This window comes from Ochotona princeps, chromosome 19, assembly GCF_030435755.1.
Source record: "Ochotona princeps isolate mOchPri1 chromosome 19, mOchPri1.hap1, whole genome shotgun sequence".
Taxonomy (NCBI): Eukaryota; Metazoa; Chordata; class Mammalia; order Lagomorpha; family Ochotonidae; genus Ochotona; species Ochotona princeps.
This window is the reverse complement of record NC_080850.1, coordinates 30,243,434-30,377,781: the sequence shown is the minus strand read 5'-3', so window position 1 is coordinate 30,377,781 and position 134,348 is coordinate 30,243,434. Positions and strand designations below refer to the sequence as shown.

The window sequence follows — 134,348 nt, the reverse complement described above, 5'->3', positions numbered from 1 at the left end:
AATCCTGTTTTCCTAATTGATTCAAAATATGAATGAGAGGAACCAGTATTTACTGGTTTGAATCCTGGCTGCTCTGCTTCCAGTGCAGCTCCCTGCTAATGTGCCTAGAAAGGCAGTGGAAGATGGCCCAAGCACTTGGAAGTCAGTCATCCATGTGGGAAACTCAGACTGAATTCTTGACTCTCGGTTTCACTTTATCTCAACTCCAGCTGTTGCTGGTGTTTAGGGAGTGACTCAGCATCTGGAAGGTCTTTTTGTCTCTTTCTGCCTTTATCTTTTAAAAAAAATTTCTTGAAGAGGTCATGGAAAACATAAAGGCCAACAATCTATTAGGTTACACAGTTACCGTGAGACCTGGGCATCTTCAACCCCCAAATAACATGAACAGTTCAGACAACCACTCAGCCAGAAGCTGATCTGAGAGCACAGGATTAAAAACATTGGAAACTGAGGGGCAGATATTTGGCCTAGGGGTTAGATGCTTGCATCCCATTTTGGAGTAACTGGACTCTGAATTCTGATTCCAGTGTCCTGCCTGGGCACCAGGGGATGCAGCAGGTGATGGCTCAAATAGTTGAGTCCCAGCCACACTTGTGGGATACCTGAACTAAATTTCCATCTCTCAGCCTCATTTAGGCCATTGGAGGAATTTGGGGGAGGGAACCAGTGGATGGGAACTCTGTCTCTCTCTCTCCAAGAAAAAATATTGATGATTGATACGTAAATATATAGGACTGACTCAATATCTTTTATTTTAGGCTGTGATGTTATTTCTAACTTTTATCTAATTTTATATCACATTGAATTTTTATTATAAAAGTAATCCCTTATGTTATTTCAAATAAAATAATCCAGAGATGTGTTAAGAAAACTATTGTTTTAAATTTTTGTCATGTAATATTCAGTGTTAACAATTTTATCTGTTTTTCTGTTTTTTTCTGTGCGCACACTGTTTTTTTTAAAAAGATTACTTATTTATATTGGAAAGTCAGATTTTATAGAGAGAAGGAATGACAAGGAGAAATAGCTTCTGTCCACGGGTTCCTTCCCCAAGTGGCCGCAACAGCCAGCGCCTCCTCCAGGTTTCCCACAGGGGTTCAGTGTTCCAAGGCCTTGGGCCATCCTCCACTGCCTCCCCAGGCCACAGGCAGGGAGCTGGATGGGAAGTAGAGCAGCTGGGACACAAACTGGCCCCCATATGGTGCTCAGTTCCATTTGTTGCAGCCACTGGGGGGTGTAAACCAGTGGACAGAAGACCTTCTTCTCTGTCTCTCCTCCTCTCTGTAAATCTGACTTTCCAATAAAAATAAATGAATTCTAAAAAAAGGGCAAAAACAATATGCCTGTTTCCCTATATACTTCGTTTTAAAAGATTTATTTTATTTTTTATTTGAAATGAAGATTTACAGAGAGAAGGAGAGATGGAGAGAGATCTTCCACCTGCCAGCTCACTCCCCAGATGGTTGCAATGGCTAGAACTAGAAATTGCCAGGAGCCAGGAGCTTCCTTTATGTCTCCCATGTGTGTGCGGGGCCTAAGAACTTGAGCCATTCTCCAGTGCCTTTCCAGACCACAGACAGGGAACTGGATTGGAAGTAAAACAGCTAGGACACGAACTTGTGACCACTTGGGATTCTGGCCACCATAGGCCGAGGCTTAGCCATTGCACTGATTCCCCCTCCTCCATATTTTATGTTTTACAAAAACATTTATTTCTTATTTGAAAGGCAGAGTGATGGGGTGGTATGGGGGAGAAATGGAGATTTTTTTCTTTTTTGTTTTAAAGTTTATTTTTATTTAAAAGGCTGATTGACTGAAGGAGAGACAGAGAGAAAGGTCTTCCATCTGCCGGCTCAATTCACCAAATGGCTGCAGTGGCAGAAGCAGAGCCAGTCTGAAGACACGAGCAGGAGCTTCTCCAGTTCTCTTACGTAGGTATAGGGGCCCACAGACTTAAAATTCTGCTGCTTTCCCAGGCCATTAAGAATGGTGTTGGATCAGAAGTAGAGCCCATACGGGATATCGTACAACAGGTAGAGGATTAGGATAATACACCATCAAGCCGCACCCCCACCCCAGACTTCTAAAATTTATAATAAATATGAAAATTTCTATAGGCTAACTCTACTAAATTTATAAATTTCATATAATGTTCTTCACTATGTTGTTATATTTTTTTCTAAACCAGTCTTTCAAGAAAGAATTGCATTCCCAAGTGCATCCGTAAGTTCATTCCATGCACCATGGCTATGACATACATATTCACACAAAGCGGACATTTCTGTCACTGCAGTGGTTTTTCCAGATTACTTTCCTCTTTGTCCTATTCGAACTCAGGACGAGTCAACCAAGGATCTTGGAATCTGGAAGTGCCATCCTTTCACAGCCTCTACAGTGATACAGCTGATTGGGAGTACATGTCTGCTATCTGGTAAGCTAGTGCTAGGACACAGATGGGTGATGCACATGTTTGGAAGCAGCTGGAACAGGTAGTGGCTAGAATTCCCTCGGGGATACTCACAGGGCAAGGGAGGAGGTCTTCTACAGGCTGAGCTTAAGTTAGCTAAAGTTAGGATGCTTGAGAGAAGTTACCTTTGAAAGTTAAGATCTAAGAGAAACTGACTTAACAAGTGGGAAAATTGCGATTCAGAAGAAGGAGAAGGACTCATTCTATATGTCCCCCCTCAGTTGGTGGCAAAGCAAAGTCATTCTCCCATTCTCCTATTGTCATGTACTGTAAGACCAGAGGCCACTAGGAGGGAATGACAATATCCATTTCGTTAGGTTCTCGAGAGCCATAAGTAATATCATTTAGAAATGCCATATGAAGTTTATGTAGAGTGGCGTTTTCATGGTTATATTTAATTCCTTTTTGTTCAGTTTAAAATATCAATATTGCTTTCTCGAGTCTTTTTATGGAGTTTTTTATTTGAAAGACAGAGTTACATAGAGAGGGAAAAACAGAGAGAGAGAGACAGAGACAGAGACAGAGACAGAGAGAAAGTCTTCCATTCACTAGTTGACTCCACCAAAGCCTGCTACTCAAATGTGGGCTGCCTGCATTGCAAGCATCAGCTTAACTTGCGGTGCCACAGTGCTGGGCTAGTTTGAGTTTAAACACAATGTCAGCTTTTATTTTATATAGGTAAAATATACAGAAGTCCAGAATTTAGAAATCAAGTGAAATATCTACAGACAAGCACCAGAAAGCATTTGGAGTTTGTAGTTTTGCATTCCTTTTGGATAGAGGTATCATTGAAAGGAACCAATATATGACAACCTTATTCATAAAACTGAATTAATCAATTAACACCATAAAAGAACGGCAAAAGGAATCGAAATTATTCCTCTTGTTAATAATAAAGACGAATGATAGGACATAAATTAGTGTGAAATGAACTCTCCAGTCAGGTTTACCATCCTACTTAGAGTCAAGAAAGACAGGCAGCAGGCAGGAGCAGAAAAGAACTCTTATTCCCACCAGGCAGCTCAATGCCAGGAAGAAAAGGTACAAAGAGGAGGCAACTAAGAACTGTTGATTATCCCCCAAGTTGCCAGTCAGATAACTTGTGTTGACCCTGTGAGACAGAAAAAAGCTGAGAATGAGAGATGGAGCACTTTCTACACAGAAGGAAGCATCAAGAGGAAGAAGCAATTTTCTGTAAAAAAAGGTATGTTTTTCAAAGGATCATAGTAGTCATACTTTTCATAACTTACTCCTTTTTCTATCTAAATATAAATCTTTAAATTTACTTGCATTGTATTTTGTAGTATGTACATACTATAATCAGTCGCTTCTTAATAGATATTAAAGATTTTCCAAATTTCTCCCACCATACACAGTACTAGAGTGAACACAAGTCATGTTTTACATATTATGCCTTCAGGGCATGTCCCCAAAAGTGGAATAATTAAAAGGAAAATCCACATTCAGCTTTTGATATGTGTTTTAAAAATGGCCCCTGGAAGTGTGATACACTCTCATCAATGGTTTTCAAGAATTCCCATGTTTGACTCACTTTGGGTATCATCAGCCTTTCTCATCTTTAAAAACACTCTAAGGATTGTGGTTAGTTTGCCTTCCCTTACTTAACACAAAGTTGCACATTTTCCCATCTTTTTTTATCAGAAGATTATGATTTCATGGGGTGAAGTCTACCTTAGGGTGTCAACTACTTACCAGAGTACAAGATGCTTTTAAATATTGGAGCAGCAAATTTGGCTTTGAAACACTGTGAAAAATTGATGGTGTTGTTGGGCCCAGTGGATGTATTAGGCAGATGAGTATGTGATTTCAGAATCAATGCTCAGGCCGTATATTTGTGTGATGCATCATTACTGTAATAATTGCAGACTTGACATAGCCTAGAAGAAACACAGTGCATTAGGCCTGTGTCCCAGGGGACTTGCAGGGGTAGGAGCTTGAAAACATCGAACACTGGTGGTTGGCTGTTGTGGCTCTAGAGCTCCAGTACTCACAATGACCATGGCAGATGATGCAAAAGCTACTCTTCCCCTTTCCACAGGAATCCACATCATGCTTCTGGGTCTCTGGGTACATTAATATAGTGTTAATGCTCTAAGTTAGCAGAATTGGCGCCTGCACCTTGTAAGTGTTAGATTCATTGCAAGAGTTGGTAATGTTTATTCACAATACCAACAAAGTCAGTTTTGACATTAACATCTCACTACATATTAAGTAATAAAACTAAGTTAAAGGAATTAGTGTCTTCAAAGGGCTTAAAACAGGATCAGACACAGAGTCTTTTAATAAACAGGTCTTTTTTTTTTTCTTTAGAAGATTATTTGAAAGGCAGAGTTACAGAGAGAGGGGGGGAGAGATATCTTCATCTGCAAGTTCACTCCCTATATGATGCAGTGACCGGGACTGGGCTAGTATCCTGGAACTTCATCCAGGTCTCCCACATAGGTAGTAGGGACCTGAGCACTTGGGCCGTCCTCTGCTTCCTTCCCAGGCACATTAGCAGGTAGCTGGATTGACAAGGGAGCAGCTGGGACAGAAACCTGTGCCCAAAAGAGATGCTTGAGTTGCAGATAGCTGCTTAACTTGCTGAGCCACAATATTGGCTTTAACATGAGTCATTTTTTAAAAAAGATTTATTTATTTTCATTGCAAAGTCAGATATACAGAGAGGAGGAGAGACAGAGGCAGATCTTCCATCCAATGATTCACTCCCCAAGTGACTGCAATGATCGGTGCTGTACCGATCCAAAGTTGGGAACCAGGAACCTCTTCCGGGTCTCCCCCATCCTCTACTGCTTTCCCAGGCATATTTGCAGGGAGTAGGATGGGAAGTGGAGCAGCCAGGAATTGAACTGGCACCTCTTTGAGATGCTAGCATTGCAGGTTGAGGCCTAAAGCACTATGCTACAATGCTGGCCTCTAATAGTGAAATTTCAATATCCACCTGCCTTCACTTCATAGCTCCATTATTTTAGATATTAGCCACCCAGCCTTTTTATCATTGTGTACCCAAAGCTTTAAAGAAGTTCAAAGAATTTTATCCATTTCTGGAAACTACATTTAGACAAAGCTTTGTGCACTAAGATCTTCATTACATATATATTATTAGTGTTATAATAATGGCTACCAAACACGTGTTGCATTCACTAACAAAGTTGTCTTCAGAAGGGAAAAATCAAGAAGTAAGAGTATATGAAGAGTCTTCACAAAATTCATGAAAAATATGTTATGAAAACAATTTGAGGCCAAAATACACTTACATTTTTATTCCAGTTTCCATGAAGTACCTGCATACATACTTCAAACACTAAGAATATTTTTCAAAGTAATAATTTTAGCACATACTATGAGCCAAGTACCATGCTGTATCAAGTAAATGCAAAGGACAAAAAATTGGAAGGAAATATACTGAAAGTCAATATTTATCTTAAAGTGGGACAAACCTGATACTCTATAATTGTGTACTTCTTTATGCATTTTACATTGTTTTTACATTGGAGTCCAAAATATAGAGAACACCTAAAATTCAGCATCAGAAATCTAAAATATTCAACTAAAAAATGAACCATGGTCTTGAGTAGGCATTTCAGAGATGATGTTCAAATGGTCAGTGAGTACCAGTAAAGATGGTCACCATCACTCAGTCATATGGAGATTTGACTCAACAGTGCAATGAGATACCTCCTCACACCCATCAGGATGACTGATATGAGAACAAACAAAAAATAGTACATGTTGGTGAGGCTGTTGAGAAAAAAGGATCCTTGGGCATTGTTGGGGGAGAATGTGGAAAATAATTATTCCTCCAAAAACTAATCCATATGATTCTGCAACTCCAGCCCTAGTTTCTACCCCCCCCCCAAAAAAAACAGAAAGTAGGGACCTGAAGAAATATTTTAATTGCCACATTCATAGTGACATTGTTCACAGAAGTTCAGATGTGGAAGCAAGCCAAGTGTTCATCAACAGTTGAACAGGCAAGAAAAATCCAGGGCCTACCCCAGATGCAGATGAAACATTAGATATGCAAATGGAAGATTACTCATGTATACATACAGACGAAATATTATTGGACCTTAAAAAGGTAAGAATTTTTGACATAGGCTGCAATGTAGATGAATCTTGAGGACAATATATGAAGTTAAATGAGTCAGCTGCTAGAAACACTGATTCCGCTTCAGTGAAGTGATTTGAACAGTCAAAGTCATTGAGAAGAAAACAGCATGGTAGCAGCCATGGTCTGGGTGGGAGGTGGACTATTAATGGGCAGAGGGTTTCAATTTTACACAATGATAAAAGTCATAGAGATGGATGATTGTTGAACATCATAAACAAATATGGTTAAGATGTACAATTTTGTGCATATTTTATTACAATAAAAATTGAAAAAAATCAAAATAAACTCAAGACATAGTCACATGCATCATGTCCATAGAGAGAGGAATAATAGAACTATTAAAGCAAATCTAATGTATCATTTAGGATTAGTTTGGAAGATTTAATATACAAGTGTTTTAGATATGGTAGAAGTTAGCTCCCCATCATAAAAAGAAGTCTGGTGGTAGAATGTCAAAGTGAGCCAGGCAATTTGATTATTATCATTAGGGACTTAGAGGCAGATTGATTCTGGCATCCTTAACTTGGGACTTCCCCATTGTCAAGGTCTCCCAGAGTGCAGAATTACTGCTAGATTTCCAGCTATTTCAGGAAGGAAGGTGAGCTTCCATCTGCTGACTCACTCCCTAAATGCTTGCAATGGGGGACATGCCACTGCCCTGGAGGCATGAAGGGGTGAAACTGAGCCAGAACGCAATGTAGGTCTCCTAGAAACCCAACTGAGCCATCACCACTGCTTCCTGGTTCTGCGTCGGAAAAAGCAGGAGTTGGGAGGTAGAGCTGGAAAGTTAATTCACGTGCTCAGCTATGGGATGCAGACATCTGGAGAAGCCTCTCCAGGTTTTCAGAAGTGTCTCATTTGACATTTCTGTTTACCTCTTCCTACACCCTCCACCACCCAAAGTCACATGGTCACATGGTTATAACTGAATGCAAAATGTGACTAATTAAGAATCAAGGTTCTCTAGTTAGGCCTTTGACCTAGCAGTTAAGATGCTCATGTCCTATAGCAGAGCCTGGCTTTGCTGTATGGCTCCTGATTCTATCTTCCTGTTTATGTACATCGTGGAAGGCAACCAGTGATGGCTCAAGTAATTGGAAGTTCCCAGCTCATGCTTTATCCCTGCCCAGTTCCTGCCTGTGGGGTTGGAGGGAGAGGAGTGAATCAGCACTTGGGAGCTGTTTTTCTATTTCTCTGTCTCTCTCCTGTCTCTTAGTTTCTCAAAACAACAACACCATAAAGCAAAAACCCAGTTTAGAACCATGAAGTCCCCCCCTCAAGACTGAGAACCAATCAGCCAGAAAATACTAATTTTAGGTGAATTAATTAGGTAAATTGGCATCAGGAGAAAAGACTTAAGGTGAATTGGCATCCAGGTGAACTAAATCCTCATCACAGCCTTCTTGTGCTGTTTACAAAAGGTCATTGTTCATCCCTCCTGGTATGTCTTCTCCTTCAAAGAACTTTATTCATTTTGTAGACATCATCTGCAGGGTCCCACTTTGAATTTGGCATCTGCCTTGGGCGTCAAGCTTCACACAGGTGAGGTCTCCCTTGAAAGGAGCAGTTTTCTCTGCTTGCCTATCTGCTAACGCCTGGAACCTGGAACAAAAGATGTGAACGCACCCTCCCGCTTTGGTGGGTCGGGTTGAAGCACTAATTTCCCAGTCTGCAATCACACTGGGAAATGAGTGGGGTTTCCCAGGGAACCCCCTTGACATTCTCAGGAAGTTTTATGTTTCATTTGCATAGGAGAAACTGCAGGTCAGAACAAGCTGGCTACTTATAAGTGCTAGAGATGTAATGAAACAGGCATTCGTTGTAGCTCCTCATGAATTACAAGGGTTTAAGAGAAAATATCAAAGTAAATCTCCAATTTTGGTTAGTGTTGCTCAGAAAAGCAGATCCAGCCTACATTTCCAGGCTGCCGCCCCAGCACAGTGTCACCTGAGAGAACTTCTGTCTGATTTTCTGCAGCCCAGCTGCTATCTGTCTGCTCATCGGCTCCCAGAGACCATGGTGGCAGAGAAGAATGGGCCGTTATTTGATGCCAAATTGAATCTCAGTGATTCAGTGAATTAAAACTGGAGAGTTATTACAGTGAGTCACAATGTGCGTGTCTATTTGTGATTTTGAACATTGATAGCAAGCTAGACTTACTTTTAATTTCCTCTTGAATATTAGGATATTTCAAAATGTCCACAGCTACAGATGAGGACATTGCATGTCTGATCTTGGTGATAGAAAGTAACTAACTTTTCAAGTGAAACACAAATTCAGCTGGGAGGCTGTAACTGAATTCTCCATGTTTCAAGAGTACCTTTGCCTGCAGCAGGAAGGTGTTAACATGCTTCTGCTCATCCCGTGGCCCTTGGGTTCCCCTACGGCCCAGGTGAGAACCCACTGCATGAACCAGCAGCCACAACGATTGTCTCATGTGCCTCTGGAGTGATTGGAATTCAGACAGGCTAGGAAGGCGGCGCCTCAATCCCTCTTGCTATGATCTGTTGAAGGTGGTGGAAAGCAACACTCATGCCAGACAGCAGCAGCTCCTTGTCTCTGGCCTAGATACCTATCGGCACTGACACACAACCCGAAGGGTGGTTGAGGAAGGCATCGACTGGCCCAGGTGAGTGAGCATGCCACAATTCTGAATCTTTCTGATGAGACCTTTGCTCCTCACCTTCAAGTCACAGCCTCACATCCAATGCCTACAGTGAGAGCCTCATTGTGTCAGTTTCCAAAACCTCAAACCTTTCTGGTTGGCTCTCACCACTCAGAGTGACTCCCTTATTGCCTGGTACATTTGTTATTCAAGAATCATTTCCATGCCTTTTCAGTTCCTAAAAGTTTTCCGTCATGCTGTCTAGTCAGTTACTGGTAAAATTCTCAATTCTCAGCCTTTTTTCTTAAAAAGGCAGGGTGACATACACACACACACACACACACACACACACAACACACAGAATCTTACATCTGCTGGTCCATACCCACCCAAAGGTCTTAACAGCCAGGGCTGGGCCAGCCTGAAGCCAGGATATCAGTCCAAGTCTCCCATGTGAATAGCAAGAGCCCAAGCACTTGGGCCATTTTTTGCTGCCTTCCCAGATGCATTAGCAGGGAGCAGTTTTGGAAACTGAGTAGCTGGGACTCACCGGCACTCTGGTATGGGATGCCAGCCTCGCAGGTGATGGCTTGGTCCCCAAACACAACAATGCCAGTCCACTCAGTCTCTTTAGTGAGCATTGACTTTTATTTATTTATGTATTTATGCATTTATTTATTCATTTATTTATTTTAGACACCTCGTTCTCCCTGAGGAGAGTACTCCTGTTTATTTGTCTCACAATATATCTGCAGTCTCTCCTTATGCTTTATTATCACCAGGCCTGGGAATAAATTTTCTTTTTTGCTCCTCTTTGCCACTCCCAGAATCCTCTGTCTCTTCCACCTAACAACATTCAGCTTAGTGCCTGTGTCATCAAATTTCACTGCCCACTGGCTCTCCTTGTAGCAACCATTCACAGACCATATGCCATCTGCTTTCACTTCCTGAGGATTTTAACTGCTAACTCTTTATTAGCCTCTCCAGCTGTCCACACAGGTGTTTCTTCCAATAGTCTAGTGTGGCCATTCCTTGTCCTCATTGCTTCCAGTACTTTTCTATCCTCACCCACCTCTTCCTAACCAAAATTAGATACACGTTTCAGATGATGAACTTCTGTGGTATTTTCCTGTTACCAGCTTCAAGCATCAAACTGGCTATTCCATCCAATTTTTCAACTCATTCCATCCAGGATCCTAACTTCAAAAATAATTTCTATTAATTGTGGCCAGCATTGTGGCATAGCAAGCTAAGCCTCTGCATGCAGTACCAGTATTCCATTTGGATGCTGGTTCGAGTCCTAGTGGCTCCACTTCTGGTGTTGCTCCCTGCTGATTTCCTTGGAAGACACCAGAGGATAGTCCACGTGCTCAGGCACCTACACCCGTGTGGGAGACCCAGAAGAAGCTCCAGTTCCCTGACTTCGGATTGGCTCAGCTCTGGCTATTATGGCCATTTTGGAAATGAACGAGAGATTGGAAGATCTGTCTTTCCTTCTCTCTCTGTAACTCTGCCTTTCAAATAAAAATGAAGTAAATCTCATAAAAAATCAAATAATCTCAATCATTCCAATATAGAAAATCTATTTGCCCTACCTACCACCTTTCCTTCATCTCTCCTGTCCTCAGTCCTTACTTTATCCAGCTAAAAGTCCATGGTTACTCATTAATTCATCCTTAACTCCATTTAATAAACCCTCAACTCCTTGGCCCTTTATTGCTTTATTATACTTATAAAATTCAAATCTTCATAAGTTGTACACTTTGGATTTATAAGCCAAAATTCCATAAACCCAAAAACAGCCTATAGCAGGATTGTATTCACATAGATTAATGTGGTGGGAGAAAACACCACTGTACTGTAAACTGTTCCTGCTTTCTTTGATTACAAATCTCAAATGGCTGTTAATGCTGCTGGTTGACCACACAGCATTTCCTGGCCCATTTTCCCTCTTAACCCTACTCATTCTACCTCGACTATGAACCCTCAGCACAACCCCATCCTCTCCATCAGTAGAACATCTTAGTTTTTATTCAGTGAGAAGTGAGCAGGTGAGTTTGTCTCTAAGTTCTAACCAGGTTGATCTAACACATGGCTTATGCATTCCCTTATATTATGTGACTGTTAGAAGTCTGTGCTTAGGGTCAATACTATGGTGTAGCAGCTTGAGCTGGTGCCTAAAACACCAGCATTCCATATAGACGCTGGTAGGAATCTTGGCTGCTTCACTTTCCATCTAGATCCTTGCTAATGTGCCTGGGAAAGCAGCAGAAGTCAGCCCAAATGCTTGGGTCCCTGCCAGTAGTATGGGAGACCCGGATATAGTCCCAGGTTCCTGGCTTTAGTTTGGCCAAACCCTGGCCCTGGCTGTTGTGGGCATTTGGAGATTAAACCAATAATTGGAAGACCTGTCTCTTTCCTTCTGTCTCTGTAACTTTGCCTTTCAAATAAATAAGTAAATCTTAAAAAAAAAAAGTCTATGCTCTTTGCTAAAACCACTTCTCCCAGCCCCGACTTTATTTAGCTATTATTTATTTTATTTTAAATGCAGATTTACAGAGAGGAGAGACAGAGATCTTCCATTTACTGGTTCACTCACCCAGTGGCCAACACTCTGGGCGGGAGTTTGGCCACGCTGAATCCTGAGCTGCTCCAAAGCCAGGAGCTTCCTCCAGGTCTCCCATGAGAGTGTAGGGGCCCAACTGCTCCAGCCTTCTGCTGCTGCTTCCCTTGTCTACAAAAATGAGCTGGATCAGAAGTAGAGCAGCTGGGATACAAACTGGTGCCCATACAGACAGCAGCGTAGCAGGTGTAGGATTAGCCTGCACCTCTGTTAAGGCTATTTTGCTTTATGAGCTCAAATGCCCTGCATGTCCTGTTCACAAGGACATCACTTTCTGCCACTTCTGCATTATTGATTTTCTCCATTCTGTTGAATTTTTACCATCAACATACAAGCATGTTATTTCTCGCATCTTAAAATAACCATCTGTTGACCTCATTTTTTCTGCTAGCTAATGCTGTTTTTTTCTTCTTTAAAAAAAATCTTGAAAGGGTTCTCTCTACTTACAATTATCCTAATTTCTCTTAATTTTTTAAAAATAATTTAAACAAGTGGTCCTTGCAGCTACTTTGTCATAAGGTCAAATGACTTCATTTGAAACCACTGATGCACTAATTTCAGAAAATTGTGCCTTGACTGAAGAAATAGCTAGAATGGCTCAAATTTATTTTTTTCAAATGTAAGCCTATAGAAGATAGAGCAGAAAAATGAGCATACATAAGCCTTTGACCAGGACTGTCTGTAAACATTGTCCTCATTTGTTCTCTTTCTATCCCTTCCTTCTTTTCTCCCTAATTCCCTCTCTTTCAACATGATTTTTGGTGGATCATTTGGTGGATCATGACTCATCACTGCTAAATGAAGCAGCATGCATCTCCTGTGAATAAGGACATTATCCTACATAATCATGATATTTTCACAGTAAGGAAATGAATGTTACTCTTCCACAATGCTATTTCATATGTAGCCCATATTCAAATGTCATCAGTTGTCTCCAACATGTAAAGTTTTCTTCAAATTCCTGACCCAATTGTGTTTCCTTCATTGCATTGAGCTATTAGTGGCCTGCAGTTTCTTTCCCATCAGAGTTCTTTTTCCCTTGCTTCTCATAGCATGAACATAAAAGAGAAGTCCTGGTAAATTATCTTAAGGGTTGTTACACATTCTGAACTTATCTGATTCTCCCCCCTCATGATTACAGAGAGTTTAAATTTGTTTTTTGTAAGAATGCCATTTGTGGGCCCAGTGCAATGGCCAAGTGGCTAAATCTTCACCTCGCACATGCTGGGATCCCACATGGGCACCAGTTTGTGTCCCAGCTGCTCCACTTCCCACCTAGCTCCCTGCTAGTGGCCTGGGAAAGCAGTTGAGAATAGCCCAAAACCTTGAGACCCAGCACCCATGTGGGAGACCTGGAAGAAGCACCTGGATCCTGGCTTCAGATTGACTCAGCTCTAGCAGTTGCAGCCACTTGGGGAGTGAGCCAGCAGGTAGATCTTCCTCTTTATATCTCCTTTTCCCTGTATATCTGCATTTCTAATAAAAATAAATATGTTTAAAAAGAATACATTTGTATCTTATCAGAGGGTGACGTGTTCAGTTTTCTCACTGTTGGTGACATTAAATGTGATCACTTGTTTAGGAAGCCCTTCTTTGTAGAGATACATTTTAACTAGAAATTAATTGATAATTTGTGAAGTGTTCAAGAATGTGATTATCATGCACGCTTACATGATTTCACTTAATTTTCTAATTCTGTAATTCCTTGGGTAGAAGTTCTATCTATTCCCCTTAACACTGAGGCCTTCAGAGTCTTCTCCCTTGATAAAAATCGTCTATATCCTACATTTGCTGATTCTAACTTTTCACTTGATCTTTGTGCTAAACGGGACATGAAAACTGAAGCTTAATTCCTCCAAACACAGGAGACAAATGCATACAAACTAATTGTACTATTGTGGAGGACTCTGGAAGTGTTACATTAATTGAAAGATGCTAGATTCAATGGTTCCCTGTATATAAGGACAAAATCTGATCAGTGGCTAGCAGAGGTGCCACGTGGAGTTAATTACTGAATACAAAGGTGTATGAGGTACTTTTGGGAGTCATAGAAATATTCTGATTATATGAAGGTAGTTAAATGACTATTTTCAAAACTTGCCAAACTATAGACCTCGAAAGAGTTTTATTGCATGAAAATTATAAATATTTATAATTATAAAAATTATAAATTTAGCAGCTAGACAGCTAGATTAATTAATTGGTTAATTAACTAATTCCAAAGGCTGAGCAGGTAAGAGGAAAATGGACATTTTTGTCTGCTGTCTCACAACCCAGAGGGCCTAACCAACCAGATCTGGCCAGGCCAAAGCCAGGAGAGCCAGGAGCTCCATCCTGGTCTTCCACATAGGTAGCAGGAGCCTGAATGCTTGGACCATCTTCTGTCTCCTTTGTGTCATGTTAGCAGGAAGCTGGATCAGAAGCCAAGCAGCTGCACACTGAACCATGGTTCTGTTCTGGGATGTTGATGTTACTAGCAGCAGCTTAACCTGCTACCACAATGCTGGCCACTGCATGGAAATGACATCTCGACAAACCTGCCTATAAATGAAACAGACTGACAGCCCACATTCACACATGTACCTGAAATTCAAATCTGTCCAATTCTGTTAGTGGTCTCATCTCTCTGGGTTCTAAAATGACAGAGATTTCTATTTGCTATGGGTCCTGAATTTATTCAGATACCTTGAATACTTAGAATGATTCTAAAATATCATAGGCATATAAAAATATTAATTGACTGGATCCATGTATTAACCCTCAGACTTTCAAAAATCATAACCACTTTGATATGGGGCAGAGGTGACTGTCATAATGTTTCTATCACTAGGCTTGAAGAAAAACACAGGGCTGGAGTCAGATCTGATTTGCAGGATGATTGTTTTTTTTGTAACTTGAAGTATAATACTGAATGTCTCAGTTTCTTTCTATTTGAAATGAAAGGTATACTTAAATTTCCTTCAATTTCTCACAGATAAAATACCATGATTTAAACTTTTCATGTAACATCAAATCACCTATTTTCATTTACCTCTTTGACACCAAGATCTCCTGGAATGATGATGGTGAACCATCAGTTAGGTGGTATCTATTGTCAGCTTATTAAAGTTGAGAAAATCACATTTGTTTCATGGTCATAATCATTGCACAATAGAATAATGTACTACTTATTAAATATTAATTGATGAATTATCATATATTGGTCATATAGGAAAAGGATTTAATTTGAACAGGGATTTCCCCAGAACCTCATTGAGAATGAATAAACAAACAAATGATTGGGGGAGAGATGTTAGGAAATCTTGGAAGAATTAGGAGATAGTACTTTTTTGAAAAGATTTTTTTTTGGAAAAGAAAATATATAGAGAGAAGGAGATAAAGAGAGAAAGATCTTCTGTCTGCTGGGTCACTCTCCAAGTGGCTGCAACAGCCAGAACCAAGCCATTCTGAAACCAGGAGCCAGGACCTCCTTCTATGTCTCCCACATGGGTGCAGGCTCTTAAGACTTTGGGCCACCTACTATTGCCTGACCAGGCCACAAGCAGGGAGCTGGATGGGAAGTGGAGCAGCCGGGATGAACTGGCACCCATATGGGATCCTGGCATGTGCAAGACTAAGCTATTGTGCCAGACCCAGGAGATAACACTTTTAAATGTCCTTAAAATGATATGAAAAGAACTTTAAAAATACGGGGCTAGCACAATGGATCAGCTGGCCAATATTCTGCCTACAAGTGACAGCATTCCCATATGGGTCCCAGTTCATGTCCCAGCTGCTCCACTTCCCATCCAGCTCCCTGCATATGATTTTGGAAAGCAGTGGAAAATGGTCCGAAGTGCACCCTGCACCTGCCTGCCTGGGAGACCTAGAAGAAGCTCCTGGATCCTGGCTTTAGATCAGCTCAGTTCTGGCCATTGTGGCTATTTGGGAAGTGAACCAGCAAACTAACGATCTTAATCTTCTGTCTCTCCTCCTTCCTGTAAAATCTGTCTTTCCAATAAAAAATTAATCTTTAAAAAGAACTTCAATAATACTAATAAAATTGTTATAACTTCATAATAGTACTTACCTATATTAGCTAATATTTATTAGCTAGTGAATATATCTTACTGCATAAAAGAAATCTTTAAAATGCAAAACTAGAAACTGATGTCTGTTCATACCAGTGAATAATCCATTTGTGAGATGGTGTAAAGCTCACTGAGGTTGAGGCACCCTGCAGAGGAAATGATGACGTGGATTCTGTTTCCCACAAACTCTTCAGATGTCCTGTATTTTCGTGGCCTCTCATCTGTGTAGGTGCCTCCCTGCCACTCAGTTAGGATTTCCCCTCCTCTTTGCATGGATAACCTCTTGTCTTTTCAGCTGCTCCTTTCCCCAGCCTCCCATTCCTCACTGGCAGTTCTTATGTTGATTTATAACCCATTTATTATAATGATTTAATTGTCTGTCTTACCAATTAGGATCCAAGTTTGTGAGGCTAGCACGGTGTCCATCTCAGTTTTATTTGCTGATGCCAGGAGACGCCAAACATGTTAATATTACTTAGTGGCCAAGTGAAAATAATGGTGATGGAGAGTGAGGTAAATGAAACAGTCTTTAGCAGAGGAGCCTCTTACTGGACCACTTCTGTTGGAACAAGCTGCCACAGGCTACTTGGAGACAGCGTTCCGACCACCTTCCATGGCTGCAGGTGAAGGATCTGAACCACATGAGGTTTTGCACATGAGGAGGCACCACACTCACAGTGGCAATTACTGAGAACAGTCTCATCCTGGTACAAATGTAATACTACACAGGACTGGTCTGCAAAACTTAATTCTTCACATGGAGTCCTTACAGAAAAAGCTTTGAAAATCAACTGGGCCCAATGTGATGGCTCATTGGCTAAATCCTCGCCTTGCAAGCACTAGGATCCCATATGGGCACTAGTGTGTCCCAGCTGCTCCACTTCCCGTCCAACTTCCTGCTTATAACCTGGGAAAGCAGCAGAGGATGGCCCAAAGCCATACATGGGAGACCCAGAAGAGGCTCAAGGCACTTGGCTTCAGCTCAGCTCTAGCCACTTGGGAAATGAACTAGTGAATGGTAAATCTTCCTTTTTTCTCTCCTTCTCTCTGGAAATCTGCCCTTCCATTAAAAAAAAAAAATCTTAAAAAAAAAAGCAAAACAAAAACATGTGTTTAGATAAAATAGGAAGTTTAACAAAGAGCTCTTCATAAGGTGACTTTTTTTTTTAATTTGAGGCTTGAGGACCAGACTAGGTATGTATAACCTCCCCACAAGAGGGGAGGGGCTTCTTATTTTTCTATATTTTTTGTTATTTTTATATAAGAGTATACTCAGAGGTATGACTCAGCGTTTCCCTTTATCAGATACCCTTACAGGAGAGAACCAGTGTCCTATGACTTATTACTAACCAAGAAATTGTGGATTTATATGTTAATTATTCACATGCATATAGATCATGTATCTTGGCAGTCAGTATAATTTCTGCCACAAGTAACACTAGTTAAAAAGAACCCAAGCTCTATAGTGCTTCCGTAATGGATTGTCACATTGGATCAGGTTTTTACTTTACCACTGAATCTGCTTTGCCAAGGGCACAGAGGTCTTCCATCTCTCTATCTCAAGTCTCATCTTATTAAAACTCCAAGCTAAAGAAAATACTGCCATCTTGCTCATTCTTAGAACAGTTTCTCCACATGGTTTTTAGGGCCCATTCTTTCTGCTCCGAGCTGCTGGCTTCTCCCCATTTTCTAGATGTTGCTGTGCCCTGGGACTGGCTATCTTCCCTTCAAAAAGTCCCCATGTGATTTCGTTCAGTTTAATTATTTTAAAAGATGTTTATTTCTGTCTACCGGATGAGCAGAGTGAGAAGAAGAGAGAGAGTACAAGCAGAAAGAAGGAGAGAGAGGGCCTTCGTCACACCCTTTTCCAGTCTTCATCACTACCCTAATAACCACTATTCTCACACTTACCACACTTACAGTAATTTTTCCAGTTATTGATCTGTATATAGATACAATTATAGAAAATATTTTCTTTTGTTCACTGTTTCCTGGATATTTTATTGTGATATTTATGTATATCATTATATGTAGTCATGTTTTTTTTAAACTGTCATTGCTGTATGCTTTTCTGTATTAAGACAATAACAATATATTTATTCATTCTGCTTTTGATCTGTAACACATTTATTATAATGATACATTCCAGGTCTGAGCTATGATAAACATACTTGTGTATGCCTTTTTAAAATATACATGTGTACTTTTTTTAAGATTTATTTATTTTTATTGCAAAATCAAATATACACAGAGGAGGAGAGACAGAGAGGAAGATCTTCCATCCGATGATTCACTCGCCAGGTAACCGCAACAGCTGGATCTGTGCCAATCTGAAGTCAGGAACCTGGAACCTCCTCCAGGTCTCCCACACAGGTGCAGGGTCCCAAGTCTTTGGGCCGTCCTTGACTGCTTTCCCAGGCCACAAGCAGGGAGCTGGATGGGAAGTGGGGCTTCTGGGATAAGAACTGATGCCCATATGATATCCCGGAGTGTTTAAAGCGAGGACTCTATAGCTGCTAGACCACCATGCTGGGCCCCATGAGTACATTTCTATTGAGGTAGATCTAACAATTCAGTTTTCCAGAGTTGTTATACTAACTTATACTTCACCAGAAGTATGTGATTATTGACATTGCTCCATCCTTTCCAACACTTGAAAATGTTGGTGTATGAAGAAAAAAAAAGTTGGTGTTTAATAATTAATTAATTAATTAATTAACTCAGTCATCCTCTTGGATGAGTAAAGGTATTTTATTGAGGCTTAAATTTCCATTGATGAAAGGATATTAGAAAATCCATATGCTTATTGACTACTTCAGTTTTCTCTTTTGTGCTTGACTTTTTTTGAATGATTTTATCTTATTTTCATTGGAAAGCCGTATTTACAGAGTTAAGGAGAGACAGAGTGAAAAGATCTTCCATCTACCAACTCACTTCCCAAATTCCCAAATGGCCACAATGGCCAGAACTGAGCCAGCCAATTTGAAACCAGGACCCAGAATCTTCTTCCAGGTCTTGCATGTGGTGCAGGGTCCCAAGGCTTTGGGTCATTCTCTACTGCTTTCCCAGGCCATAAGTAGGGAGCTCGGTGGGAAGTGGAGCAGTGGGGACATGAGCCGGTGCCCATATGGGATCCTGGTGCATGCAAGGTGAGGATTTAGCCACTGAGCCATCACATTGGGCCCTGTGCTTAGTTTTTTTTTTTTTTTTTTTAACATTTATTCATTTTATTACAGCCAGATATACACAGAGGAGGAGAGACAGAGAGGAAGATCTTCCGTCCAATGATTCACTCCCCAAGTGAGCCGCAACAGGCCGATGCGCGCTGATCCGATGCCGGGAACCTGGAACCTCTTCCAGGTCTCCCACGTGGGTGCAGGGTCCCAATGCATTGGGCCGTCCTCAACTGCTTTCCCAGGCCACAAGCAGGGAGTTGGATGGGAAGTGGAGCTGCCGGGATTAGAACCGGCGCCCATATGGGATCCCGGGGCATTCAAGGCGAGGACTTTAGCCGCTAGGCCAAGCCGCCGGGCCCCCCGTGCTTAGTTTTTAAAAAGATAACTCTTTTCTAGTTTGTGTAAGGAGATACTATTAGCAAATTTTTGTTTTTATTTGGATCTTGGTACAACATGAATGAAGTTTGGCAGACAGAGTTTTTAGGTGCTCTTTGGCAGAAAGAATGCTACAGAAACAGCATCAAAGGTCCAATCTATCTGTAAAATGAATGAAACTGGGAGTCAGCTTGGACTTTCTGAGAAGTGTCCCTCAGGTTAAGACATTGTACTCTTACTCAATGATGACTTCGAAAAATGAATTTTTGAAGTGAATTTTTTAATGAAATGATGTCCTTTAAACACAAACTCAACCAAAATTTAGTGATTAAAGTAGGAGTGAGGGAAATGCAATGCTGCATTATAATAAACTTTAATGGCATCCAGAAAAAATTAATTTTCCTATCTAGTTTGAAAGTATGTTAAATGAATGTTAAGACATGAATGTGTGGAGGGTAAAGGGCATGTTCACTTAATGGGATTTTTGGCCACCTGCCCCGGAGAAATTTTGCAAAAAATCTTGCACTGCAAAGCAGACCACTTCCTGGAGCAAGTCCCATGCTCATCTAGAGGAAGGCTGGCTGAGCCCAACAATAAATTAACTTTGTATGGCATGCTTTATTGCTCTGCCCTGTGCCCTGGCAGGCTTTCTTTCGTTGTCTCTCTCTCTTTGAGCTGACTTGCTCAAATCACTCAGCCTGACCTCTTAGTCTTCGCTTTCATCTCCTCGGTTACCCTTCACACTCCCTCCAATTTTTGCTCCTTGACTGGCAAAGCCAGAACCCAGTCCAAGTGGTTTTGCGGGTAATAATTCCTGCACAGAATTAATGGCCCAAGAAGTGAAATGCACACTCATTGTCCCACTGGGTAACCTCTGGATCTTACAGTTCTCTAAGCTGGTAGCCCTGACTCTATAGCTTCTGGGGGTGTGGTGGTGGGTGGGATTGGGGGCTGCTTTTTCCCCCTGCCTCTTTCTTACAGCCACCTCTGCAGTGCGCCCAGCAACCCCAAGCCAGCAGGCGGAAGTCAGAGGTGCCAGGCAGGGCTGACATTGTGCGAAGTCCTTGGCACTGCTCGCACTCTGCACCACACCTTGCTCTGTGTTATACTCAATTGATTTCCCAGCGCAGTTCCCACTTTGCACCAGACCTTGTTGCTCTGGGTTATGCTCAATTGATTTCCCAGGGACAGGGAGGGAGGAAGAGGGAGTGTCTGAGACGAATCATGCAGTCACCTCGCCCTCTGCTGGATGAAGACCTCAATTCTGTCATTGCCGTGGGAAAGCAAGCCAGCCATCTCTGGACCGCGTATGCCTAAACACACGACTCAGTTTATGGAGTCTATTGTCCATTCTAAATAGTTGCTTGTTCCTCTCGACCTCTACCTACTTGCCTAGCTCTGAGCTTTTAAGAGGCTCAAATTCGAAGCACCACGCTTCTATTTTAGGCTATTCCTAATCCATTTTCTTTTATTCTTTTTTTTTTTTTTTTTTTTTTGGCTAGGGAACGCCCCTCCACACCCCAGATGTGCGTCTTTTGTCCGGGCAGTCGCTAGGCAACGGGAAATCTGACACCTAAACCGCCACCTCTGGCGGACTCCTTGCCTAAGACAGCCATTTGATGCCAACAAAAGGACAGCTACTGCTTTTGTTTGGGAGACTCATTAAGTGGAAAATGAGAAAAGAAAAAAAGCCGTCCGTCTCCCACGCCGGTTTCTTAGGAAAACTGACAGGTATCAGCTGCCATAATTCAGGGTTTAGGGCCGCCTCTCCCCTCTCTCTGACGCACTTGGTCGGAATAAACCAACACACGCAGATGGGATTATCGGAGGCTTGCTCCGCAACAAAACGGCGTTTACCAGGCATTTTGATCCTGGTGAGCAGTGAGTCAAAAAAAAAACACGAGACTTTACAGTAGGGGATATTGTTTAATATCTATTGCTTCCCCTGTCCTTCTAAATGTCTCAAACCAGGGGCCTCCTTACACCCCCTCCATCTCTGGCACTTCGGGTGAGCCAGTCACACGGCCCTTGGACAAGTTGGGATTGGTCGGTTTCTTTGTCAGGTGAGAATCTCTGCAGTCACGGGACTGAGCGGGGCGGTGTCGCTGTCCGCCTCCCGGGTGCTGAAGTCTAGGCGTGGCAAGAGAGAGGCTGCTCATGACAACTTCCGGTAGGGCGGGACCTGGGTCGCCATCCGAGAGGTGGTTCCATCTGCCACCTGGTGGTTGAATCAGGAAGACGCTGCTGAACAAGTCCAAAAAGTATTTGCTATTGAAGAAAAAAAGAACAATTTGGGACGTTAACCTTCAGTAGATGTTTTTGGGGGACACTTGCATATTCCCAAAATAAGTAGAGAGGTACAGAATAATGGGGATAGAGATCTGTCTAGTCCCCAAGAAAATAGTTTGCAAATATGCTTGGATTTCTTCATGCATAGCTTCAAAACCATCTTCTGATCAAGCTGGTATTTCAAAAGTATCTAAGTGTAGACATTTAGAAATATTTTTTAAGCATTCAGAGAAAGTACTTTATTAAAAGGAGTGTTAAGGGAACTCTGTCTTGTTAGCTAAGCACAGTGGCAGAAGCTTCTGAAAGACTGCTCTGTTCTTATCAGAATGTAAGAAGTATGATTAGAGTTAGGAAACGGTAAGAGATAAGAAGAATTCTTGGAAGAAAAACCTAGTTTCTTTTCCTTTTCTTCCAGGCCTGGTATATAAATTATCAGGAAATGTAAAATATAAAAACTGTACGGCATATATTTGGTCTATGTGTTTCTGCACTATTTTCCGCAGTGATGATTAAGCGCTGTGAAATATGCATAACCAATTTCAGGTAAGGAATCCTCAAGTTGCTTTGTAAGTAGAGACTAATTAATGAGTTTTAAAAACAAGAAGAGGTAATAGCATTGCCTCATATAAATGGCCATTTTAATTAAATGCCATGGACAGCTGAGTACATATTTTTACAGAGAATCAAGTCAGGATTGCACCTGATCATTTAACTTATATGTCTCCCATGCTGACATCTGCTTTCCCAGTAGCTTAATACCCCTGTTTTCAGCTTTTGAAACAGGGGTATAGCCAGAATCTTACAATGTGCTCGTGTGTATGGGGACACAATGCAAAAACAATCCTAGAAACTTGATAGCAAAATTAATCTTTCATTTTCAAACAAATTTACATCTCTCAGAACAGAACTAGATCTATCCAGGAGGTACACTGGCTTTATTTGTCAGTCAACTCAGTTCATTATTTGTATACCTACACTTTCTGTTACTCTTTTATAGATAGTAACACAGAAAATAACTTGTCATTCTTGTTTTATGATTTAAGGCAACTTGTGTTAACAAAAAAATAATTTTAATGAAAGCCTAGTTCCTGGATTTGGAGTTTTTAATAAAATTATCTTCAATTATGAGATGAGGAAATACATCAGAGTTTAATAAAGGGAAGACTTATCACTCTAATCTAATCTCAATTTAAATTGCAAAGTTTTGAACACTTCCAAATTTTACGGAAAAACAGTGATAGCCTGTAAAACAAACATGAGCAGGTGGTGGATGCCACCTGCTAAAAATAAGAGTGTAATATAAATCTGACCTGTAAGTGCTAGTACTTTATCTCATAGCTTCTTATGTTACTGCGGAAGGAGGAAACATTACACGCATATGCACATGTTGCACAATTAGAGATTTTGTCATTTAAAGCAACAGGTGGGAGAGAGATTAAAAGCAGCTGCTATGAATTCACCTGCCTAAGAAAGACTTTGTTCACCCAATGTGTTGTGTTCCTGTCACAATAAAGGAGAAACCTCAAATTCATGGAAGGATGCAATGTAAGAATAGTATGCTAAGCCAGCAGGAAAAAAAAGTAAAACTACAGGTGTGACCTCCACCTGCCTCTAAAACAGACAGATTTGTTAGGCTTAGTAGGTGTATCTTCATATGAGAAGGAATCCTAGATATTAATGTATTTACAAAATGGCTATGGTAAGAAATATCACCAATATTAAAGCTCCATGATTAAAAGTTTGGAAAAATAATAGAGACAACAAATTAGGACAGGCTGTCAATATTCTACTTAGAGCATTTTTTTCTGAAAGAAGTTAGTTGGAAAAAAAAGTTGGTTGGAAATCATAACAAAATTTTCAGCAGAACAATTTTAGAAACATTTTAATATTTGATTTAAAAGTAAGCAAATGAAATAATTAAAATTTTAATATAAGTGTTAAATATTTTATTCTACTTTTATAAACATGGCAGAACACAGGGTTACAACAATTTGCCTTGTAATCTTGGGGCTATCAGATAATGATGCTCCAAAGTACAGCTCTGTGTTGAACTCTTTGAACCAGAGGAGATGAAAAAGGGCTCAGAAGCACTGGGTCTGACTTGCTCCTGCCTTCCTGTCATGCCTAATTTTCCCCTGAAATGAGCCATAGACATTGGAATATCTTTCCATCACAAGCAGTTATGGAAACTAGAAATCCTCTTCTGTGAAGAAAGCCATACAGCTAAGGACTGTTCCTCTAAACTCACTCCATCTTTTGGTGGAGAAGGAGCCGGTAAAATAGTCCCTGGCCTAACTTGTCAGACAGGGGTCATTAAATGCTGTTCTGGGAGGGCTCTTGCAGCACAAGGAGGAGGAAGGAATGTTATGCAGAGACAGCAAGAAGTGTCTGAGCCTTTCTGGGTTTGCTGCTGCAGTCTATGACAATTAGATCATAACCTTCATTTGGAATCATATTTCTATGCTACTGTTTTTTATTGAACGAAGATGTAAAAAGTTTTCCCTGGGTCTTGGATCTTTGTTGAGTGTCAGCTGTGACCATTATGAAGAGTGAGAAAAGGTATCATATCCTCTGTACCAATGTGAACTTCATCATTTCTCTGGCTTGCCTACTTACTTTAAAAATAATGGCACTCAGGCAATAGTGTAGTCATCATAAAACTACTTTTGTGTATATTTTAATGTTTAGATAATGAATAAATAAACATAGTGTTGAGAGCTAAGATTCTCACTTTGGAACAAGAGGGAAAAAAACATGAAATAAGGGGAAAATGAAAATTGTATTAGTGAAGTGAAAATATAAATTATTTCATATACTCCCTTTCTATAATTATGAATGTAAAAAGTGCAAGGCAAATATCACCATACATGTTGGAAATCTCTGGGTAATAAATGCTTTCAAATCTCTCCACAGATCACTGATTACCAAAAAATTGAAAAGTGTCTTTACTGTTGAGCAATTTGATGAACACTACATAAAATAGAATAACCAAATTTAGTATTGTCAATAATTGGAGAAAAATTATAATAGATGCTTCCTAATATGAGATATTGAGGATACAAGATCATCTATGTGGTAATGTTAAAAGTTTATTGAGATCTAATCAAGAGGAAAAATAAAAATTTCCAAATGGAGAGACTCTTTAAAACTGGCAGTGTCATGAAAAAAAAGTGTGTCGTGAAAAAAAGCCGTGTCAAAAACATTTTCTTTAACCTATTCTAGTTTTAAAGGGAAACATGGCAACTAAGAACAATGTGGAGCCTGGCATGAAATCCTAGTAGCTAAATTCTTATCTTGCATGTGCCAGGATCCCATATGCACACTGGTTTGGTGTCCTGGCTGCTCTAGTTCCAATCCAGCTCCCTGCTTGAGTCCTGGGAAAGTAGCTGAGGTGGCTCAAAGCCTTGGGACCCTGTACCCACATGGGAGACCTGAAAGAAGCACCTGGTTCCTGGCTTCGGATTGGCTTAGCCCCAACTGTTGTGGACACCTGGGGAGTGAGCCAGGAGTGAACTAGCAGATGGAAGATCTTGCTCTCTTTATTTCCTTCTCTCTGTAAATCTGCTTTTTCAATAAAAATGACTAAATCTGTTTTTTTTAAGAACAACATGTAATCTTTGGTTGTTTCCTGAGTATTAAAAACATCCGCAGGAGACAGCTATATGGTATAATTGATTAAGCTGCCTGCTTCCAATAGCAGCATCCTTTTTAGGTACCTGTTTAAGTCCCAGTTACTCTACTTCTAACCCAGCTCTCTGCTAATGTGCCTGGTAAATTATCAGAAGATGGCCCACAAGTGTTTGGGTCACTGCCATCTGTGTGGGAAACCTGGACAGAGTTCCAGCCTGGCCTAGACTTGGCTATTGTAGCCATATGGGACATGAACTAGAGGATGAAGATCCCTTTGTAATTCTGCCTTTCAAGCAAATAACTAAAACCTGATTTTATTTTAAAACACAGACATCATCATTGGAATGATCAAGAAATTAGAATCTGAAGAATGTATCAGCTAATAATGGTAGAGTCATATTTTGGCTGTGATAAGTGTATTGAAGTTACTTGGGAGAATGTCCGTGCTTCAGGTTGAAATGTTTAGGGACACTATGTAATAATGTCTAACTAATTCAGAGCGAGATAATGTACTTGTATGTTATACAAGTTAGCTGCTATTAAAAAAAACTGATTGTTGCCATTTGGGAAGTAAACCAGTGTACGGAAAATCAATCTCTCTCTCTTTGTAACTCTGTCTTTCAAATCAGTAAGGATTTTTTTTAAATAAAGGAACAAACAATAAAGAAAAAAGAAAGAAATGCCTGTGTATCACTATTGCTGCAAATATAATTTTATCAAACTGTTTTATGTTTTTGTCAAACTAATGGTTATAAATGTTCTGTTACTATAGTTTTATTCTGTGATTATTACTTTATTTATTGTAGATGAGTGAACTAGTCATCTTTTCATTTGATTGTTGTTTATAATCCTTGCCTATATTCCTGCTGAACTAGGATCTTTTTACTTGTTTAAGTTTTATTAGTAGAACTTTAACTCTTTGGCTATGATGTAAATCAAAACTCTGTTATCTCAAAACTGAAAAACAAAGGAAGAAAGGAGGAATGAATGAACAGGAAGGAAAGAGTAGGTAGGAGTGAAGGAGAGAAGGAGGGGAAGAATATTATCATATTCTTAGAATTATAGCAATGAACTACATTGAATCTAGTTTCTTTTTATTAGTACAATAAAAAAGCATTAACCCCACCACCTGGATATTACTTCTCAGCCTTTTGGCTAAGACCAAGTGTAATAAGCTCCCCCTACACACACATACACACACACACACACACACACACACACACACTAAAGTTTGGTTACGCTAAGTCAGAAGATCAGCAATAGGGAAGTAGTGAGCACTCTTAATTCTTCTAAATGTCTGACATATTTCTTTTTAAAAGTTATTTATTTTGATTGGAAAAGTAGATTTATAGATAGAAGGCGAGACAGAGAGAAATATCCTCCACTCACCGGCTCACTCTTTAAGTGAACATAATAGCCAGAACTCAGCTAATCCAAAGCCAGGAACCAGGAGCTGCTTCCAGTTCTTCCACATGGTGGAGAGTCCCAAGGCTTTGGGCCGTCCTCCACTGCTTTCTCAGTCCACAGGCAGGGAGCTGCATGGGAAGTGGAGCAGCTGGAACATGAACTGGCATCACTGCAGGTGAGGTGCCTGTTGAGCCACCATGCTGGCTCAACATTTTAAGATTATTTTGTTGGAAAGGGAGATTGTTACAGAGAGAAGGAGAGAGAGAGAAGGATCTTCCATTAGCTGACTCACTCCCGCAAGTGACTGCAACAGACAAAGCTAGGATGAGCTGATCTGAAGCTAGGAGCCAGGAGCTCTTCTGGGTCTCCCATGTGGGTGCAGGCTCCCAAGGCTTTGGACTGTCCTTGACTGCTTTCCCAGGCCACAAGCTGGGAGCTGGATGGGAAGTGGAGCTGCCAGGAATAGAATAGGCACCCATTTGGAATCCCAGTGTATGCAAGGCAAGGATTTAGCCATTCGGCTACTGTGCTGGGCCCAAATATTTAAATTTTTAAAAAGCATTTATTTGTCTCTTTGACAGGTGGAGTTAGAGAAAGAGAGAACCAACATATTCCAATTTCTGGTTCACTCTCCAATTGGATGCAACAGCCAGAGCTGGGATCCAGCAGTAACCTAGAAGCTTCTCCTGGGTCTCCCACATGAGTGCGGTGTTCCACACCCTTGGATCATCTTCTGCTTCTTTCTCAGGTACACTAGCAAAAATCCAGATCAGAAGTGGGGCAGCCAGGACTCAAACTGACACCCATATGGGATGCAGGTGCTGCAGACAATGGCTTTACCTGCTACACCCAGCCCCATATAAGCCCCAGATTTTATATTCCTTTTAAAAAAAGATTTATTTATCTTTTTATTAGGCAGATATGCAGAGAGAAGGAGATACAGAGAGAAGGATCTCTGTCCACCAATTCACTCTGCAAGTGGCCACAATGGCTGGAGCTGACCCGATCTGAAGCAGAAACCAGGAGTTTCTTCTTGGTTTCCCATGTGGGTGCAGGGTCCCAAGGCTTTGGGCCATGCTCTACTGCTTTCCCAGACCACAAACAAGAAGCTGGATGGGAAGTGGAGCTGTTGGGACATGAACTGGCACTCATATAGGATTGTGGTGTGTGCAAGGTGAGGATTCAGCCACTAGGTTATCATGTCAGGCCCAGATTTTATATTCTTAAAATCAATACTTAGATATTTTGAGGAACTTTTCCACTATTTTCCATAATGGCCTGCCATTACTGATATGTGAAATCTAGAAAAAGTTGATCTCACAGATCTAGAGTATACTGGTGGTTATTAGATGTTATGGCATGGTAAGGGTTTTGGAGAGATATTTGTCAAACAATTTCAGTAGTATAGAAGGAATAAATCTAAACAGTTCCATTTGATGGCATGGTGACTTTAACAATCAACAACAATGTATTGAATTCTTTTAAAAAAGATTTATTTGTTTGAGATTTAGGAGAAAGAGATCGCTATCCACTGATTCACTCCCCAGATGGCCACAACAGCCAGGACTGGGCCAAGCCAAAGCCAGGATCAAGGAACCTCTCATGTCGGTGTCAGTAGCCCAAACACTTGGGCTATCATTGTTGTCTTCCTAGGCACATTGGGAAGCAGGGAACTGGACTGGAAGCAAAGTAGCCAAGACTCCAGTCAGCACTCCACTATGGGAAATCAGTGTTATAAGCAGTGGCTTAAGCTGGTGTTCGTTAAAGCTGGCTGTTGCAATATTTTGCACTTTTGAAAACTGCTGAATGGATATTAACTGTTCTTGCAATGAAAGAATAACCATGTGAACTAGTGCATATATTCATTAGCCACATTTAATTATTATACAGTTATATATACTTCAAAATAATTTGTTGATTACTAATAATACATGCAATTTTGTATGCAAATGAAAAAACATTAATGATCCAAAAGCAAAGGAAGGCAATTCTTTTTTTTTCAGTTTTTAAATTATATTTTTGGCAATCTTTACATAGTTAATTAGGGTAAAAAGGTTCAAGGGCTACAAGAAAGTGGGTAAGACTATTATCTCCACATTGTTTCCTCCATGTATCTGAGGTAAAGGGGGATTTTAAGGGAGAAGCCCCACCCAGTCTCCCACCCACCCCAGGTCCCTGATGTGGGGCATGCTCCACGGGTCTTGCTCAAGTGGGTTTGACAGTTCAACAGTTATGAATTGTTGCCAATGTCGCCACTCCAAGCACGATGAGGTTGTTGAAGAATCCACTGATTGACACAATCCATCTTAGAGTCTCCGTTTGCCCAGTTTTTCACTGCCAACATATGGCTGAGGTGGTTGATTGACTTGTTCTGTCCTCTGTCTTTTCATGGCTAGGGTTCTGAGTCCGGCAGTTCAGTTGGGGAGATCCCCAAAGAAACTTTTGTCTGAGGTGTTCCCAGACCCGATTCTTGTATGTACTAGAAAATACAGGGCCCGCTTTTGATAATAAACATGAGAAAGCATTGGAAGGTAAGTTCTAGTTCTTATTCTGCCATCAACTGGGCCAGTGGCTTCATCATTTAAGGTGTTAGTTCACACATCTGTTTAAAAAATGGGCGAGTGAGGAAGGTTGAGTCTCATCCTTTGGAGAGAACTGGAACATTTTATGATCCTCTGATCACAAAGGACGCTCTTAAAAGGGTTTCTTCTGTGTTTCCATCATGCCATTTGTAATACTTGTAATAATCTCATTTTATTTCCCTTTAAAAAATCAAAAGGTCATCTTCCTTCTCTGCTATCTTACCTTGAAAGCAAGGTAATAGAGTGATCTTGGAGTCAGATAAAATTCAATCAAGTTTCATGTGTAATATTTATTAGGTAAGGAATCTTGAGCTGTGACATAACCTTTCCTGCCTCACTTTCATCATCTTTTAAAAGAGAGAGAATGGCTACGTACTAGAGTTGTTGCAAGGATTAAGTTAGATAATGCATAGAAATGTCCCAACATAGTGTCAGCACATAGAAATCATACCTCATAAATGTTACAGACAGCATAAGTGACAAGTCAGCTATTTGCTAAGTATTTGAGGATACTGGGACAAGGTCTGAATTGGTACACAGTAAGAGGGCAATTGGGCTTGGAATCCTGTTACTACTACCTACAAGACCTCTGATTCTCAAAGGATAACCAACACCTGCCTGTCCTCTCTCCTTTTCCTTTTCTGCCACTTCCTCCATCATCCCCAACTCTTGCCCACATATATTTGGCTCAATCTCCAGAAGACACTGCAGGGTCCTTGTGCCTCTTCTTGATCTTTGGGCAGACTGTGAAGTGTGCAGAGGGAGCTTAAGTGCGTCACTGTTTGCCCATGGCTGCTAGGCTTTGCCGGCTAACAGATGACGATGACTTCAGCCTGTGCAAGCATTCTCATTGGCTTCTCAATTCCCAAGGACATTTTATTCCTGAAATGGAATTAGCAGGAGAGTCGGTTGTTGCTTTGGCAACAAACTTTCAACCCTTACCTAATGCACCAGAGTGAGAACATTCCTATTAATACATTAGGTAGACTGGGGAGTTGAGTTACTCAATACACATTTTCTTTCAAGTGCAAAACAGCTTAGGGGCTTGGTTAGCCACAGGGTGTCAGGTGGCACGCGTGCAGCGGTCTATCCTTTGGGCGCTGGAAGCAGCCGCTGCAGGTGGGGACTGGTTACAAGAAAAGTGAAAGTGTATCCGCAACAGGTGGTGGCGGTTGCCTCTACTGCTGAGAGCGCGCCTGTGGGAACTGATGGCGGCTGCACGCAGAAAACCTTGGCAAAGCAGGCAAGTGGAATCTTTCCTCCTATTCCTGTGTGTCTCTGTCGGGGGAGCGACAACCATCCGCTACTCTGTGGCGGAGGAAATGGAGAGCGGTTCCTTTGTGGCCAACGTGGCTAAGGACCTCGGGCTGGAGGTGGGAAAGCTGGCTGCGCGTGGGGCACGGCTGGTCTCTGAGGGCAACAAGCTACATTTCCGGCTCCACCGCAAGACTGGGGATTTGTTTGTGAAGGAGAAACTAGATAGGGAATCACTTTGTGGCAAAGCTGACCCGTGCGTTCTGCACTTTGAAATCGTCCTGGTGGAGCCGCTGCAGTCCTTCCGTGCCGAGGTCAGGGTGTTTGATATTAACGACAATGCTCCGGTTTTCCTAAACAAGGAGCCCCTTTTAAAGATTCCGGAGAGCACCCCCTTGGGCTCGCGTTTTCCTTTGCAGAGCGCCCAGGATCCGGACGTGGGCCTCAATGGTCTCCAAAACTACACGCTGAGCACCAATGCCTATTTCCACCTGCATACCCGCTTCCGCAGCCACGGGCCTAAATACGCTGAGCTGGTGCTGAATAAACCCCTGGACAGAGAGGAGCAGCCTGAAGTCAACCTGACCATTACTGCGGTGGACGGCGGGTCCCCGCCCAAAGCCGGAACCGCCCACATTCGCGTGGTGGTGCTGGACGTCAATGACCACGTGCCCCAGTTCTCGCGATTGGTGTATCGCGCTCAGGTCCCCGAGGACAGCGCCCCTGGTTCTGTGGTGGCCATGGTGACGGCCACGGACCTGGACGAGGGCACCAACAAGGAGATAACTTACTCTTTGGCTCAAAACCCAGAGGCCATTCTCCAGACGTTTCAGATTGACCCTCGAAGTGGGGAGGTTCAACTGCAAGGGCCCCTGGATTTCGAAGCTGTTGAAACCTATGACATTGACGTTCAAGCTACCGATGGAGGAGGTCTCTCTGCCCATAGCAAAGTCCTGGTGGAAGTGGTGGATGTGAACGACAATCCCCCTGAAGTGACCATCTCGTCTGTGTCCAGTCCTCTTCCTGAAGACTCACCACTCCAGACTGTAGTGGCCCTTTTCACTGTCCGAGACCGCGATGTTCGAGTGGGAGGAAAAATCACCTGCTTCCTCAGAGAAGACCTGCCCTTCGTGGTCAGACCCACGTTCCGAAATTCATACTCGCTGGTCACTGACAGAAGCTTGGACAGGGAGGAGGTCCCCGGCTATAACATCACCCTTGTTGCCATGGACACTGGACCACCCAACCTGTCCTCGGAGACTGTAATAGAGGTGCTGATAGCTGACATTAACGATAACCCACCGGTGTTTCAGAAGGATTCATACATCTTGACTGTCCGGGAAAACAACAGCCCAGCGATTTTCATTGGCAAAGTCCATGCTGAGGATCTGGATTTGGGTGAAAATGCCCAAGTGACTTATTCTCTGTTGCCTCCGGAAAGCGGGGATCTATCTGTCTTTGCTTATATCTCCATAAATTCAGACAATGGGAAGCTCTATGCACTTAGAACTATGGATTATGAGGCCATTCAAGACTTTCAGTTTGTAGTAAAGGCCACTGACAGGGGTTTCCTGTCACTGAGTAGCCAAGTCACGGTCAGAGTGGTTGTCCTGGATGACAATGACAATCGCCCAATGATCTTGTACCCACTGCAAAATGGGACCTTTCCCTGCAATGACCTAGTGCCCAGGTCTGCAGAGGCTGGCTATTTAGTGACCAAAGTAGTGGCTGTTGATGGAGACTCAGGTCAGAATTCTTGGCTTTCATATCAGCTACTCAAAGCTACTGATCTTGGTTTGTTCTCGGTCCAACGTCAAAATGGGGAAATTCGTACACTGAGGCAGATATCTGAGAGGGACCCCATGATGCAAAAACTGACCATTCTTGTTCAGGATCATGGCCAGCCAGCTCTCTCCACTACTGCCTCACTCAACATCCTACTGGTAGATGGCTTTTCAGAGCCCTACCTGCAGTTCCAGGATCCATCCACACATTCCAGAAAGGTAAATCCATCCACTAAATATTTGGTAATTTCTCTGGCTGGGCTTTCCTTTCTCTTTCTCCTCTCTGTGACTGTGATCTTTATTGTACACATTTGTCAGAAGATTAGAGAAAGGTTTACCATTCAAGAGCATTTTTATGATGATTGTAATTTTCCTAACAACCCAGTACAAGGAGGTGGCGATGGATCTTTATCCCAACCTCATCATTATGACATGTGCTCAGTCACTGGTACTGGCAACAGTGAGTTCAGATTTCTCAAGCGCTTTATGCCCAACTTCCCTTTCCCCCATCCTGCGGGAGAGGTAAAAATAGGAACTGACTGCACTTTGCCTCCAGGTTCTAGTAGAAATAGATCCCAGGGGCCAGAAAGCCATACCCAGGTGTCTGATGACTATATGTAGCTCATTGGAATAGTCCTTCAGTGATAGAAGAGAAATATACAATTGTATACCTGGCATGCAAAGATCTCTCCTCCTCATGGAAATAACAGTGATTGTAGATGGTAACTCTAGAGGGATGCCTAGTTCAGTGAAAGTGAGACATCTAGATTGAAGCTTGGCTTACTCAGTTTACAACAGTGATTCTGGTCCCCAGATAATACACCTGCCTTTGGAATTCTGTTTAAAGAAATACCACAATCTTCAAGGGATCTTTAAAATATTCATGGAAAATGTGCATTCTCTCTTAATGCTATTTTCCATGAGCTTTTTGAAAGCCACCCACATAATACATATATGATACAAACCTTTGCTTTTCCAATTAATCCTTGATAGACAAGGAGTGAATGAGTCATTTTTCTCACATCTGCTGAAACTCATGGAACATGGAACAGGAAATGTTGAGTTCTGTAGAGATATGCTGTAGCATTTTTAATCTTTAAATCCTATTTGGAAAGTAAATAGCTTTAGCTTCCATCTTTGATATATCAGGTAGCTATTAAGTTTAACAAGCAAAAACATAATTTTTTATTCTGAAATTTCTTGATTGTTCTCCCTGATGAGTGGAGGTTTTCTTTGAATCAATATCATGCATGCAATTTTTCATAATCATGGCAATATCTAGTGACTGTTGATTCTCACAGATAATTATGGTGGTAGGAGGGTAAAGAAAAATGAATTTAGCTTATTTGCAAATGTGAGTAAGGCAACATGAAGCTCAAGAGATTAAATTTAGGATAATCTCCAGAATTAAGTTGGATATAGACTGTTGAAGCCTTAGGCTAGTCTCAAATATTTTTCACATCTAGATGTCTACTTGCTTTATCAATTATTTGAGCATGGGAAATGAAGATTAGATCAGAATAAATACAGTTTAGGTCTGCAGTGGCTAATATGTGCTATAGAACACTTATTATATTTTTGTTTTTAGTACAATTACCAAAAATAATAATAAAAACAGAAAATTCATTAATACCAATTACATGGCCTTAATTTATACTTTGAGGTAGTATCAGATTTGATGGCAAGCCATTCTCCTCCCTGAGCATCTTACAATAATGAGTGGGAAGCAAAAAAAATAAAACCAACTATTTTCAGTAAGTCATAAAATTAAATAGAGTAGGGAAACAAGTGTCTTTTTAAAATTATTTATTTTTAAAAGCAGATTGAGACAGAGAGCCAGAACCAGAGAGAGAGAGAGAGAAAGAGAGAGAGAGAGAGAATGAGAATCTTCCACCCATTGGTTCAATCCCCAAATTCCTGCCTTGCCCAGAACCAGGAGTCAGGAATCCAATCCCAGTCTCCCACAGTGACAGAGGCTTAACCACTTGGATCATCACCTGCTGCCTCCCCGGATACAGTAGTAGGAAGCTGGAACCCAGAGTGGAGCCAGAACTGGAACCCAGGCACACTGATATTGGATGTACCGGTGACCTAGCTTCCCTTAATGTGAATATTACATATAACTGGAATACAATTATCAAAGTTAAGAAATTAACTTTGGTACAATTCTATGAACTAAATCACAGACTTGTTCAGATTTCACTAGTTTTTCTCCCAATATCTTTTCTCTTTTCCAGGACCCAACCTAAGATCCTGAAATGCATTTAGTTGTTATGTCTCTTTATTCTCTACCATCTGTGATAGTTTTAGTCATTTTTAGTTCTTCATGACTGAGACTTTTTGAAGAGTAATTAGCTATAGGATGTCCTTTATTAAACTGTTGTTATTTTATCATGATTAGATGGAGGTTATGCTTTATATAGAACATACAGATATGTTGCTATGTCTTTCTCGATGTGCATCATATCAGCAGGGATATAATGTTAATATGTCCTAATCTTTGTGATACTCATTTTTATTATAGTATGAAAAAATGAAAACACACACAATGGGCTAGCACAGTGGCACATCAGGCTATTCCACCTTTTGGCTCTGGCATCCTATATGGTTGCTGGTTCATGTCTCAGCTGCTCCACTTGTAATCCAGCTCCCTGAGTATGTCCTGGGAAAGCAGCAGAGGATAGCAAAGCCTTGTGACCCTGCACCCAACTGGGAGATCTGGAGAAAGCTCCTGGCTTGTGGCTTTGGACAAGCTCAGCTCTGGCATCGTGACCATCTGTATGGTGAACCAGTGGATGGAAGATATCTCTCTGTGTGTCTCACCTTTTCTCTGCCTTTCAAATAAAACTTTAAGAGAAAAAGCACATACGTTTTGTCACATAAACAATTTTAAGTGTGCATAGTTCAGTGGTGTTAAAGTGATATTAATCTTAATCACTTGGTTAAGATAATGTCTACCAAGTTTCTCCCTTGTGAAATTACTATTTCCTCTTTGTATTTAATGAATACTTGGGGAAAGATAGTCAGAAACTAAGCAAACATCACATTTCTCCTTAAGCTGATGTTTGTATCCATTGCTGGATATTTCCTGTGGCAATTAATACTATAGCAATTTAATGGCAATTTTCTGTTTCTCTGATTCCTTTTGCAATTAATTAAAATTATTTTGTAAGAAAAACTTGCCATGTCTGCCTCCATGTATTTAGTTACTTCTTCATATGTAGACTCATGAATATTTACTTTAGTATTTGGGTTATAATCCAATGATATTAATATTTATTTGGCTACTCAGCAAGCCCTTTTATTTAAGATGAAGAGCTGCTTTTGAAGCCTAAAATTGTCCACAAGTAACATATTTTTATTATTTTATAGAAAATTACACTAACAGGATTTAAAATGTTAACTACAGCTAAAAGATTATTAAATAGATATTATACTATAAAAATTTGAGATTTATTATGTAGATATGCCTATATATTTGTAAGTTATTTAAGATTGATATGCTGAAATTACACATATATATATAATCAATGAAAATGTTATATCTGATTTTGTGTAATTCTCCTAAGCATAAATAAATGTATTACTTGAACATGCCTATGTATTTTTTGTTCTGATTTAAAAATGAAATGATTCAATTGCTAGAAGTAGAATTTACCCATGTAATTCTCCCATATAAATGTCTGTTTTCTGTTGAGTTAAATGTCTTCAAAGTACGTATCTAATTGGACACCTGATCTTCAACTATAAGTTTGATTTCATTTCTAAATCCATGTGATACTTTTTAAAAATAATATCAGAATTTTACTTGAGTTTCTGTAACGTTGAGGCAGAATATTAAAAGATAATAATGTCTGCTTAGACTGAGGAAGTAAGTTTATACATTTGTGTACTACATTCTAAGCACAGAAATGAAAGATAAAAATTAGGAATAGAAACTTAAATGATGCAAAATCATAAATTTAACATGGTGAGTAGAGATGAAAGCCTTGGACCTTTGAGTTATGGGGTGGAAAGCTGGTACTCACTACAATTAGTTTGATTCTCTTGGGAAAATAGAAACAAAACATTTTATCAAAGGAGAATAAAAACCAGGCTCCCTACTTAGAAACAGAAGTTATGATGAACCTGTTTTGTTCACAAGAGATGATTGAGAGGCCATCCCCTAAAGATTTCTGAAACTTGGGTGAGCATAATGGTGCAGTGAGTTAAGATGAAGCTGGAGACATCCATGTCCCCTGTTGGAGTGCGAGCTGAAGTCCTGTCTACTCCACTTCCAATTCAGTTCCCTGCTCAATGTGCCAGGGAAGTAGCTCAAGATAATGGCTCAAGGGGCCCGGTGGCATGGCCTAGCGGCTAAAGTCCTCGCCTTGAAAGCCCCGGGATCCCATATGGGTGCCAGTTCTAATCCCGGCAGCTCCACTTCCCATCCAACTCCCTGCTTGTGGCCTGGGAAAGCAGTCGAGGACGGCCCAATGCATTGGGACACTGCACCCGCGTGGGAGACCCAGAAGAGGTTCCAGGTTCCTGGCTTCGGATCGGCGCGCATCGGCCCGTTGTGGCTCACTTGGGGAGTGAATCATTGGACGGAAGATCTTCCTCTCTGTCTCCCCTCCTCTGTGTATATCTGGCTGTAATAAAATAAATAAATCTTAAAAAAAAAATAATGGCTCAAGTGCCTGAGTCTCTAATACCGAAACAGATTTCCTGGCTTCTGGCTTCTGGCTCCTGCTTGGCCCATTGCCAGCTGTTGTGCTCATTTGGAGGTGAACTAGCAGATGAAAATCAACCTCTCCATCTCCCTTTCCCTCCCTTCCATCATCCCTCTTTGGTTTCCCCTATCTCCCATTACTTTGCCTTCAAAATAATAAATAAATACATAAATAAATTTCTTTTAAATTTCACAAACTGTAATCACAGTGTGTTGCAGGCTTGCAAAGGCTAGAGCACTGTGGATGACAGGCTCAATGAAGTAACACATACTATTTCTGGTGTCATATTGGGCCAAAATCACTACTGTGAAACCTGATTATAGACCATGTCGAGGTGGCCTAGGAGATGAAGATAAGTGGGAGATGAAGGAAAAATAACACAACATTTTTTGAAAGTATCACTTAAAACTGTTAGGATACTTTCAGAGATGAATTAAGGAATTGTTCATATAAAAGAGCAGTAAGTCATAAAAGTATCAAAAATTAAACTAAAGCAGATGGATACAGTTAATTGAAAATTTCAAAAAAATATTTATTAGAGAGAGAGAAAGCACCCATCCTCTGGCTTGTCCATAATGGCCAGGGAACAGAAGCTGGGAGCCAAAAATTCGGTTCTGATCTGTGTGATTGGCAGGCATCCAGCTACTTGATTCATCATCCTGCTTTCCGAATCTGTACTAGCAAGAAGCTGGAATGAGGAGACAAAGCTGAATGTTGAACCCAGGTACTCCAACATGAAAATTTAGTGTCCTAGCCAGTGTCTTACCCAGTAGGCCGAACACCCTCCCTGCCAACTAGAAGTTTCAGAATTGAAACACAGACTTTGTAATAAATCTTTAGCAGATGGCATAAAGGCTAGAAAGGCTCAAAGACTGAGGGTTACATATAGTTATGGGGTCATAACATCTGGAAATGACTTTCCTCGTGTTTGATGCAGGCCAGTAACCAAAAATATCTTTGGAGCCTGGCTTCCTTTATAATATGGTGGCTAGGATCCAAGAGCAAATATTGTGTTCACTATTCCTTTTTTAATTTTTATTTTTGAAATTTATCGTATAATTCTACAGATAGTCTGGGATTCCCTTCCCCCTCCCATTTCCACCCCCCGACTGATTTTCCCATAATGTCACAACTCTTCATAAGGAGTTATAATTCCATCAGTCTGGTATTTAAGTGTCACTATTCTTTTTAAGTCACGTAGCTCAAATTCAAGAGAAGAGGACACAGATTCTAATTACTATTCTTTTTTTTTAAAGATAGACTTGTATGTATCAGGAAATTCACTCTGCTGTGCATCTTGTTTCTTCTGCATGAATTTTCTCCCTTCTCTGCCACTTTATGCTTGTCAATTAATCAGGGAAGCCAGAGGTTTTATTTTTTTAATCTTGCTTTTACTATGCAAAATTAGACTGCACATTAATTATAAAGCACAATAAGTAAAAATATTGTGATATGTTAGTGAACTTAGGGTAGGAAAAGATTTTAAATAAACAACCAGAAAGTACATGATGTAAGGCAAATATCTATATTCTTACTTCAGCACTTAAGATGTTTGCTCAGTGGTTTAAATCAAGAAAAATAGTAGAGGCTGAATAAATCTAAAAAGAATGAGAACTTGATGAAAGGAAAAAGAATCACTCTCCAACTCTGGAAACTACTTTAACCAAAAAATAGTTTTCTATACCAGTAGTTTGTCAGTTATAGCTTCTTGAAAACTTTCTATTAAACATCCAAACCAGCCTCTGGATAATTCTTCTCCAATGCTCCAGTCTGTCTGTTCAACCTACGCAGATTAACTTGTCTTACTTTTTTGACTTTTATGCAAAAATTAATATGACGGTTCTTAACCTGCGATGTTCCTAATTTGCTGTTCAGTATGACATGAAACATGCAAATGTAACACTTTGCTTTCAGGATGCAGCAGTGAAATCACAATACATAGTTACAAACTCTATATAACAAATAAATGAGCTGGGTTGTATAATTTCTTAACTTTGACCACAAAAGTATATTGGATCAGCTGGGCACACTGGAAATTCATGACAAGGATTCCTACTGAAAATCTGCCTGAAGCCTCAAAAAACAAAAACACCATCACACTTCCGTCCCCCAAATCCTCCTGCCAAAAGAATGACCATCTCAAAAGCTTCGCGAATCCCCTCCCGTCTCTCCAGCCTTGGGGTTCGGATTTGATGACACAAGAAAACACCTGCCCCTGGGGGAAGTCAGCAGCCAGAAAACCGTGTGTGTGTGAAATACAGCTTCCACAGCCGCGGATTGCTTCCATAGTGCTGTCGCGGAACGGATTTCAAAATCGCTCCAAGCAGTTCAATTAAACACAGCAACTACGTTTAGGTATCTGCGAGCCGCTCGGCTCATACTTAGGAAGCCTCCAAGTCCGCTACGCTCAGGGCTGTCGGGTTCCTTTCGGAACGTTAATAACAGGAAGTCATTGTGACGAGCTCTTCCGGTGCCATCATAAAAGCAGTCCTTCCAGGAGACAGCGGAAGAGACGCTGTCCGACCGCAGCCGGAACTGGGAGTCCCTTGTTTATAGATCCGGCTTTCTGGCTTCCGGGTGTACGATTTCAGAGGTGTGAATTTACTACGGAAGTGTTTACCCGTGCAGAAGCCTGAGTTACAGTCCTGCTACTCTCTTGCCATTAGTTGCAGTAAGCTTTCACATGAAAATAAAGACCTTTGTGAATTTAGTACATTTATTTCACGTAATTGAAGAAGACTCCGGAAAATTTCGTGAAAGGAAGGAACGATCAGGAAGGGACTGTGTCTGGATTTTAACCATGACATCTGTTTATTCTATTTGAAAAATGGGAAAATTTCCACTGCAAAGAACGACTTCTGTGTCCCAGTTCTTTTCCCTTCATTAAGGAAGTTATGATTAAATTTGGTCTTTGAAAGTTGGAGGTGAGGTGGGGGAGATACATGAAGACTTGTGTGAGCCGGGAAATTCACTCTACTGTGCGTCTTATTCCTTCTGTACTAATTATTTTTCTCCCTTTTCTGCCATTTTATGCTAGTCATTTATTCATGGAAGCCTCGCCTGACCCCTTAGCTAAATAAAAATGTTAGGATAAGCTCTCATATAGCCACTCAGGTGCTTATTTGTAATATTTAGCTAAATTGCCATCCTTCATTCTTGTGATTGATTAAATCTTCATCAGACCAAACTCTCTAAGGGTAGGGAAGAGTGGTTTTGCTTACAATTTGTGTTCTGCAGAGACGGTCTCAGTTTTAGGTGTGGAGGAGGCTCTCAATACATACTTGCTAAATAAATTAATGTTGTTAAACACCGCTATAACTTCTGGAAGGAGACCAGACATTAGGGAGTTCAGATTACTGCAAAACATAAATGAGGTTGAAAATCAGAAATAATATTCAGAAGTGGGGAAGATATATATATATATATATTATTGATTACATTGCATTATGTGACACAGTTTCATAGGCACTGGAATTCCCCCCCACCCCTTCCCAACCTCCCCCATAAGTGGATTCCTCCACCTCGTTGCATTACCACAGTTCAAATTCAGTTGAGATTCGGGAAAGTTATATTTTTAAGAGATCTCTGTGGGCTAGATTTCTGTAAATACAATTGTGTTTGTTCTCTGTTGATATATAATTCTGAGAATGAGTTATGAAAGTAGGGAAAATAAATTAATAAATAGGGATCTATATTATCCAGACTAATACTTTGGTGGGAAAACATTAGTCTGCCTTATTCAAAATAATCTGCCTTTCATGTCCAAATTTATATTGTTTTGGGAAAATCTAGAGAATTGTTCAGAACATGCTTACCATATTATTCATGGGTAATCTCATTTATTTATTATTTTTATTTTTTTAAATGTTGAATTTTATGGTACCATTCCATGATAATTATTTTATGGAGAATACAAATATTAATCTCACATCAGATGGAATCATTCAACAAATCTTTATTATGGAATTATTTTTTCCACAGAATTTCACATTTTGAGGTGCTTACAGTATCCTGGGAAAGGAAATATATATGTAATATGCATACGAGTATACATGCTTTCATGTTTTTTTGCATGAAAATAGACTGTAGACTGCTCTTTTAACTTTATTTTTCCATGAAGTTTTTAGAGAGTGTGTATGTGTTTGTACATTTTTATTGGGATCATGGAATATTTCCCTTAAGACAATTTACATTTAAACTAGAATATGAAAAAAATCAAAGACTCACTATCATGGTCAAGTAGAACATACATGAAAAAGAAATGTTAGACTAGAAGGAACTTTGAAATCCTGGGATACAAAGAGAAAGTGTAACTGGAAGTAATTTATTAAGGAGAAGAATGGGCTGTGAGTGAAGCTAGAAATATTGACAGGGCCCATGGCACATATGGACGTGAATTAGTGACACTGACAAGAACATTTTCGTGTGTCATTATAAAGGGTTGAGGAAATGAGGTACTTAATATTAACAGTTTATAAAATATTTTCAAGAAGATTGAATATATAAGAATTCATAAAAATGGCATGGTAGCTGAAAGGGAATGGAGGGTCCCAGCAAGACATTAAAGATAAAAGATAAAACCAAGTAATTCCTTGAACAGAGAGAGATTGGATATCAGGAGATGAACCCAATTCCAAATAAACAAGGGTGAAAACCATGAGTAAAATGATAAGGATTTAAGCTATGCTTAAAGGCTTTGCAATCCCCCCAGTCCCTGTTCATGTAGTTTACCCCTAAACCTTTGAGGAAAGTATCCTATCCTCAGATAGCCTGAGGTCTGACAAAGAACCTGATTTCAACTCCATTTCTAAAATGACAGTCTTCATAATTTCTCAGAGAAAGTCATCTTTTGCTTTTCCTGGTATTTGAGAAATGACAGCTGAGAAATTGAATATTCTATTATCAGCAGTACTGGTCTCAATCAGGGAGCTATTCACATGATTAGTATCAACTTTCTATTTGAAATAAAGTAATTTGGTGATTTTGATGATAAAAATGATAGAAGATACATACAGATGTAAAAGTACAGGGAAAGCAACTGAAATATTTATTATATATACAAGTCCACTGAATTGCTATATTACATACCCATTTTTAATTTTTACCGTTTCCTTGTTGATCAAATGTCAAAACAAATTGATTTTTCAGCAATTAATTTCCCAGCATCTCCAATACATTTGAAGGGCAATATCACTTAAGAAGGACCACAAAACAACCTTATCATACTGTTCTGCATCAGTGCTTAATACTCTCCAGTGTTTAGTGCTCTCAAAAAGGATACAAAAGAATATGCCTCTGGTAAGACCCATTTATTAATATTTAGTGTGCTTATTATTGCTGAGAAGAGAAATATGAATATACTAGATAATAAGTGTATTAGATAAATGAAACATTTTCTATTTTCATTTGCCTTTATCAATTATTTTTCTTTCTGAAGAACGTGAAACATTGAGAAGCTCAGCTGGTGGGTGAACAGATGGCAAGCACAGTGCTGTTTTCAGTTCAACGTCACTTTACCCTTTCTGTAAGGGTTAGAGCGGAAACGCTAGACACAGACTTTGTGCAGGGATATATTTGCTGGAGGGTGTCAGAAGTAATAATATAATAGTTAAAGTCCAATCCAAGGCCAAATTTGAGTCTGATTTATTGAGCAAGGTAGTGAACTGCAGAATTTTGTTCGAAGGGTGCTGCAAATAAGGCAGAGATTTGGGACTTAATGTGGAGAATCTCTGGCTGGGAAGAATGGAAGGGTGGTCAATATTTCTAAAGATAAATAATAGCACTTTCGAAGCAGTGCACACTCAGGATCTAATTAGTAAATAGCAATTGGATCCAGTATGCAGACCGAGGACACTGCATTTTCAGTTATTGAAAGAGAATGTGTTGGATTTTTTTTTCCAAATTGAGTTGAGACTCAGCTATAGTCAAGATCCAGATATTCCTGGGTTTAGGAATGCTGTGAAAAATCCAGTGAGGCATTCCTATGGGGAACCAAGTTTGTATTGAAGGCAGAACTTAAATATAGACAGTGCAGCATTAGTAAGTCTTCCTTGGATCCCAGTTTTCATGGTTTCTCTTTTACTCGGTAAGAGAGCAATGGCAGGAAACATCTGAAACAGATAAGCAAGTTTCTTGGTGTAAAGAAATAATGAAGTTAATTTTACCCTAATAGTGGATGATGAATGCAGATCTGCATGTGATCACTAAAGTCATGAATTTCAGTAATTTTGTTCAACTGGACCATATACAGCAGAAAGAATTCCTCACTGTTTCTGTGAGCCATTTGGATATAGAATATAATAGAAAACTATTTTTCTGTTCTGGCTACTGAAGACTTAATGAAAGCTTTCAAATAAGGTATGCGTGTTAGCTTTTAAAACCCCTTGTCCTTTATACTTTTCCATTGGGGTTGACACTAATGACGTTAACCTGGTCACCCTTGAGTTATACAGAAAAACTGAATTTGCATAAAAACTAGGGGGCTTTCCAATGATGGCCTCTATGGGTATCATCGTAGGAATGAGGCCACTCCAGGATTCCTAAGTTTGCTTCTTCCAGTGTGAAAACAGCTGCTCGGATCTGTGCGGAGGCTAGAGTGAGGAGTCTGTTGATGGTTGACGTTTCGTTGTGAATGCAAGGAAACTGGATCCAGAATACAAACCGATTTTAGGACACTACATTTGCAGTTGTTAAATATCGACAGTGAAACCACTGCGTTGAGAGGAACTACATGAAAATACTAGATTTAGAGTGCAGTCTCGGTTAAGGGCCACAATTTCCTCAAGTTTGGAGAACAAACACCTGCAAAGGACGCAGGGTGGCGCTGCAGCCTTAGAAGTAAAAGAAACTAAGCATTCTTCGCTCATTCAGCAGAAGGATACTGAGTTAAAGACGCAAGCAGGAGGAGGGGGCTTTCTGAGGCAGTGGCTCTGGGAAATCCAGGCTTTCCTGGCTCGCCCTCATTCCCCGAATCTGCGCGATATTGGAAGATAAGTCAGCGCCAGCGGGATCTCGAGCTGGAGAGGTTTTACTGGCCGACCTGAAGGCGATGGAGGCCTGGAGGGGAAAGGTACACGCCCTGAAACAAAGGCAAGTCTTGACATTCTTTGTTTTGCTGGGCATAGCTCAGGCTGCTTCGGAGCCTGGGCGCTATTCGGTGGCCGAGGAAACGGAGAGTGGCTCCGTTGTGGCCAATGTGTTAAAAGACCTGGGACTGGAGGTAGGAGAATTGGCTGCGCGGGGGGCCCGGGTCATTTCCAAAGGGAAAAAAATAGGTTTGCGGTTGGACAGGCAGACCGGGGATTTGCTATTAAGTGAGAAGCTGGACCGGGAGGCATTGTGCGGCCCCACGGAGCCCTGCGTGCTGCCTTTGCAGGTGCTACTGGAAAACCCCTTGCAGTTTTTTCAGGCTGAGCTGCGCATTAGGGACGTAAATGATCACTCTCCGGTTTTCCTGGACAAGGAAATCATTTTGAAAATCCCAGAAGGTCTGTCTCCCGGAACTACTTTCCTAATAGAAGGCGCCCAGGACTCAGATGTAGGAAGTAATAGTCTCCAAAACTACACCATCAGCCCCAATTTCCACTTCCACCTGAAGCTACAAGCGAGTCCCGATGGCATGATGCTGCCGCCGCAGCTGGTGCTGGACAAAGCCCTGGATCGCGAGGAGGAGCCTGAGATCAGGTTAATCCTCACAGCACTGGACGGCGGGACTCCGATCAGATCTGGCACCGCCCTGGTCCGCATTGAAGTCCTAGACATCAATGACAATGCTCCCGAGTTCGTACAGATGCTCTATGAGGTGCAAGTGCCAGAGAACAGCCCTGTGGGCTACCAAGTGGCCACTGTCTTCGCAAGGGATTTAGATGATGGAATCTATGGAGAAATATCTTACGTATTTTCCCAAGCTTCTGAGGATGTTCGCAAAACATTTCAAATAAAAGAAAAGTCCGGTGAGCTCATTCTAACACAGAAACTGGATTTTGAATTCATCCAGACTTACACAGTCACTATTCAGGCCACCGACGGTGGGGGGCTCTCCGGAAGTTGCGTGGTACATGTCCAGGTGATGGATTTGAATGACAACGCACCAGAGCTGACTATCTCTACACTCATTGCTCAGATCCCAGAAAACTCGGAGGAGACTGTGGTGGCTGTGTTCAGCGTTTCAGATCCTGACTCTGGAGATAACGGAAGAATAGTGTGCTCCATCCAAGATGATGTGCCTTTCTTCCTAAAACCCTCAGTGGAGAACTTCTACACACTCGTGGCAAACGCAGCACTGGACAGGGAGGCCAAAGCCCAGTACACCATCACCATCACCGTCTCAGACCTGGGCACGCCCAGGCTGCAGAGCCAGCACAACGTGACAGTGCACGTGTCCGACGTCAACGACAACGCGCCCACCTTCAGCCAGGCCCTGTACACCCTGTTCGTGCTGGAGAACAACAGCCCCGCGCTGCACATCGGCAGCGTGAGCGCCAGCGACAGGGACGCGGGCGCCAACGCCCAGATCACCTACTCGCTGCTCACACAAGACCACACAACGCAGCAGCCACAGCTGCCACAGGGGCAGCCGCAGGGGCAGGGACAGGAGCAGGGGCAGGCTCAGCCGCAGGTGGACGTGGGCGCGCTGGTGGCCCTGGACGCGGCGAGCGGGCAGCTGTTCGCGCTGCGCGCGCTCGACTACGAGACCCTGCGCGCCTTCGAGTTCGGCGTGCGCGCGTCGGACGGCGGGTCTCCGGCGCTGAGCGGCGAGGCGCGCGTGCGCGTGGTGCTGCGCGACGCCAACGACCACGCGCCGCGCGTGCTGTACCCGCCGCGCAACGGCTCAGCGGCGGGCGCGTGCCCCGAGCTGGTGCCGCGCGGCGCCGAGGCGGGCTACCTGGTGAGCAAGGTGGTGGCGGTGGACGGCGACTCGGGCCGCAACGCGTGGCTGTCGTACGAGCTGCTGCAGGCCACGGAGCCCGGGCTGTTCGGCGTGTGGGCGCACAGCGGCGAGGTGCGCACGGCGCGGCCTGTGAGCGAGCGCGACGCGCCGCAGCAGCGGCTGCTGGTGCAGGTGCGCGACCACGGCGAGCCGCCGCTCTCGGCCAGCGTGGCGCTGCACGTGCTGCTGGTGGACGGCTTCTCGCAGCCCTACCTGCCGCGGCCCGACGCGCCGGCGGGGAAGGCGGGCTTGGCGGGCTTGGCGGGACTGGCGGGTGTGGGGGGCGAGGCTGGGCAGGCGGAGGCGCTGACGGTGTCGCTGGTGGTGGCGCTGGCGGCGGTGTCTTCTCTGTTCTTGGCGTCTGTGTTGGCGCTGGTGGCCGCGCGGCTGTGTGGGCGTGGCGGTGCTGAGGGTGCTGTGGCGGTGGGGTCTGGGTGTGGGGTGTCTGTGGGCGAGGGCCACTTGTTCCCTGCGGGGGCTGGGTGTGGTGGTGTGGGTCCTCTGGTGGACGTGGGCGGGGCGGGGACGCTGTCTCACAGCTACCAGTATGAGGTGTGTGTGAGTGGAGGGACTGGGACAGGTGAGTTCAAATTCACGAAGCCGGTTGTCCCCAACTTACTTGGTCATGATCCAGTGAGGGTTAATGAAGCAAACCCTAGTTTCAGGGATAGTTTTGAATATAATTAAATGCAATTAAAATTGTATTGTCTAATTTTAGTTAATTTGTAGGATTTTTTTTCTCCTTAGCATCTTGACTTTTGGAAATGACTTTTTTTTTTTTTTTTTTTTTTTAAAAATCACGACCTTATCCCCCTTCTGTACATGGTAGTGATATTCTCAAAAGTAGATGTACCTGTAGGGTGGATGTGATGATGTAAAAATGTGAATTTCCTGTGCATTCTAATTTGTTTTGTTTCCTTGTAACCTTATTTGATTTAAAATGTGAAAGTAAGTTGCATATTTTCAAAAATCTCTAACAATTTTCATTTCTACCCTTCCTTGCCAATTGTGAAGATCAGCATTTAAGGTGTTTAGTGTCAGAACAGGGGTTATATTTCATCAGCCTGCAGTCTTTGTGCTTGCTTTGTTCTCTTAGGCTAATCTTTTGTCTTCTGAACTTACACGGGCTAAGTCAGTAAAGTGTGTTTCTGAGTAAAATAGCATCTTTCCCTTGTTTATCCAAATATATACTTGTTAAAGTATGAATATCTGCAAATTCTAGCTTTAAAGATTATAAGAACTGTTTCGGATTCTGCAAAACATTCACATTGTTAGTGTTAAAAATTTTGTTGTCCTAAATCACTCATTCGTATTCTAAAATGTGTTTAGATAGGATATGTCCAGTGGTTTTTAAAAGGCATATTGTATGCATGTTGTATTTCAAATAGTTCTGTATAAGCGTTCTGCTTATTCTAATCAGTCACTTTAAAAGTGTTTTAATAATGAAAAAACCTTTTACTCAATACTTAATTAAAATGCAAAAATAAGAGGGGCTATATGTTTTTGTTCTTTGTCAAGTTTTAGAAACTTTAGATGTTCCTTGACATTGCATTTTTCTTTTTTAACAAAATTAATTTTCTTTGAGAGACAGAGAATGGAAATCTTCCATCCACTTCCATTACCCCCAAATAATTGCTGTGGGCCTCATCAAATCCAGGAATCAGAGGCCTGGTGTGGTAGCCTAGTGGCTAAATCTTGACCTTGCTCATGCCGGGATCCCATTTGAGAGCTCCGGTCGTAATTCTGGCAGCCCTGTTTCCCATCCAGCTCCCTGCTTGCAGGTTGGGAAAGCAGTCCAGGGTGGCCCAAAGCCTTGGGACCCTCTACTCACATGGGAGACCTGAAGGAAGCTCCTGGTTCTGGCTTTGGATCAGCTCAGCTCTGGCTGGTTGCTGTGACCAGTTGGATAGTGAACTAGCTAATGGAAGATCTTTCTCTGTGTCTCTCCTCCTCTCTGTATATCTGACTTTTCAATAAAAATAAAACAAATCTTTTCTAAAAAGCCAGGAACCAGATCTCCCGTGGATGAGATCCCTCTTTTGGACGGCAAGATTCCCAAGCACTGGGCCATCTTCTGCTGCTTTCCCAGGTCAGCAGCCAGGATCTGAGTGGGAAGTGAAACAGAACTCAAGCAGACCTCCAGCACTGTCTTTTTAAACTTCTCCCGAGTTTTTGGGATTACATCACAAATAAGCCTTTGAGGGACAAGGGTTGTATTTATGTCTGTCTTGCAATGAATACTTCTATTTTCCTCCATCAATTCTCTTGACTTTACAATACTTTCATTAGTTGCTTAACATAATGTTCATCAATAGATTTCCCGATGTATTACATGATTAACGCAGTGACTAGAGCATCAGAGTTCTTAATAAAATGAATGGCTGATTGAAGGATATTTTATTTAAGCACACTAAATACTTGAAGGACAAATTTTACTGAAATTAAATAGTCTGATGTATAATGAGTGACATTTAAATTTTTAAAAATCCACTTATTTTATTAGAAGGAGAGAATCTTTGCTGGTTCATTCCTCAGATGCTGTAACATCCAGAGTCGGAGCAGGTGGAGCCAGGACCCAGGAACCCAGTACAAGTCTCTCACAAGAGGGACAGCAACCCAAGTACTTAAGTCATTGTCTGCTCTCTCCCATAGTATACCACAGCAGAAAGCTAGACTGGGCAGCAGAGCAAGGAGCCCAAAATGGGAGGTGAGGTGTCTCCCACACATATTTTTTAAATACTCCAAATTATATGCTATTCAAACTGTTCACTGTTTTTCATGTCTGCATTTAGTGACAATCCTTGCTATCTCTTTCCTTCAACATACACGCCCGCTCCTTTTTTTTAACTGCTTGATTTGAATCTCTGTTCACTGGTTTATGGGGAAATTTTGTGTTCAAGTTTATAATTTAAATTTTCTTCTGTAATTCTCTAAATAATTCACCCATATTTCTTCACTTGTTGCAGTTTAACTTCTGATCCATACATTTAAAATGCATGTTATTCTGAATGTTATCTTAACCTTAAAGTTTAAGCCATTCTACATATATTTGAATATTATTTAAATGACAATGTGAAAAGCTGTTATTTTAAGGATGACAGTGCTGGAGATTATTATCTTGGCATTTGAGGTCTCTGATCAATGAGTTTTAGGTTGTAGGTTGTAAATGATCATAGGTTCTCTGGTAAGCCACATAATTCACCAATGATAACTGCTATTTCATTATCTGGACATTATGCTCAAATATATGGAAGTATAATTCCTATTATCACTAATATTAAAATTAGACTCAATGAATGAGTCACCATATAACATTCTTGATAATTTTGTAGATATACAAAAGAAACTAGATTAAACACATGATATTGTATTATTTATCTGCCTAAAACCTTCAAATGGCTTCCTTTTGTTTTTTGAATAAAATGCAAGCACCCATTATTTGCCCTGTTTCTTCATTCTTTTCTCTTCCCACTTGCTCTTAAGACACTGCTTTGGGGAAGCTATTCTTCCTTCAAGATCTGAACTAGCCATGCTTTTCCTCTCCCAGAATCTTCTCTCTCGGTGGTGTGCTTCTCCTCCTCCTTCATGTTCCAGATCAAATGGTGCAAATTTCTTTGTCATGCCCCAGGCCAGGTCCCCTTATTGGATGCTTTCAGGGAGCTCATTATAATGTCCAAGATAGCAGTATTGGCACTATTTGCATATTTGTTTATAAACATGTCCACTCCATTAGATGTAAAGCTGGAAAAAGATAGATATTGCATTATTGCTATTAAATGTGAGCTTATACAAATGTGATATTTGTGGAATTAAGTTGAAAGAATTCAATCTAGTGATTGTGAAAGTTACTGCAATTTGAGGAAGCATTGTGTTACTTGAGTCTGGAAGTGTGGAAGGAAGTAGGGATTTGTGCCCTGTTGGTTTCCCCCGACATGATCATTATTAGAGTTTTTTAGTACCTATCTTGAAGTTGTGTTTGTAATGTTTTTCTGACTGTAAATGCAACTCCTACAGATTTTTACAAAATTCTGAAAACAAAAACACAAAAAGGATAGTTATGCATGCTTATCAGAGCAAACTATTTTGAAGTTTGTGTGGAGTTAACGCTGACTGATGGGGTGGGAAAGCCAGTAGCCTAGCATGTGGACATGTAGGCAAAAACCGTGTGAATGAAAATCGTACCAGACATTTTTCTTGAGGATAGGATCGCATTTGATTTCCCTAGGCTTTGGTTTACTTAATTCAAATAGCATGAGAAACTGCTCTAATAGTTTCACCTGAGCTTGATAAGGGGAAATAAATGATCAAACAGCCAACATAGAAAAAACGAACCCTCTCCAAGATTTTAAAACTGCAAGTGAACGCATGGTGGCGCTGTTGACTAACAAAGGCGAAGGAAACCTCCTTGTCGTACAAATTCTGACGACAAGGATTCCGCGGGGTTATCTGGGGGGAGTTGTGAACACGGAGAAATCATCAGACAGGAGAATCGCGCCTCTGAAAACGATGATCTGCTAGGCCGCCTCTGAAGGTTGAGAGGTGAAAAGATTGCTTTTCCCTACATTGTCTGAGGCTCAGCTTTGCAACGCCCCTGGGAAAATATGGCAGAAAAGGCAATGAAGTCCAGAGGCGAGCACTCTCTTAGACAAAGGCAAGTCCTGCTTCTCTTTGTTTTCATGGGTGGGTTTCTTGCTGGGTCTGAGTCGAGACGCTATTCTGTGGCCGAGGAAAAAGACAAGGGCTTCGTAATAGCAAATGTAGCAAAGGATTTGGGGCTAAGGGTGGAGGAGCTGGCCTCAAGGGGGGCACAGGTGGTATCCAAAGGGAGTAAGCAGTATTTCCAGCTTAACCAGCAGACCGGTGACCTGCTGCTCGCTGAGAAACTGGACCGGGAGGAACTGTGTGGCCCCACGGAACCCTGCACGCTGCATTTCCAAATACTGCTGCAAAACCCCCTGCAGTTTCTTACTAGCGAGCTCCAGGTGATAGATGTGAACGACCACTGCCCGGTGTTCTTCGAAGAGGAAATGCGGCTGACAATCCTGGAAAGCACTCTGCCAGGCACAAAGTTCCAATTGGGAAGTGCTGAGGACTTGGATGTGGGGCTCAACAGTCTTCAAAACTACACGATTGACCCCAATTCCCATTTCCACGTCCTCACGAGCAGCCGCAGGGACGGGAGAAAGTTTCCCGAACTGGTGCTGGACAATGCACTGGACCGGGAGCAGCAGCCTGAGATGAAGCTGCAGCTCACGGCGCTGGACGGCGGCTATCCGGCCAGGTCCGGAACCGCGCGGATCCATATTGTGGTCCTGGACGTGAACGACAACGCGCCAGCGTTTGCGCGCCCGGTCTACGAGGTGCAGATTCCGGAAAGCAGCCCAGTGGGCTCCGTGATTGTCACCATCTCAGCTTCTGATTTAGATGCCGGAAGCTTTGGGGCCATCTCCTATAGGTTTTCTCCTGGTTCTGAGGATGTTCTCAGAACTTTTCAATTAGATTCAGTAACTGGTGATGTGAGACTGGTCCGCGACTTGGACTTTGAGGCAGTGCGCGGGTATGAAATGGACGTGGAGGCCAAGGATGGCGGAGGCCTTGTTGGAAAATCTACAGTCCTGGTTCAGGTGGTGGACGTGAACGACAACACACCAGAGCTGACAGTGTCCTCGCTTAACAGCCCCATTCCCGAGAACTCTGGAGAGACTGTGGTGGCCATCTTCAGCATCACTGACCTGGATTCTGGAAACAATGGGAAGGTCGTGTGCTCCATCCCTAATGAGCTTCCTTTCAAGCTGAAACCCACAGTACAGAATTTCTACACACTAGTAACAGACGGACCATTGGACAGGGAGGCCAGGGCCCAGTACACCATCACCATCACAGTCTCAGACCTGGGCACGCCCAGGCTGCAGAGCCAGCACAACGTGACAGTGCACGTGTCCGACGTCAACGACAACGCGCCCACCTTCAGCCAGGCCCTGTACACCCTGTTCGTGCTGGAGAACAACAGCCCCGCGCTGCACATCGGCAGCGTGAGCGCCAGCGACAGGGACGCGGGCGCCAACGCCCAGATCACCTACTCGCTGCTCACACAAGACCACACAACGCAGCAGCCACAGCCACAGGAGCAGCCGCAGGGGCAGGCTCGGCCGCAGGTGGACGTGGGCGCGCTGGTGGCCCTGGACGCGGCGAGCGGGCAGCTGTTCGCGCTGCGCGCGCTCGACTACGAGACCCTGCGCGCCTTCGAGTTCGGCGTGCGCGCGTCGGACGGCGGGTCTCCGGCGCTGAGCGGCGAGGCGCGCGTGCGCGTGGTGCTGCGCGACGCCAACGACCACGCGCCGCGCGTGCTGTACCCGCCGCGCAACGGCTCAGCGGCGGGCGCGTGCCCCGAGCTGGTGCCGCGCGGCGCCGAGGCGGGCTACCTGGTGAGCAAGGTGGTGGCGGTGGACGGCGACTCGGGCCGCAACGCGTGGCTGTCGTACGAGCTGCTGCAGGCCACGGAGCCCGGGCTGTTCGGCGTGTGGGCGCACAGCGGCGAGGTGCGCACGGCGCGGCCTGTGAGTGAGCGCGACGCGCCGCAGCAGCGGCTGCTGGTGCAGGTGCGCGACCACGGCGAGCCGCCGCTCTCGGCCAGCGTGGCGCTGCACGTGCTGCTGGTGGACGGCTTCTCGCAGCCCTACCTGCCGCGGCCCGACGCGCCGGCGGGGAAGGCGGGCTTGGCGGGCTTGGCGGGACTGGCGGGTGTGGGGGGCGAGGCTGGGCAGGCGGAGGCGCTGACGGTGTCGCTGGTGGTGGCGCTGGCGGCGGTGTCTTCTCTGTTCTTGGCGTCTGTGTTGGCGCTGGTGGCCGCGCGGCTGTGTGGGCGTGGCGGTGCTGAGGGTGCTGTGGCGGTGGGGTCTGGGTGTGGGGTGTCTGTGGGCGAGGGCCACTTGTTCCCTGCGGGGGCTGGGTGTGGTGGTGTGGGTCCTCTGGTGGACGTGGGCGGGGCGGGGACGCTGTCTCACAGCTACCAGTATGAGGTGTGTGTGAGTGGAGGGACTGGGACAGGTGAGTTCAAATTCATGAAACCGAATTTACCCAATCTCTTTGTTCAGGACAATGGGCAAAATGAAAACCCTAATGGTAGTAATAACTCTGTATTTAACTAAGCATTGAAGTTTGATCGGTGAATATAAAAATTAGTAACTCTCCCATTACAATGTCTTTCATGGTATTTGTGTCCAAGCTGTCACACTGAATGACTGACTCTGCATGTCGCTCCTACGCTTGGGAGGAGTGTATGCCCTTTTTAAAATTGGTGTTAATTGCATTTATCATTTTTAAGTTATACTATATTGGGTTGCTGTTTTCATATTCGATATTCTCTTGTGTGATTAATGTTTCAATAACTATAAATCACGTAGCATGAAGATAAATTTGTGGTTTTTAAAATGTAATTTCAATGAATAATTTTGAAGCTTTTTTGTAATCCTGAAGTTGTATATATTCGTGGTACCTGCTTTTACATTTATCTTTTCATGTCTAGTATAATTCAAATTCTTTATATTTTCACCTTTGCGGTTAAGACTACTAGAACGCTGGCAAAAGTCGTGGCATACTTTTTTCGTTCTAAATGGTACCTCCTCTCCTGCTGTGAGCATTTTTTTTTCACGGTCATCTCAGATGGTTGCTACTTACCCAGCATATTTTGTGTTGTATAAATACTAATAGTAAATTTTTAAAAGATAATTTTCTTTTATAATAGTTGAGAGTATCTCATGATTTACCATCCCTTTCATTAAATAAATATATGAAATAGCTATTTGATATCATTCCTCCCTCCCCCCCCCCCTTTTTTTTCAAATCCCAGACCTGAAATAGACTATAAGCTTCTCAAAAGTGTACACAGGTCTGGAGAGGATCAGTTATGCCTGCTCCTGCCTGTGAAGTCCAAGTCCAAGGGACCTTAGTGTGTTTTGTTTTGGCTGAAGCTTTCCCCAGATTTCTAGTCAGCACATTTCTTTGGAATGTTTGCCATTCCTTTTGATTGTGATCATCATTGATCCCAGATTTTTTTTTTTACTTCATATTACTTTGCAAGTAGGAGTGTCTTTATCAGCCAACAAAGTGCTTTCTTCTTATGTTTAACTATCCTTTTTTTGTTTAATGTAAGTCTCAATGATCTTGAATTGATAAAATTTATCAAACATGCCATTACATTTGTGTGAAAAAATAGTGGACTGATAATGTATTTGAATCTTAGCTGTCTAATTTCATGTACAATAAACTTTTTCTAACTAGTTAAATTTATACATATATAACTGTAAGGCAGTTTGCAATTTTGGCCAAATATAAGCTTGCTTTACATTCTAACATTTGTTTCTAAATCTGAAATGTCCACCTACTGCAGTTTCAGTATTTACACTTTTCTCCTAATTACTGATCACAGATCCTTTAAGTCAATCTGGAGACCTAGTTTGTGGCCTTTATTCAATTTAAAAACCGGAGAAGAGATCGTACTGAGCACAGACAAGAGAAGATGTCAGTCTGCTAGTCAACCTCTCCATTTATATAAGCTGCTCAAGCTTATATCTGTATGATCACAAGAAATGTGGTTGACATTGCCACTAATGAATTTCAACATCCTGAAAATCCAGGTTCACTTTTCTGTTCATGTCAGAGAGTCCGGTTGGTATAATCACCCCAAAGTTATTGGGCAGATAAACACACAATACGTCCTCTTTCTTGTGTGTATTATAAAGCACAGATCATGCCTCAGCTGCCACCAATATCAATCAGTGTAAAATGGATCAGTTGTCACCAAATAGCTTCCACAATATACATATCTTTTGAAATTAGGCCAATTTAATTGTTATATTACAAAAATATAGACTGGATAATAACCTGAATTTCAGTGAGTGTTTTCTCGCATGGTACTATCATGTGTTACAATTCCTTTGCTGTTGTTTCTAGTCACAGTATGTAAGGAGAGCAACACAAACTTTTTGGGGACATGTTTTCTGAAGGCGGTGTGCTCTTATCACTTGAAGACCTTCTGGTCCTGTACTAGTACTATTAAACCTTACAAAATACTTTTAAAATAGAAGGGCCTAAGTTGTGGTGCAGGGCCTTAACCCATTGCTTGTAACATGGGCATCCTAGATGAAATTTTGAAGATAAAGGCCCAAGGACTTGGGTCTCTATAACCCACGAATGCGACCAGTTGGCCACCGGCTTTAGCCTAGCCCAGCCCCAGCTATTACAGACATTAGGTGAGTGAACCAGCTAATAGAAGATATCCTTCTCTCTGTGCCTTCCAAATATATATATTTTTTTGATTTAAAAAAGAGGGTGGTGTGATAGTTTAATTGGTTAATCTTACTTCTACAAGCCCCAGCATCTCCTATGGGCTCTGGTTCACATCCTGGTTGCCCCACTTCCCATCCAGCTCCTTGCTTGTGGTCTGGGAAGGCAGTGCAGGATGACTCATGTCCTTGGGACCCTGTACCTACATGGGAGATCCAGAGGAGGCTCCTGGCTCCTGCCTTCAGATCAACTCAACTCTGGCCCTTGGTGCCATTTGGGGAGTGAAACAGTGAATGAAAGAGCTTTCTCTCTGTCTCCTTTTCTCTGTAAAAATCTAACTTTCCAATAAAAAAAAACTTTAAAAAGAATGTTATAAATAGAATCACAGTGTTACTTTTTTAAATGAAAGGGTATTATTACAAGTTCATATCAATAAACTTAAAATTTCAGATATAAGAGAAAACAACATTTAAACACAATTTATGAAAACGGAAAGGTATTTCACTCATCATATATTTGTTTGTTATTTTTTAGATTTGTTTATTTTTATTGGAAAGTCACATTTACAGAGAGAAGGAGAGACAGAAAGATCTCCCATCTCCTAGTTCACTCCCCAAGTGGCCACATCTGAGCTGATATGAAGCCAGGAGCTAGGAACTTCTTCTGGGTCTCCCAAGTGGGTGCAGGGTCCCAGGGCTTTGGGCCATCCTCCACAACCTTCCCAGCCCACAAGCAGGAAGCTGGATGGGAAGCAGGGCCGCCGGGATTAGAACCAGCGCCTATATTGGATCCCAGCACATGCAAGGTGAGAACTTTAGCCTCTAGGTTACCATGCTGGGCCCTCATATTTCTTATAGATTTATTTATTTATTTGAAAGGCAGAATTCTAGAGGGAGGGAGAGACTGAAAAGGATAGATCATCCATCCACTGGTTCACTAGCTAAATGGTTGCACAGAGCAGAGCTGGGTTGGTAGAAAGTCAACAGTTAGGAGCTTCTTCTTCGTTCATGTGGGTTCAGGAGCCTAAGTACTTAGACCATCTTCTGCTACCTTCCAGGCACATTAGCAGGAAGCTGCATTGGAAGTGGAACAGCTGGATCTCAAACAAGCACCCATATGGATTGCTGGCACCACAGGTGGGCAGTTATGCCTGCTACAACACAGCATCAGTCCTTATTGCATTTTTAAAAAGATTTATTTTGTTTTTATTTGGAAGACATATATACATAGAAAAAGACAAAGAGGTCTTCCATCTACTGGTTCATTCCCCAAATGGCTGCAATGGCTGCAATATGTAGAGCTGAGCTGATGTGGAGCCAGTATCCAGGAGACCTTCCAGATCTCCAGGGCTAGATCTAAAGTGGACCAGCTAGGACACCAATTGGTATCTATACTGGATGGTGGCACCACAAGGTGAAGCTGTTGTGCTGTTGAGCTGAAGTACTGGCCCCGACGCATTACATTTTAAAAAAAGTTGTGTTATATGTACTTTAAAAAAAACTTTCTACTTCAATTCATATTGGTGAATTTTTCCAAATAACTCAAGAATTAAACCAATTTATAACTCAGAATGGACAACATTTCCTATAGCATTTCAGTATCAGCATAATCTGAACAGGTTATAACAACCAAGCTTGAATAGAACATTGTAAGAAAGGGAAATTATAAGCTAATCCCTTTCATAAGGAGAGATATCTTAATATTTAAAAATGAACAAATTAGACTGGAAGTGTATAAATAAAAGGGAAATAATAAATGATCAGAGTGAGGATTATTTTAGGAATTCAAGTGTTTTTAATAGTTGAAGGTTAATGCTATGACTCACCATAAAAATAGATTAAGCAGAACACATGATATGATCATCGCAATGGATAGAGAAAAAGTGATTAGATAAACCAGTTGATGAGAAAATTGTTAACAAAGTGAAATGGAAAGGAAGTTTCAGAGCTTCTTTACAAACCAAGAGTGACTGTCAGTAGTGACAAATGAGAGGGGAACTTAGCCTTAGAGAAGAACGAAGCAGTGCTACTCAACCCTCCTGCTTCCGTATTTCATCATAGATCATAACCGATGAAATAAGTAATTAAAGGTCCATTTAAAGGGAAGAAATAAAAATATCTTTTTAAGACAGATTTGTGATTTTACACCATCACAAAGAATCTGCAACCCCCTAGGAAGAATGAAGTTAGCAATGCCAGGTGACACAAATCAACACAAATATGAACTGTATTTCTACACAGCAATAAAAATGGAAAATATAATTTGCTATAATTTTAGTACACAGGAACAACTATAATATTCAGAATCTTTCTACCCTGAGAACTGTAAAAACATTTCTGAGATAATTATGAAGATGTGAACAAACTAGTATTCCATACTCACTAGTTGGAAGACTCAGTGTTGGGAGTATATCAGTTTTTCCTCAAATTATCAAAACCATGATATCCTAAACATAATCTCATCGTATATTTTCGTGATAACCAATGAGCTCTACACAAAGCTTATACAGAGATACAAAAGGGAAAAACTCAAAAAAATCTTAAAGAGAAAAAAAAAAAACTGGAGATACCACAAGAAAGACAATGATTCATAGAGGAAGGATTAAATGAAGTAGACTTCCTTAAAACTTTGTACCTGCCAAAGGCACTACCAAGGTAGTGAAAAGAGAAGCCACTGGTTGCGGGACAATAGCTGCAAAATACAGATGCGATGGTCTAGCAGAGCTCTCAACGGTAAGGAAGCAGGGCAACTCCATCTGAAATGGGCCAGTAGACCATGTGGAAAAGCAGGTTAAACCTCCTCTTGGGCTCCCCCCACTACTGAGGAAGACCTGGAAGGAATCAGTGGCTCCTGGCCTTCCTTTTGCCCTAGCCCCAACTGTTGTAGCTGTTTAAGGAGTGAACCAGCAGAGAAAAGATAGCGTTGTCTTTGCCTCTCTGTGTCACTCTGCTTTCCAAGTAAGAAAATACTTCAAAAAAAAAAAAAAAAGTCCAAAGCCTTGAATAAACCATTTGCCAAGGACTCTTACTTGTCAAAAGCATATGAAAAGGTGCTCCAGGGCCTCGCCTTGACCAGCATCTGCCGTTGTGGTCACTTGGGGAGTGAATCATCAGATGGAAGATCTTCCTCTCTGTCTCTCCTCCTCTCTGTATATCTGACTTTGTAATAAAATAAATAAATCTTAAAAAGAAAGAAAGAAAGAAAGAAAGAAAGAAAGAAAGAAAGGAAGAAAGGAAGAAAAGAAGGAAGGAAGGAAGAAAAGGTGCTCCACATTTTACAGCCGCATGGAAATGCAGATCAACGTGACATGGAGGTACTGACCAAAGCCTGGAAATACTGACATCACCAAATGCAGACCAAGATGTGGCGCAACAGGAACTCTTCTTCATTGTTAGTGGAATGGATAATGATATGGCTGCCTTGGAGAAGTTTGGCAGCCCTTTCATAAAACTAAAGCTCTCAATATGATCCATCCATCATTCACTGTATGGAATGAAAACAGGCAATGTTGCATGCAATAGTAACTAAGGACGCCTGGTGGCGCTGCAGGCTTAAGAGTGTGAATAGCCGGCTCTGCAGTTAGCCCAGTCGCCATTAAGCTGGGCATCAGAACTCCGATTGTTCTCTGAAAGGACGCGTTTTAGGTGAGATAAAGGGGGAGAGATGCTCCGGGAGACAGCCTCCTCGTCTTAAGTGCAAGTCAGTGAGTGAGATATAACTGGAGGATAACTAAACTGGGTGGACTGTATACTGAGCTGAAGAAACTGCATTTTCTGGACCAGGTCTGCATAATGGAGACTGCACGAGTAAAAACGTCACGCCAAAGGCAAGTTACTCTCTTTGTTATTTTGTTGCTTTGGTGGGAGGCTGGTTCTGATACAATTAGATATTCTGTTCCAGAAGAGACAGAAAGTGGTCATTTCGTGGCCAATCTGGCTGAAGACCTGGGACTGGCGGTGGGAGAACTGGCAGCTCGGGGCGCTCGAATCCATTACAAAGCAAACAAACAGCTCTTGCAGCTCGATAGAAAGACAGGAGATTTGCTGCTTTCTGAAAAACTGGACCGGGAGGTGCTGTGCGGGGCGACAGAACCCTGTGTGTTGCATTTCCAACTATTATTAGAGAACCCAGTGCAGTTTGTGCAGGCTGAGCTGCAGCTCACAGACATAAATGATCATTCCCCCGAGTTCCTGCAGCGGGAAATGCTCCTTAAAATCCCGGAGAGCGCCCAGCCGGGTTCTGTGTTTCCTTTGAAAACAGCCCAGGACTTGGACATGGGAAGCAACACGGTTCAGAACTACACAGTCAGCCCCAATTCGCACTTCCACGTCGTTACTCATAATCGTGGAGATGGTCGGAAGTACCCGGAGCTGGTGCTGGACAGTGTGCTGGACCGGGAGGAGCAGCCCGAGCTCGGGTTAACTCTCATGGCACTGGACGGAGGAGTCCCGCCCAGGTCGGGGGCCGCCGTGGTGCGTGTCGAAGTCGTGGACATCAACGACAATGCCCCTGAGTTTCTGCAGTCACTCTATGAGGTCCAGGTTCCCGAAAACAGCCCCCCTGACTCCTTGGTTGCCACCGTCTCCGCCCAGGATTTAGATGCCGGAGCATACGGGAGAGTGGCATATGCTCTATTCCAAGGCAGCGAAATCACTCAACCATTTGTGATAGACGAAGTCACCGGAGAAATTCGCCTGAAAGGGGCATTGGACTTCGAGATGACTAGAAGTTACAATGTGGAAATTGTAGCTACAGACGGTGGGGGCTTTTCAGGAAAATGCATCCTAGCGGTAGAGGTAACGGACGTGAACGACAACGCACCAGAGCTGACCATGGCCACACTCACCAGGGCCATCCCAGAAAACTCACCCCAGACTGTAGTGGCCGTTTTCAGTGTGTCTGATCCGGACTCCGGGGACAATGGGAAGATGGTTTGCTCCATCCAGGAGGACATTCCCTTCCTTTTGGCATCCACATTCAAGAACTTCTACACTCTAGCAACGGAGAGGCCCCTGGACAGGGAGGCCAGGGCCCAGTACACCATCACCATCACAGTCTCAGACCTGGGCACGCCCAGGCTGCAGAGCCAGCACAACGTGACAGTGCACGTGTCCGACGTCAACGACAACGCGCCCACCTTCAGCCAGGCCCTGTACACCCTGTTCGTGCTGGAGAACAACAGCCCCGCGCTGCACATCGGCAGCGTGAGCGCCAGCGACAGGGACGCGGGCGCCAACGCCCAGATCACCTACTCGCTGCTCACACAAGACCACACAACGCAGCAGCCACAGCCACAGGAGCAGCCGCAGGGGCAGGCTCGGCCGCAGGTGGACGTGGGCGCGCTGGTGGCCCTGGACGCGGCGAGCGGGCAGCTGTTCGCGCTGCGCGCGCTCGACTACGAGACCCTGCGCGCCTTCGAGTTCGGCGTGCGCGCGTCGGACGGCGGGTCTCCGGCGCTGAGCGGCGAGGCGCGCGTGCGCGTGGTGCTGCGCGACGCCAACGACCACGCGCCGCGCGTGCTGTACCCGCCGCGCAACGGCTCAGCGGCGGGCGCGTGCCCCGAGCTGGTGCCGCGCGGCGCCGAGGCGGGCTACCTGGTGAGCAAGGTGGTGGCGGTGGACGGCGACTCGGGCCGCAACGCGTGGCTGTCGTACGAGCTGCTGCAGGCCACGGAGCCCGGGCTGTTCGGCGTGTGGGCGCACAGCGGCGAGGTGCGCACGGCGCGGCCTGTGAGCGAGCGCGACGCGCCGCAGCAGCGGCTGCTGGTGCAGGTGCGCGACCACGGCGAGCCGCCGCTCTCGGCCAGCGTGGCGCTGCACGTGCTGCTGGTGGACGGCTTCTCGCAGCCCTACCTGCCGCGGCCCGACGCGCCGGCGGGGAAGGCGGGCTTGGCGGGCTTGGCGGGACTGGCGGGTGTGGGGGGCGAGGCCGGGCAGGCGGAGGCGCTGACGGTGTCGCTGGTGGTGGCGCTGGCGGCGGTGTCTTCTCTGTTCTTGGCGTCTGTGTTGGCGCTGGTGGCCGCGCGGCTGTGTGGGCGTGGCGGGGCTGAGGGTGCTGTGGCGGTGGGGTCTGGGTGTGGGGTGTCTGTGGGCGAGGGCCACTTGTTCCCTGCGGGGGCTGGGTGTGGTGGTGTGGGTCCTCTGGTGGACGTGGGCGGGGCGGGGACGCTGTCTCACAGCTACCAGTATGAGGTGTGTGTGAGTGGAGGGACTGGGACAGGTGAGTTCAAGTTCGTGAAGCCATTTGTCCCCAACCTCCAGCCCCAGTTTGCTGGGGAACAATTAGGGGAAAACTGTGCTTTGAGGAATAGCCTTGTATTCTCTTAGAGACCTAGTTATGTAGCAAGTTTTTTGCTACTTATTTTACCTAGACATGGGAGCTGGGAATACCAATGGCAAAAAAAAACTCCACTTCCATTTGCAGCTTTATTTTTCCTATGGTATTGGATCTCTCTGTTGATTTTCTCTTGTTTTGACAAATTGCTTTCTACTTCACCGCATCTATTTATATATTGGCATGCCACCCCCTGTGTACTCTGGATAATCCTGAGATTGTCCCTTGTCTTGGCAAGTGAGCTGGTGAACTGTCTTAATAAAGTCAAATATGAATTGCATTTTCTATATAGTGTGCCCATTGTGATTTATATCACTGCGAAATTGAAAAAAAACTACTTGACCTCACTGTTTGTATTTGTTTTTGCTGGATTGCATTTGACTGGCATGAAATCAAGTGAGCAGAGAATGTTAAAGTGCAACAACTGAGGCAGAAGTTGAGCAGAACAGGTGAAAACACAGCCAGAGATGTCCCAATCCCAGATCAGAATTCCAGAATCCTGGGTTTCAGTCCTAGCTCTGCTCCTAGTTCCAGCTTCCTGCTAATGCACACCCTGGGGGAAGGGGCTGTAGTCATGGCCCAGGGTGGTGAGTCCCTGTCTCCTGGAGACCAGATTAAGTTCCTGGTTCCTGACTTCAGCCTGGCCCATCCCTGACTTTTGCAAGCTCCCTGGATCTGAACCAGTGGATGGGCACACCTTCTTCCTCTGTATTTTAAAATACATTGTTAAAAAAAGAAGGAAAAGCAGTATCATGCTTTTTATATACATATGTTGTTTATTTAAAATTCACAGACAGCACTTCCAAGTGCTGGTTCATCTCCCAAATGGTCACAATAGGTGGGCCTGGACCTGGAATTCTATCCCAGTCTCCCACAAGGGCAGCAAGGATCTAAGTACTTAGTGAGGCTGGGATTTGAACTGGTGCTCATATGAGATACCAGCTTCTTGGGAAGAAGTCTAACTGCACCACAACATTGGCCCAAAAACTATTTTAAAGAATTATATTACAGTATACATGCAGAAAAGTGAACAAATCCTTGCTGATCAGTTATTGTATTTTCCACAAAGTAAACATGTGGAATAGCAGCAGCCTCATGAGGAAAGCATTGCCACAGAAATTACTTCTCACAACCACAACCAGCTCAAGTTGTCAATACGCTGACTCCCAATACCATAGTTTAGTTTCACCCAAAAGCATGTTTATTGAGTGTCTGTAGTTCATTCATTCTTGTTGCTGTAGTTTCCACAGTATGACAGCACTACAGTTTATTATCCTTTAGATGGATGTGAGGATTGGTTCAGGGTTGCAGTAATGCATGATTCTGTGAATATTCTAGTTCATTTTTGACAGGAGATGTATATGCAGTTTGGTTGGGCATATGTCTATAGATGGAATTGTAGCTTATTTAGTAAATACATATGCACTTTTAGTAGATATTTTGACGTAATTTTCCAGGGTTGTACTAACTTGTACTACTATATCAATGACTGGGTGTATAAATTCCTCCACATGTTTGCTGGCATCTGGTATTGTCTCTTTTATTTTGTCTCATTGGAAATCACTTTTGAGCCTTTATAAAACCCTTGTTGATATTTGCTTTCTTATTTCTAAGGAATATATTTTTATCTGTTAATGACTCAATTGCACCATCCTCCTGTCAGCTTAATAGGTTGGAACTCTAGCCTCTACTACCTCACAAATAGGAACTTCAAATGTAAACTTTAAACTTTAATTCCTTTAACATGGGGTAGTTATAGTGGGTGTTAATCCAGTATTACCGGAGGAGCTGGGGTGGGTGGAAGAGAAAGAGGGTGAGAGGACAGTGCACACGGAGCGATGGTCAAGTGCGGCTACAGGAGGTCACCCACAAGGCAAGGACAGAGCACTTAGGGGGAACAACCCTGCTCTGAGACCTCCCTTGCTGTTTAAGCCTCCTGTTCAGTGCTGTGTGGTGACAGCCCTATAAAAAGGGATGCGGTGATTTTTTTTCTTTACAAGTTTTGGGCCATTTCTTCTTATGATTATTGGGTATCCACCACACTTAAATAACATGAATCTTCCATCATTTACATACAACCTTATCATTGTTTTGGGGGTACTTCTATGGTCAAACTGCAAGCTGTGCTTACTGTTTAATTATGAGTTTTGTTTGATTTTCTATATGAATGAAAAGAGTAGCCTTTAAATCTGCTCCTCCTTTATGCCCTCTGACCTCTCATTTGATAGCCAAAAGCTTATGCCATTATTTCTACTCTAAAGGCACAGCTAAGAATTCCTTGTGTTGGATATTGATATATTTTAGAAATATATCTATCTTCATATTTCCCTCTTTCAGAGGAAACTTTCAGAGTTTCCTCATTCTTTGTAATAACTTAAATGTCATAATAATGTTGTGGTCTTTTTATTCATTTTTCAGAGGGAACTCAGTGTGGTATATATTCTAACAATTTATGCCTTTTCATCTCTGGAAATATCTCTACCATTTTTATCTAAACAATTGCATCCCTGGGGTTGGCATGTGGTTCAGGTGTCGCTTAGGACACCTGCACCCCATGTTAGAGTGTCTAGGATTGAGTTCCAGCTCTGTTTCTGAGTCTGATGCCCTGCTAGTGCACACCCTGGGAGGCAGCAGGTGATGGCTCACCTACTTGGGACCATCATGCCCACAAGGCGGAACTGGCCCAATCCTGGCTGTTGTGGGAATTTGGGTCATTTTACATCCACATGAAGTTAAACATCATGCTGCAGAATGACCAATGCATTGCTAAAGTAATGAAAAAGAAAATAAAAAAATCTTCTAGAAACTGCTGCTACTGCATGACCCATGTGGCGTTGAAGAAAGGACAACAAAATCAAATCAATGCCCAGGAGATGTAGCAAAAACAGTAGGGAAAAGGACATTTAGAACATTGGGTGCTTACAAACAATCAAAATGTCTGTTATGGGTGATCTATTAATGAATCACAAGGACTTACTGAAAAAGACAAATGAATAGGAAGTGTGAGAATTCACAGCAAAAATAATTGGATTTGAAACCAAAATACTGCAAATTATACAAGAAAGAGCCATTCCTTAAGAAGATGAGCAAAATGACGCCTCAGTCATATTAACAATGCGCATCACAGAGGACAACCCCTTAAAATTAGAGATCCTCTTGTTTTCTGAATCTTGAGCTTGTCAGATATTGACCGTTGAGAATTTTTTTCTCCATGGGGCTTCTACTTCTGTTTTTATCTTATGTCTCTTTCCCTCTACATCTTGACAAGTTCTAGATTATTTTCTAGTGAATTATTAACTTCAGTGGTGTATTTAAATTTGTGTTTTGTTACTTGATTGTGGCTTTTCACAGCATAGGGTGGCATTTTCAAAGTTCATTTTATTGCCTGCATTATCTGTTTAGAACAATACCCATATTTTTTCTTCATCTTTGTGTTGTTAAGTGTTTCTGATTCCCATATTCCAAAGAACTGTGCTCAGCTGCCCATAGGCAAGACAGAACTGGCTGATGATACAAAGTAGCTGCTGTTTTACACATCTCCACCTTTGTATGATAGGATGGCATTCACGGAGTCTGCTGCCCCAAGTGGAAATTCTGATAGAGTGTTTGTGCAAAGCAGAGCAGGGCCAGGTTTGCAAATGTCTGACTTGGATATAAGGTGCCATGTGATGAACAGGCAGGGAGCTTTGGCAGGATGTGATCCTTCAAATGCCTGAATCCAAAACATGTTATGCTGGCATTCCAAAAATCCCTTCTCAATGTTCACCAGAAGATGTATTTATTATATACTAATCAAGTCTTGAGTTTTTTTTTGAATGAAGACCTGTATTGAGGGAAAATCATTAGCAACTCTTATGTATTTTATGACATATTATTAGATACATTTATGTGTTTGAGTATTCATGAAAAGTATTTTTTATATCTCATTTAGCAATTAAAATAATGTGCAGTTGATTTTTCCTTTTTTTAAGACAAGCTAGAACACAGAGAGGCAGCCTGCCATGGCACAGATGTAGTTTGGGCCACAGTAACAAAATACCATAGATTCAATGGCATACAAGTAACAGACATTTATTTCTTAGGGTTCTGGGGGCTGAAAATCCAAAGTCACAGTGCCTGGATGACTGTGCTTTTAAAGTTACAGACTGCTGATTTGTCATTGCGCTCTTACCAGGCACAGAGGATGAGAGAGCTTTCTGGGGTCTGTTTTTTTGTTTTTAAAGGGATATTAACCCTATTCATGAGAGATCCATCCTTAAGACCCAATTACCTTCCAAAGGTCCCACCTGGGAGCTGGAATGCCAAAAGACCTCTGGCTAGTAGATGAGCTTGGATGATTAGACTCTAGACTTTATTTAGCTTCAGCTTACATAGAGTGGAAATATTTTTGAAGAACACTCATTGTTCCATCTTCTTGGCTGTCTTATCTAAAGTGAATTTTCCTTGAGCTCAAGTGATGTTATCTCTTAATAAATGTGAATTCTGAACTTGTGATTGGCCCATTTTGCTTTCTTATATGTGCATGCACCAGCATACTATCTAGAAGCACATTTTCCAGTTTAAGCAGAAATTGGTGACACAGGAATAAATTGGCCAATGATGTCCCACAATTGATGTCATTCACTAAGTTATTAGTAGTCTTTTAACATCACCTTATTTTTCCTGAATTTACGTAAGATTTGGTGGTCTTCTGTGCTGCTCTTGAATGCTTACTTTCTGCACTGCATTGTTTCTAAAACAGGCTGGTACTTTTTGATCATACTTAATTGAAGAGGGGAATTCAACCAAAAAATAGAATGCAATGCATGGGCCTTTTAAAACCACGGCCAAATCTACCCATTAAAAAATGACTTAGTATCCTTAAATGTTTGTCATAAGTAATCTTTGATACATCTTAGTTCCTTTTTAAGATAATTTTATTCGCTGGCACTCGACACTTCTATCATGAGTATCTCTTGGTCTCCCTTCTGCTAGTAGCCCAGTTGTTCCCCTTATTTTCTAGGCAGAACTGCATGACAGAGTCTGCTGCTCATGCCATTCATTGGGCATGTAATTTAGAGAAGTTGCTTGCCTTGCTTGTTGTTAATCAACTTACATATTTTGCAAAGCATTTTGTGTTTTGGGGACAACTGTAGAATGTCCCTTTTGGATTCACAACTCCCAGCTGTCTTCAGAGGTGAATTAAACTGTCTACAGGGCCTGGCGGCATGTCCTACTGGCTAAAGTAAGGCTAAAGTACTCGCCTTGAACACGCCCCGGGATCCCATACGGGCGCTGGTTCTAATCCCGGCTGCCCCACTTCCCATCAAGCTCCCTGCTTGTGCCCTGGGAAAGCAGTAGAGGACGGCCCAAAGCCTTGGGACCCTGAGCCCATGTGGGCTCCTGGTTTTGGATCAGCACAGCACCGGCCGTTGCGGCTCACTTGGGGAGTGAATCATCGGATGGAAGATCTTCCTCTCTGTCTCTCCTCCTCTCTGTATATCTGACTTTGTAATAAAAATAAAATAAATATTAAAAAAATAATAAACTGTCTACAGTCTGAGTGGGTGCTTCTCAAAGGTGGAGACATATTCAAATGCAGATTTCCATTCAAGAACTGGAGAGAGCCCAGGAATGGGCCTAAAAAGCAGCAGCAGCAAAACCCAGCCTCAACAAGGCTCCCAACATTTTTTTTAAATGCAAGTGGTTCATACACTAATTTTGAGAAATACCAGTTCAACTTAAAAGTGGACTGAACATCGTATCCATCTAAAAACACCCGCTGAAGTTCACATTTTGAACGCATGGTGGCGATGCAAGCTAAGGGAATGAATGGGAGAGCGGAAGTTTCGGTGGACTTCATTTCACCGAGAAGCAGAGGTAAAAATAAACAAGACAGTGCAGCTAAAGCTAAGTTAGAAGTGTCCAGGAGGGCTGTTAGGGCCGGACCCGGTGGAAGAATCGATTGAAAAATCGATAGCAAAGGCATTTCAGAGGGCCCACAGTGGATGGTGACTGTAAGGAGCTGCAAAGGGGTCTTCCTCCAGAATCGGACCAAACAATGGAGATGATGCAAACAAAAGCGCGGCACGACAAAAGGCAAGTGGCAATCCTTATGGTGTTGATGCTGTTGTGGGAGGTGGGTTCAGAATCCATTCAGTACTCAGTACTGGAAGAGACGGAAAGCGGCACGTTTGTGGCCAATCTGACAAAGGATCTGGGACTGGGAGTGGGAGAGCTGGCCTCACGGGGCGCCAGGGTTGTTTTCAAAGGGAACAGACAACCTCTGCAGCTTGATCCGTACACCCATGATTTGCTACTAAATGAGAAATTGGACCGAGAGGAGATGTGTGGCTCCACGGAGCCGTGTGTGCTGCCGTTCCAGGTGTTACTGGAAAATCCCCTGCAGTTTTTTCAGGCTGCCTTGCTGATCAGAGATATAAATGACCACGCCCCGGAGTTTCCTGCCAGAGAGATGGTCCTGAAAATATCCGAAATTACTGCGCCGGGAAAAATATTCCCATTGAAAATGGCACAAGATTTAGACGCAGGCAGCAACAGCCTTCAGAGCTACACGGTGAGCTCCAATGCCCACTTCCACGTTGTCACCCGCAATCGCAGTGACGGCAGAAAATTCCCGGAACTTGTGCTGGACAAGGCGCTAGACCGAGAGGAACAGCCCCATCTCGAACTGACCCTCACCGCGCAGGACGGGGGATCCCCGCCACGGTCTGGGACTGCAAAGATTAAGATCCTGGTGCTGGACAGCAATGACAACGCCCCCGAGTTCGTTCAGGAGCGCTATGAGGCACAGGTCCCAGAAAACAGCCCCCCAGGCTATCGGGTTCTCACCGTTTTTGCCAGAGATTCGGATGCAGGATCCTTTGGGGAGGTGTCTTATGCCCTATTTCAGGTCGATGACGTTAACCAACCCTTTGAAATTGACACAATCACAGGAGAAGTTCGACTGAGAAAGACTATGGACTTTGAGGAATTTCAGTCTTATCACGTGGATATTGAAGCCACAGATGGCGGGGGTCTCACAGGGAAATGCTCTTTATTGGTCAACGTCCTGGATGTGAATGACAACGCCCCTGAACTCATCATGTCATCACTCTTCAGCCCTGTCCCAGAAAATGCCCGAGACATGGTCGTCGCAGTGTTCAGCGTTTCAGATGCAGACTCTGGACGCAATCAGGAAGTGGTTTGTTCTATAGACGACAAACTCCCTTTTTTCCTAAGAGCATCTATGGAAAATTTCTACACCTTGGTAACAGACGGACCACTGGACAGGGAGGCCAGGGCCCACTACACCATCACCATCACAGTCTCAGACCTGGGCACGCCCAGGCTGCAGAGCCAGCACAACGTGACAGTGCACGTGTCCGACGTCAACGACAACGCGCCCACCTTCAGCCAGGCCCTGTACACCCTGTTCGTGCTGGAGAACAACAGCCCCGCGCTGCACATCGGCAGCGTGAGCGCCAGCGACAGGGACGCGGGCGCCAACGCCCAGATCACCTACTCACTGCTCACACAAGACCACACAACGCAGCAGCCACAGCTGCCACAGGGGCAGGAGCAGGGGCAGGCTCAGCCGCAGGTGGACGTGGGCGCGCTAGTGGCCCTGGACGCGGCGAGCGGGCAGCTGTTCGCGCTGCGCGCGCTCGACTACGAGACCCTGCGCACCTTCGAGTTCGGCGTGCGCGCGTCGGACGGCGGGTCTCCGGCGCTGAGCGGCGAGGCGCGCGTGCGCGTGGTGCTGCGCGACGCCAACGACCACGCGCCGCGCGTGCTGTACCCGCCGCGCAACGGCTCAGCGGCGGGCGCGTGCCCCGAGCTGGTGCCGCGCGGCGCCGAGGCGGGCTACCTGGTGAGCAAGGTGGTGGCGGTGGACGGCGACTCGGGCCGCAACGCGTGGCTGTCGTACGAGCTGCTGCAGGCCACGGAGCCCGGGCTGTTCGGCGTGTGGGCGCACAGCGGCGAGGTGCGCACGGCGCGGCCTGTGAGCGAGCGCGACGCGCCGCAGCAGCGGCTGCTGGTGCAGGTGCGCGACCACGGCGAGCCGCCGCTCTCGGCCAGCGTGGCGCTGCACGTGCTGCTGGTGGACGGCTTCTCGCAGCCCTACCTGCCGCGGCCCGACGCGCCGGCGGGGAAGGCGGGCTTGGCGGGACTGGCGGGACTGGCGGGTGTGGGGGGCGAGGCCGGGCAGGCGGAGGCGCTGACGGTGTCGCTGGTGGTGGCGCTGGCGGCGGTGTCTTCTCTGTTCTTGGCGTCTGTGTTGGCGCTGGTGGCCGCGCGGCTGTGTGGGCGTGGCGGTGCTGAGGGTGCTGTGGCGGTGGGGTCTGGGTGTGGGGTGTCTGTGGGCGAGGGCCACTTGTTCCCTGCGGGGGCTGGGTGTGGTGGTGTGGGTCCTCTGGTGGACGTGGGCGGGGCGGGGACGCTGTCTCACAGCTACCAGTATGAGGTGTGTGTGAGTGGAGGGACTGGGACAGGTGAGTTCAAGTTCATGAAGCCAATTGTCCCCAATTTTTCTCCTGAATTTACTGGGATTGAAATAGAGAATAGCCCCAGCATTCGGAATAGCTTCCCATTCAGTTAAGTATTTATCTACTAAACCGTGTTTGTTAGATTTTGAAATCTCTCTATAGTTAGTTATTGATGAACGCTATGATAGTGCTGTGATTTGCTTAGTTTCCTATTTTTTAAATTTTTAATTTAGATACTAAATTCTCTAGTTTTGCTTTATTGTATTGAAACACTTTGCATAAGTTAAACAATTTTAGTTGACAATTGGTTACAGTCATTTCATTATTGCTGTGTTGCAATATTTTAAAATGTACTTTATTTTCATTATCCAGTATTAGCCTAAATTGGGGTGCAAGCCCCAAAATGTGAAACAGTGATGGTAATTAAGTGCTGATGGTGCCATTCAGACACGTGTGTGTCAGTATGGGGCAATAGCGCCAACGTTATTCATGAAAGGACCATTGAAGTGTCAACACATTAAATTAGTTTTAGTGTCATTTATGAGCATGATAGCTTTTAGAGAAACCACCATATCAGTTGCAAATGCTGAATGAATATGTGGTATTGCACTCCAATAATTTTTTAAAAATATATTGCATTTTCTGTGTAAAGGCATGCTAATAGCTTTGTATATTAAAGTATACTTGGAATTACTAAGAACAAATTTTATTCTAAAATTTTGTGGAAATGATTTCCTTTTGCCTTTAAACTCAGTTGTCTTTAATTTTTATTTTCATTATTTTAAAATATTTGTTTATTTATATTGGAAAGGCAAATACGAAATAGGTGCACCAATGAAAAAGATCTCTGTCCACAAGTTCACTCCCCAAGTTGCCGCAATGGTCAGAGCTGAGCTGGAAGGAAGCCCAGAGCCAGGAGCCTTCTCCAAGTCTCCCATTGTGGTACAGGTTCAAAGGCTCTGAGCCATCCTCTGCTGGTTTCCCACACCACAAGTAGGGAGCTGGATGAAAAGCAGGGCAGCTGGGACACAAACTGGTGTTCATATGGGATCCCAGCACTGCGAGGCAAGGATTTTTAAAAAGTTGTATTTGTTTATTTGGACAGGCAGATCAGATTTTACAGAGAGATGAAAAACAAAGAGAAAGATCTTCCATTCCCTGGTTCACTCCCCAAATGGCCAAAATGGCCTGGAGCTGAGCCACTTTAGGAGTTTCTTCCAGATCTGCCACATTGGTTCAGTATCCCAAGGCTTTGGGCCATCCTCTGCTGCTTTCCCAGGTCATAAGCAGGGAACAGCTGGGTTATGAAGTGGAGCCTATATGGGATGCTGGTACAGTCAAGGTGAGGATTTAGTCATTGAACCATTGTTCTGTGCCCAGAGGGTTGTCTTTCAAGCCCATTTTTTCCCCAGGAACTTTTACCATCCCTTTCATATTACTACTTGTTAAATCACCCATTTGCTCTCCTTCAAATCAGAGAATCTGCTCCACTCATCTTTAGTTAAAAACCAAAAATGTTTGAGAAGAAACTTTATCTCCTTGTATTTGTCTAAAAATTGCATAATTTAGAGGTATCGTTTTGTCAAATTCAAGCTTGCAAACTCCTTGTCAAGCTTCTGAGTATGCTGTTAACAGCTGAGTAAGTTATTGATGGCAGATCATTAGCTAGTGTAAGATTTTCCCTTTTGGTACTGTTTAAGCATTTGTCTTTAATAAACACAAATTCCTTGCTCCCACACTTTAGTCCATATTTGGTTTTAGCTGTGTAGGTTGTATTTGTCACATTTTATGAAAAAGATATTTTCCATTGCTTATAGGCAATTTATATTTACATGACAATGGAGTCAATATTTTATGTCCATTCTTAACTGAAATGGAACTAGGCCTACCTAAAAGATATTTGCCTGTGATTTGTTTCCACACAAGTGAACTGAAAAGGATGACTACCAGCTAATTACTTTATTCAGTATATTCACAGATATTTACTCTGGATTCCATCTAACAGGATCCTTCTTCTTTGGAGGGAATTTGCTTCTCCCACTATTCTCGCTCCAACTACACGGTTTCCTTTGGAGCAATGGAGTTTATCCAGTAACCCCATCCCCATAGTCCCCGAGGGTATGTGCAGAGACAGGACCAATGAAGGTAGATCAGAACACTTCCCCCCAAAAAACAGAGTTTTGCCTCTTATCTTCGTGTCTGTAGAAAAGACATTGAATTCTGAGCATATACTGGTTTTTAATAAAAAGAAGTGGGTACTGTACAAGTCTAATAAGTTCTAGTAAAACTCCACTAGGCATTGTACATGTCAGTTTTTGAAGGAAATTGTTTACCAAGAGGCCCAGAGGCTGACAAGAAATCACGTTTTAAGTTTATTTGAGAAGTTATAGGAACATAACAATTTGGGAGTAGAATTTTAAAACCCATAAACTTGTCTAAACAAAAACAAATGAATATTTTTGTAATGTAAATTCTCCAAGAGAAAGAACTTACTGGTATTATCTGGAGAGATACTAAGTAGATATGAATTTACCTCAGCAGAGTTTTAAGAGAAAATAGACCAGGAAGTTATTTCTGATGTCACAACTACTGTTAATTACCTGAACAAGACTTCATAACAGGTGGGAAAAGGGAATTTTTAACATTCTGTGGCCTAAAAATCACGCAATGGGGCCCAGCGTGATTGCCTAGTGGCTAAAGTGCTTGCTTGGGTGCACCAGGATCCCATATGTGTGCTGGTTTGTATCCCGGCTGCTCCACTTCCCATCCAGCTCCCTCCTTGTGACCTGGGAAAGCAGTAGACGACAGCCCAAAGCCTTGGGACCCTGTACCCACCTGGGAGACCCAGAAGAAACTCCTGACTCCTGGCTTTGGACCGACTCAGCTCTGGCCGCTGCGACCACTTGGGGACTGAACCAACAGATGGAAGATCTCTGTCTCTTCTCTGCAAATCTGACTTTCCAATTTAAAAAATCTTTTAAAAAAGTCAGGCAATGCCTTTCAGCTGTTTTAACAAACGTGTTTTAAAATGAAAATTATCTGAAGTTGTAAAGTAGAACGCTTGGTGGCGCTGCAGGCTAAGAAAATGTAAAACATCTCCAGCATCAGCGACTCCTTCCAAGCCAAGCCGTTTTTGGCAGCTTGAAAAGGAAACCTTTTACACTGCTGGAGACACAAGGCTTCAGAGAGGTACCTATTCTCCCGTCAGTCAATGAAAGCAACTCAAGGCGACTAAATTTAGCGGAGTTTGCGTGAAGCAATATTTTCTGTGTGTGCTGTTGAAGACTGCATCTTCAGTCTTTGTCCCTGAGGAACAATGGAGACTCCGTTCCCAAACGCGCTGCAGAAAAGGCAAGTGACCGCCATTATTTTCTCATTACTACTGTGGGAGGTGGGCAGCGCGGCCCTCAAGTATTCCATTCTGGAAGAGAGGGAGAGCGGTTCTCTTATAGCTAACCTAGCAAAAGATCTGGGGCTGGGAACAGGGGAGCTGACCGCGCGGGGTGCCCGGATTCTGTCCAAAGGGAACAAACAGTATTTGGAGTTGGAAGAGAGGAGCGGAACTTTGCTTGTAAAAGAAAAAATGGACCGCGAGGAATTGTGTGGTGACACGAATCCGTGTCTACTGCACTTCCAGGTGTTACTGAAAAACCCTGTGCAATTTATCCAAGGTGAGCTCCAGCTCCAAGACGTCAATGACCACACCCCGGAGTTCACAGAGGAGGAAATCCTACTCAAGATCCTGGAGAGCAGCCGTCCCGGAGCCCTGTTCCCTCTGAAAATAGCTCAGGATGTGGATGTGGGCAGCAACGCGGTTCAGACCTACACCATAGGCGCCAGCTCCCACTTCCACCTTCTCACCCGCAATATCAGCGATGGCTGGAGATACCCGGAGCTGGTGCTGGACAGGGCGCTGGACCGGGAGGAGCAGCCGGAGTTCAGGTTGACCCTCACGGCGGTGGATGGTGGGGTGCCTCCCAGGACTGGGACTTGCCAAGTCCTCATCCTGGTCCTGGATATCAACGACAACGCCCCCGAGTTTGCTCAGCAGCTGTACCAGGTTCAGATCCCAGAGAACAGCCCGCTAGGTTCGCTGGTCGCTGTTGTCGCCGCCAGCGACGCAGATGCTGGGACCTACGGGGAGCTCTCCTACTCACTTTTCCAAGCTTCAACCCAAATCATTCAGGCCTTCGAAATAAACACAGCCACGGGGGAAATTAAATTAAAACGACTATTGGATTTTGAAGAAATTCAGTCTTATCGAGTGGAAATTGAAGCCACAGATGGCGGGGGTCTCACAGGAAAATGCACTGTGGAAGTAGCCGTGACGGATGTTAACGATAATGTACCGGAACTGACCATGTCTTTACTGACCAGTGAGATCCCAGAAAATTCCCCGGAGACATTAGTGGCTGTATTTGGAATTTCAGATGCAGACTCTGGAGACAATGGAAAAACATTTTGTTCCATTCAAGAACATTTACCTTTTCTCCTGAAACACACCACAGACAATTTCTACACCTTGGTAACAGACGGACCTCTGGACAGGGAGGCCAGGGCCCACTACACCATCACCATCACAGTCTCAGACCTGGGCACGCCCAGGCTGCAGAGTCAGCACAACGTGACAGTGCACGTGTCCGACGTCAACGACAACGCGCCCACCTTCAGCCAGGCCCTGTACACCCTGTTCGTGCTGGAGAACAACAGCCCCGCGCTGCACATCGGCAGCGTGAGCGCCAGCGACAGGGACGCGGGCGCCAACGCCCAGATCACCTACTCGCTGCTCACACAAGACCACACAATGCAGCAGCCACAGCCACAGGGGCAGGAGCAGGGGCAGGAACAGGAGCAGGGGCAGGCTCGGCCGCAGGTGGACGTGGGCGCGCTGGTGGCCCTGGACGCGGCGAGCGGGCAGCTGTTCGCGCTGCGCGCGCTCGACTACGAGACCCTGCGCGCCTTCGAGTTCGGCGTGCGCGCGTCGGACGGCGGGTCTCCGGCGCTGAGCGGCGAGGCGCGCGTGCGCGTGGTGCTGCGCGACGCCAACGACCACGCGCCGCGCGTGCTGTACCCGCCGCGCAACGGCTCAGCGGCGGGCGCGTGCCCCGAGCTGGTGCCGCGCGGCGCTGATGCGGGCTACCTGGTGAGCAAGGTGGTGGCGGTGGACGGCGACTCGGGCCGCAACGCGTGGCTGTCGTACGAGCTGCTGCAGGCCACGGAGCCCGGGCTGTTCGGCGTGTGGGCGCACAGCGGCGAGGTGCGCACGGCGCGGCCTGTGAGCGAGCGCGACGCGCCGCAGCAGCGGCTGCTGGTGCAGGTGCGCGACCACGGCGAGCCGCCGCTCTCGGCCAGCGTGGCGCTGCACGTGCTGCTGGTGGACGGCTTCTCGCAGCCCTACCTGCCGCGGCCCGACGCGCCGGCGGGGAAGGCGGGCTTGGCGGGACTGGCGGGACTGGCGGGTGTGGGGGGCGAGGCCGGGCAGGCGGAGACGCTGACGGTGTCGCTGGTGGTGGCGCTGGCGGCGGTGTCTTCTCTGTTCTTGGCGTCTGTGTTGGCGCTGGTGGCCGCGCGGCTGTGTGGGCGTGGCGGTGCTGAGGGTGCTGTGGCGGTGGGGTCTGGGTGTGGGGTGTCTGTGGGCGAGGGCCACTTGTTCCCTGCGGGGGCTGGGTGTGGTGGTGTGGGTCCTCTGGTGGACGTGGGCGGGGCGGGGACGCTGTCTCACAGCTACCAGTATGAGGTGTGTGTGAGTGGAGGGACTGGGACAGGTGAGTTCAAGTTCATGAAGCCAATTGTCCCCAACCTGTTTGGAGAGAATGCACATATGAGTAATGAGGAAAGTACCAACTTTAAGAATCACTCTGTTGTTAGTTAGAAGTCTAAGTATGGTGGAAATATGTTTCTAAGATTTTCATTCACATAGAAGGTGCTTATCCACACATCCGTAATTACTAGTGTGCTGCCATTTCAGCTTAGTGAGTTCTCTAACCTTTCCTCTAGTTTGCTTAGGCATTTCACATGCATGTGTTTTATAGTGCCGATAAACTGTATTGCTCAGATTTTCTTTTCATTGTATTATCAGAATCACCAATGTTTTCAAGGTTCTGATGTTTTAGCTTTTTCTAAAAGATGTTTTTGTTATGATTGAACAAACCATGTTCTGGACTTTCTGATTGTGCTTACCATGATTCTAACCCTACTGTGAATGCTGATTTTTAATCATGTAAGTTGTTGCCTTTATGTTGTTTTGTGGCCACTCTTGTCTTTACTCTAAACAAACCAGTATTTACTTGGGTCTTGTTTTCTAAAATAAGTAATTTTTCTCAGAAAGTAGAATATCTCTTTTATTCTATGTGATTCAATTCCTGTTACATGAAAGAGTTGGTCGATCTGTGACTGCTTATCCATAATAAATGGTATGGTATGTAAATTCTGACTATTGTTCTTTAAAAATAAGACAGAGCAAGCCTAACGAGGCCAGGTCTGTGAGGCTCATCAGGTGATCCACCACGTAGGACCCTGTGTCCCATGTGGAAGTGCCTGATATTGTCCTGGCGATTGTGCCTGGGAAGGCAAAGTGTAGTGGCCCAACTGTTTGAATCTCTGTCATCCAAATGGGAGGCCTGGGTGGATTAGGAGGCTCCAAGGTTCTGCTCAGTCCATCCCTAGCTACTGTGTGCGTTTGGGGATTGAGTCAGTGTGTGGAAAGTCTGTCTCTCCCACACTCATCCCCACCTGCCTCTGTTACTCTGCCTTGTAAACACATAAATCTCCGAGAAAGGGAAACTTTAAGAGCAGGCTTTTCACCGGGAAACTAAGACACAATTTGGGACACCTACATCCTAATCAGAATGCCTGGACTGGAATACCAGCCCCACTGCTAATTTCTGCTAATGCAAATCCTGGAAGATAGCAGGTAATGGCTCAAGTGTTGGGGTCCTGGGCAGCATGCGGGGAACTGCAACAGTGTTTTAGGCTCCAGCTTTGATGGCCCAGCCCCGTTGTTGCAGGCATTTGGAAAGTGAACCAAAAGTTGGAAGACCTAACTCTCTGATTTTATTGATTTATTTTAAACATTTATTTCATTTTTATTGGAACGTCAGATATACAGAAAGAAGGAGAGGGCGGGGGAGGGAATCTTCCTTCCATTGACTCACTCCCCAAGCAGCTGCAATGGCCGGAGCTGAGCCAAATCAAAGCTAGAAGCCAGGAGCTTCTTCCGGGTCTCCCACACGGGTGCAGGGTCCCAAGGACTTGGGTCATCCTCAACTAATTTCCCAGGCCACAGGCAGGGAGCTGCATGGGAAGTGGGGCCGCCGGAATTAGAACTGGCACCTATATGGAATCCTGGTGCGTGCAAGGCAAGGACTTTGGTAGCTAGGCTACTGCACCAGGCCCAAGTCTCTGGTTTTAAAAACTACTAAAATATGGTAATACATAGTCACATGACTCAAACAGTCCAAAAAAGAAAGCAAGTCAATGTTGTACCATTCAGTCTAAATATTTTTAAACTATTTATGTGGATGCATAAATGAATGCATTGACACATGGAAATATTTTATAAAATAGATCTATAATAAAATCGATATCTCCTAAGTCTTTCAGATTGATCATAATAAATTAAAATGTGAAGGGATGAAACTTGCTTCAGTTTAGACAAATCACTGTAAGGCTAAAAAAGGTTGTGATTCATGTTAAGATATTAGTATCTCCTACCTACTCCCTACCTACATGTTTGTGGTTTTCGTCTATGGTTCCTCATAAACACTCATGATTACTTTGAAGGGGAAGATTCTCATTTCTTATTTAAAAATTTTTAAACTCACAAAATGCTAGTTTTTAAAATGTCATTCAAAGGTGACTTCTCAGTAGTAAGTCCCTTAGATTTGGGGGGTACTTTTCCTTATTTAATTTTTTAAAAAAGATTTGTTTATTTTTATTGGAAAGTCAGATATACAGAGAGGAGGAGAGAGAGAGAAGAAGATCTTCCATCCTTTGATTCACTCCCCAAGGGGCCACAACGACAAGAGCTGAAGCAATCCAAAGCCAGGAACCAGGAGCTTCTTCCGGGCCCCAGGCTTTGGGCCATCCTCAACTGCTTTCCCAGGCCACAAGCAGGGAGCTGGATGGGAAGCAGGACCGCCATAACACGAACCATATGGGATCCCAGCACATGCAAGGCGAAGACTTTGCCACTAGGCTACCACATCAGGCCCCTTACTTAATATTATGTAATATTTTTTATTTAATAAGCACTGATGACTGCTAGTGCAATGCTTTATGAATTCTTTACTGCATTTGTATTTGTACTTTTAGCTAGGTATGAAATAAGAATGTCAATCTGTTTCCCTCAAAACCTTGCAAATATTCCCAGTGTTTTTTATATTAAATGTTGCCCTGGGGGCTGTTGGGAGCTTGTGTCCTTCACCTTTAAGGTAATATACTTCGTCCCTGGCATTTATTATCTTTGTCAAGTTATATCTTAATTGTGGCAATAATCACTGTTTTCTAATTTTAGTGCAATACTCTTTTAATCTGTTCCTTTCATATAGTCTCAAGTATTAGCATTGTTTAAAATTTGGAAGCATAACTAGATTTAAAATCTAATGCTTCTGATATCTCAAGTCTGTCTGGACCTATCTCTATTTTGTTATGGTATCTTATTATTCATATTGTCTTTGCCTCTTTGTGTGACTCACATGGTTGATTGGCCTTGAAAAATAATGTGTATGGTGTCTGCCAATAATAGACTACATGTTCCATGTTTCAAAATGGATTTAAATTTGTTTAAGCCAGGATAGTGGAAACATTATCAGCTGACAGACCATCACAGCCAATTTATGGCTTCAGGTTGCTTGTAACTCAAAGTATACAATTCTAATTACAAGTATGCATGTGGACATATCTGAAACTAAGACTTCTTAATCATATTTTTATTTTTTATTTTCTATCTACAATGGTATGGAGCTGAGTAAGAGGGCAGGTTTAAATTTATTGGGCTTTTCACTGTGTTTTCACTGCACATGCAAACACCTTAAGAGTCCCTTGATGCGGAGCAGGTTGTTCTAGACTACGCTGCAGCTTTAACTGCTCCTGCGTCTTGGTTTATATTTAATGCCATGTAGTTTTGATCAAAGCCTAAGAACAAATACTTTTAGTTTTCCTGAAGCATAAAGTCTTTCCCCCCTGGTAAGTCACTTCATCATGGGCTTCCATCAAAAACTGGGCTCTTCCACTGTGCTTTCTACAATGTTTTCTTTAGCTCTTGTTTTAAAAAGCTTTGTCCACTATTGCTTGTTTCCACAGGAAGGTTATCTGAACTGTCTGTCCCTTCATTTTTCAAAATGGAAGTTCAGTTTGAAGATTCATCTTTTTATCATTTCAGTGATGCTGTTTAGGCTACTTCAGGGAATCTAGTACTCATTTAGTTGTGTATTCTCCAAAAAATCCCAGTGTTCTCCCTTCTCTCCTGCACAGTAATATTTTGATAGAGAGGGCTCTTTATCTTATGGACCTTGGAAAATAAATGTTGAATACATTTCAGTTTTTATCATTTCATTAAGTGAGATTTAAAACTATGATAAAGTATTTTATTTATTTTTACAAAAATCTCATTATTTACTCTATTTGGTAAATTGCTTTGTCCACCTAAGTCATTTGGAATGTGTGAGCCAATTTTTATCTCTTAAAATGTAGGATATAGGAGTGGGTATTGTGGGACAGAGAATGAAGCCACTGCTTGGAGTCCTGGCATTCCATATCAGTGTGCTACTTCAACTCTTGGCTGTTCTGATTTCAACTTAGCTTCCTGCTAATGCATTCTGGGATACAGCAGCGGATGGTTAAAGGGCTTGGGAGCTCTGCTACCCATGTGGGAGACAAAGATGGACTTTTGTGTTCCTGAGTTGGGCCTGTCCCAGCCCTGGCCTTTTTAGGTATTTGTGGAGTGAGCCAATTGATGGAAAATCAATTCATATTCTCTCTCATTCTCTTTCTCCCTCTCCTTTTACTTTGTGTTTCAAGTAGATGGAACTAAACTTTTAAAAAAACTAAATGTAGGCTCTAATATTGAGCCTTTTCCATTTTTGTTCACAATTTTGACTTGCGTTACATGCTAAGGAAGAAGTACAGGCTACGATTCAGCTTCTGGGTATTTTTAATACATATGTTACAAGTAGGTATTGGCCTGGCAGTTAAGATGTCTACATCCCATGGCAGAGCACCTGGGTTTGATTCCTGCTCTGGGTGCTGACTCTAGCTTTCTGCCAGTGCAGATCCTGGGTGGCAGCAATTGTGCAAACTGTAGAATTTCTGCACTTGTATGGGAAATCTTATTGTGTCTGCTCCTTCCTCCTGACACAGCCATTGTAGAAATTTAAGAAGTGAATCACTGGATGACAGCTCTCTCTGTCTTTCCCTCTGCGTCTAAAATACACCAAATATTTATCATCCATCCATCTTATCTATCTTTATCATCTATATATCTAGATATATTTGGCGGTTTGGAGAAGCAACTTTAATTTGTCTCTTTCTATTGCTTCACTAATCAAAACTTGAAAAAATATGAGGGTGTATAGAATAATAACATAGAAGACAATAGAGAAGGATTTTAAAAGTTAGCTAGCAGATGGATGATGTAGTTGGTCTGACAAACCAACTAAAAAGTCTTATGGGAAAAAACTAAGAACTTTTAGAGGAATCCAGTTCATCTGCACTAGACATTCTAATGTGGCCAAAAGGGCATGAGAATCAAGTAAGACAGACTCTGTTGGGAGACATTTTTGTGGTGCATCAGGTTAGATCTCTGTGGAACTGGCATCCCATAGGAGCACCAGTTCCAGAAATGGCTATTTCACTTCCAATCCAGCTCCTTGCTAGTGCACTTGGGAAAAGCAGTGCAAGATAGCTCAATTTCCTGGGCCTGCACACCATATGGGACCAGGATGGTGTTTTGGGTTCCTGGTTTCAGCTAGTTGTTGACATTTAGAAACTGAATTAGTAGTTGGAAAATCTCTATAATGCTGTCTTTTCAAATACATTGTTTTTTAGATTTATTTTATTTTCATTACAAAGTCAGATATACTGAGAGGAGGAGAGATAGAGAGGAAGTGGAGCTGCCGGGATTAGAACCAGCGGCTATATGGGATCAAGGCGAGGACCTTAGCCACTAGGCCACGCTGCCGAGCCCCAAATACATTTTTTAAGCATTGTGTTAAAACTGCCTGGGAAACAGTAAACCTTCCAGTAAGATCACATTTCTTTCATCCCAATCACTGCATAACCTGCCACCTGGATCCTAACAGAAATATGGATAGTTTTCCCTTAAAAAAATTTTATGTTTTTGAAAGGCAGACTGACAAAGAGAGAGATAGTGAGAAATCTTCCATCCACTGGTTTCACTTCTTAAATGGTTGCAATGGCTAGACCGGGCTAAGCCAAGAACTGCATTTGGATTTCCCAAATGCATGGCAGGCACTGAACTACCTGAACCATTGCTTGCTGCTTTCCCAGCCGCATTAACCTGAAATTGGATTGTTAGCAGTCCTCCACACTAGCACTCTGATGCGGAATGCAGGCATAGTAAGTACAGCATAACATACTGTGCTGCACCAGCCCTGTTGTTTTCTTATGAGTGCAAAAAGAGAGAGTAATACGGGTAGAGAAAAGTAAGAAACCAACTGAATTCTGAATGCTAATGGTTTGTTACAATGCTATGGTATCATTAGAACAACTGAGACATTTCAGTTCTCCTCTTGTAAACATGAAAGATTTCAGTCCCAATTATTTTAAATTGTGTGTGGCTATGTAGTATCCTTTGGCCAACAAAGTGTGAGAAGTGACATATATCACCTTTGTGCTGACGTTTTTGAAGACCTACATATGTAAACAGTTTAACACATTGAGTCTTCCGACTACAGTATTCATTGAAGAAGCAAATCATCTAGTATGTTAAACTATTGAGATCTGGGAAGAGTGTTTGTTATTAAAGTATAACCTAGTCTCACCGATGCAAATCTCTAGTCTTTCCTTCCACTCTATCCTTTACTTGATTTAATCCACAACTTTTTCTTCTATGTAAGAGATTTTAAAGCCTCGTAACCTGACCAGTTTGGGTATAAAGACCTAATCACATCGAACCATTAATTTAGCCATTTCATGAGCAGTGAAGACCAAAATGGACAAACACTACAAAACCAAGAGTTATTCAGCACTTTAGCCTGCCAAACTGAAATAAGAATAAACACCTAAGAAATTTTCCAGAAAGAAAAATCAGAGGCTGGTACCATAGCTCTCAACAGGCTAATCTTCCACCTTCAAGCACTGGCACTCATATGGGCACCAGTTCGTGTCCCAGCTGTTCCACTTCTGATCCAGTTTCCTGCATATGGCCTAGGAAAGCAGCAGAGGTTGGCTCAGGTCCTTGATCCTCTGTACCCATATGGGAGACCCAGACAAAGCTCCTGGCTTTGGATCTTCTCAGCTTTGTCATTCTGGCCATTTGGGAAGTGAACCAGCAGATGGAAGATCTTTTTCTCTGTCCTTCCTTCTCTCTGTAAATCTGCCATCCAAGCAAAAATAAATCTTTAAAAGGAGATATAAATAAACTAAATGTTAGTCAACAGATTAATCAATAAAGAAAATGTTTTTATAGTTAAACAAAATACTGTTCTTAAAAAAAGAAAACTAGAATAAAAACAAAGCAAGGATTAAAAAAGGAGAAAATTGAAAAATTTCAGAAAAAATACTTGCAAACCTAATATTAATATCACCAGATGAAAAAAACGTTCTTGCAACTAAGAGGTAATACAAAAGGAGAACTGGGACCCAGTGCGTTAGACTAGCAGCTAAAGTCCTCACCTTGCATGTACTGGGATCCCATATGGGTGCCGGTTCTAATCCCGGCAGCCCCACTTCCATCCAGCTCACTGCCTGTGGCCTCGGAAATTAGTTGAGGATGGCCCAAAGCCTTGGGACCCTGCACCCGTATGAAAGAACCAGAAAAAAACTCCAGGCTCCTGGCTTGGGATTGGCTCAGCTCCAGCTGTCGTGGTCACTTGGGGAGTGAATCATCAGATGGAAGATCTTCCTCTCTGTCTCTCTTCCTTTCTGTATATCTGACTTTCTAATAAAAAGAAGAACTGTTGCAATTGGCATGGTACACTTTGGATGCCCCTATCCCATATCAAAGTGAAGGTTTGCATCCAGACTACTTCATTTCTGATCCAGCTTCCTGCTGACTTACCCAGGAAGTAGCAGGTAATGATCCAAGTCCTCAGGTCCCTGCTACCCACATGGAAACTTCTAATGGAGTTCCTGACTCCTGGCTTCAGCTTCATCTAAGCATTGAACCACTACTGGACGGAAGATTCTCCCTCTCTCCCTTTCAAATAATTTTGTTTAAAAAGGGCTCTTTGAAGGAATTGCATAATAGAGAAATGAAAGTCTATAAAAGAGCATAAAGCTAAAGTCAAGAAAATATACTACGAGTATTGCAAAAATAAATCTTACACAACAAGAGGGAAAAAACCATCAATAAGGAAAGTAGAAGAGCAAAACAGAGATGCAACATGTGAGCTACACGGATTCAACAAGGGGAGGGGATTCTCAGCCAAGTAATTGAAGAGAATTTTCAAGAACTCAAGGAGATTAGTACAATTCTTCATGTGTACTGTACCATGCATGAAACATAAGCTGAAACCAAACTCTTTACTTTTAAAATGTTTGCTATAATGAGAAAGAAACCTGCAAGAAGTAGTAAAAATGCAAGCCAAATAAGAATAAGAAACATTAGCTTCAGACATCTTAATACATTGGTTTAGGTGATTTATTAATATGATGTTAAAATTTTTAAACAAAAATTATTTCTATTCTAAATTCCTATACCCAAACTTCCAATAAAGTTTTTTGATAGAATAAAGATATTTTAATGTTTTGAGATTGCAAGGAGATTTAATTCTCATATACCTCCTGGAAACTATTGGTGGAAGATGCCTAACAAAATGAGACTAGACTGAAACACAGATGAAATGGAAACTGGAAGCTCTAAAACAGGGCAAGGATGGAAGTGAATGAGTACGCAGGCGGTGCGGGAGATGACATGACACCTGGCTCATGCAGAGCAAGCAACAAGTAATGTGGCATGACTGAAGTGTCAGGAACTTTGAAGAATATTATCAGCAGGTCTTCTAATACTGGATTATATTTTTGATCAGATGAATCTATTAGAAGATGTAACATATTAAAGCCCTAGAGCGAGCAGAGGGAGATAAACATATAACATTCAATCAATGGGAATCTCAACCAGAATAAAAGGTAAAAAGAATGCCAAGAAGGAAAGCAAAGGAAAGTTCCAGAGTGAATCCTGTGCATCAGGTATAGAAACCCGCCACCCAAATTCAACAAAAATTGATGTTTCCAAAGGAATGAAAATAACCATGTAGAAAATTGTAAAAAAAAAAAAAAACCCACAAAAACATGGCACTGGAAATATGGGAAGAATAAGTGATAGGCTAAGGAAAATCATTAAAGTTAAAGGGCAACATGATTACTCGGTTCAAGAAAAAAACCAAGAGCGCACAGTAACCACACAAAGGTGTTCCAAATATGTTTCAATCAAAAGAATGCTTGAAGGGGCCAGAATTTAATCCAACATACTAAGGAATCATGAGGATAAGGCCTCGCCTTATTAAGTCAATATACACCAGAATACAGGTTGAAAGTAGAAGAAATAACTGAAAAAAAATTTTTTTTTATAATGGCTACCACTTGGGAGAGGAACTGGGAAAAGTGAAAAGAAAACCTTCTCACAAGACTCCGTGTCATTTGATTTTTTCACCAAGATCACATATTGTTTTGGAAAAAAATGTATTTTGAAATACCAGCAAAACACAATTCTTGTAAATCTCACCAAAATAAAAATTTTTAGCATTACTAATGAGAGCAGAAATATAACTAAATACAAATCATATGCTGAAAATATGCCAAGAAACTTTCATGAGTGGGCACTTAGCCCAACAGTTAAAATGCTTGCAAATGCCCACTTCTACATCAGAGCAGCAGGACTCATTCTTGGCTCCTAACTCCAACTTCCTACTACTCAGTCCTGGGGACAATGGTGATGCTTCAAGCAATTGGGCTGCTGCCACCCACGTGCAAGACCCGATCTGAATTTCTAGCTCAGGATTCTCAGCATTTGGGGAACAAATAAGTGACTGGGATCTCTCTGTGTCTCTCCATAAGTAAACTTTGAGTATAGAAATTTGTGAACTATGCAAAATGCATTCTTAAATAGAACACAAATTACTTAAATAGGAAACAGGAACTGAACAAATGATTAATCAAAGGAAAATGGAAAAGTGGCTTACCTGAGTCTGTGGCTGCACTAAGGTGGACCTTGGAAAGATTTTCTCAACCCTGGAGCCGCGAAGCAAACAACTCAGAACTATCAAAACGACTCAACAGGAGAATGTATTCTTCAGATTCTCTTGGGATTTTGGTGGGGAGCAAGAGTTTAATTTCCTATCCCTGAATTTAAGAGAGTAGATTTGTTTCCATGTGGCTTCAGATGCCAGAGAGGAAAGTGCTATACCGCCACTTAACTAGCGTTACTGTGATCATTGAGGGGAAAGATGGAACAAAACAACAAAGACTGAGAAAAGCCACTTCGGCCACGGAGTCCCTCTGATCTCACCATGTTTCTGTTCTATTCTTGAGAATGGGAATAACATCCACTAGACGCAAGGTGGCGCTGTTGACTAAAAAGAGAAAAAATTAGCCAAGGAAGCGGACTGATTGAGGCGACCTGCCACAGAAAGGAAGAAGGAAGCCATTACAAGGGAGTGAGGGAACAGCGGGGAATTCCGTCTCTCCTTCATAGCTGTTACCCCTCACTATTCTAAGGATTCGGTGGCTGTCATTTTACTGAACCACTAGAGGCCAAGAAGGAGTGTTTCTGAGACTGATACTGGGAGGAATGGAGGCTGGAGCGCAGGCGGCCGCGCCCAAGAGGCAAGTCCTACTTCTTTGTGTATTTCTGGGGATGTCCTGGGCTGGCGCGGATCTGCTCCGGTATTCTGTGGCCGAGGAGACTGAAAAAGGCACCTCTCTGGCCAACCTGGCAAAAGACTTGGGGCTGGATGTGGGGAAGTTGTCTGCCCGGGGTGCTAGAATTGTCTCAGATCCGCACCTGCACGTTGTGCTGCTCAATTTGCTTACCGGGGATTTACTTCTAAATGAGAAGCTGGATCGCGAGGAGCTGTGCGGCTCCTCAGAGCCCTGTGTGCTGCCGTTCCAGTTGTTGTTGGAACAGCCTTTTGAGATTGTCCCTGCTGAGCTAAGGGTCACAGACATCAATGATCACTCTCCGGCATTTCCACATGAAGAGATTCCTCTGAAAATCCTGGAGAGCGCCGCGCCAGGGGCGGCCTTTCTCCTGGAGTGCGCCCAGGACCCGGACGTGGGAACCAACAGCCTGAGCAACTACACCGTTAGTGCCAATGCCTATTTCCATGTGAACGTCCTTGGTGATGGAGAGGGAGGCATCCTTCCCCAGCTGATACTGGATCAAGTGTTGGACCGGGAGGAGGTGTCAGAGCTCAATGTAACACTCACAGCCATGGACGGTGGTTCTCCTCCCCGGTCCGGTACCTCCCGGGTGCGCATTCAAGTGGTAGACATAAATGACAATGCGCCCGAATTTGGGCAGTCTCTCTACAAGGTGCAGGTACCCGAGAAGAGCCTCACCGGTTCGGTCGTTGTCGCCGTATCAGCTAGAGATTTGGACACTGGAAGTTATGGGGAAGTAGTCTACACGTTGTTTTACCCCACTGAAAGAGTTCTCCAAACGTTTCAAATCAACTCAGCCTCTGGCCATCTTCTTCTTAAAGCCCAGTTGGACTATGAGGCAATCCAAACTTATACCCTGACTATTAAAGCGCAAGACGGCGGAGGACTATTTGGAAAATGTACTGTTGTGGTTGATGTGACAGATATCAATGATAACGCACCAGACCTGATCATGTCATCGGTAACCAGTCCAGTGCCAGAAAACTCACCAGAGACCGTGGTAGCTGTTTTCAGGATTAGAGACAGAGATTCCGGGAGCAACGGGAAAATGGTGTGCTCCATCCAGGAAGATCTCCCTTTTGTCCTGAAACCATCTGTAGAGAATTTCTATACCCTGGTAACAGACGGATCATTGGACAGGGAGGCCAGGGCCCACTACACCATCACCATCACAGTCTCAGACCTGGGCACGCCCAGGCTGCAGAGCCAGCACAACGTGACAGTGCACGTGTCCGACGTCAACGACAACGCGCCCACCTTCAGCCAGGCCCTGTACACCCTGTTCGTGCTGGAGAACAACAGCCCCGCGCTGCACATCGGCAGCGTGAGCGCCAGCGACAGGGACGCGGGCGCCAACGCCCAGATCACCTACTCGCTGCTCACACAAGACCACACAACGCAGCAGCCACAGCTGCCACAGGGGCAGCCGCAGGGGCAGGGACAGGAGCAGGGGCAGGCTCAGCCGCAGGTGGACGTGGGCGCGCTGGTGGCCCTGGACGCGGCGAGCGGGCAGCTGTTCGCGCTGCGCGCGCTCGACTACGAGACCCTGCGCGCCTTCGAGTTCGGCGTGCGCGCGTCGGACGGCGGGTCTCCGGCGCTGAGCGGCGAGGCGCGCGTGCGCGTGGTGCTGCGCGACGCCAACGACCACGCGCCGCGCGTGCTGTACCCGCCGCGCAACGGCTCAGCGGCGGGCGCGTGCCCCGAGCTGGTGCCGCGCGGCGCCGAGGCGGGCTACCTGGTGAGCAAGGTGGTGGCGGTGGACGGCGACTCGGGCCGCAACGCGTGGCTGTCGTACGAGCTGCTGCAGGCCACGGAGCCCGGGCTGTTCGGCGTGTGGGCGCACAGCGGCGAGGTGCGCACGGCGCGGCCTGTGAGCGAGCGCGACGCGCCGCAGCAGCGGCTGCTGGTGCAGGTGCGCGACCACGGCGAGCCGCCGCTCTCGGCCAGCGTGGCGCTGCACGTGCTGCTGGTGGACGGCTTCTCGCAGCCCTACCTGCCGCGGCCCGACGCGCCGGCGGGGAAGGCGGGCTTGGCGGGACTGGCGGGACTGGCGGGTGTGGGGGGCGAGGCTGGGCAGGCGGAGGGGCAGGCGGAGGCGCTGACGGTGTCGCTGGTGGTGGCGCTGGCGGCGGTGTCTTCTCTGTTCTTGGCGTCTGTGTTGGCGCTGGTGGCCGCGCGGCTGTGTGGGCGTGGCGGTGCTGAGGGTGCTGTGGCGGTGGGGTCTGGGTGTGGGGTGTCTGTGGGCGAGGGCCACTTGTTCCCTGCGGGGGCTGGGTGTGGTGGTGTGGGTCCTCTGGTGGACGTGGGCGGGGCGGGGACGCTGTCTCACAGCTACCAGTATGAGGTGTGTGTGAGTGGAGGGAGTGGGACAGGTGAGTTCAAGTTCATGAAGCCGATTATCACAAATTTGCAGAATAACTCCCCAAAAATAGCAATGGAAGAACATGCAAACTTTAGTAGTGACTTTGATTTCAGCATGCAGTTACAATAATCGCTCTAACTATTCTGTATTATACATCTTTTTGTAAGTTCAAAGCTTAGGTGTTTTGTAAAGTGATGATGAACTTTTAAGTTATGCTGAATTTTGAGCTGGGATGGTGTTTACTTTATGACCATGTCAGGATGATTGCTGCTCAAACGTACCTTTCAAATACGTCTGAGGTCATTAGTTTTACAAACACTTGTTGTAGAATAGCTTAGAGAACATTGAAGGAGAAGAACTAATTCTACAGTACATGTGTGTCTTTGTGAGTTTCCTTAGTGGTTGTTAAACTAGAGCTGTAATGGTCCTTCTCTCACACTGCATTCCACCCAGGAAGGGACCAGAACTTGTGCAGTGGGAATGTCTGGGTCTTGCTTTTCTTGTTCTTTATTCAGATTTGTTTTCACTTAAACGATTACATAAATGTGATTGTCTTCCTTAACTTATCAGCGTTGCTGAGTAATCGTTTCAATTCTATTTCCAAAAAATTTCACTGATGTTCAAAGTTGTAAGAACTGTCGCTTGCATGTGTCCCGTGAGGTGAAGTAGCATGGCAATGATATTGGCTTTTCACCTTTAAAAGTACTGACCCCTGTGACAAAAACTGCAGGGGCAATAGCCATTCACCTTCTCCATCTTCTCTTCAAAATCCAACTTTATTTGCTCCATTAATACTCTTGATCAAAAGATGCCATTCTCCCCACATCGTTGGTGGTTAAAACTTGGACACATGACAGGTTGTAGTCAATGAGATGTTTGCTCAGATTTTACAGGAGACATGTAAGAAGACTTCGTAAATGGTTATGATTCATCCAGGAAGAGGTCTCCCTCTTCCCTCTTTACCTGCTCCCTGCTGCTTGGCACGCTTCTGGCATGGCTAGTGTACACACAGCCACATGGGACACTGATTACGGAAACCATGAACGAGGACTGTCCACACATAATAAACAAACATAAAGGACACAAAGGCTGCTGGTAGCCACGGGTTTATCATCATCCTTTGATGATCCACATTTGAGTTTTTTTAATTGAGAAAACTGTATTTATTTAGCTTAGATATTGCCAGTAGGAGCTAATCATGACTCTTTAACAGATAAAAGTTTTAGCAACATATATATATATAGTAAAATGCATAAATATTTATTTATTTTTTGTAAAGATGTTCTCTCTTTTTTAGATTTATTTTATTTTTATTACAAAGTCAGATATACAGAGAGGAGGAGAGACAGAGAGGAAGATCATCTGGGTACAGAGTCTCAAGGCTTTGGGCTGTCTTCCACTGCTTTCCCAGGCCACAAGCAGGGAGCTGGATGGAAAGTGGAGCAACAGGGATTAGAACTGGCATCCATATGGGATCCTGGGGCACACTCAAGGCGAGGACTTTGGCCGCTAGGCCACACGGCCGGGCCCTAAAATGCATAAATCTTAAGCGTACAGCATAATCTGATTTTTTCAAAGCTTTTTATTTCTTTTTAAGTTTGATTGATTGGAAAGATGGAGTTACAGAAAAAGACCAAGAGACAATGAGAGATAGAGATCTTGGCTGCTTATTCACTTTCCAAGTGGTGGCAACAGTCAGAGCTGGGCTGAGACAAAGTGAGGGGCCAGGAGCTTCAACTGAATCCCCCCTATGGTTGCAGGCACCCAAGTATTTACGCCACTTTAAAGTTTTATTTATTTATTTATTTGAAAGGCTGATTTACAGATAGAGGGTCTTCCCACCGCTGGTTCATTTCCCAAATAGCCATAACAGCCGGAGCTGAACTGATCCAAAGGTAGGAGCCTCTTTTGGGTCTCTCACATTGGTGCAGGGTCCCAAAGACTTGGGTCATCCTCCACTGATTTCTCAGGCCATGAGCAGGGAGCTAGATGGGAAGTGGAGCAGCTGAGACATGAACTGATGCCCATGTGGCATCCAAGCACCACAGGGTGAAGGATTAGCCTGTTAAGCCAGTACCTCTGTTGAACCATATTCTGCTGGTTTCTCAGTCACATTCTCAAGAGAATTGGAGTAGCCAGGAGTCACACCCGGCACTCATATGGGAAGCCAAAATCACAGATAATGGTTTAATCCACTATGCCACAAAACAGAGCTTTTATTTCTTTTTTTCCTAAATTAGAATTCAATTAAAAGCAGTGCTTTAGTACCTGGCACAATGGCTCAATTGGCTAGTCATGTCCTGGATGCTCCACTCCCCATCCAGCTCCCTCTGTGTGGCCTGGGAAAGCAGCAGAGGATGGCCTAAAGCCTTCAGACCTTGCACCCATTTAGGAGACCACGAAGAAGCTCCTAGCTTTGGATCAGCTCAGCTCCAGCTCTTGTGGCCATTTTGGGAGTGAACCAGCAGATGGAGGGTGTATCTCTCCTTCTCTCTGTAAATCTTTCTTTCCAATAAAAATGAGTAAATCCCAAAAGCCAAGAAGCATTGGGCCAGACACTACAATTTGTGTTCATGGTGAGCAAATCAGCTTGATTACATTCTGCATGCATTTTGCATAATACAGTCAGTATTGCAGGAGTGGCTGCCCTGTACAGGGAACAGAGTTACTCCATGTTCCCCTGTGTTGAATTTTTTATGTTCTTTCTTCACACACACACACACACAGAGGTTTTCTTTGAAAAGTTGAAAGCTGCTTTTAGTATTACATTTCTGTAAGTCTTTTATAGTTAAAATATTAATTTTCATGTTTCTTATGGCTGACAACAGTTATTATTCTAGTATTAATTTTAAATAAAATGAAATGACTAATTTCAGTATAGACAATGTTGTATAGACAGTTTTATCATAACTTAGCAATTCCAGAAATTTCTTATGAAAAGCTGATCTCAGTTAACCTCTGTCAAAATTTAATCCAATGGTGTTAGCAACACCTCTTAAAAATCATTCTGAAACGAAATGTGTGGGGTCATATAATTGCCTAAAACAATAAAAAGTATTTATTCCATGCTTCTGCAGATTAGTGGTCTTATTGTGTTGAAATCAAGGTGCCAGCAGGAATGCATTCCATTCTGGTGGCTGTAAAGAAGAGCCCATGTCATTGTCTTTGCCAACTTTTAAACACAGAGCCGTATTACTTCACCGTGGCTCATTTATGCATCATTAAAACCAGCAACATGGCTTCTCTGGCCATTTTTGAGTAGTCCTTTCTGCCTGCAACCACAGCCAAGGAAGCTTCTGTTCTGTACCAGTCAATACAAGATAATCTGTTCTTCACAGCAACTTAATTTTAGCCACATTTGCAAACAATGTTTTTGGCAGCTAAGTTAACATTTTTACAGATGTTACTACGTGTTTTAGCAGTCATTATTATTTTTTTTAAAGATTTATTTTATTTTTATTACAAAGTCAGATATACTGAGAGGAGGAGAGATAGAGAGGAAGTGGAGCTGCCAGGATTAGAACCAGCAGCCATATGGGATCAAGGCGAGGACCTTAGCCACTAGGCCACGCCGCCGAGCCCCTTAGCAGTCATTATTTTACCACAGGTTTGCTACTTGGAATAAAATTATCTAGTTTAGCAGTACCACCTATGATGAAACAAGGGTATGTAAATCTTTTTGAAGAAGGAGTTTAAACAAAAAGAACAGATTTTTTAAAATAACAAAAAAGGAGCAGTTTAAACATTATTTATTGATGCTTGGATCTAAGACTATGTAGTTAACAAACTTCTAAAGCTAATTAACAAAACCCTGCATTGATTAAAAAGTAACGTGTTTATTCATATTTATTAAACTATGGAAATGCAAAACTCAAATCCAAATCTGATGAGGTCTTTATATCTAGACTATGCACAGAGCTCTTACAAATAATTTTAATAAAATGGGCCAAGAGGAGCAGTTGCTTGATGCTGCAATAAACTGTCAATTAGAATGACTAAATGCCTTACTGGACACTTCACCCCTGCACCAACATACTACTACATGAAAACCAAGAAGGCAAGAGGTGAGGGCTCCAAAGGTTGGATCCAGAACACCAGTGCGGTAGATTCATGTTGAGTTTTGAGCTCCTGACTTTGGTCTTACTCAGCTAAGGCTGGTTTTAATACTAGTATTAAGGATTACACTAGTGAGAATAAAGAAGAAATGATCTTTTGAATAAAGATAACATTTTAAATGGGTAAATATTTAAATAGGCATCTCTCTATATACTAATGACCAGTAAACACATGGAAAACTGTTGCACATCATTAGTTTTCAGAGAAATGCAAATCAAAATCACAATGAGATCCCTCTTCATACCAACTACGATGGTTAAAAGCAAATAAATCAGATAATAGATTTAGAATGGATGTGGGAAAATTGGAACTCACGCATTGTGGGTAGGAACATAACCTGATGTGGTGATTTTGGAAAAGTCTAGCCATTCTTCAAACAAATCCAAAGATTTCAAGTGTCTCCAGCAGCTCCATTCCTAGTGACGGGAGAAGAAGACTATGCAAATGTGTGCATAATACTCATAGCAGCATCACTGATAATGAAAGGGCAGAAATAATCCACCTGTACACAAAGAGAGTGATGGATAATCTAAGTGTGTTTTATCTACACAATAAAATGTTGTTCAGCCACAAAAAAGAATGAAATGCTGATATATGTCACAGCATGAATGAACCTTGAAAACATTATGCTAAGAGAAAGAAGTCAGTCACAAAAGTCCATGCTGTATGATTTCATTCATATGTAATTCTACAGCAGAAAAAGCATAGGTTAAGGTTTCTTTGGAGTTCAGGGCAGAAGAGGTGAGGGAATAGGGAGTTCACAAGATATAGGGTTTCTTTTTGATGTGATGATGGACGCACGACTCTGAATACATTAAAAGCCACTGGATTCTTTATTTTAAATGGGAGAACATTTTTTAGAGAAGAGATCAAATTATTTTATCATGATCAAGTAGAAGAAAAATTCAAGTGCGTGGAACCTAACCTCAAGACCTGCTTACTTGGGATACAATTTTCCAATAACTGCAAAGTTGCAGAAATTCAGTCTTTAGACTTAGTGTTCAAAGGCAGAAGTAACCAATTCTTTAATAAAGTACTGACGAGGCACAGTCTAGCACTGCCTGTGGTTGCAGTTTTTGCAGTGTACACTGATTTGTAAATTTTAGAATAGTTATATTTTTAAAAAGTTGCACTCACGTGGCCTCTTCCCGTGTTCCTGCAGCAACAGTTTCCTCTTAAGGGTATGTGCTTCCTTTAAATGTTAGTAAAATTAATTTAATCATCAACAATTTGACAACATTACATGGTAGATAACATACTCCCTGTGAAACACCACAGAACTTTAACTGTTACACACAAGTCACACAAAAATAAGACTTAATCTTACACAGTCTATTTGGTGCTGGAGAATTTTGCATTCGTTGACAAGCCAGAAAAAATTACTCAATAAGAACGCGTGGTGGCGCTGCAGGCTAAGGTGATGGAAAACCCTCACTAATGCTCCCAGCTCCAGGAACTAGCCAGTTCAGGCGCAGCTTGAAAGCAAAAGAACAGCTCTCTCAGCCAGAGCCTAAACGAGTGTCAACTCTGGACAAGCCTCTTGTTTAAGGCTTGATTCTAACGTTCGGGGCTGCAGGACAGCGCTGCCAGGATCCTGGACATATTGTAAACTCCTGTGAACGAGATTTTCAGAAAAGAGCAATGGAGACTGGAGGGATGCGACAGGGGAGACAAAGGCAAGTCCTGCTTTTTGTTTTGCTGAGCTTGTCCCGGGCGGGTGCGGATCTGGGGCCTTATGCGGTGGTGGAAGAAACGGAGAGAGGCTTTTTTGTGGCCAGTCTAGGAAAGGATCTGGGACTGGGGTCCGCGGAGTTGGCCTCCCGGGGGGCCCGAGTCATTTCCCAGGGAAACTCGGAACATTTGCAGCTTCAGGTTCAAACCGGGGATTTAGTCATAAATGAGAGACTGGATCGCGAGGAGCTATGCGGCCCCATTGAGCCCTGCTTGATGCATTTCCAAGTGCTAATGGAAAAACCCTTAGAGCTGATACAGGCTGAACTGAGAGTGACAGACATCAACGACAACGCCCCTGTGTTCTCCGAAAGGGAAACATTGCTCAAAATACCGGAAAACAGTCCCCCGGGAAGCGCGTACCCTCTGAACAATGCTCTGGATTTGGACGTGGGAAGCAACGACGTGCAGGAATATAAAATCAGCCCCAATGCCCACTTTCACGTTGTCACCTGTGAACGAAGCGACGGCAGGAAATATCCAGAGCTGATACTGGACAAAGAGCTGGACCGGGAGGACGAGCCGCAACTGAGCTTTACTCTGACAGCCCTGGACGGCGGGGCTCCGCCCCAATCTGGAACGGCCCAGGTACACATTGAAGTGGTGGACATTAATGACAACGCACCCGAGTTTGAGCAGCCAATCTACAGGGTGCAGGTCCCTGAAAACAGCCCCGAGGGCTCCGTGGTTGTCACGGTGGTCGCCACCGATTTGGACATCGGGACCAATGGGAAAATATCGTACACACTAACTCAGCCTTCAGAAGGTATCAGCAAAACTTTGGAGGTAAACCCAGCGACAGGAGCAGTGCGACTGAGGAAACAAGTGGATTTTGAAACAATTCGATCCTATGAAGTGGATATCAAGGCCACGGACGGGGGAGGTCTTTCAGGAAAATGCACACTGTTCCTGGAGGTATTGGACATGAACGATAACCACCCCAAGGTGACCATGTCAGCGCTCAACAGCCCCATCCCGGAGAACGCGCCAGACACTGTTGTCGCAGTTTTCAGCGTTTCAGATCCTGATTCTGGGGATAATGGGAAGGCAATTCCCTCTATCCAGGATGACATTCCATTCGTCCTGAAACCGTCAGCCAACAATTTCTACACCCTGGTAACAGATGGACCACTGGACAGGGAGACCAGGGCCCACTACACAATCACCATCACAGTCTCAGACCTGGGCACGCCCAGGCTGCAGAGCCAGCACAACGTGACAGTGCACGTGTCCGACGTCAACGACAACGCGCCCACCTTCAGCCAGGCCCTGTACACCCTGTTCGTGCTGGAGAACAACAGCCCCGCGCTGCACATCGGCAGCGTGAGCGCCAGCGACAGGGACGCGGGCGCCAACGCCCAGATCACCTACTCGCTGCTCACACAAGACCACACAACGCAGCAGCCACAGCCACAGGGGCAGGAGCAGGGGCAGGGGCAGGAGCAGGGGCAGGCTCAGCCGCAGGTGGACGTGGGCGCGCTGGTGGCCCTGGACGCGGCGAGCGGGCAGCTGTTCGCGCTGCGCGCGCTCGACTACGAGACCCTGCGCGCCTTCGAGTTCGGCGTGCGCGCGTCGGACGGCGGGTCTCCGGCGCTGAGCGGCGAGGCGCGCGTGCGCGTGGTGCTGCGCGACGCCAACGACCACGCGCCGCGCGTGCTGTACCCGCCGCGCAACGGCTCAGCGGCGGGCGCGTGCCCCGAGCTGGTGCCGCGCGGCGCCGAGGCGGGCTACCTGGTGAGCAAGGTGGTGGCGGTGGACGGCGACTCGGGCCGCAACGCGTGGCTGTCGTACGAGCTGCTGCAGGCCACGGAGCCCGGGCTGTTCGGCGTGTGGGCGCACAGCGGCGAGGTGCGCACGGCGCGGCCTGTGAGCGAGCGCGACGCGCCGCAGCAGCGGCTGCTGGTGCAGGTGCGCGACCACGGCGAGCCGCCGCTCTCGGCCAGCGTGGCGCTGCACGTGCTGCTGGTGGACGGCTTCTCGCAGCCCTACCTGCCGCGGCCCGACGCGCCGGCGGGGAAGGCGGGCTTGGCGGGACTGGCGGGACTGGCGGGTGTGGGGGGCGAGGCTGGGCAGGCGGAGGCGCTGACGGTGTCGCTGGTGGTGGCGCTGGCGGCGGTGTCTTCTCTGTTCTTGGCGTCTGTGTTGGCGCTGGTGGCCGCGCGGCTGTGTGGGCGTGGCGGTGCTGAGGGTGCTGTGGCGGTGGGGTCTGGGTGTGGGGTGTCTGTGGGCGAGGGCCACTTGTTCCCTGCGGGGGCTGGGTGTGGTGGTGTGGGTCCTCTGGTGGACGTGGGCGGGGCGGGGACGCTGTCTCACAGCTACCAGTATGAGGTGTGTGTGAGTGGAGGGACTGGGACAGGTGAGTTCAAGTTCGTGAAGCCTAGTATAGCTAATTTCACAAATGGTTCTGTTAAAGAAATAGAAGAAAATTCTAATCTGCAGAATAGTTTTGGATTTAGTTATTGATTTAAATCTTTTATATGACATTTTATTTTTGATCACGTTTTGTTTTCCCATCAGTGTAAAATGCTGTTTAATTTTGTTTGATCCATCATTATGTTCAAAATTTGCCCATGAGTCTGCAGGTTTCCATTTGCCTATTTGAAACATTTTTGTAGAAACCCAAGGAGTGAAGTAGCCTGCCCTTACAGTTCTTTTCATTTAAAAAAGTTTCTTCCACATGTGTATTTCTGTTTTGACTTTATGATCTATGATTTTCTAATAATCATGCAAGTTTTCTAAAGTTTTCAATTATTAAAATTTGTGCTCCGTGTGTACAGTTATCATTTAATATTTTAAACTTCATTTTACACTGGCATGCTCTGGTTTTCCATCTCAATTTTCATGGTTAGTCTTTGGGCCATACTCGACTGCTTTCCCAAGCCACAAGCAGCAAGTGGAGCAGTCGGGATAGGAACTGGTGGGACTTTAGCTTTTGGGCTACCGAACTGGACCCACATAAGTGTAGTTTTGGAGGCAAAAGGCATAGATTGAATTGCAACACACGGAAATGTTTAACGATTCATTTTTTTCCCTTTGTTTTAAAAGTCCAATCTGATACGATTTTAAAGGCTAACATTCCACTCCCTTCAGAACTTATCAAATAGTTTGTGTGGTGTGACTCTTAAATTCAGCACAGTGTTTGGGGACAGTGTCTAGCTAGCCCTTTTCCTGTATTGCAGTGCTGGATTTAATCTGAAACCTTACTGATTACAGGAAAAATAGAACTTCCATTCTGCATATTAGGCCTTCACATGAAATTCTGCACGAAGTGAGAGTTATAATACTATTCTTAACTTTGTCATGTTAGAATAAGTGTTTAAGTTAGGCCTTTTGTGTAACTCCCTTTATTTGGTGCAGAGAAACTACCAGATTCTAGTTATGAGAGACCTCAATGTAGAGGTCAGCTCTTTAATTTTGCATGTTATTTTAGGACAACTAAAAGTAAGGGAACAGAAATTACAATGTGTGAATAAATTTTAAAAATACAGGTTTAAAGTACAAAATACTAAAAGGTACTTAAATAGTTCCATGTGCATTCATTATATGTAGGTATGCCCTAATACAACAGGCAGTTTATGACTGGTTGATTTGCTGAGCTCAGGAGACAATGACAGTTCTTGTACTGATGAAGCTCACAGAGAACAGAACTTGCATGAAACACAAGAACACTTACAGGTTAGTCATAGTTACATGTGAAAGTTTTCTTGAGGAACAACAGAGGAGGAACAGGCTACCCGGTCAGTTCTGATTATAAAGTGATGGCTCTGAGTAGACATATCCTTCCAAGGTCTTTGTTGATATTTTAGGTTGTCAGACTGAAAAAGTTTCTTTTGCTAATTTTTATTGTTTCTATGTTCGGTGTTTCTGGCAAGAGAAATATTACTTTGTGGGTAACACAGGGACTCACACTTTGCCCTTTGGTCACAGGGATTGTGTCACAGGTGAAATAATAAATGGATAAACAGAGAAGAGTGGGGTGAAGAGTTACTCTAAAATCCGTTTTCTTTCCTTTTTTGGTCACATTTTAAACTTTTCCCGTGGCGTTATAAAGAATCCCCAGAACATCCATGCTTCTATATCTTAACAGATTTTCAAAAAAATGAGTGGAAAGGAAAATGAAGCATTTAAATAAAACACCAAAAAGTTATTATTAATTTACACACACACTAGAATTTGGTGTAGCTTTTTGAGACTTCTGGAAGCCACGAGGTGGCGCTGCAGGCTAAATAGTTGAGAAAAAAACCTGAACTGACGTGGTTGCTGAAGTCACTGCGACAAAGACCGGTACAGAAGAATTGAGAAAAGCTGTGGCAGCCCAGGACAGGAGAAAGGGGGAGAGGAATCCTAGTTCCTGGCCATTCTGATTGGAGTCTGACACTGCTGTTTATGCCGTGATCCTGATCAATATTGACAGAAGGAGCAGCTATGGCAGCAAGAGGGTTGCACTTCCAGGCAAAAAGGCAAGTCGTATTTCTCTTTCTGTTTGGGGGAGCTTGTTTGGCAGGTTCTGGGGTCCGACATTATTCAGTGAGAGAGGAAACAGAAAAAGGATCAATTGTGACCAACTTGGCAAAGGATCTGGGACTAAAGGTCGGGGCATTGTCTGCAAGGAACACTCGGGTGGTTTCTGATGAAAACAAACAACACTTGCTCCTGGATCCCCAGACTGGGGACTTGCTCACAAATGAGAAGCTGGACCGGGAAAAGTTGTGCGGCCCCACGGAGCCCTGTGTTCTGGATTTTCAAATTTTACTGGATAATCCCTTTCAGATGTACCAGGCTAAGCTGAGAGTCATGGATATAAATGATCACTCACCAGCGTTTCGAGACAAAGAAATGGTCTTAAAAGTGCCAGAAAACACAGCTGAAGGGACAGCATTTCGACTAGAAAGAGCACAAGATTCTGATGGAGGAATTAATGGTATCCAAAATTATACGATAAACCCCAACCCTTTCTTCCATCTGAAAATTAGTGGCAGTGAGGAAGGTACAATCTATCCAGAGCTTGTGTTGGACCAGGCGCTGGACTGGGAGGAGCAGCAGGAGCTGAGCCTAACCCTCACAGCCCTGGACGGTGGGTCCCCACCCCGGTCTGGAACTGCCTCGGTACGCATAGTGGTGCTCGACGTCAATGACAACCCTCCACTGTTTGCCCACGACCTCTATGAAACCCAGATTCCAGAAGACAGCCCCACAGGGTCCCTGGTCATTAAAGTCTCTGCAGGAGATACAGACTCAGGAGTCAACGGGGCCGTGTCCTATTCGCTCTTCGATGCTTCTGAAGACGTTCGAACGACCTTTCACATCGATCCTTCTGGGGAAATCATTCTCAGAGCGTTACTTGATTATGAGACAATAAAGTCATACAGAATCAATGTACAGGCAACAGATGGTGGAGGACTGTCGACGAGGTGCGCGGTTTTGGTGGAGGTGTTAGACACCAACGACAACCGCCCTGAACTGAGCATATCATCCATGACCAACCACATTGCTGAGAATTCTCCGGAGACAGTAGTGGCTGTTTTTAAAGTTAAAGACAGAGACGCTGGAGAAAACGGGAAGACGGTATGCTCCATCCAAGAGGACCTCCCTTTCCTTTTGAAATCCACAGTTGACAACTTTTATGTTCTAATGACAGAAGGACCATTGGACAGGGAGGCCAGGGCCCACTACACAATCACCATCACAGTCTCAGACCTGGGCACGCCCAGGCTGCAGAGCCAGCACAACGTGACAGTGCACGTGTCCGACGTCAACGACAACGCGCCCACCTTCAGCCAGGCCCTGTACACCCTGTTCGTGCTGGAGAACAACAGCCCCGCGCTGCACATCGGCAGCGTGAGCGCCAGCGACAGGGACGCGGGCGCCAACGCCCAGATCACCTACTCGCTGCTCACACAAGACCACACAACGCAGCAGCCACAGCCACAGGGGCAGCCGCAGGGGCAGGGGCAGGAGCAGGGGCAGGCTCGGCCGCAGGTGGACGTGGGCGCGCTGGTGGCCCTGGACGCGGCGAGCGGGCAGCTGTTCGCGCTGCGCGCGCTCGACTACGAGACCCTGCGCGCCTTCGAGTTCGGCGTGCGCGCGTCGGACGGCGGGTCTCCGGCGCTGAGCGGCGAGGCGCGCGTGCGCGTGGTGCTGCGCGACGCCAACGACCACGCGCCGCGCGTGCTGTACCCGCCGCGCAACGGCTCAGCGGCGGGCGCGTGCCCCGAGCTGGTGCCGCGCGGCGCCGAGGCGGGCTACCTGGTGAGCAAGGTGGTGGCGGTGGACGGCGACTCGGGCCGCAACGCGTGGCTGTCGTACGAGCTGCTGCAGGCCACGGAGCCCGGGCTGTTCGGCGTGTGGGCGCACAGCGGCGAGGTGCGCACGGCGCGGCCTGTGAGCGAGCGCGACGCGCCGCAGCAGCGGCTGCTGGTGCAGGTGCGCGACCACGGCGAGCCGCCGCTCTCGGCCAGCGTGGCGCTGCACGTGCTGCTGGTGGACGGCTTCTCGCAGCCCTACCTGCCGCGGCCCGACGCGCCGGCGGGGAAGGCGGGCTTGGCGGGACTGGCGGGACTGGCGGGTGTGGGGGGCGAGGCTGGGCAGGCGGAGGGGCTGACGGTGTCGCTGGTGGTGGCGCTGGCGGCGGTGTCTTCTCTGTTCTTGGCGTCTGTGTTGGCACTGGTGGCCGCGCGGCTGTGTGGGCGTGGCGGTGCTGAGGGTGCTGTGGCGGTGGGGTCTGGGTGTGGGGTGTCTGTGGGCGAGGGCCACTTGTTCCCTGCGGGGGCTGGGTGTGGTGGTGTGGGTCCTCTGGTGGACGTGGGCGGGGCGGGGACGCTGTCTCACAGCTACCAGTATGAGGTGTGTGTGAGTGGAGGGACTGGGACAGGTGAGTTCAAGTTCGTGAAGCCTAGTATAGCTAATTTCACAAATGGTTCTGTTAAAGAAATAGAAGAAAATTCTAATCTGCAGAATAGTTTTGGATTTAGTTATTGATTTAAATCTTTTATATGACATTTTATTTTTGATCACGTTTTGTTTTCCCATCAGTGTAAAATGCTGTTTAATTTTGTTTGATCCATCATTATGTTCAAAATTTGCCCATGAGTCTGCAGGTTTCCATTTGCCTATTTGAAACATTTTTGTAGAAACCCAAGGAGTGAAGTAGCCTGCCCTTACAGTTCTTTTCATTTAAAAAAGTTTCTTCCACATGTGTATTTCTGTTTTGACTTTATGATCTATGATTTTCTAATAATCATGCAAGTTTTCTAAAGTTTTCAATTATTAAAATTTGTGCTCCGTGTGTACAGTTATCATTTAATATTTTAAACTTCATTTTACACTGGCATGCTCTGGTTTTCCATCTCAATTTTCATGGTTAGTCTTTGGGCCATACTCGACTGCTTTCCCAAGCCACAAGCAGCAAGTGGAGCAGTCGGGATAGGAACTGGTGGGACTTTAGCTTTTGGGCTACCGAACTGGACCCACATAAGTGTAGTTTTGGAGGCAAAAGGCATAGATTGAATTGCAACACACGGAAATGTTTAACGATTCATTTTTTTCCCTTTGTTTTAAAAGTCCAATCTGATACGATTTTAAAGGCTAACATTCCACTCCCTTCAGAACTTATCAAATAGTTTGTGTGGTGTGACTCTTAAATTCAGCACAGTGTTTGGGGACAGTGTCTAGCTAGCCCTTTTCCTGTATTGCAGTGCTGGATTTAATCTGAAACCTTACTGATTACAGGAAAAATAGAACTTCCATTCTGCATATTAGGCCTTCACATGAAATTCTGCACGAAGTGAGAGTTATAATACTATTCTTAACTTTGTCATGTTAGAATAAGTGTTTAAGTTAGGCCTTTTGTGTAACTCCCTTTATTTGGTGCAGAGAAACTACCAGATTCTAGTTATGAGAGACCTCAATGTAGAGGTCAGCTCTTTAATTTTGCATGTTATTTTAGGACAACTAAAAGTAAGGGAACAGAAATTACAATGTGTGAATAAATTTTAAAAATACAGGTTTAAAGTACAAAATACTAAAAGGTACTTAAATAGTTCCATGTGCATTCATTATATGTAGGTATGCCCTAATACAACAGGCAGTTTATGACTGGTTGATTTGCTGAGCTCAGGAGACAATGACAGTTCTTGTACTGATGAAGCTCACAGAGAACAGAACTTGCATGAAACACAAGAACACTTACAGGTTAGTCATAGTTACATGTGAAAGTTTTCTTGAGGAACAACAGAGGAGGAACAGGCTACCCGGTCAGTTCTGATTATAAAGTGATGGCTCTGAGTAGACATATCCTTCCAAGGTCTTTGTTGATATTTTAGGTTGTCAGACTGAAAAAGTTTCTTTTGCTAATTTTTATTGTTTCTATGTTCGGTGTTTCTGGCAAGAGAAATATTACTTTGTGGGTAACACAGGGACTCACACTTTGCCCTTTGGTCACAGGGATTGTGTCACAGGTGAAATAATAAATGGATAAACAGAGAAGAGTGGGGTGAAGAGTTACTCTAAAATCCGTTTTCTTTCCTTTTTTGGTCACATTTTAAACTTTTCCCGTGGCGTTATAAAGAATCCCCAGAACATCCATGCTTCTATATCTTAACAGATTTTCAAAAAAATGAGTGGAAAGGAAAATGAAGCATTTAAATAAAACACCAAAAAGTTATTATTAATTTACACACACACTAGAATTTGGTGTAGCTTTTTGAGACTTCTGGAAGCCACGAGGTGGCGCTGCAGGCTAAATAGTTGAGAAAAAAACCTGAACTGACGTGGTTGCTGAAGTCACTGCGACAAAGACCGGTACAGAAGAATTGAGAAAAGCTGTGGCAGCCCAGGACAGGAGAAAGGGGGAGAGGAATCCTAGTTCCTGGCCATTCTGATTGGAGTCTGACACTGCTGTTTATGCCGTGATCCTGATCAATATTGACAGAAGGAGCAGCTATGGCAGCAAGAGGGTTGCACTTCCAGGCAAAAAGGCAAGTCGTATTTCTCTTTCTGTTTGGGGGAGCTTGTTTGGCAGGTTCTGGGGTCCGACATTATTCAGTGAGAGAGGAAACAGAAAAAGGATCAATTGTGACCAACTTGGCAAAGGATCTGGGACTAAAGGTCGGGGCATTGTCTGCAAGGAACACTCGGGTGGTTTCTGATGAAAACAAACAACACTTGCTCCTGGATCCCCAGACTGGGGACTTGCTCACAAATGAGAAGCTGGACCGGGAAAAGTTGTGCGGCCCCACGGAGCCCTGTGTTCTGGATTTTCAAATTTTACTGGATAATCCCTTTCAGATGTACCAGGCTAAGCTGAGAGTCATGGATATAAATGATCACTCACCAGCGTTTCGAGACAAAGAAATGGTCTTAAAAGTGCCAGAAAACACAGCTGAAGGGACAGCATTTCGACTAGAAAGAGCACAAGATTCTGATGGAGGAATTAATGGTATCCAAAATTATACGATAAACCCCAACCCTTTCTTCCATCTGAAAATTAGTGGCAGTGAGGAAGGTACAATCTATCCAGAGCTTGTGTTGGACCAGGCGCTGGACTGGGAGGAGCAGCAGGAGCTGAGCCTAACCCTCACAGCCCTGGACGGTGGGTCCCCACCCCGGTCTGGAACTGCCTCGGTACGCATAGTGGTGCTCGACGTCAATGACAACCCTCCACTGTTTGCCCACGACCTCTATGAAACCCAGATTCCAGAAGACAGCCCCACAGGGTCCCTGGTCATTAAAGTCTCTGCAGGAGATACAGACTCAGGAGTCAACGGGGCCGTGTCCTATTCGCTCTTCGATGCTTCTGAAGACGTTCGAACGACCTTTCACATCGATCCTTCTGGGGAAATCATTCTCAGAGCGTTACTTGATTATGAGACAATAAAGTCATACAGAATCAATGTACAGGCAACAGATGGTGGAGGACTGTCGACGAGGTGCGCGGTTTTGGTGGAGGTGTTAGACACCAACGACAACCGCCCTGAACTGAGCATATCATCCATGACCAACCACATTGCTGAGAATTCTCCGGAGACAGTAGTGGCTGTTTTTAAAGTTAAAGACAGAGACGCTGGAGAAAACGGGAAGACGGTATGCTCCATCCAAGAGGACCTCCCTTTCCTTTTGAAATCCACAGTTGACAACTTTTATGTTCTAATGACAGAAGGACCATTGGACAGGGAGGCCAGGGCCCACTACACAATCACCATCACAGTCTCAGACCTGGGCACGCCCAGGCTGCAGAGCCAGCACAACGTGACAGTGCACGTGTCCGACGTCAACGACAACGCGCCCACCTTCAGCCAGGCCCTGTACACCCTGTTCGTGCTGGAGAACAACAGCCCCGCGCTGCACATCGGCAGCGTGAGCGCCAGCGACAGGGACGCGGGCGCCAACGCCCAGATCACCTACTCGCTGCTCACACAAGACCACACAACGCAGCAGCCACAGCCACAGGGGCAGCCGCAGGGGCAGGGGCAGGAGCAGGGGCAGGCTCGGCCGCAGGTGGACGTGGGCGCGCTGGTGGCCCTGGACGCGGCGAGCGGGCAGCTGTTCGCGCTGCGCGCGCTCGACTACGAGACCCTGCGCGCCTTCGAGTTCGGCGTGCGCGCGTCGGACGGCGGGTCTCCGGCGCTGAGCGGCGAGGCGCGCGTGCGCGTGGTGCTGCGCGACGCCAACGACCACGCGCCGCGCGTGCTGTACCCGCCGCGCAACGGCTCAGCGGCGGGCGCGTGCCCCGAGCTGGTGCCGCGCGGCGCCGAGGCGGGCTACCTGGTGAGCAAGGTGGTGGCGGTGGACGGCGACTCGGGCCGCAACGCGTGGCTGTCGTACGAGCTGCTGCAGGCCACGGAGCCCGGGCTGTTCGGCGTGTGGGCGCACAGCGGCGAGGTGCGCACGGCGCGGCCTGTGAGCGAGCGCGACGCGCCGCAGCAGCGGCTGCTGGTGCAGGTGCGCGACCACGGCGAGCCGCCGCTCTCGGCCAGCGTGGCGCTGCACGTGCTGCTGGTGGACGGCTTCTCGCAGCCCTACCTGCCGCGGCCCGACGCGCCGGCGGGGAAGGCGGGCTTGGCGGGACTGGCGGGACTGGCGGGTGTGGGGGGCGAGGCTGGGCAGGCGGAGGGGCTGACGGTGTCGCTGGTGGTGGCGCTGGCGGCGGTGTCTTCTCTGTTCTTGGCGTCTGTGTTGGCACTGGTGGCCGCGCGGCTGTGTGGGCGTGGCGGTGCTGAGGGTGCTGTGGCGGTGGGGTCTGGGTGTGGGGTGTCTGTGGGCGAGGGCCACTTGTTCCCTGCGGGGGCTGGGTGTGGTGGTGTGGGTCCTCTGGTGGACGTGGGCGGGGCGGGGACGCTGTCTCACAGCTACCAGTATGAGGTGTGTGTGAGTGGAGGGACTGGGACAGGTGAGTTCAAATTCATGAGGCCCATTATACCCAACCTCACAGCTGAGGTTACTGGCAAAGAAATAGAGGAATCTCCTTGGCTCCACAATGGGTTTGAATTCAAATATGAGTGATTCTACTTCATATGTCTGTGGTGTTTGGTCGCACTTCCCAAGCAACGTTTGTTTTCTGTAATGTGTGTGTTTTTTATATTCAATTGGTTTTGCTTTTTCTTGGTTTCTTCCATTGTGCCTTTATATTGTTTCCAAGTGGGTGTTTATATATGGCTGTATGAGACGGTAGTTTACTACCTGGGAGTTTTTTATTTGTAATCTGTGTTGTAAAAGGTTTGCCTTGTCTTAATTAGAATTTATTAATTATAGCCTTAAAGGCCAAGTTGCTCCCAGTGTAAGGTGTTTATTTGCTGATTTCTCCGTTTAGAAAACTGAGATTTTGATTTTTCTCGTGGTGTGTTTCAGAACCTGCATATCAGCATTCTACCACGTTTCTATTTACTTCTTTTGTGTCACAAGTTTCCAGTGTTGTTTGAGCTTTCTCTTTATTCGTGTTTTTATAAGGCATGTCATCTCGTTCTAAATGGTAGCATGTAAAAGAACTAAACTGTGTCTATGGGAAATGAAACAAAACATTTTTAATATGTATGGTTTACTCCATTAATCTTTGTGTCATTATCATCTTATTTCCTTGATATACACGGCAGTTTCTTTGGCAGTATTTTCTTGCTGGTAAAATAAAGTTGATTAAAATGTAAAATAAAAATGTAATGTGCTAACCTGCGTGACAGTTCATACAGATTCTCAAACATTTTCAGTTTTTTTCTGTGTAAGAATATCATTTGAGTGATGAAAGGATATTTCCAACTTATTTTCTAGATCTAGTTGTTAAATTTTAATATGAAGATTAGCTAAAATTCTTAAGGCCAAGATTTTCATAATCTCATTTGTCCTACCGGGGATTATTTTAGAATTGATAACAGTATTGCTAAATAACATGTTTATGTCTTGTTCAGTTTTATATTTTGATTGTTTGTCAGTAAGATAAAAAAAAAAAGTAACTCTCGCGTCCCAACTAAGAAATTAACTGCCGGCACTGCAGTCACAACGCTCCTACTCTTCCAATAAAATTGTCAGTTTTGAAGGATTAAACTAGTAGTTTATGGCCATTTTGCTAAATGAAATGTGTGTGTAATTTATATTGAACTGATTTTCCTAAAACTGTTTTTAAGATAATTTTAAGTTTTTATTTTTTATTTGATGTTTTTTACATAGTTGGACAAAAATGCATGCCTATGAAGGCCATAGAAAGGGGTGGGGAGGTTTTGGTATAGGGGAAGGTGGATGGGGAAGATAACTGCCAAAGTTCCTTTTCTTCCCTTTTCTCCTGTTTGGGAGAGTGAGGAAAGGGAAGGAGGCTGCTCCCAGCTGCCAAAGTACGTCAGTACCTGGGGTGGGTTCGTCTTAGAAACCTTAATGTGGAGAAGAATGCTCCCAGAGTGTTGCTTGAGCAGTTTTGAGGAGCCAAAGACTCTGTTGGTTTCACTGCTCTAAGTTTGAGAAAATCCCTCCAGGTTCCATTGGCTGGCAGAGTCCACCTGAGTGCATCCAGTCATCCAGATACTTGCTGTCAAATCTTGGTCAGGAAAGTTGTCCAACTTGTTCTGTGCTCCATCTTCTTACATGGCATTCATTGTCCTCATAGGCCCAAATGAACTGGCCATCGTATCACTCTTATGCACCTGGGCATTCTGTCCACTGCATAGGCATCGCTATTGAAAAGGCCCTGTCCCAATGCCTGTATTCCAAATTTGGACCACAAATTCTATTAATCTCCCTGTGGTTGGATTTTTAGACCAATGATCCAGTTGAGGATTCCCCCAGGAAACCACACTTGGGGTGACTCCAGATCTGACTCTGGCATTCGCCAGCCAGTACAGGGTTCAGGTCGTTTTCACCTGTATCAGCCTGTGCACATGCTGCTGCTGGTAGCTGCCCGATCCATTCTGTTCCCATGCAAATTAATGACCCAGCCAAGTTCAGTGTGCCACATTCCTGGCCCTTGCACACAACCAGCAGGGATTGTAGCCTAATTAGGGTGTCCCCCAATATCTCTGACCAAGCCCTCTCCTGGCCCCAGTTCCTTTGCATGCCAGTATTGCAGCTGACTAGTGCAGTCTGTGCTCATCCTAATTGGGCTCTTGTACACACGGAGGGGTGTCACAGCTTAACTCATCCCACCCGACTCCATGAACCAATCCACACATATGCCGATGGGTGCTACCGCCTTGTCCAGTCTGGCCCGCTCCCAATTCTGGCTCTCATGCACACCAGTGGGAGCTGCAGCCCAGCAGAGGAGTGCAGCTAAAATTCTTATCAAAATATGCATACATGTAGTATGATTTTCATTAATTCTCTGAAAATCTTTTTTTTCCACCGGAGTGGTGATTTTTTGCACTTGTATAATTTTTATTTACAGCTGCTGATTTTCCATACTCTCACTTGAATATCAATATTTCTCCTCAAAATACTCAAATATATCAGTTACCTATTAACCGTGTTTATCTCCTGGAGATTTTTTTACCCAAATATCTACTTCAATTATGCTGGTTTCCATATAGGCTATCACCATAGGACCTATTTTCTTTATAAATGTTCCCATATTGATCTCATTTTACAAGATCCCCTTATAGTCTTCCTTATTTATCTAACATATCTCTAAGTAAATGCATCATAAATATGGATACATAGAGGGTAAATATGCCTGGCATTGTGAAGTTTTCTTTTTCTTTTCATTGGTGTAACACTTTGGGTATACAATTTTAAATTGAAAAAAAATTCTCAGTGTCCCAAAGCATAGTTCCTTCTACTGACTGCATGCAGAGTTTATGAAACAGAGTAACTATAATTTATTTCCATGTTACCCCAATTGTGTGCTCTTCGGAATACTGAAAATCTTGCATACTGGCTCTTGATTAATTTATTAATATGGTTACATGAGTAATCCCTGTTACAGTTTACAGTCCCCTTTTTTGTTGTGAGGAGTGTTTTTGTTTTATAAAATTTCCCTTTTGTCTTTATTTTGACTCAATGCGGGCAAACTTTAGCAGCATTTCATTTAAATTTTGTACTTTTAGGATTGAGTCTATACACGTCTGTTTCCATGTGTATCTTGTCTTTTATTCTACTTTTTCAGGGCAATGTGTTAAATCATCAAATCTTTTTTTTTTTACAGAATGATTTATTTATGTGTATATTTGAAAACCAGAGTTACATAGAGAAAAGCAAAGAGATTTCTCGTCAATCTGCTGATGCATTCCGCAAATGACCACAGTGGCCAGGTCTGGGCAAGGCTAAAGCAGCAGCCATGAAATTACTCTAGGTCTCCCACATGGGTGCAGAGGCCAAGTACCTGGTGCATCCTTTGCTGTGTTATCTGGGACCTTGATCATAACTGGAGTATTTAGGAATCCAGTTGGCACCTGTACGGTATGTCAGCATTGCAGGAGGCAGCCCAACCAGATGCACCACAACCCTGGCCCCAAGTGTCTCTTTTTTAAAAGTCTCTTTTGGTGGCCCTGTAGCCTAGTGGCTAAGATCCTCACCTTGACTGGTGAGGATCCTCACCATCTACTGGTTCTCTCGCAAGTCGCTGTAATGGCCAGAGCTGAGCTGATCTAAGGCTAGGAGCCAGGAGCTTTTTCTGGGTCTCCCATGTGGGGACAGGGTCCCAAGATTTTGCGCCAACCTCCACTGCCTTCCCAGGCCAGGGAGCTAGGTGGGAAGTAGAGCAGCTAGGACATGAACTGACACCTCTATGGGATGGTGGTAATTGCTGGCAGAGGATTAGCTAGTTGAGCCATCGTATCAGCCCTGTCATATCCATTTTCAAAATTAAAGTAAATCAAGGGAAGTTAAAAGTTTTCTGCAGGTTATATTAGTAAAGGGCACAAAGTCTTGATCTATTTTTGTCATATAATAAGAACACACTATGTAGTCACTATTAAAATTAAATAGATAAATTAGTATGAAAATTTTCAAATAACTGATGACACAGGGTGGGTATTTTCTAATTATAATTCTTATTAGATGTCTCAACTTTATTAAAATTTATTGAACTTTATTTTCTCTGATATTAACCACATGATTTGAAAAATGTTTTTCTGTTTTGTTTATGAGTTCTGGTTTCTTTTCTCTTTTTTTTTTTGTAGTGATGGTGGCATTTTGACATTCCTGTTGCATGTGATTAGCATTTGCTTTAATGTCTTATCATCCTTGCCTGGTTTCTAATGATTTAAGAAATATGGTCTGTCCAAATGCTGACACTTTGTAAGTCTGTGGGGTATGATGGTGAAGGGATTCACTCTGACAGAACTCTGCTGAGTGGGACTGTTACCTGGGAACCCCTAAATATTCTGCATTATGTGTGTCTTTATTTGGTCATTTGATATTGTCCAGTTTAGAATTTTGTGATGCTCACTCTTTGGGGGCCAGGTAGGGTCACAAATATACTTTGTGTCCTAGAAATGGGAATGTTGTATAGGGAGGGAGTAAATGAAAAATTTTCCTTATTTTACCTTCCTTGTTGTTCCTTTCAGACGTTGCTCTTCTGCTTGGTCCTAACAGGGTCTCCAAGATCAAAGTCAGTCCCATTTAATGTCTCCAGAGAATCAACTTTCCATTTTCTATCTTAGAATTACTTTCCTGTTTCAGTAGGATGATGAGAGGAGCAAAGGAAAAAAATCTCCTAAATACTTACTTCCAAGGAATGGCTTTTTGTCAGTTCTTAATTAACTTTAGTCTCATTATCTGGTTCCTCTCAATACTCTGCTTAAAGTGGGTTTTTTGCGAATCCAGTGTTTCTTGTGCACATTTTCAGTGCAGGAACTTTCAGCATTTAAATGGACCTAGTGGATTTGCTTTCTGTCCTTGAAAACATGTGTTCACATGTGCTTTCTTGTCCTTTGCACATTTGTATTATTGTTTTTCATCACTTTAGTATTTTAAAAGGAAGCAAAAATTTTAATCAATCCATGTATTTTCTTTTTTTAATTATTTATTATTTAACTTCATTAATTACATTGTATTATGTGACACAGTTACATAGATACTTGGGTTCTCCCCACCCCTCCCCATACCCTCCCACCATGGTGGATTCCTCCACCTTGTTGCATAACCACAGCTCAAGTTCAGTTGAGATTCCCCCGTTGCAAGTGTATACCAAACATGGAGTCCAGCATCTTATTGTCCAGTCAAGTTCAACGGCTTCTTAGGTATACCCTCTCTGGCCTGAAGACAGAGCCAGCAGAGTATCATCCCAGTCAATTGAAAGCTCTAACATACCATCAGCAAAAATTTACATCATTATGGAATTAATTGACATAGTAATGAGTAACCAATATGTTAAAACTAAATGCGAGTTCCCAGCCACCTTCTGTGACCACCTCACCTATACTTCAATTTTAGTTTATACACAACATAGAACATTCAAAACATAACATGTTATACATAACATCATATCATCTTAAATTAAGGCAAACATGTGGTATTTAACCTTTTGGGATTGGCTCATTTCCTTAGCATTATGGTTTCCAGTTTGGCCCATTTGGCCACAAAGAACTGCATTTTGTTTTTTTTAATAGCTGAGTAGTATTCCATGGAGTAGATGAACCATAGCTTTCTTATCCAATCCAATCCATGTATTTTCTAAAGTCTAACTATGTGGGCCTGGCGGCGTGGCCTAGCAGCTAAAGTCTTCGCCTTGAAAGCCCCGGGATCCCATGTGGGCGCCGGTTCTAATCCCGGCAGCTCCACTTCCCATCCAGCTCCCTGCTTGTGGCCTGGGAAAGCAGTCGAGGACGGCCCAAAGCCTTGGGACACTGCACCCGCGTGGGAGACCCAGAAGAGGTTCCTGGTTCCTGGCATCGGATCGGCGCGCATCAGCCCGTTGCAGCTCACTTGGGTAGTGAAACATTGGATGGAAGATCTTCCTCTCTGTCTCTCCTCCTCTCTGTATATCCAGCTTTCCAATAATAATAAAATCTTTTTTTAAAAAAAGTCTACCTATGTGTACTGATTTTATAGCGTGTACCATGTACCTAATTTATAATTTTAGAAATGTAATTTGTACCTAAAATGTCCATCTTCACTATTCTATATCCTTCCTCCTCCTCCTGTTTGTAGTAACTTTTGAGAATTCTTATGGTGGCCTCACTGATGAACACCAAACACTCTGTCATTATATGGTAGTCAGGTACTTCATCTAGGATTGAAACCATCCAACATTAAAAGATGTCCCCAGACAGCATTAAATGAAACATGTCTTTGTGTACTTGCTGTATATATAATTTTTTGCAAACTATGAGAAGCTAGAACCACCATATAGATTTACATAGAGTATCCCACTCCAACATCTTATGCCATTCTCTGCCAATGCACAAATCATTGCTGTTAAGCAACTCTCCAGAAATACCTTCCTTGGATATATCAACTTTAGAATGTGAGCCATCTCCGGGTTAGTCCAGTTTCAAACTTCCTGAGCACAGTTCCAAAAAGATCCCAGTGTGTTTTCTCTTTGCCTTCCCATTAAGTATGGAGGGAATTTCACTCAGCTTGTCAATCGGTTACAGCCTCCATGTTTCAGGTTTACAGACTTCTCAAAATGACTGCAATCTTCTGAAGCCAGCAAGCATAGCTTGTATTTCTGTTTCTGCAACTAACCTCATCGGTTTGTGTGGAGAGCCTGGAGGGATATTTTAATCAGTGTTTCAAAAACAAATAATCATCTTATTCCAAATAAAGAATTTCAGAAAACTATTATGAAGGATAGTGTGCATTTATAGCGAAAAACCATATATTAAAAAAAGTTTGTTTCTGAAAAATATTTATGGGAATAGAATTCATTGTGCCTTTCAACAAACTGCAAAAATCTGTGGCGTCACTTGGTGGCGCTGCAGGATAATATCACGGACAAAGATCACACAGAATCACGGCCGTGACTGCATCCCCCGCACACAAAGAACTGCACAGAGTGAAAGAGCCAGCCATCAAGGGCGACCTCTCAGCTACCTATTCAATAAGGTTAAAGCGCTTAGGCGCGAGCTTTTGGTAGACAAATCCAGGATTCTTTTCCCATCAGTTGTGAGGTGGAGCTAAGGCGTTTCTGAGGGAAGCCTTCGGGAAAGGAGCCATGGAGATTGGAAGGACAGGGTGTCTGCGCACCAGGCAAGTCCTGCTTCTCTTTATTTCGCTGGGAATAGCTTGGGCTGGCTCAGAAACCGGGCGCTTTTCGGTGGCGGAGGAAACGCCCAGTGGAAGCTTGGTGGGCAATTTGATTAAGGACTTGGGCTTGGAGGTGGGAGAGCTGGCGTCCCGGGAGGCCCAGGTGGTCTCTAATGATCGCAAACAGCCACTGCAGCTGGACAGCAGCACCGGGGATTTGGTCCTAAGCGAGTCACTAGACCGGGAGGAGCTGTGTGGCTCCACCGAACCCTGCGTGCTGCACTTCCAGGTGATAATGAGACATCCTCTGCAGTTCTTACGGCTCGAGCTTGAGGTCACGGATGTCAATGACCACCCTCCCGTCTTTTTAGAAAAAGAAATGCTCCTGGAGATCCCAGAGAACAGCCCCGTGGGTGCCGTGTTCTTACTGGAAAGTGCAAAGGATTTAGATGTTGGGGTCAATGCTGTAAATGGTTATGAGGTAAGCCCCAACTCTCATTTCCACGTAAAACTGAGAGTCAATCCCTACAGTGAGAAATACCCAGAGTTGGTTCTGTATAAGGCACTGGATTTCGAAGCTCAGCCCGAGCTCAGCCTCACCCTCACGGCGCTGGACGGCGGGGCTCCACCCCGGTCCGGGACAGCCATGGTTCGGGTGATGGTCGTGGACACTAACGACAACGCCCCCACATTCGAGCGCCCGTTTTATGAGGTAATAATCCCAGAGAACAGTGTTCTGGGTTCCCAGGTCGTCAGCGTGTCAGCTTGGGATTCAGACTCAGGAACAAACGGGGAAATATCCTACACCTTCTCCCATGCCTCGGAAGATATTCGCAAGACATTTGATATTGATGGGAAATCTGGAAAAGTTACTCTGAGAGGATTCTTAGATTTTGAAACAGCTCAATCCTACTCAATAATCGTTCAAGCCACAGACAGGGGCGGCCTCTTTGGAAAAGCTGCAGTCCGAATTCAGGTGACAGATGTGAACGACAATGCTCCCGAGATCGCTGTGTCCTCAATAACCAGTGAAATTCTAGAAAACTCGCCTGTGACGGTAGTTATGCTTTTCAGTATCCGGGATAGAGATGAGGGGGAAAATGGGAAGATGGTTTGTTCTATCCCGGAGGACATTCCATTTGTGCTAAAATCTGACGTTGCAAATTACTATATTTTGGAGACAGAAGGACCATTGGACAGGGAGGCCAAAGCCCAGTACACCATCACCATCACCGTCTCAGACCTGGGCACGCCCAGGCTGCAGAGCCAGCACAACGTGACAGTGCACGTGTCCGACGTCAACGACAACGCGCCCACCTTCAGCCAGGCCCTGTACACCCTGTTCGTGCTGGAGAACAACAGCCCCGCGCTGCACATCGGCAGCGTGAGCGCCAGCGACAGGGACGCGGGCGCCAACGCCCAGATCACCTACTCGCTGCTCACACAAGACCACACAACGCAGCAGCCACAGCCACAGGGGCAGCCGCAGGGGCAGGGGCAGGAGCAGGGGCAGGCTCGGCCGCAGGTGGACGTGGGCGCGCTGGTGGCCCTGGACGCAGCGAGCGGGCAGCTGTTCGCGCTGCGCGCGCTCGACTACGAGACCCTGCGCGCCTTCGAGTTCGGCGTGCGCGCGTCGGACGGCGGGTCTCCGGCGCTGAGCGGCGAGGCGCGCGTGCGCGTGGTGCTGCGCGACGCCAACGACCACGCGCCGCGCGTGCTGTACCCGCCGCGCAACGGCTCAGCGGCGGGCGCGTGCCCCGAGCTGGTGCCGCGCGGCGCCGAGGCGGGCTACCTGGTGAGCAAGGTGGTGGCGGTGGACGGCGACTCGGGCCGCAACGCGTGGCTGTCGTACGAGCTGCTGCAGGCCACGGAGCCCGGGCTGTTCGGCGTGTGGGCGCACAGCGGCGAGGTGCGCACGGCGCGGCCTGTGAGCGAGCGCGACGCGCCGCAGCAGCGGCTGCTGGTGCAGGTGCGCGACCACGGCGAGCCGCCGCTCTCGGCCAGCGTGGCGCTGCACGTGCTGCTGGTGGACGGCTTCTCGCAGCCCTACCTGCCGTGGCCCGACGCGCCGGCGGGGAAGGCGGGCTTGGCGGGACTGGCGGGACTGGCGGGTGTGGGGGGCGAGGCTGGGCAGGCGGAGGCGCTGACGGTGTCGCTGGTGGTGGCGCTGGCGGCGGTGTCTTCTCTGTTCTTGGCGTCTGTGTTGGCGCTGGTGGCCGCGCGGCTGTGTGGGCGTGGCGGTGCTGAGGGTGCTGTGGCGGTGGGGTCTGGGTGTGGGGTGTCTGTGGGCGAGGGCCACTTGTTCCCTGCGGGGGCTGGGTGTGGTGGTGTGGGTCCTCTGGTGGACGTGGGCGGGGCGGGGACGCTGTCTCACAGCTACCAGTATGAGGTGTGTGTGAGTGGAGGGAGTGGGACAGGTGAGTTCAAGTTCGTGAAGCCGATTATGCCTAACTTCTCAACCCAGGTCACTGGCAAGGAAATAGAGGAATCGCCTGCTTTCTGCCGTGAGTTTCGATTTAGTTATGAATGATTCTATATTGCATATTTGTGTTATTTTGTCGCAATTCTCTACCTTGTTTTCCCTGCAGTTTGTGTTTGAATGGAACTGACTTTGCTTTTATCCTTTACTTGTTTTATGTTTTCAAACAGGTTGTTTTTCTGTGATTGTATGAGATGGCAATTTGTTGCTTGTGAATTCTCAGTAATTAATTTTCTGAAACTGCATTCAATATATTGCCATTAAATTCCACCCACCATTATGCTTACGGTAAAATAAATAGATCGTTTTGAAGGTGGTCTGTATTCCCGGATTTCCTGTTTGAATGTTAATTTTGTGTTGTTTCTTGTGGTTCAATGATGGTTACTTCAGAAATAAAGTTCTGAAATTTATTTAATTTTTAGCTAACGTTAAAATATTTAGTACTACTACTGAAATAATTTTTAGAAAATACATTTCACAATGCAGTCATTAAGTGTGGAAAAGCTGGTTTGAAAGGACTTAAAAGGCGTATTCCCTAGTGATCTTTATTTATTCCTCCTGGACAAGGTGAAGTTAGATTCATGGTATGTCGCCTAAGGTATCTTCAAGTTTGAAGTTACAGTTGTCTTTGTGTGTCCTTAATATAACTGAGCAAAATGTAACTCATCTGAATTCATGTATATGAATTATATAATCTTTGTAATAAAGTTCCCCAATATGTAGCCACATTGGCCAATGTTGTACTAAACAACTCTACATGCTAAGCTACTAAGAGAATGATATTGTATCCAGTTGGAGAAAGAGTACGTGGAAAATGGAGTTGGAAAGACATGATTGAGCCCCCAAGAATGGATTATTTTTACAAATCATTACCAATAAAAATGCAATAATTGCTTAATTTGAAATAACCTAAGAATATTGGGGGGAAAGGACATATGGACATTTTGGCATACAGACACTATATTCTCATCTTCCTTTTGACCTCAAGGCCTGCCACCATTCCTGGGTCAACTGATGAATCTTACGGCACAACCTATTAGTTCCTAGGACTTCACCTGTATTCCTGTTCATGTCCTGGCTTATGGTGTACTTCTCTGCCACCATCTCTGTTATTTCATAAGGTAGTAATCTCAGAGAGTCCCCCTCTGAGGACAATGTCTTCTGTAACCTTAGTCTTCTAATCCTGTTCCCCTATTACATGTTGCCTTTCCTTGGGTGCTAACAGGACCTCCATTCCATGGTATTGCTACTACCCATCAGTCCCCTCCTGCTTGAATTTCCTTCCTATCCAGGGGATCCCCTGGCTTACCTCTGCCAGTCACTCTCACACCCATAGCCTACATTCTTGCTTTCAGTTTTTCCTCACTCAAATTCCTGATGAAACTCCACTCCAGGTGCAAATAACTGTTTCCTTCTTCCTCAGGAATGCCTGGGCTGCTGAATTTTATCAAACTTCCATTGCCGCTACATTTATATCCAATTTAATTGGGGTTTTGAGACCAAGAAATCCCTTTACAGTTTCCCTAGATTGCTATTTTCCCACAACTATTTAAACCTACTTACCTAGTTAACCTTTCCCTTACATGCCTCCCACCCGTTTATCAGATGAATGTACTCAATGCAGAGAAACTAGGATCAATCATTTAAAATTGTCTGAATTTCCTGTCCTACAGGAATCTACACCTTTGACAGCACCTACACCTATACTTTCCTCCTGTTGAGGTCTTATCCTCCTGTCTGAGTCTAAGCGCTTTTTTGTTGTTTGGAGCCCATCTCTAACCACCAGCTAGAGCCCTCACATTCATTACCTCTTTTGTGTCTTCTCTCCCTTGCTTGTATTATACAACTACGCATTAGCATACTAATTATACACTACCATACTAAATGTGTTCAAATTTCTCCAGTCCTGACAGAACTCTGAGTCTAAATTCTCCAATCCATTTCTTCCTTTCACAGCCTTTTCTTCTTTCACAAATTGCTTCAAATTCTTGGTGTAGCTTCAAGTTTGCTCTCTTGCCTCTCCCATTTTTCAACCAGGTACAAACTAATTTTCATCTCTACTAAAATTACCGCTGTAAAAGCCATCAAACATTTTATATAAATTATGTAAGGTTATACTGGTGAAGCAAAGAAATACAATTACACAATAGCTTATAAAAGTATGTATCTCCTGCACTTGACAGTTCAAATTTAAATGATTAGACAAAGATTGCAGCTTTACTCCTCATTGCCTTTTTGGTACCAAATTTTGTTCTCAGTGATTTTTTTTTTCAGCATCTTTTGGTGATGTCATGTCTGCTTGGCTGTAGCTGTGTCACTACACAGTTGGGTACCATCTGACTTTGTGGGAAAATGCATATTCACTTGTCTTCTATTGAAGAACTGGGAATGATAAACAAAATTTCTGCTCACAATCCATCTGTGAGAAACTTAATTCTCTTGGCCACACCTAACTAAAAGGGAGGCTGGGACAGGAAATGTTTCTGTTTGTAGTTCCTTGTGAAATAGCAGTTTTTAGCAGGCACCATCAGAGTTCTGTATAATCACCACCATCTTAAACAATTTTAATATTTATTTTTCTGAATTTTCAGAACTACACCATTACTCTTCCTCACTTCCTTGAAATGCCATTTGCAAATATCACATATACATTCTTTCATTTATTTTAAGTCATCTCTAGGTTATGATACCTAACACAGTGCAAATGCTGTATATATAAATAAATAAATCTTTTTTTAAAATGTAAGGAAAAGGCAACGGTGTGCACATGTCTGGTACACTTCTTTTTTTTCAAATTTCTGTCAGTTATTGATTGAATCTGTGAATGCAGAACAAGCAGAAATGGAGAGCCAAAATTGTATGCTGATGAGTTCTCCAGGCCAGATTAATTTCTTATGCTTCAGATACACACAAACACACGAACACACACACACACACACACACATCCTCACATCCTGTAGCCCTTTATTCCATATTAATATGTCCAAAATGAACTACTTTATCTTTTTTCCATTTCTGTCATGTTTTCTTCGGTGTTCCCTTTCTTAGCACATGACACCACTTGCTGTCCAGTAACTTAATTCAGAGCTATGATAATCATCCTGAGTCTTTCCTCTTTTCCCACATACAGCATATTAATCATCAGCTGTACATGTTTTATCTTTCTAATCATCCCTCTTCTCTCCATCCATTTAGCGTTACCGTCGTCCAGGCTACAAATCTCTCCTAAATGACCTCTCTGATTCCAGCAATTTTCCCATGAAATTAATGCTCCCCACTTTAACCAAGATGGAGTGCACATCTGATCATTTCAACTGGATATTAAAATCCCACATTCTGTTTCAATTTCCCTTATAATAAATACAAGAATTATGATATTGCCTATGTAATCATCTATATTCTTACCTTTCGGCCCTAACTTCATTTAAAAATATTTCCCATCCATGGTTTGAAGCCTTTCTAAATTCTCCAAAATGCCTGTATAAACATTTTCTTCTCCTAGTCAGTTTCTTCAGATTATAAAGTGTAGTTCACTATCTTAGGAAGGCTGTCATTTGCGTTCCAAGATCTGGGCTATATTTAATCATTTTTAACAGACACTTAATGAACATTAATCAGTCTGTGAACTATTCATTCAGTTCCTATGGTAATAATCTGGGGAGGCAAATGTTATATATCTGAGGAATGGGTATGTAACTTGCTCAAATCATTAAATAGTAGGGGGCAGCATCAGGATTCTAACGTTGATGCTCTGGCTACTCAACATTCTCCTAACTAATATGCTATGCTAGCTCCCAGCTTAAAGATGTCCCTTCTATCTATTTCTGTATTATAATTCATCCATGCAGGCATTATGGCACATTTTAACTGCTCATCTGACAATTTTTCTAGTCTGTGACATCCATAAAGACAAGGACTGTGTCATGTCTATATATGTGTCTTTAAATATGAAAGTAAAAAGCAATTATATTACAAACTGGAGAACTATTTACAAAAGTGAAGGAGATAAAATATTTGTAATTATTTATGAAATGAAATACTGTTCAGGACATTTCAATGAATCTTTTTGTATTAAAAATTCAGAATAGCAATATTAAATTCTACTTTGTATCTTATTCAGACTCTGGTTCAAGCAAAACAGCAAAAGTTATTTTGGAGAGAACTGAAGAAAAGCAAATAGAGGCAGAGTAAAATTTTTATCAAGAAGTAGTTGTCATACTTTTATTGTGACAGTGGCGTTGTAGTTACAGTTTGAAAGACCTTACTGTTAAGGCGTTTGAGCTGTTCATGGTTTAAAAAATATGGTATCTCGAATTTGCTTTTGCATACTCCAGATACATTAATGAATTTCATTGTAGAAGAAAATTTTCTTACTGAAAAAAAATCTGTGGAGACACATGGTGGCGCTATAGGATAAGATGAAAACAGTCCACAGGCTCCTTTATTCAGCGCGGAGAACAGCCAATCCCCCTAAAGGGGAGATAGTGAGGGAGCTGCTGGAGGGCAGAAACCTCATCTGCGGTTCCCTGAGGAAGTCAGAGCTTCACCTTCCACAAATAGAGCCGAACTTAACAAATTCCACAAAAGATGTTGCCTGAAGGAGCCATGGAGATCAGAAAGGAGCTCACTCTGCATGAAAGGCAAGTTCTGGTTTTCTTTGTTCTGCTGGGATTGTGTCAGGCAGGTTCTGAACTGAAGTGCTACTCCATCGCAGAGGAAATGGAAATCGGCTCTTTTGTAGCTAATCTGGCCAGGGAACTGGGAGTGGGGGTGGAGCAGCTGGCCTCGCGGGAGGCCCGGGTAGTGTCTGATGATAATGAGGACCACTTGCACCTTGATCCTCTGACCGGCGATTTGCTCCTAAGTGAGAAACTGGACAGAGAAGAATTGTGCGGCACCACTGAGCCCTGCATCCTGCCTTTTCAGGTATTATTAAAAAACCCTTTGCAGTTCTTTCGGGCTGAGCTGCACATCAGAGATATAAATGATCATTCACCCACATTCCTGGACAAGGAGATAATTGTGAAAATATCAGAGAGTACTGCTGTTGGGACCACATTTCTAATGGAGAGTGCTCAAGATCTGGACATAGGAATGAACAGCCTCCAGAACTACACAGTTAGTCCCAGTTCTCCTTTCTACATGAAAATTGTAGACGGTAATGATGGAAGGATATACCCAGAGTTGGTCTTACACAAAGCATTAGATCACGAGGAAGAACCAGAGCTTAGGCTGACGCTTACAGCACTGGATGGTGGATCCCCGCCCAAGTCCGGGACCACCTTGGTCCTCATCCACGTCTTGGACATGAACGACAATGCCCCTGAATTTGCTCAGAATGTCTACGAGGTAGAAGTACCAGAAGACAAGGAAATTGGCTCTAAAATTATCTCCATCTCTGCTAAGGATGCCGATGCAGGAAATTTTGGGAAAATTTCGTACACACTTTTCCATGCATCAGAAGATATTCGGAAAACTTTTGAAATCAACCCAACAACAGGGAAAATTCGTCTAAAATCCCAGCTGGACTTTGAAGGAATACCATCCTACAATGTAAATATTCAGGCCACAGACGGTGGGGGACTCTCAGAAAAATGCACACTTCTGATTAAAGTACTGGATGTAAATGATAACCCACCAGAAGTGACCATTTCATCAGTAATAAGCACCATTCCAGAAAACGGCCCAGAGACATTAGTCGCTGTTTTCAGTATCAGAGATCCAGATTCTGGAGACAATGGAAGAACGGTTTGCTCCGTCCAAGATGACATCCCCTTTGTCCTGAAGCCTACATTCAAGAACTTCTACACCCTGGTAACAGACGGACCACTGGACAGGGAGGCCAGGGCCCAGTACACCATCACCATCACAGTCTCAGATCTGGGCACGCCCAGGCTGCAGAGCCAGCACAACGTGACAGTGCACGTGTCCGACGTCAACGACAACGCGCCCACCTTCAGCCAGGCCCTGTACACCCTGTTCGTGCTGGAGAACAACAGCCCCGCGCTGCACATTGGCAGCGTGAGCGCCAGCGACAGGGACGCGGGCGCCAACGCCCAGATCACCTACTCGCTGCTCACACAAGACCACACAACGCAGCAGCCACAGCCACAGGGACAGGAGCAGGGGCAGGCTCGGCCGCAGGTGGACGTGGGCGCGCTGGTGGCCCTGGACGCGGCGAGCGGGCAGCTGTTCGCGCTGCGCGCGCTCGACTACGAGACCCTGCGCGCCTTCGAGTTCGGCGTGCGCGCGTCGGACGGCGGGTCTCCGGCGCTGAGCGGCGAGGCGCGCGTGCGCGTGGTGCTGCGCGACGCCAACGACCACGCGCCGCGCGTGCTGTACCCGCCGCGCAACGGCTCAGCGGCGGGCGCGTGCCCCGAGCTGGTGCCGCGCGGCGCCGAGGCGGGCTACCTGGTGAGCAAGGTGGTGGCGGTGGACGGCGACTCGGGCCGCAACGCGTGGCTGTCGTACGAGCTGCTGCAGGCCACGGAGCCCGGGCTGTTCGGCGTGTGGGCGCACAGCGGCGAGGTGCGCACGGCGCGGCCTGTGAGCGAGCGCGACGCGCCGCAGCAGCGGCTGCTGGTGCAGGTGCGCGACCACGGCGAGCCGCCGCTCTCGGCCAGCGTGGCGCTGCACGTGCTGCTGGTGGACGGCTTCTCGCAGCCCTACCTGCCGCGGCCCGACGCGCCGGCGGGGAAGGCGGGGAAGGCGGGCTTGGCGGGACTGGCGGGTGTGGGGGGCGAGGCCGGGCAGGCGGAGGCGCTGACGGTGTCGCTGGTGGTGGCGCTGGCGGCGGTGTCTTCTCTGTTCTTGGCGTCTGTGTTGGCGCTGGTGGCCGCGCGGCTGTGTGGGCGTGGCGGTGCTGAGGGTGCTGTGGCTGTGGGGTCTGGGTGTGGGGTGTCTGTGGGCGAGGGTCACTTGTTCCCTGCGGGGGCTGGGTGTGGTGGTGTGGGTCCTCTGGTGGACGTGGGCGGGGCGGGGACGCTGTCTCACAGCTACCAGTATGAGGTGTGTGTGAGTGGAGGGAGTGGGACAGGTGAGTTCAAGTTCATGAAGCCCATTATGCCCAATCCTCCGCCCCAGTTGGCTGGGGAGCAAATATTAGAAAATTCTACCTTGAGGAATAGCTTTGGATTCAACATTCCATAATATAAATTATTACAGTCTTACACTCCTTTTATTCTTAACAACTGCTGATCCTTTTTGCCCAGGCTTCCATGGATTTTAGACCATGTAGTTGCATGCATTATCATTGCTTGTACTCTCTTCACAGTGTTCTTGAAATTATTCTTGGTGACTAAACAGTGGATTTAGAATCTTTTCTCTCTGGGTTTTCATTTATTTAGCCAAAAACGTATTAACCTTGTGATTGCTATTTTTCCATGTATTTCTATTGCTATGCAAAATAATAGTCTTAATAATTTGGGTATTGGGAAGGTTAAAGGTCATTATCAATTTTGTAAATACAAAAACAAAATAAAAACATTAGGAATGCGTGTCAAATACATTGGCTTAATTGCACTTTTTCTGAAAAATTTTGTCGTAATTGTGGAAAGATGTTATGTCACTTTTCAATACTAGAGAAAATCGCTTTTACAAGAACTCATGCTGTGACAAAATTTATACTATGCAATTCCTTTCTTTTTTTAAAAAAATGATTTACTTATTATTATTAGAAAAAGCCGGATATACAGAGAGGAGGAGAGACAGAGAGGAAGATCTTTCATCCGATGATTCACTCCCCAAGTGAACCGCAATGGCCGGCTGGTACTGCGCCAATCCGAAGCCAGGAACCTGGAACCTCTTCCAAGTCTCCCACGCGGATGCAGCGTCCCAAAGCTTTGGGCCATCCTCGACTTCTCTCCCAGGCCACAAGCAGGGAGCTGGATGGGAAGTGGAGCTGCCTGGATTAGAACCGGCGCCCATATGGGATCCCGGTGGGTTCAAGGCGAGAACTTTAGCCGTTAGGTCCCGCTGCCGGGCCTTGTAATTCCTTTCTTAGGGTTAGATTTTTTGTTGTTGGAAACACAGCTTTACTGGAAGAAAGATCCTGCATTTGCTGGTTCACTCCCCAAGTGGCTGCAACAAGCTGAGCTGAGCCAAATCGAAGCTGGGGCCAGGAATTTGCTCTGGGTCAACCCCCCGGGTGCAAGGTCCCAAGACTTTGGGCCTTCTCTGCTGCTTCCCCAGGCCATATGGGATCTCAGTGTGTTCAAGGCAAGAATTTTAGGGGCTGAGCCATTACGCAGAGCCTAAGAAAATCCAATTTCTTTTAAAGATTTTTTTTGAAAGGTTAACTTACTCAGAGAGTGATAGACAGAAGGGAGGTCTTTCATTCTTTGGTTCAGTCCCCAAATTGCCATAATGGCCAGGGCTAAGTCAGGCTGGAGCCAGGTGCTGCTTCCTGGTCTTCCATGTGGTTATGGGTTTGAAGCACTTGGCCCATCTTCCAGTGCTTTTTCGTGATATTAACAGGTCGGAGGCTTGGGAGTGAAGCAGTGTGGACCAGTGCCATACATTGCCAGCCCCAGTGACTGATTTCTTAGGTAGTTTTAAATTAATTTTGGTGTTGATAACACTGTTATGGAGGAGTCTTGTGTGCTTTGCTATTGCTATATTGATTCCTTTAAATACTTTAGGCTCTTTCCTTTTTATAATAATTTATTTGCTTGAAAGGCAGAGTTAGAGAGAGAGGTTGATCAATATTCCTTCTGCTGGCTCACTCTCCAAAAGTCTCCTTCATGAGTCCCAGTGTCCCAAGAACTTGAGCATCTTCTGCCATTTTGTAGGCACATTAGCAAGGAGCTGCACGCTCAGAGGAGCAGCTAGGACTGGAACAGGCACCCATATAGGATGCTGTCATTGCAGGAACATCTTAACTATGCCACAAAAGCAGCCCCCATGTTTAGGCATTTCAATTTTGTATTTGTATTGTCCGTCACTGAAATAAGCAACAGTTCTTGGTCCTATCCTGAGTAAGGTAACCCTCTGTCTAAAGATAAGACAAAAACTTGAATAGAAATTAAAATGAAAATTCAAACTTTTGAAGAACCAAGTTCACTTCATCCTCAATGTTGACTGTGAAATACCATTTGTGGTATCAAAAACTATAGAAAGAAGAAATAGGTCTGCAATTATAATTTATAGAAATCTCACTGAGTTAATAAAGTATAATGTCTCAAATCTATAAGAGGACAGTTAGGTGGAGGATAGAGATTCTGATAACTGGAATGCATTGTAGATATGTGTCAATTGTGTATACACAATTATTTTTTTAAAAAAAAGATAAAGACAGAGTATGTGCAGCATGCAGGGCCAGTACAGGCTGAAGCCACAAGCTGGAAATGCCATCCAGGTCTTCACCATAGGTGGCAGGAACTCAAACACTGGAGTCATCATCTGTTGTCTTCCTGGTCCATTAGCAGAAGCCAAGTTGGAAAAGGAATAGCCAGAGCCAGTCCTCTGACAGTGCGGTGCATTCATGCATCACAGGCAGCAACTAAACCTGCTGTGTCACAACACTCACTGCAAAATTAAAATTTTTGAAGTTGCGTTCATAACATTAAATACTATGGAATAGATGAGATATTAAAATGCACGGCCTGGTACAATAGCCTAGTGGCTAAAGTTCTTGCCTTGCATGCATCGGGATCTCATATGGGTGCCAATTCTAATCCCAGCAGCCCCGCTTCCCATCCAGCCTCCTGCATGTGGCCTGGGAAAGCAGCAGAGGACAGCCCAAAGCCTTGGGATCCTACACCTGTGTGGGAGACCTGGAGGAGGTTCTGAGCTCCTGGCTTCAGATTGGCTCTGCTCTGGCTGTTGCAGCCGCTTGGGGAGTGAATCAATGGACAGAAGATCTTTCTGTGTGTCTCTCCTTCTCTCTGTATATCTTACTTTCAAATTTAAAGTTTTTAAATGCATTTTTTGTTTTATTTTAAAGATTACTAGAGGGCCCAGCACGGTAGCCTAGTGGCTAAGGTCCTTGCCTTACAAGTGGTAGAATCCAATATGGGTGACAGTTCATATCCCAGCTGCTCCATTTTCCATCCAGCTCCCTGCTTGTAACCTGGGAAAGCAGTAGAGGATGGCCCAAAGCCTTGGAACCTTGCACCTGCATAGGAGAACTAAGAAACTCCAGGCTCTTGGCTTTGGATCAGCTCAGCTCCAACCATTGTGGCCGCATGGGGAGTGAATCAATGGATGGAAGATTTTCCTCTCTGTCTCTCTTCCTATCTGTATATCTGACTTTCCAATAAAAATAGATAAATCGTAAAGAAAAGAATCCTGCATAAAAAATTAAAAAATAAATAAAATCTTTAATTGAATAAAATATTACTAGAAAAGCAGAATGACAGAGAAAAGAGGGACAGAAATCTTCCTCTGTGGTTCACTTTCCAAATATCAATGCTAGGACTGGGCTAGTCCAAAAGCAGGAGACAGGAATTCCATTTGCGTGTCCAAGATGGCTGGCAAAAACTCAAGTGGAGGGCCATCATCCACTCCCTCTCAGCTGCATTAGAAGCAATCTGGCTTGGAAGTGCAACAATCCACTGTAGGATTGGCACTCCAGCATAGAATGCAGAATCACAAGTGGTGGATTAACCCTCTGTGCCGCAACACCCACTTGGTAAAATGGACTTTTATTTGCCATTGTGAAATAGATAAAACAGATTCAAGTTTCCTTAGGAATCTTTCCATTCTGCTTCATGAAATTTTAACAGGTTTTATTTTGTATTTCAACAGGTGTTTTATAAGTTGTGTGATTTTTAGTTAAGTTTATATTTAAACAATAAAATCATGGAAGGAACAGTTAAACATTCATTATCCATCAAACTCACAGGAGGTCAAACCAAAGCCCCCCCAAATCAGTAGTAGTTCCAAAAGTAAACACTGAAGAAGGAAACATTGCAAATAGAATTAAAACAAAGGAAAATGGAAAATGGAGTGATTGTATATTTACTTCTACATTTACTTACTTGGAAATGAAATGTTAAAAATAGTAATTGAAACTATTATTTCTAGGAAATAGTGTATCACCAATACATTAAAATCTTTGTGGTAAGTGAATGATATTAATAAATCAGCACATGAGAAAATGAATGCCTCAGGAACAGCACAGCTGGGTAAAGATATCTATTTTCCCAAAAAAACCTTTAAATTCAAAGTAATTCCAAAGGAGCCCATGACCAGCAAGTGAAAATCTACACATGCTTCCAAATATAGACATGGAAGAAAAAGTTAATGAAAAATTAATGCAGTTCTTTTTAATAATAATATTTAAAATAACTTTCCATGTAAATATAAGGGCATGGTAAAATTTGAATTAAAAAGCCAATTTGGATGATACAGGAATGAATTCATCAATTATCAGATAGAATCAGATCCATTCATAGTATAAAATTTTGGTCATGATAGAGGTGTATGAGAATTACTGGGTAGGATTTATGAAAGGATATGAAAAGAGGGATTGACTTTTACATATATTTTTGAGGAAATTAGCCTGCTATAGAAACAAAATTGTTGAGCCATTCCAAAATAAAATCCTATGTACTTAAATGATGAAAACTGGAAAAATGAAGTAAATACAGATCAAAACATCTTTTTATTTTAATATTGATTTGATTTCTTAACAAGGGATTAAAGTATAAACTATGGAAATACAAATTAGTGCATATTACTTTCTAAAACTGAAGGATAGCACAAACTAGAAAATGACAGGAAAAGTGACCTGCAGTATTTTAACTAAGAATTAATGTTTAAATTATTGAAATAACTCTTGAAAATCAGCAAAACACCAAAAAGTCAGGAGAGCCAATAGGATTTTCAAGGAGAAAGAGATTTGTTTTGTGTGTGTGAAGTATTTGAAAGAGTTACACAGGATGAAGTAGTCTTCCATCTGCTGGTTTGCACCCTAGATGGCCACAGGAGTGGTTTCTTTACTTGCTGTGCCACAACACTGTCCCCTTAAGAGGTGGTTTTTAAAGGCAGAAAAACAGCAAGTCCAGGCTGGGCTGGTACTGTAACAGTGACGTGCCCACCTGCAGTGTGGGCATCCTGTATAGCCTCCTGTTCAAGTCTTGGCTGCTCTACTTCCCATTCAGGTTTCCACTAATATGGATGAGAAGGAAGCAGAAAATGACTCAAGTCCTTGGGTCCCTATACCCATGTGGGAGACCTTGTTCCTGGTTTCAGTCTGGCTCAGCTCTGGTTGTGATGGCCATTTGGGGAGTGAAGCAGTGGATGAAAGATATCTTTCTGTCTCTCTCCAAGTCTGCCTGCCTTTCAAATAAATATATATGTTTTGAAAAGTAATTCTGGGGGTCTTACTTGATAGCCTAGTGGTTAAAGTCCTTGTCTTGCCTGCACTGGGATTCCCATGAAGATGGCAGTTCGTGTCCTGGCAGCTCCACTTCCCATCCAGCTCCCTGCTTATGGCTTGGGAAAGCACTACCACCCAAAGCCTTGGGACCCTGCACCTGTGTGGGAGACCCAGAGGAAGCTCTTGGTTCCTGGCTTTGGATTGGCACCACTCTGGCCATTTGGGGAGTGAACCAGCAGAAGTAAGATCTTTCTATTTCTCCTTCTCATAAATATTCTCTTCTAATAAAAATAAATCTTAAAAAAGTAAGTTTGAAAAGAATTTGAATGTTCAGCCACATTGTTGGTAAAAGACACTAAAATGCACCAGTTTGTGTCCACAATATTAGTGAAGATCAGAATTTTTTAAAATATCAAGTAGATTAATACAAAATTACAGTGCAACCTATTTAGACAGTGTCTAGTAATATTTACTGAAACCTAATGTGTACATATCCTGTGGTCTTACTTTGGACATACAAGCCAGAAAATTTTTACACAGCTTTGCTGAGCCGGGTGCATGACTGTGTTTGACTTGGAAAAGCAAAGAATGGGAATCCATCTTCATATCCAGTAAAGCACTGCACTGCAACTTCAGCTTCCTAAAATATTTTCAGAGAAAATCACAGACATATTTACAGGCCATATGAGAATGAGATACAGTAACTTTACTTCCTTCCTACCGCTCTCTCCCTGTATACCCTATTTCTATGCATTTTCATACAACCCCATGATTACATTTCTGGGTCAAACCAACATCATCTCTCACCAGTTTTATTGCAATCCCTCCTAATCAGTCTAATCTTTAATACATCTCCATTCTCAACTTTGAAGCAAGATGATCTTTTTGAGAAAAAAAAACAGCAGGTCACTTTTCTGTCTAAAATCATTTAATATTCTTGCTATGATATAAAGTCTGTCTTGTAGTTCTATGGTGTAAAGTTCAAATATCTTTGGATGACAATTTCAATTTCAACTCTCACTGCTTCTCTCCTCTTGCTTTGTGCCTCAGTCATATTGAAATTTCTTCAGTTCCCCCAGAACACTTCTCATTTTGCATTCATGCAATTATGTTTTATCTTGCAAACTAATGCCTGATAGCAAATTTTTGGATTACTCCTTATTTTTGTGAACCAATTTAAAATATGTTTTCTCTGAAAAAGTCTTTGTTGCTCTCAAGTTTCTGGTTAAATGACCCTTACCTGTGTTCTTACTCATATTCTATTATATATCCTTTATTTCCAATTATTGAACACTTATTTTCTGTTCCTATCTGGAATACTCCTGCTATGTATTTCTAAATTTACCATGCAGTTTACCTAACCAGAAATGTCCAAACTCCCCCCTAAAACTACTTGCATATACCTGGTCCAGTTTCAAGTACATACCCACGTTCTTACTGTCTTTTTCAGGAATATTTTCTGATATTTTCAAAAGACTGAGCCCTTTGGCTTCCCACTTCCGATTTCCCTGAGAATATCTTGCCTGTTGAGTCAATTACATGTAAGAGTTTCCTAACTATCTTTATTGTCTTTGCAGAAAGGTCGTAACGTAGTTGAGGCAGGGAGCACATTTTAAACATGATTCTAATATCCCACCAGAACTTTTCTAGACTGGAATGTATTGCATCACTCACTGAATACATTAGCATCACATATCATAAAAAGCTGCCACTCAGAACATAAAACAAGTATAGAAAAACAATTTAAATTGGATCAATAGACACAAAATAATTAACTTATTGGGATTTAGCTACAATCATACAGCAGGAACGCATGGTGGCGCTGCAGGATAAGATGGTGAAATGTTTTTCACAGCCGATGCTCTTGTTTCCAACTTAAATTGTGGGACTGAGTGTGTTGGAGAAACAGCAAAAGGGAGCCTTTGAAGAGAAAGGTGGAGCACCAACAGCCCCGCTGGAAACAGGATTATAGCTTCCCCAACGTCCCGGCTGACGAATGGGAGCTGAAGAGATCTGATTTGGAAGGCTTCCTCAGATGGACACTTGGCTACTCGGCCATGAAGCTGGGAGAGGGAGCTTCGCTGCAGATCAGGCAAGTGCTGCTTTTCTTTGTTTGCCTGCGAGGGTTTTTCGTGTGTTCTGAGACCTGGAGCTATTCAGTGGCAGAGGAAACGGAGGTCGGCTCCTTTATAGCTAACGTGGTGAAAGACATGGGCTCCAGTGTGGAGGACCTGGCTGCGCGGAGGGCCAGAGTGATATTTGACAGCTACAAACCGTACTTGCGGTTGGATCTACAGACTGGCAGCTTGCTCATAAATGAGCGGCTGGACAGGGAGGCACTCTGCGATATCACTGAGCCGTGTGTGTTGCATTTCCAGGTATTATTTGAAAATCCTTTGCAGTTTTTTAGGGCTGAGCTTTTGGTCAAAGACATCAATGACCACACTCCTACCTTCCTAGACAAACAAATCATTTTAAAAATCTCAGAAGTTGCTCCTCCTGGAACCTCATTTCAATTGGATACTGCGCAGGACTTAGATGTAGGAAAGAATGGTGTGCAGAACTATACATTAACTCCCAACCATCATCTCCACCTTGAATGGCAAGACAGTGGTGAGGGCAAAAAAATCCCAGAGCTGGTCCTGGATTACCCTCTGGACCGAGAGAAGGAGCCTGAGCTTACTTTGACGCTGACAGCCTCAGACGGCGGATCTCCACCCAGGTCTGGGACTGCGCTGATTCGCATCCTAGTCCTGGATATCAATGACAACGCCCCTTTGTTTGAGAGGCCGGTCTATGAAATTCAAGTGCGAGAGGACAGCCCTGTGGACTCCTTGGTCATCAAGGTGTCCGCTTCCGATCTAGATGCAGGGACAAATGGAGAACTATCCTATTCGTTTTCCCACGTCTCCAGAGAGATGCGAAAAATGTTCGAAATTCATCCTATTTCTGGTGAGGTACATTTAAAAGCACGTCTGGATTACGAGACCATTCAGTCTTACACAATTAACATTCTGGCCACGGATGGTGGGGGACTCTCAGGAAAATCAACCATTTTAGTTGGTGTTGAAGATGTGAATGACAATCCACCAGAAATAGCTATGACGTCCCTGAACAACCCCATCCAAGAAAATTCACCTGAGCTGGTGGTCGCTGTTTTCAGCGTGCGAGATCAGGACACCGGGGAAAACGGGAAGATGGTATGCTCCATCCAGGAGGACATCCCATTTCTTTTGAAGCCCACCTTCAAGAATTTCTACACCCTGGTAACGGACGGACCTCTCGACAGGGAGGCCAGGGCCCACTACACCATCACCATCACAGTCTCAGACCTGGGCACGCCCAGGCTGCAGAGCCAGCACAACGTGACAGTGCACGTGTCCGACGTCAACGACAACGCGCCCACCTTCAGCCAGGCCCTGTACACCCTGTTCGTGCTGGAGAACAACAGCCCCGCGCTGCACATCGGCAGCGTGAGCGCCAGCGACAGGGACGCGGGCGCCAACGCCCAGATCACCTACTCGCTGCTCACACAAGACCACACAACGCAGCAGCCACAGCCACAGGGGCAGCCGCAGGGGCAGGGACAGGAGCAGGGGCAGGCTCGGCCGCAGGTGGACGTGGGCGCGCTGGTGGCCCTGGACGCGGCGAGCGGGCAGCTGTTCGCGCTGCGCGCGCTCGACTACGAGACCCTGCGCGCCTTCGAGTTCGGCGTGCGCGCGTCGGACGGCGGGTCTCCGGCGCTGAGCGGCGAGGCGCGCGTGCGCGTGGTGCTGCGCGACGCCAACGACCACGCGCCGCGCGTGCTGTACCCGCCGCGCAACGGCTCAGCGGCGGGCGCGTGCCCCGAGCTGGTGCCGCGCGGCGCCGAGGCGGGCTACCTGGTGAGCAAGGTGGTGGCGGTGGACGGCGACTCGGGCCGCAACGCGTGGCTGTCGTACGAGCTGCTGCAGGCCACGGAGCCCGGGCTGTTCGGCGTGTGGGCGCACAGCGGCGAGGTGCGCACGGCGCGGCCTGTGAGCGAGCGCGACGCGCCGCAGCAGCGGCTGCTGGTGCAGGTGCGCGACCACGGCGAGCCGCCGCTCTCGGCCAGCGTGGCGCTGCACGTGCTGCTGGTGGACGGCTTCTCGCAGCCCTACCTGCCGCGGCCCGACGCGCCGGCGGGGAAGGCGGGCTTGGCGGGACTGGCGGGACTGGCGGGTGTGGGGGGCGAGGCTGGGCAGGCGGAGGCGCTGACGGTGTCGCTGGTGGTGGCGCTGGCGGCGGTGTCTTCTCTGTTCTTGGCGTCTGTGTTGGCGCTGGTGGCCGCGCGGCTGTGTGGGCGTGGCGGTGCTGAGGGTGCTGTGGCGGTGGGGTCTGGGTGTGGGGTGTCTGTGGGCGAGGGCCACTTGTTCCCTGCGGGGGCTGGGTGTGGTGGTGTGGGTCCTCTGGTGGACGTGGGCGGGGCGGGGACGCTGTCTCACAGCTACCAGTATGAGGTGTGTGTGAGTGGAGGGAGTGGGACAGGTGAGTTCAAGTTCATGAAGCCCGTTATGCCTAATCTCCCGCCACCGTTTTCTGGGAACGAATTGGAGGAGAACCCCAATTTTCGGAATAGCTTCCCATTCAGTTAAGTATTAGGTTCGTCCACTAAACCCTGCTTGCTAGGTTGGAATTCTCTTTTGAATACTGTTTTTAATGCATGGTGGCATCCTTGACTTCAAGTTCATGATACCGATTGTCCTAGTTATCAGTGCACTGTGAATCATTTGGAGGAAAATCCAATGGTTTGGGCACAATTAGCAATCTATTATTTTTTTCTGGGACTGTATGGTGAATTTTCGATGTTGTTTTTAGGGTCTTATAATTTTTTGTTACAATTCAGTTGGAATATTTAGTGCTCTGCATTAGTTTCCTGCTTAGGAAATTAGCGATATATATATATATATTTAATAAAAACCATTTTATTTAGTTTCATTGGAAAGGTATTTTTACAGAGAGGAGATAGAGCGATCTTCTGTCAGCTGGTTCACTCCCCAAGTGGCTACAATGGCCACAGCTTAGCAAATCTGAAACCAGGAGCCAGGAACGTCTTCCAGGTCTCTCCACTGGATGCAGCATCTCAAGGCTTTGGGCCATCTTCTCCTGCTTTTCCAAGCCACAAGCATAGAGCTGAAAGGGATCAGGAAATGGTGTCATTTCGTACCCTGAATGTGCAAAGTGAGGATTTAGCCATTGAGTCATTGTGCCTGGGCCAGCACAATAGACCTCGTATCTGAGTTTATCTAAACACTTGTATCATTGATGCTTGAAGGTGACAGTGACTTTTCAATTTTATTTATTGCTGAAAATACTCATTCAGTTTATCAATTTTCCAATATTAGTTCAAGCTTTTCAAGTTCTGATTTAAAGATATTTCTAGTCCCATTCTCTGGACGTGGTCTAGGAACTTTTCAAAATTTTCCATGCCTGAAAATACTACATGTTGTAAGTTAATGACTTATACTTCTTTTTCAATTGGGACTATGCTTTCCCTGCAATTTGCATGCTTTTTTCCGTAGTTGTATTAAATAGGAACAAATTTGAAGGCTTTCCGGTTTTTATATCAGCCTTCAAGTAGCATGTAGAAAAATAGGACTAATAGATATGGGTTTTTGTGCAGAAGAGTGAAAATTATGAAGCTTTAAGAAATAATACACATCTTCAATTTTTGACAAAAAAGATTATTTGATTTTCAGACAGAAAGATTTCCTCCATTTTCTAGTTCACTCTCCATACACATGCAGCAGGCAGGGCAGGCCAGGCTGAAAGCCAGAGCCAGGAGCTTCATCTGCCTCTGCCATGTGGGTGCAGGAGGGTGCAAGCTAGCACTTAGGCTAACTTCTGATGCGCATTTCAGGCACATTCACATGCAGCTGGATTGGAAGTGAAGCAGCCAAGACTAGAACTGGAACCCATATGGAAAGCCTTGCTACAGGTGGCAGCTTAATGTGTTATGCCACAATGCCAGCCTCTGTAAGATGTATTTCCTGCCAACTTGTTGGAGACTGCACACTTTGGTATTATTAGATGACTATTACATTATCTCACAATTAGACTCACAGATTCCTTTAGTAACATCTGTCTAGTTCACCCCATCTTTTTGTGGACACTTTGTTTAGCAGAAACATGCTGTTGCAGCCATGTTAATTGTACACGCTCCATCTCTTTGGTTTTAGATGACTGATCCAGACAGTAGAGTCAACACTGACCCATACTAGGTCCACTCTGAGTCTTTTTTGAAAAATGCTTTAGAAACTAGACATAATACCATCTCTCTCTTAGGAACTTAACTATAAAGTGATATTACACTTAGCTACCCATGTAGAAAACCTTACAGAAAGTCAGCCCACTGAGAGTCAAGAAGGAATGAGAACGTCAAAGAGGACTTCACAGTCCATTCCAAATCTGCTTTCTCCCTTAGCTTTTTGGAAAATCAGCATGTATTCCTATTTCTTCCTATTAATACAGCTTAATTGAGGGTTTTTTCCCTTGTTAAAATCATGTTTAGATTTTCTTGCATGTATTTGTAAG

The 134,348-nt window shown here is 44.3% G+C and overlaps 12 protein-coding genes across 13 annotated transcripts; all 12 read left to right on the top strand.

Moving 5' to 3' along the window:
• Positions 1-30,141: 30,141 nt before the first annotated feature.
• On the top strand, positions 30,142-33,490 carry PCDHB1 (protocadherin beta 1). Its single transcript, XM_004586491.3, has one exon. It carries the CDS (start codon positions 30,568-30,570, stop codon positions 33,016-33,018), a length of 2,451 nt encoding a protein of 816 aa, XP_004586548.2. The 5' UTR covers positions 30,142-30,567; the 3' UTR covers positions 33,019-33,490.
• A 10,015-nt stretch (positions 33,491-43,505) lies between these two features.
• LOC101524802 (protocadherin beta-2) lies at positions 43,506-46,725 on the top strand. The gene has a single exon (XM_058677408.1). The coding sequence runs from the start codon at positions 44,158-44,160 to the stop codon at positions 46,723-46,725; it is 2,568 nt and encodes an 855-aa protein (XP_058533391.1). The 5' UTR covers positions 43,506-44,157.
• A 3,782-nt stretch (positions 46,726-50,507) lies between these two features.
• LOC131482617 (protocadherin beta-3-like) lies at positions 50,508-53,186 on the top strand. 2 transcript variants are annotated; one of them, XM_058677464.1, is made up of 2 exons: positions 50,508-52,757; positions 52,803-53,186. In XM_058677464.1, exons 1-2 carry the CDS (start codon positions 50,640-50,642, stop codon positions 53,184-53,186), a joined length of 2,502 nt encoding a protein of 833 aa, XP_058533447.1. In that variant the 5' UTR covers positions 50,508-50,639. The 2 variants fall into 2 exon arrangements, with proteins under 2 accessions (XP_058533447.1, XP_058533446.1); XM_058677463.1 differs by having other exon boundaries at positions 50,508-53,186.
• Positions 53,187-58,757: 5,571 nt separating this feature from the next.
• LOC131482635 (protocadherin beta-5-like) lies at positions 58,758-61,698 on the top strand. The gene has a single exon (XM_058677583.1). The coding sequence runs from the start codon at positions 59,115-59,117 to the stop codon at positions 61,647-61,649; it is 2,535 nt and encodes an 844-aa protein (XP_058533566.1). The 5' UTR covers positions 58,758-59,114; the 3' UTR covers positions 61,650-61,698.
• Positions 61,699-67,369: 5,671 nt separating this feature from the next.
• On the top strand, positions 67,370-70,237 carry PCDHB6 (protocadherin beta 6). Its single transcript, XM_058677582.1, has one exon. The coding sequence runs from the start codon at positions 67,697-67,699 to the stop codon at positions 70,235-70,237; it is 2,541 nt and encodes an 846-aa protein (XP_058533565.1). The 5' UTR covers positions 67,370-67,696.
• Positions 70,238-73,188: 2,951 nt separating this feature from the next.
• On the top strand, positions 73,189-75,996 carry LOC131482698 (protocadherin beta-14-like). Its single transcript, XM_058677888.1, has one exon. It carries the CDS (start codon positions 73,441-73,443, stop codon positions 75,994-75,996), a length of 2,556 nt encoding a protein of 851 aa, XP_058533871.1. The 5' UTR covers positions 73,189-73,440.
• Positions 75,997-85,858: 9,862 nt separating this feature from the next.
• On the top strand, positions 85,859-88,677 carry LOC105941893 (protocadherin beta-7-like). The gene has a single exon (XM_058677427.1). The coding sequence runs from the start codon at positions 86,095-86,097 to the stop codon at positions 88,675-88,677; it is 2,583 nt and encodes an 860-aa protein (XP_058533410.1). The 5' UTR covers positions 85,859-86,094.
• A 5,446-nt stretch (positions 88,678-94,123) lies between these two features.
• Positions 94,124-96,858, top strand: LOC101525274 (protocadherin beta-16-like). Its single transcript, XM_012927354.3, has one exon. It carries the CDS (start codon positions 94,306-94,308, stop codon positions 96,856-96,858), a length of 2,553 nt encoding a protein of 850 aa, XP_012782808.2. The 5' UTR covers positions 94,124-94,305.
• A 704-nt stretch (positions 96,859-97,562) lies between these two features.
• Positions 97,563-101,373, top strand: LOC131482614 (protocadherin beta-9-like). The gene has a single exon (XM_058677407.1). It carries the CDS (start codon positions 98,821-98,823, stop codon positions 101,371-101,373), a length of 2,553 nt encoding a protein of 850 aa, XP_058533390.1. The 5' UTR covers positions 97,563-98,820.
• Positions 101,374-102,077: 704 nt separating this feature from the next.
• Positions 102,078-105,894, top strand: LOC131482697 (protocadherin beta-9-like). Its single transcript, XM_058677887.1, has one exon. It carries the CDS (start codon positions 103,336-103,338, stop codon positions 105,892-105,894), a length of 2,559 nt encoding a protein of 852 aa, XP_058533870.1. The 5' UTR covers positions 102,078-103,335.
• Positions 105,895-112,673: 6,779 nt separating this feature from the next.
• LOC105941894 (protocadherin beta-12-like) lies at positions 112,674-115,525 on the top strand. Its single transcript, XM_036497065.2, has one exon. The coding sequence runs from the start codon at positions 112,964-112,966 to the stop codon at positions 115,523-115,525; it is 2,562 nt and encodes an 853-aa protein (XP_036352958.2). The 5' UTR covers positions 112,674-112,963.
• A 4,554-nt stretch (positions 115,526-120,079) lies between these two features.
• LOC101525515 (uncharacterized) lies at positions 120,080-132,451 on the top strand. The gene is made up of 2 exons (XM_058677885.1): positions 120,080-122,619; positions 129,706-132,451. The coding sequence occupies exons 1-2, from the start codon at positions 120,080-120,082 to the stop codon at positions 132,407-132,409; spliced, it is 5,244 nt and encodes a 1,747-aa protein (XP_058533868.1). The 3' UTR covers positions 132,410-132,451.
• Positions 132,452-134,348: the final 1,897 nt, after the last annotated feature.

Bases quoted from the DNA above. Each gene is read 5' to 3' on its own strand.
- PCDHB1 (XM_004586491.3), top strand. From the start codon at position 30,568: ATGGCGGCTGCACGCAGAAAACCTTGGCAAAGCAGGCAAGTGGAATCT.
- LOC101524802 (XM_058677408.1), top strand. From the start codon at position 44,158: ATGGAGGCCTGGAGGGGAAAGGTACACGCCCTGAAACAAAGGCAAGTC.
- LOC131482617 (XM_058677463.1), top strand. From the start codon at position 50,640: ATGGCAGAAAAGGCAATGAAGTCCAGAGGCGAGCACTCTCTTAGACAA.
- LOC131482635 (XM_058677583.1), top strand. From the start codon at position 59,115: ATGGAGACTGCACGAGTAAAAACGTCACGCCAAAGGCAAGTTACTCTC.
- PCDHB6 (XM_058677582.1), top strand. From the start codon at position 67,697: ATGGAGATGATGCAAACAAAAGCGCGGCACGACAAAAGGCAAGTGGCA.
- LOC131482698 (XM_058677888.1), top strand. From the start codon at position 73,441: ATGGAGACTCCGTTCCCAAACGCGCTGCAGAAAAGGCAAGTGACCGCC.
- LOC105941893 (XM_058677427.1), top strand. From the start codon at position 86,095: ATGGAGGCTGGAGCGCAGGCGGCCGCGCCCAAGAGGCAAGTCCTACTT.
- LOC101525274 (XM_012927354.3), top strand. From the start codon at position 94,306: ATGGAGACTGGAGGGATGCGACAGGGGAGACAAAGGCAAGTCCTGCTT.
- LOC131482614 (XM_058677407.1), top strand. From the start codon at position 98,821: ATGGCAGCAAGAGGGTTGCACTTCCAGGCAAAAAGGCAAGTCGTATTT.
- LOC131482697 (XM_058677887.1), top strand. From the start codon at position 103,336: ATGGCAGCAAGAGGGTTGCACTTCCAGGCAAAAAGGCAAGTCGTATTT.
- LOC105941894 (XM_036497065.2), top strand. From the start codon at position 112,964: ATGGAGATTGGAAGGACAGGGTGTCTGCGCACCAGGCAAGTCCTGCTT.
- LOC101525515 (XM_058677885.1), top strand. From the start codon at position 120,080: ATGGAGATCAGAAAGGAGCTCACTCTGCATGAAAGGCAAGTTCTGGTT. The intron at 122,620-129,705 runs ATAATATAAATT...TTGGAGAAACAG, and splicing joins AGCTTTGGATTCAACATTCC to CAAAAGGGAGCCTTTGAAGA.